This window comes from Gymnogyps californianus, chromosome 3 (genome assembly GCF_018139145.2).
Source record: "Gymnogyps californianus isolate 813 chromosome 3, ASM1813914v2, whole genome shotgun sequence".
In the NCBI taxonomy this organism is placed as follows: domain Eukaryota; kingdom Metazoa; phylum Chordata; class Aves; order Accipitriformes; family Cathartidae; genus Gymnogyps; species Gymnogyps californianus.
In genome coordinates, this window is record NC_059473.1 from 126,679,250 (window position 1) to 126,816,084 (window position 136,835).

At 56.5% G+C, this 136,835-nt stretch overlaps 7 protein-coding genes across 13 annotated transcripts in view; 2 read left to right on the forward strand and 5 right to left on the reverse strand.

Annotated features, from left to right (window-relative positions):
• Positions 1–1,611: 1,611 nt before the first annotated feature.
• On the reverse strand, positions 1,612–12,537 carry DNAJC27 (DnaJ heat shock protein family (Hsp40) member C27). The gene is made up of 7 exons (XM_050894029.1): positions 12,406–12,537; positions 10,868–10,950; positions 10,246–10,315; positions 6,846–7,010; positions 6,261–6,383; positions 5,539–5,699; positions 1,612–4,129 (listed from the first exon to the last, which is right to left on the reverse strand). The coding sequence occupies exons 1-7, from the start codon at positions 12,490–12,492 to the stop codon at positions 3,997–3,999; spliced, it is 822 nt and encodes a 273-aa protein (XP_050749986.1). The 5' UTR covers positions 12,493–12,537; the 3' UTR covers positions 1,612–3,996.
• A 593-nt stretch (positions 12,538–13,130) lies between these two features.
• EFR3B (EFR3 homolog B) lies at positions 13,131–67,909 on the forward strand. Its single transcript, XM_050893307.1, has 24 exons — positions 13,131–13,152; positions 13,631–13,684; positions 32,723–32,799; positions 33,878–34,005; positions 37,669–37,819; positions 43,294–43,415; positions 46,223–46,372; positions 47,620–47,754; positions 48,116–48,194; positions 49,561–49,696; positions 50,228–50,389; positions 51,007–51,118; positions 59,793–59,844; positions 60,074–60,246; positions 60,908–60,983; positions 61,847–62,008; positions 62,351–62,482; positions 62,595–62,662; positions 63,387–63,514; positions 63,922–64,013; positions 65,666–65,714; positions 66,058–66,164; positions 66,370–66,419; positions 66,793–67,909. Exons 2-24 carry the CDS (start codon positions 13,669–13,671, stop codon positions 66,896–66,898), a joined length of 2,463 nt encoding a protein of 820 aa, XP_050749264.1. The 5' UTR covers positions 13,131–13,152; positions 13,631–13,668; the 3' UTR covers positions 66,899–67,909.
• A 3,622-nt stretch (positions 67,910–71,531) lies between these two features.
• Positions 71,532–72,946, reverse strand: POMC (proopiomelanocortin). The gene is made up of 2 exons (XM_050893819.1): positions 72,818–72,946; positions 71,532–72,179 (listed from the first exon to the last, which is right to left on the reverse strand). Exons 1-2 carry the CDS (start codon positions 72,944–72,946, stop codon positions 71,532–71,534), a joined length of 777 nt encoding a protein of 258 aa, XP_050749776.1.
• Positions 72,947–89,016: 16,070 nt separating this feature from the next.
• Positions 89,017–102,050, forward strand: LOC127014574 (angiopoietin-related protein 7-like). Its single transcript, XM_050894017.1, has 6 exons — positions 89,017–89,448; positions 95,134–95,356; positions 98,257–98,394; positions 99,832–100,048; positions 101,259–101,454; positions 101,904–102,050. Exons 1-6 carry the CDS (start codon positions 89,017–89,019, stop codon positions 102,048–102,050), a joined length of 1,353 nt encoding a protein of 450 aa, XP_050749974.1.
• An 8,655-nt stretch (positions 102,051–110,705) lies between these two features.
• STMN4 (stathmin 4) lies at positions 110,706–113,620 on the reverse strand. 6 transcript variants are annotated; one of them, XM_050894236.1, is made up of 5 exons: positions 113,586–113,620; positions 113,025–113,120; positions 112,110–112,315; positions 111,720–111,911; positions 110,706–110,765 (listed from the first exon to the last, which is right to left on the reverse strand). In XM_050894236.1, the coding sequence occupies exons 1-5, from the start codon at positions 113,596–113,598 to the stop codon at positions 110,706–110,708; spliced, it is 567 nt and encodes a 188-aa protein (XP_050750193.1). In that variant the 5' UTR covers positions 113,599–113,620. The 6 variants fall into 6 exon arrangements, with proteins under 6 accessions (XP_050750193.1, XP_050750194.1, XP_050750195.1 ...); XM_050894237.1 differs by having other exon boundaries at positions 112,110–112,318; XM_050894233.1 differs by lacking the exon at positions 110,706–110,765 and adding an exon at positions 111,076–111,219.
• Positions 113,621–122,200: 8,580 nt separating this feature from the next.
• On the reverse strand, positions 122,201–126,944 carry TRIM35 (tripartite motif containing 35). Of its 2 annotated transcripts, none has more exons than XM_050894148.1 (7): positions 126,866–126,944; positions 125,864–126,311; positions 124,709–124,804; positions 124,064–124,294; positions 123,867–123,889; positions 123,257–123,378; positions 122,201–122,925 (listed from the first exon to the last, which is right to left on the reverse strand). In XM_050894148.1, exons 2-7 carry the CDS (start codon positions 126,305–126,307, stop codon positions 122,360–122,362), a joined length of 1,482 nt encoding a protein of 493 aa, XP_050750105.1. In that variant the 5' UTR covers positions 126,308–126,311; positions 126,866–126,944; the 3' UTR covers positions 122,201–122,359. The 2 variants fall into 2 exon arrangements, with proteins under 2 accessions (XP_050750105.1, XP_050750104.1); XM_050894147.1 differs by having other exon boundaries at positions 124,709–124,840.
• A 1,455-nt stretch (positions 126,945–128,399) lies between these two features.
• Positions 128,400–136,835, reverse strand: part of DRC1 (dynein regulatory complex subunit 1) — a 15,332-nt gene continuing 6,896 nt past the window's right edge. Inside the window, 12 exon segments of the mRNA XM_050894018.1 lie at positions 128,400–128,474; positions 128,605–128,707; positions 128,820–128,963; positions 129,368–129,558; positions 129,913–129,999; positions 130,436–130,525; positions 131,113–131,285; positions 131,686–131,915; positions 132,041–132,175; positions 132,512–132,651; positions 135,910–136,032; positions 136,777–136,835. The exon segment at positions 136,777–136,835 is cut by the window's right edge and continues 28 nt beyond it. Coding sequence (XP_050749975.1) covers positions 128,400–128,474; positions 128,605–128,707; positions 128,820–128,963; positions 129,368–129,558; positions 129,913–129,999; positions 130,436–130,525; positions 131,113–131,285; positions 131,686–131,915; positions 132,041–132,175; positions 132,512–132,651; positions 135,910–136,032; positions 136,777–136,835 — 1,550 coding nt within the window.

Consider the following 136,835-nt stretch of genomic DNA (forward strand, 5'->3'; position numbering starts at 1 on the left):
CCGGCTCCACCGGCCCTCTCTGGGGTCACAGCCACCTTGCAACAGCCCCAGAGGGGAGCAGAGAAACCCGATGCGTCCCCACTGCACGTCCCCCTTCATCTAGGCTGCCCAAATCACCCCCCAACCTGACCAACACCCCACTGAAACCTCTTCAGAAAGTTCCCCCTCCTCTTCCCCTTGTTTCAGCCGCCGCCTGCTCCCCTCTTGCACCCCTGGATCCGGAAAACCGGCTGTGGTTCAGAGCTGATGGAGATGCCCTGGATCACGCTGCGAGGAACCCTCCCCGATACCCGGGAGAACCACGCTCGGCCCCACGGAGCTGTTGCATGGCCGGAGGCACTGCGCTTCCCCACGTCCTCGCCCCAGCAGCTCTGATGAGAGGCCATCTCGGCTGCTTTGCCAGGGGAAGTAATTACTTCTGTGCAGTAATTAACAGCAAAATGAGAGGGCCAAAGCCACAGCTCCCCTTGGAAGTCTTGGGTGTGCTCAGGGTTATTCCTGTCCTGCTGCAGCTGAAGAGGAGCACGAGCAAGCAGGCCGCAGGCAGCGGCTTGGGCTGCCCAGCCTCGTCCGTGCCTTGGCCAGCACGGGACAGGGACACAAGCCCTGGCCACCCACGGCGGGACATGTCCCACTGGGCCTGGCACAGGGAGCCCAGGCCAACCCATCCCAGGTCGGCCACGGGCAGGGCATCCTGGATGGCCCTGGTTGGGAAGGTTAACTGAAGACCAGCAAAACTAGTTTGAAGGCCAGCAAGGGGACCCAGCACTGGTTCGTGAAGCAGGATGAGTGTAGCCTCGTTTCAGGGGAGGGTTCGTTCCCCAGGCCCTGCCTGGGCATGCTAAAGGGTGTAGGAGCCTGGAGCGGCAGCAAGGAGCAGACCGTGGCTGTCGGGCACGGGGCCAGACCAGAAATCCTCATGTTCTGCCTGCCTGCCAGATCCACCGAGCGCTGGGAGGCAGGCACAGCGCAGGCAGGCAGGCAGGGCAGCGCCTCTGGGCACATTGAGGGAGGCTTTCCATTCCCAGAGATCTTCAGAGGTGGCTCCTGGCTGCGTTTCTGGATGCTGAACGGGAAATCCGTTCGTTTGGGATTCGGATCTTGGTGCCTTCGTTGCAGGATGGAGACTTCAGCAGCAGGACTCGCTCTTCACATGAGGCAGGAGGACGTGGGACTCACAGGCCAGAGACAGAGCCTGGATGGTGGCAGCCTTGCTGGAAGGATCTGGAGCGTGGGGTCCTGATGAAGATGGCATGGAGGAAGCACACTACCGTGGCTGTTGGTGCGGAGGTGTGTGTGCATAGAGCAAGGACGGAGCTACCCCTCTGCCTCTGGGTCCCCTGACCAGAACCAGGCTCCACCACAGCTGGGTGCATCCCATACCACGTTCCTGTGGGACTCCCAGGGCTGCACTGATCCCTTACCCAGCTCCCACTCCTGCAGAGTTGATTCACAACCTCCATCATCACCCTCGAGGGCAGCTCTTCACCACCAGCCTCGGCCAGACCCAGCTGGGGAGGAGAGAAATGAGTCAAAGGGCAATTAAACATTAACAGCAGGCAGTCGCCGCGGGAGGACAGCTCACAGGGCTTCCTTTGTTCCAAAGGGGGGTTTAATTTATAAAAATAACACAACTTAGAAGGTCACCGGCATCGCTAGACGTGACATGCGTGTGTAATCGTCTCCAAACATCCGGTCAGCTCTGTAAACAGACAGGAGAAACCCCAAGACTGGTGGCCAGAGTCACCCGGGGAGCAATCAGGAGGGACCGCGTGTGGCACAACAGATCTGGAGAGCCCCTGAGCAGCAGGAACCGAGGAAGCCTTTAAACCACTCCAGGCACTGAGATCTCGCCCTCAAAGTGAAGTGCACCATTCAGCAACAGGATTATTTACCCCTCCTCAATGGAAAAAAACCACAGAGAAATAGGTTGGAAGCCAGAATTAAGTGGTTTCCTCCACTAGACAAGTGGGGAGGTTTCCAGTGATCTCCATAGTGTTATAAAATGTGTGGAACAAGACCCCATCAGTGTAACGTGCCAGAGCTCCAATGCCTATCCTGCTGATCTCCCCCAGCCCAGCTTTTTATACATCTGGGAGAGGAAAAATGGAGGTATTTTAAACATTAACCTCTTGTAGCAACATCTCCCCTTGGTTATTTCTACACCAAAGAGGCAAAAAGTGCTTCCCAGCAGGACAGCTTATTTCTGCTTCCCAGCAACCCAGTACCAGAAACCAGAGCAAGAGCAAAACGATACTGGCTTTAAAGTCCCTTAATGCTTGCTGCCAAAAGCGGGGGGGGTGTGTGTGTGTGGAATCTACTGTTGATTTATGGTATATTTTGAAGGGGAAACACAGAAAAGCTGCCTTGAAGTGAAAAAAAAAAAGTATTGCACTGACCATAGGAGAAAACACTTTTGAATAGGATACCTGTGGGGTGGGGTAAGGACACATACACACACACTCAGTGGCTTTCATTTCATAGCTTAGTGTCCTGACCTCTCCTGTCAAACTCATACAGCAGCAAGGAAATAAAACTGGGTCCTGACAAAACCATGGGAGCGCAAGGAATCTCCCGTTTGCTCTCCCCTAAGAGCCTGGCAGCCATCACGGCTCTGACCTCCCTCAGGAACACAACGGCCAGATCTTAAGCCTCTACAAGCACTTGTTGGGGTGACCAGCAACGCTCCCCTCTAAATCAACAAGACTATTCGAAGAAAACAGCAGCTGTGACCCGGAGGGAGCAACCCGCACCCACCTGCTGATCAGCAACCCATAACACAACCAGCAAAGCAGGGTGACGCGTTGCTGCTGTGAGAAAAGAGGGCTGGGGGAGAACATGCCCCCTCCACCGCTCACCTAACCTGAGAGTGCTGCGGGGCCAAGCGAGCAGGCAGATCGCAGGCACCCACGCAGCCCTGCGGTGTGGGCGAAGCTCGGGAGACGAGGCTGGCCGAGGGGAGGAAGGGCAGAGCTGACAGGCAGCCATGTCGGGGGGTGAATTGCCTCCTCCTTGGGTCAGCAGCCTCCTCCTGCCTGCAAATAGCCAGGGCCACCCACACCCGAGGACAGTCCTTCACAGGGGCTGGCGGCACCTACGCAGAGCTTGCCAGCGTGGCACGAGCAGAGGGCCGGGAGAGAGGGAGCACGCGGCTTGAGGGACTGCAGCCTTAGGGGCTCTTCCCGATGAGTTTAGCTCAGGGAGATGGAAGGAGGTGGCGGCAGGAGGCTCTGCGCTGTGACAAGGAGGTGGGTGCCTGGGGGAGAGCCCTAGTCCTGCCAAAGGGACCGTTCTTGGCACGACAGCTTGGGGAGGAAGGGGAAAAGGACACTCTTGGAGCCAGTTTCTTCTCCCTGCAGTACCAGAGAGGTTTCCTCAAGCAACCCACCCTTCTCCTCACTGCCAAAAGCAGCATCGTTGGGCATCAGCTGGAAGGAGCCAGCTTTGCCCGGCATGCTGAACTGCCCCGGTGCTCGGCAGTGCCCGTGCGGCTTTCAGCACGGGCAGCCTTGCAGAGGTGGTTCTAGGATAACCCAGGACAGACAACCCATTGCCCCTCCTGCGTGTCCGCCACCCACGACACCAACGCTTTCAGGCGCAGTAGCTTTCGGGTCAGATCTCGCTCTGCCCTCGCTGCATCCACAGGTTAGAGCCACGCATCCAAACCCCTCCACGGCTGGTGACTCCGAGGAGGTGTAACACAGCCGGGAAGGTGGGAACCTCACTGCTTTCAGCACTTACGCCAACCACGACCTGGGGCCACGGATGCAGGGAGGGCTCTGGGGTCTCCCTCCCCTCCTCAGCACTGTCCCCTTTCCAGTACATCGCAAGCACACTACGGTCGGATGCAGTCCTGCTCCCATGGCCGGTGCTGGGAGCGTCTGTGTCCATGCCAGCGGTAAGCGTGAGGAGGAGAGGGATGCCCCACGGCTGTACGGCTGCCTGGGAGCTAGCTGGGAAGAGGGGAAGGTTTCCAGCTCTGAGTGGCTCTGTTCCCTACTTGATGTTTTTGAGAAGTGCAGTCCGGGCGTTCACCACCGCTTTGAAGGCGTCCTCGCTGCCGGGAGCCACGCACTTATCGGGGTGGAGCAGCACGGCCAGCTTCCGATAGGCTTTGTTCACTTCGTCCCTAGGAGACAGGACAAGAGTGAGGGGACTCATGCGACACGCAGCCCGGCTCAGAGCACAGCAGGGCCAGGAGCTCCCCCTGTGCTCAACAGCCCTGTGTAGACACTTTTGAACCCTTCCCTCGTTGGCACTGAGGACCTCCAGGCTTTGGAGGTGATGCTATAGAGAAAGAGCTGCAGAAAAGCACACAGGGCACTTCTTGGCGTGGCACGAGCAGAGGAGGGGGAGAACCCCTCTCCTGGGGCAGATACACCCTCTCCACCACGGGACTGTGCCAGCACGAATGCTGCCATCCTGCCAGCCACGTGCCTGCGACACGTGCCTCAGTGTGCTGAGTCTCTGGCACCACGAGAACAGAAAGCTGGGAGACAGCGTGGGGGCACACGCACCCTGACTCAGCTTCGCATCAAACCGCCTACACACTCCGGGCGAAGGCATTGCACATCACTTCAGCCCTTTAAGCCTTGGGTGTCTGGTCCAAGGCAGACATCTCGGCTCCAGCTGCAGGCCGTGGAGAGAGGGGGGCACTTCCTGAAGGAGGTGAGTCTGTCCACGCTGGCCATCACAGCACAAACTGCCCTGCAGAGCTGCTGATCTCTCCCCGTGGATGAGAGAGGGCTGGAGGAGGGGGTTAGGCTCAACACCTACATTTCAGAGGGCCAATGGGAGGATGTACGAGTCCTGAATGATGTACGTTATCCAAAAATCTACTCTCCAGCCCTTCCACAAGGAGTACACAAGGGTAGTCCTCGTGTTTCAGAGAGAAGAAAGCAAGGCATAGCTCTGGGAGCTTGTTTTAGCTGCCCAAGTCATACAGCAGAACTGGGAGACTGAATATCCAACCTCTTACACAGGCAGTGACCAATTCCACCTGGCTAGAGGTCCTCCGAGGAAGACAAGAGAAAGCTTGTCTGTGGGAGCACCATTTCCAGGTGGAAGAGCTGTAACATCAATCCCTTTTTGATAATGTGGGCAGCAGCCTTGCAGCAGCCTTACAGCAGCCTGAAAGCTTCTCCAGACCTGGAGAGCAAGGAAAGTAAAGCTGGAGCTGCTCCAAAAACATCTGGCAAGTGAGACACCAGAGACGGCTCAGCCTGGAGGCAGATCCTGGAATGAACATGAGAACTTCAGCCCTGCACGGCCGGGCAGCTGGCAGGGCTGAAGTTCTCATGTTCATCATTCCCTCCTCGCCTCCAGCCTGGCTTGTCTCTTAAAAGGGGAAATTTGGTGCTCAGGACCGAGGGTTTCCTTTGCATTGCCTCAATTTTGTGGCTAGATACTTGTGCCCAGCTGCTATATAAACCAAGGTGAGCTTATCAGCAGGCAGGTCACTAAAAGATCACAGATACAACCAGCCTGCCGGGTCAGAAAGATTAGGGACAGCCAGGCAAATGCTGAAGTTTCCCTCACCTTGTGGCTCCGGGTTTGACCCCCAGCATGTCCCAGCTGTCCTTGCTGTTGCGGATCCTGCGAATGGCATCCGCCTGCTCTTTGGTGAAGCCGATCCCCATGCTGGACGGAGGGCGTTTCCCGCCGTTGTCACACAGGTCGATGATGGCAGAGTAGAAAGTCTGTGGACACAGGGAGGAGTTAGCGGGAAGGAACGGTTCCCAAAGGTGGTGGCAGTGCATAGGAGACCCCGCTGCCCTCGCCGGCTGCGGGGTCACCTTCCGATGCGAGGGGGAGCATTTGCACAACTGCTGAACATTCACTCCCCACTGCCTGGGCCGTAGGGGGCTGAGATATCCCAGTCTGGGGGGATCCAGTCCCTGCAAAGACCATGGGACAGACTGAGGAGGAGGCCAGGCCCCACATCTATCTCAAACCCACTTAAGCTCAGCGCTAGACCTGAAAAGGTGACATGGGCGTCTCTGCGTCGTGTTCCCAGTGCAGCAAGAGGAATCATCAGCTTTGAGCAATGCAATGCTAGGGCCAGCTCAGGACTGGGAGGACCAATACTGATCCTGAGCTAAACAGCTACGGCTTTCTCACGGTGGCATTTCACTGGGAAGAGACCTCTGGGGCAGAGAGCCAACAGGTTTTGTGGGATCCGGGCAGTTCAGGGGATATTCTGCCATCAAATCCTGGCTCAATGGGGTGTCTGTGCCCTCACCACCTTCATTCCGCCTCACCTGAAACATCTCATTGATTCCTTCTCCTGTTTGCGCCGACGTCTCAAAGTAAAGAAAGCCCCGGCTCTCTGCCCAAAGCCGCCCCTCGCTTTCATCCACACTGCGGTGCTTGGTGCAGTCAATCTAGACCGGGGGAAAAGGCAGAGATCAGAGCTCAGCCAGGGTCTGCAGCGGCAGCTGCAGGAACACAGCTCCAAGGCTGATCATTTAACAGCGGGTAAGGGGCATGTCTGGCTGGAGAGGCTGTTTGCTTATCCTGAAGGGATGGAGGCAGCGTGGAAAGAAAGCACAGAAAATTCAAGTGAAAAGGCCTTGAGAGTTTATCTAGTCCAAAGACAATGTCACCTCTACTTGATTCCTTCCTGACTGGTGTGCGGCCACCACATTCTCAAAACTCCGTTGAAATGTGGTCTCCAGTGCTCCTCACACACACATCTGGCTCTTACAAAGTCTTCCCTACAACCTAACAACATTTCCCTTGCTGTACCTGGAGCTCAACAGCTTGGGCTCAAGCTGGGAACACAACGAGCCCTGAGGGCCGGAGATCAGAACCGCACCGCAGCCTGGCTCCCCACCACAGCCCACCTTGTTCGCACAGACAACGAAGACAATGTTCTCCATGTTCCCGTGGGGGCCCAGCTCCTGCTTCATCTCGGCCAGCCACGCGTCCAGCGCGTCGAAAGACTCCTTTTGTCCGACGTCGTAGACCAGGATGACCCCCTGCGTGTCCTTGTAAAACTCGTTCCTCACCTGCGGGGACAAAGGCAGGGTGCTGGCACCAGCAACAGCCAGGCTGAGAGCACAGGGCCGGGCAGATTTGGGGGATCACCATTTACCTGGCACTTCTTAGATTCTGTCATAAAAATCTTATCTCCACACAAACAGAAGATCACAGGAAAAGGGCAGATGGGGGAACCCAAATAATGCCCTCACTGTGCTGCTAGAGGAGAGCTATCAGCCCATAAAATACTCACCTCCACACAAAAGAGCACGGACGCACAACGGCAGACAAGGTGTCAGACCAACTCCTAGGGAGACTGGAAGGTCTGGGAGTCGACCGAGACACCCGTGTGTGTCCCTGTGCGTGAGGCAGCAGGGGAGAGCGAGGATCCAGGGTCAGCCACTGGACAGACTGCATGTCTAAGCCCAGCTACTGGAGGGATCTGCAGGATGTCTGTCTGTGTGGGGGGGTACGTGTAAGGGGGTCTGTACCAGCAGCTGGAGCGGGGCTGTAGCCTCTGGGGCTTGTATGCCCGGTGACAGCAACTGGGGAGACCAAGGATCCCCAGGACAGCTGCTGGATGAGGGTCTAAGGTCAGCTACAGGACAGATCTTGGAATAGAATAGACTATTTCAGTTGGAAGGGACCTACAACGATCATCTAGTCCAACTGCCTGACCACTTCAGGGCTGACCAAAAGATAAAGCATGTTATTAAGGGCATTGTCCAAATGCCTCTTAAGCACTGACAGGCTTGGGGCATCGACCACCTCTCCAGGAAGCCTGTTCCAGGGTTTGACTGCCCTCTCAGTAAAGAAATGCTTCCTCATGTCCAGTCTAAACCTCCCCTGGCACAGCTTTGAACCATTCCCAGGCATCCTATCACTGGATCCCAGGGAGAAGAGCTCAGCACCTCCCTCTCCACGTCCCCTCCTCAGGAAGCTGAGGTCGCCCCTCAGCCTCCTTCTCTCCAAACTAGACAAGCCCAAAGTCCTCAGCTGCTCCTCACAGGACATTCCTTCCCGCCCTGTCACCAGCTTTGTTGCCCTCCTCTGGATGCGTTCAAGGACCTTCACATCCTTCTGAAATGGTGGGGCCCAGAACCGCACACAGTACTGCAGGTGAGGCCGCACCAGCGCTGACCGCAGCGGGACAACCCTCTCTCTTGACCGGCTGGTGATGCTGTGTTTGATGTCCCCCAGGACGCAGTGTGCCCTCTTGGCTGCCAGGGCACGCTGCTGGCTCCTGTTGAGCTTGTTGTCAACCAGCACCCTCAGGTCCCTTTCTGCAGGGCTGCTCTCCAGCCACTCCTCTCCCAATTTAGACTTGTGCCCAGCAGGTTTTTTTTTTGTTTTTATTCTTCCCTGTTTACTTATATTTTAGTATAAAACCAATTATACATCAGAGACATACTACACATTAACAAGTACTAAATGCTGAAAATACAAAACCGAACAAAGCAGCAAAACAGCATCAGTTTTCTGTCTTGTTGCTCTTCAATAAATATTTGCCACATTTTTATTCACCGAACTGACAGTTTGGGCCCATTACACCTTCCAAGGACTCAGAGCCTTTCTCTCCTCCATTGTCTCTCATATGGATTGGCTGTGGCATAGCCAGAAAGTCAGTACATGTGAGGAGCTCGTACATCTGCAAGGGATAACTGTGCTACAAAGACCTCTGCTGACCACATCTGCATCAGATGAGACTCTTTACAGCCTGCCGTCCCTCAATTTCTTTATGCTGTCAGCTCTGTCCCCCAATCTCCCTGCTTCCTGCTGTATTCCAGGCTACTCTTAATTAATTACTTTTCACAGGTTACTTGTACTATATCAGGACTTACAAACCCAAGTCAAGACTTGTAGTTCTACGAGACAAATAACATAGAAATCCTTGTTGTGTCCAAAACTTCAGAGCATGCAACAAGCAAATGCTGAGAACACAAGGGAGGAATGGGAGGCTTATGAGCAACCAGATAAATAATAGCGAATAGCCAGGCAGTCACCTGGCCAGTATAAACCATTACATTCCTCATTGTTGTCTCGCTCTTTCGCCCTCCCTCCTTTTCACTTTTTTATGTCACGTTAGTATTTATCATGTTATAAACTGCTCTTTCCTAACATCCTATACATTTTTATTAGTCACAGGATGACGCTTTGCCAAGCATCAACAGTGTATTTACAATTAAGAATTAGGATGCATTACACTGTTACAACAATAGGCTTACACTGCACAAACATTTAATGTTCCTTTCTTCCACTTGTGGGCCCACTTTATTACTGTGTTTATAATTAAAAATAAATGCGATTAGCAGTAAGCACAACTGTTTCTTTGTGCCAGCTCTCCAAAATGGATGTTGTTGTCTATGTGTTCAAATCATAAAGTTTTATCCTGCAAGCTCCTTTTTGTAAATAATACTGTTTATTACTTGTATAGCAAATCATTTTAGAATAGAATAAAATAGAATATTTCACTTGGAAGGGACCTACAACGATCATCTAGTCCAACTGCAAGTGTTTTACAGCACTTCGGTCATAGGATGCCAGTATGCTACAAATGCCCAAGGTAAGCTCCAAAGATCTCCCAGTCTGAGTAAATTTAACCTCAAGATAGGCAGATTCATAAGCACAAGCAGCCACTTTGAAACAGGGCTAGCAACACGAGTGGTAGCACAGCCAAATGTTACACTTGTGGTTTATGAGAAAGTTGTTGGATTATTCTTTCTATCAGAGTTGCTTGTGGCTTTATAGGTTCCAGTTTTAATAACTTTGTTTTCCTTCTCCTGATCAGCCAGAGAGACCAGGATGAGGCCACTGGTGCTGTTCGTGCCAGCACTGGCTGTTTCTGTGTTGATCTGCACAGCCAGCCGTGTGTATACATATATATGTCTTGTATAGGTGTGCCTGTGTGTGTGCCTACTGGGGATACGCACTCAGCCTCGCTACTGGTTGGACCTCGAAGGACGGAGCTGTGGCAGCCTCACCTCCCTCAGGCTCCTGGATTCGGCAACCCCTAGCAGCAGGCAGTCACTGCTGACAGAGAGGCAGCAGGGGTTTCCAGTGCTGGCCCGCATTAGGTGTCCGTGGCAGGAAAGCAGGGGGTGTACTGTAGCAAAGAAAGCTCCTAAAAAATGTATTTTCAAGTTTCCCACCCCCAAACCCAATTTCAGGCAGATCTGAGGAGAGCTGATGGGTGCCGAACGCTCCTGAGGTGGGCTGGCTGAGGGCAGCCCTGCTGCCTGCTGCCCGGAGCCGGGTCTGCCTTACCTCGTAGAAGAATGGATGCCCCGCCATGTCAAAGATGTTCACCTTGATCTCTCGGTCTCTGACCTGCACTCTGAAAGACAAGTGAGAAATGCTTGAGAAGGCTCTAGCTCGGCCCTTGTACAGGCTGTGCCCCGCAGGAACACCCCTTATCTCTGTCAGTCCTCTGCAGAGAAAGAGCTGGGTGATCGGGGACAGAAAAATCAGTAAGAATTTCCGAGTGCCGGGGTTTAATGGCCAGAAAACTGCCCGTAGAGCTGGTCAGACAAGGAAGACAGCAGCAGCTCTGGATGTAACATGATAATGGGGAGCTACGCTACCAGAGGAAGGCTGATTATGCAGATTATCTTATTATTAAAACAGAAATGCAGACTATGCCGTGGAAAATAAGCAGCCTTGGCAGAGCCAAGCACGCCTGGCTCAGGGCAGTGTGGTCACTCAGGAGCTGCAGGAGGTGGGAAAGCCCCGCTGCATGTGTTCCTTCTGCCCCTGTGGAGACCAGTGCCCCCCAGCCCCGCAGCAGACACCTCACCCAGGCCTTGGCAGACCCATGCCTGCTGTCTGCGACCGCGTGGCTCATCCCACTCTCCCGGCACTTGCGGCTCCTCACCATGAACGTACTCACTTTGTGACGCCGTAGTCGATACCAATAGTCGCCAGGTATTTGGGAACGAACCTCTTCTCACAGTAACGCTTTATAATGCAGCTCTGGGAGAAAGGAAAAGGGAGTCTCAGCAGGGTGGCACCATACACCATAATATTCACACTAATAAGGAATTTGCCGACAGCCCCCAGCCAGCTGGATGGCTGCAGAGACATCAACTCTGCCCTAAGTCCCTAAACTAGCTAATTAACCCACAACCAAAGCACCAAACTTTACCGGGAGCAGTTTTCTTGCTGCAAAAGAAGGAAAACCCAGGATCCCAGCCCCTGGGTGTCAGTTATTCCTTACCTGTTTGGAGACAGGAGTGCCAAGAAACTGATTTATTCCCCTACAGGAAACATCCAGCCTGGAGGAGCTGTGTGTTCAGGGGCCTGGGGGCAGTCAGCTCCAAAAGCCACGCAGAACATTTTGGCAGCCCGAGCAGGTAGCACGAGAAGCACATTCAGGGTCACGCCAGGTCCCTCCAGCCCCGGTTCTGCCCCTGACTGGCAGAGATACTGTTTAGGGAGAGCAGAGGAATCGGCTGCTGTCGGCCGTTGAGAGATAAATGCCGTAAGGATAAATGTCGCCTGCCACCTCTTTGCCCATTCACCCTGTCCTGCGAGATGCTTCTGGATTTTCTTACTGTCAAGTGAGGCATTTGTCCTGCCCCAAGGGAGTCCTTGTGCTGTCAGCAGTTTAACAGGACTACATTTATTTAGCAAACAAAAAAAGGGCAGCACTTTAGAACAGAACCTGGCTGGGAGAAGAAATAACATCCTGGAAAAGAGCTGGGTCATTCACCACAGCAGGAGGAACAGGGGGGCTCCTGAGGGAACCCTGGCTAAAGCCACACCGGGGAGGGATTCCCCCAGCAACCCCCGAGTGCCCTCGAGGAAAGCACTAAGGGCTGGATCCACACTCTCTGCCCTCAGGGGCTGCATGACGATATCTGTGGCTGGAGCACGGTCATGCGGGCTCCCTCTGAAGGAAGCGGAGACGGGAACGGGTGTTCCTCAGCAGCCACATCACGGACGGACGCAGCCCACAGAGAAGGGGAACGCTCTGGGGCCCGGTGGGCCCGTGGGGCAGGACCCTGCCCACCGCTCATCCGTGGCGGGGCGGACAGGCACGGTGAGCCCCGCACCGGGCCTGCCCCAGGGCGGCGGGCACGGAGAAGGCCTGGCACGGAGAAGCCCGCAGACGCCGCCATGACACTCGCCGCCAGCTGCTCCCGGAGGCGTGCGGCCCCGCCCCTCTCCGTAGGCCCCGCCCCTCCCCACGCAGCCAATAAAACCCGGCGTTACGGCGCGCGGCCCCGCCCCCGAAGCTGTCAATCCTCCACTCGCTCCAACCTCCCGCCTCGCACCGCACGCCGCGGCCTCCCCCCGATTGGCTCTCGCCGGCCGGCACAGCCACCAATCCGCGGCCTCTCCAGCAGCGCGGCCGCCCGCACCCGGCTCCCCCATTGGCTAACTGGCCTGCCCGCCACCGCCCGCCCGCCAATCGCAGCGCCTCACCTTGCCCACCTCCGCGTTGCCCATGGAGATGACTTTAATGCGCAGCGACTTGCGCGTCTCCTTCCGCTTCGGCGGATTCGCCTCCATGGCGGGCCGGGGCGGCGAGGGCCGGGCTGGGCCCGGTTGGAGCGGCGGAAGGAAGGAAGGGAGGGAGGGAGGGAGAGAAGGAAGGAAAGAAGGAGGGAGCTCCGCTATACCGGAGCCGCCTCACCGCCTTGCGCCTCCGCTCGCGCGAGACTTCCGCCACCCCGCCCGTCCCCACCCCGAAGGTCTCGCGAGATCTGGCGAGAGCGGTGGCGCGCGCCGCTCTGACAGGGGCCGTTAACGGCCCGCAGAGGGCGGCAGTGAGGTGCGGTGCGGAGCGGAGCGGCGGGGACAGGCCCGGGCCCGGCTCCCCTGCCTGCACCGCCCTGCCTGCCCTGCCTGCACTGCCCTGCCTGCACCGCCCTGCCCGCCCTGGGGGTCGGCAGCGAGGTGCCGTAGTGAGGGGACAGACCGGACCCCGGGTCCCCTCCCCGCCCCGGGGAGCAGGGGGAGAACGGCAGCCCGCTCACCTCCGGCACGGCCTGCCCTTCCCGCCCCTGCTTTCAGCAGGACGTCCCCTACCCTGTCCCAGCATCATCCAGGGGCTCGAAGGCAGCACCACGTAGCATCGTATTGTCCTGCCCGGTCCTGGGTGCTCCCAGGCCATCCCGTTGTCCTTGCGGGCTGAGCTGTGAGGGTTGGTGTGGCCCTGGAGAGCTCCAGGTAGAGCAAAGCAATTGGGGGTTACATCTCCTGTTCCCCGTGACTTGCTGCACGGCCCGGGAGCCCGCTCTCCTCTTGTTTCAGCTGGGTCCCTGTAGGATTGAGAATGGGCTGGGCTGGGGAGGGTGGGCGGGATGCAGCTCACAACTTTTCTGTGGGGGTTTGGATGGAAGATACTGGTTTGGTCTTGGTTGGGAGCTGTTGGGGTCGGTGTTGAATCAGTTCTGGGGAAGGGGGGGAAATGGGCCCTCCTCGAGGATGGATCCCTCATGAAATAGGTTCTTGAGGGGAGGGCGTTGCTGGTTGCTGAGACAGGTGGCCTTAGGTGACACCAGAGCTGGCAGTGGCCCCAGGGCACCCCAGGACACCGCCCATAGGGTCTGAGTAGAGGGGCCCATCCCTGTGCAGGGGCTAGCCTGGGGAAGGGCCATCCACGGGGACCCTCGTTGTAAATAATGTCTTTAATTCCTCCTTATAGCCCAGCAAGATCCCGTCAAGAAGAGAGACCTTTACATCATGCCTCGAAGACAAGGTACCAGGAGGGGGACACAGCAGCTCCGCGGCCACCCCTTCACCTAGTGTGGGTGACAACTGTGAGACAGGGGAACTCAGGGACACTGGCAGGGATGCATCCCCCGTGGGAGGTGGTTCATAAGGAGCTGCTGGGGGTTTTGAGGCCCCCTTCCTAGGGGGGTCACAGCCACCTCCTAGCGAGGCAATCCCCAGGCAGGGCCCACGTGGTTTGAGCATCTCTCGGCACTCTGGGGACTTGATAGAGATGGACATGGGAAAGGATTTCCTCAGTTGAGATGCCCTAAGCTTAGGGATCCTGTGACCCCCCCCATCACGTCCTGCTGGGAGCATGTGTCTGGCTGGCGAGAGGCCCAGTCTGGAAGTGGGGGTGGCAGAAGTGGGTGCTGGGGGTGTGTGTGTGAGTTGCTGGTGTGTGCTATGGACTAGGGACGCTGGCTGTCGAGTCCTCAACACCTCTTCTGGCTTCCTCCTGACTGGCAACGAGAAGCTGCTTTTTGACAGGTCTGTTATGGGCTTGTTTGGGATCTTCTGCCTCATTATCTGGCCTCATAAATCTTTGCCAAAAGAGTCCTGCCATTATCCGTCTCTGGGTGTTTTATGGCTCCAGCTCTGTTCTTCATCTTCATGTCACCTTATCTTTAGCTTTGTTCTTCTTTGTTATCTTCAGTTTGTTCTTCATCTTCCCGCTGTCTGGCCGCTTGATGAAACCAGGCACACGTCTCTGTGCCAATTTAAGCCGATTCCTTGAACCCTTCCTCCGCTGGTCCTATGCATCCATGTACAGACTTTTCTGGTCATATGGGTGTTATTGGTTCTTACAAATCTGTCTGGCAGCTGATTTGGTGAATTCAGCCCTTCCTCCTTGAGATGCTGGTGGGGACATCTCTGGGCAGCTCCTCGCCTTGGCCCAGGGCACTGTTCCTCTTCCCGAGCCATGAGGGATCCTACGTGCGCGGCAGCAGCGTAGGAATGGGCTTGTAATTCTCACTGCCATGCAAGAGGCAAGCGCTGCCCTGCCCCTATCCCAGCGGCATGAGAGAGAAGAGGTTGGGGTTCTCTTTGGGCATTTCATCCTGGGCCAAGCGTGTCCTTTAGTTTGTTTGGAAAAGAGGAGAAAGAAAGAAGGGGTTTTTTTTTCTCTTTGTTTTGCTATCAGATATAAAGCCCTCTGTGGGGTTTTCTCTGGATTGGGAGGAACAGAACTCCTCTGTGCCTGGACAGGAGGATGCGGGGGTTAGCTTTAGCACCGTGCCAACTTCTTCACTGAGTTTGGGCAGCGTAAGGACTTACAGCAGCCCTGCTGACTTATAGGTTCGGGATATGGTAACAGACACCAGACCAGCAGCTTTAGGGATAAACAATTTATCTCTAAATAATGGTACAGTAATAAATACAGATCAGCAGTGCAATTATCCAGGTCATGACAGCAAATCCAGTAATTCACTAATACAGGGCTAGACTCCATATCCGGGCGTGCAAAGGCTTACACGACCGTGGATGTTAGGCAGGCAGGGAGCAGGGCATGGCTGCTTCTCCGGACAAGCGACTTGGACCAGCCGGCCAGGCTTAGGGAATCCCAGATTCCCTGATGGGACTGTCCTTTTTCATTGTTGTGTTGCAGAAGCACCGTTTGGGCTTGTTAACCCATCATCACATCCCACCTCTGCTCCCTTTCCGTGCCGGTTCTGTCCTTGGCACGCATGGGGCCTGGAAGTAACGTGTGAGGCAATGCTAGCCTTGCATTTCACCCCTTGTTTGGTGGGGGAAAGGGTGGTCATCTTGTCGTGGTGGTGTAAGGCCAAGATCGATGGCGACGCCTCCCACCTCCATCCCTGGGGGTGTAAGGCAAGGAGGAGAGTTTGGTCATGAAGCGATGAAGGGTTACATTGAGTCAATACAGTGGTGCACCGAGAAACCATCAGAATAGTGCAGGCCAAAAACCAAGTACTAATATGTAAAAAAGTGACTAAAACAAGTAAGTAATGGCTCAAAATAAAGATAACAACTGAGGGAGTTAGACGTTAGAAGTAAGACGTTGAATATTCCTGTAGTGGTGGTGGAGACAACCCTAAAAGGGATTCCCACCAGCTACATTTGACTATTTTTTGAGCGCGTTCCAGGATTTGTGTGACCTGTGGTGGACAGATATTAACGTTTGTTGTGCCTGCTCCCTCCCCTGCTTCAACAGTCGATGTAAGGCTCCGTGCTGCAAAACCTCTTCCGTTAGAGATTAGGGGTAGGGGGTATAGTTAGTTGACAGTACTTGACAAGCAATAATTGGGGCAGTATAGTTAAAATCACATCCAGGTAGGGTAGTAAAGTTACAGATGCACAGATAAACTAACATAGATAAAGTATGGTTATACATAGTGTCAATATCTACAAAAGAATATGAAGATCGTGAAGGTACACAGCCGTTCCTGCCGCACACAAGTGTTGTCTCAGCGTGTTTATCGGGTGCATTAGGAAGTGATAGGCTGCCCAGGGGAATTAAGGCACGTATCAGAGGCTCTAAAGGGATTTCCTTCACACGCGAAGCCCAGTCCTGGCTCAGGGACACAGGCTTCGGTGTCTCCCGATCACCAGCCTTTCATTCCCTGCTGACGCTCCCTTGGGTCACCCCTACGGCATTTGGTAACAAGACGGGATCACCATGATTTAGATCTTCCCATCTGTGTCTGTGCTGAGCCTGGGTTGCTCGTGTGGGTGTAGCCAACGTTTCTGGCTGGCAGAGACTGGATTTTTTGTCTCTGTGGCTGAACTGGCCCTGCCACTGTCACCCTGCTGTGTTTAATGGTCTGGAGCAGCCGTGCATGAGGTGCGCATGTAAAGCCGTGGTGGTGACAACCTTGCCCATGTCCCCTGAGTGTCCCTGTGGCCTGCACAGCTTCGCTGGGCTTGGGGAAAGAGCCAGTGGTGTTTGGGCATGAGAGGCAGAGCGTGACTCAGTTTCCCCATCCCTGAGCCAGGGTGTTGGTGGTGTGGGAGGTGGGGTGGTGCAGGGCGCAGCACTGTCCCCGGACTTTGTGTTGGGGTGGAATAACCGTGGTTCTCATCTGTGGATGTCTGGGTGGCGTTGGGGACGGTCCTGTAGCCCTCGCAGCCCCCAGCACAAGTGCAGGGCCTCCCTGAAGATCTGCAGGGAGCTTCTCTGCGGCACTGCAAGGGCTGGGGAGCTGGGGCAGGGTGCCATCAGCAGGAGCTAGCCCCAGGTCAGCCCAGAGCATCGGGGAGACGTGGCTCAGGCTCAGGTGACCTGTTGATTTGCCCGCAGCATCTTCTGGAGCTGGGGCATCTCAGGCTGATATCCCTGGAAACACCAGTGCTCCCAGCAGAGATGCCCACAGGTGCACCACTTGCAGCCGGAGGGAGGGCAGCGCCTGGCTTTTCGGCAGAGTTCCTCCTCCGTCTGCTGCTGCGAGCGATCCGCGCGCAGGCAGCATCGCCTTGCACTGCGACACCGTCCCTTCTCCCGGTCCTTGTCCCTCCTGTGCCACGCACGTGTGAGAAATGGATCCTCGTGCAAGAAATAACACAGAGACGTGTGAGAGGTGGTGCATTGCACGTGAGAACTGTCAGAGCACGGGAAGAGCCCGTCCCTGGGCATTGTGCAAGCGACGTGGCGAGTGTTGGTGCCAGAATGGATGCGGGTGTGCATGAGCCGGTGCAAACGCCTCGAGGCCGAGTGCTGGTGTGTGGGAGCAGCCACGGGGGGCTGGCCCGTGGGCCCAGGGCCCGGCTCTGCCCTGGGTGCGTGGCCAGGGAAGGGATGCACGGCTCAGTGCTGGAGACCCCTCTGCGGTTGCTGCAGCAGCTCCGTGGCCATGGAAACAGCTGCAGGAGAGCGGGGGGATGCGAGGAAGGAGGGAGCAGACGGACCGGGGATGGACCTGTCTGACAAAGGAGGTGCCCAGGGTGAGCAGCTCCTCGCCGTCCTCCTGGCATGACTGTCGCAGCTCTGGCTGCCTCTGGGTCGCTGCCTTCCCCCAGCACCCACCGGCCAACTCCCTCGGAACCGTCCCAGAGAGGGATCCCGAGGCTTGGGGCACAGCGATCCGTCTCGGTGTCCCACATGCCCACCCTGCCTGCCATGCTGAGCTCCGCATAGCGTTTCTGAGCCCTCGGCGGGGACGCAGCCGTGTTTCCCGAGAGTATCCCAGGCCCCAAGTGATTTGGCATCCCCCCTTGCCTGCTGGAGAGGTGAGGGGGACTGTGCTGTGCCGGAGAGATGCGCTTGGATCCCTCTGGGCGAGGCTGGAGTGTGTTGGGGTCCCCGTTGTGGCAATGACAGGTAGGGGCTGAGGGGCAGCGCTGGTGGCGGGCAGGGTTTAACTCTTCTCTGCCCTTGTCTTGCGCCATGAATCAGGAGGAGCCATGTGCCTGGACCCCTGCCCCAATCTCCGTGGATCCGTCCTGGCCCTGGGCAGGGATGCTTGTGTCCATCCTTGCTCTTTGAGGGCAGAGATTCTGCCGGGCTTTTCCAGTGGCAACAACTTTGGGGGTTCAGACTAGTCCTACGTGTTTTGGGTGTGGGCTGGAGGGGCCTCGGGGCTTGTCGATGGTGGTGGGGGTTGGCGCTGGCAGCTGAGTGGGGGCTGTCCCCAGGTCCCCAAAGTTGCTGTGGGGGACTCGTTTCCTTGGCTGCCCCACAGCGCCATCCCGATGACCACCATGTCCCTTCGTGGCAAGCCGATGGCATCGCAAATCCCCGTGAGCAAAGGACGAGGGTTCCTGGGCTGGGGGGATTTGCCACGTCTGCTTCAGGCTCTTCCCTCATCATCGGGTTTTACTCAGGCTTTTAATTCACAATAAAAAGGACTTTACGACTGCTTCTGGGGCTGGGCCTGACCAGGGACGCTCAGGAGCCCCCTCCCTCGGCCCGTGACTGCTGCCATGTCCCCCATGAAAGCTCTCCAGTCCCCTGGGAACACGGCTCTTCGTGCGGCTGCTCCACCACCCGGGGAATCGGCAACACAGATTAACTCCCAAAATGTTTTAATTAAAACATAATTTCCCTGCGAGGAGGATCATGAGGCACCAGCTATTGCCTAATTAGATGATCCAACCCAGGGGCTTTGCCATGTGGGAAGAGACGCAGCAAAAAGCTCGGGGAGGGGGGAGATCTGCAGCAGTCCGGTGCCAGCACCTCCCTGGTCCCCTGGCCCTCCCTGGCCAAGGTGCCCTGTCACCTCGAGCCTTGTCCTTGTCCCCAGCCCCGGCCCAGAGCGGCATCTTTGCTTCACTGGGTCACTCATGCTTGTGACAAGAGTCTGGCACAGGGAGGGCTCGGGCTTTGCAGATGGGTTGGTCTTGCCATACGTGGGACATGCCATGGCTGTGGGGCGGCCGTGGGACGTGTGTGGGGCCCCAGGGCACGAGAGGCTCCGGCACAAAGTCCCCTATGTCGGCCTGGCCAGCTGGGAAAAGAAGCAGAATGGATCTGAACAGTGGGAAAAAGGTAAATGTAAAGGAGAAAAGGTTGTGCTGGACTGTGCAGAGCGGTGCTGTGCCGTGCTGTGCCGTGCCATGCCCTTGCGACGCTGTGCCGTGCCGGGCATTGCTGTGTAGTACTCTGCAGTGCCACGCTGCGTTGTGCCGTGCAGTGCCGTGCGTGAGTGTGTGTGTTGTGCATGCCAAACCACTCCAAACTTTCCTGTGCCAGGCTGTGCTGTGCCGAACCGGGCTGTGCCATGATGTGCTGTGTCGTGAAGTGCCGTGCCGTACTATGCCGTGTTGAACCAGGTTGTGCCGTACTGTGCCTTGCTGCACTGTACCATGCTGTGCCGTGCCATGCCATACCGTGCTATACGCTTCTTCATGCCCTTCTGCGGTCCCGTGCCCTGACACCTCCTCATGTCCCAGCCCTGCCTGGCATGCCGGGTGCTCCTGCGCCCTGGGGACACAGCAGCCTTTCCTGCCACCCTCCTGCGGCTCATCCTCGACTGGAGCCCAAAGACTGGGGGCTGCGGCAGTGACCGAGGTGGGAATGCCATCGCCTCCGCACGCTGGCTTGTGTCTCCCGCTCTCTCTTCCCTGCCTGGGGTATTGGGAAAGCCGGGACCTCACGTTCCCGTTTGTGGTGCAGGTTTTGGGAGGTGACAACAGCGACTGCACGGCCGGATGAAGCGCGGGAGACGATCAGCGCTCACATCCATGACCTGCGGCCGGGCACTGGTGCGTTGGGAGCACCGGTGCGGTGCCCATGGCATGTGTGGCCAGGACCACCGACAATACAGGGACCTGGATGGGGTGGCTCCCTGCCTCAGTTTCCCCTTTGGCAGCGGGGCGTTGCTGCATCGCTTCAGTGCTGCTAAGGGCACTGCCGCAGTAACGCAAAGTAAAGGCACCTCGGGGAGGTATTTTCCTTATTCCTCGCCCCCTCCAAGCGCTCTCAGCCCTTTCCCTGGTGTCCCTGTCTCCCCAGGGCAGTCCGAGCCCCCCTCTGTCCTGCTCTCCAGGACTTTCTAGAAGCAGCTGAGCCGACCTGGATCCGTCTGCATTTCCTGCGCCGTCCCCCTGCAGCTCTCGCTGCCGGCAGCAGCACACCTCTGTATTTTGGGAGCCTGGTGCAGCTCCCACCTGGCCGGGCTGGCGGTGGCTGGTGCAGGGAAAGGCCGCGGTGTTCATGGTTGCCACTCGGGTGGCCACAGATGCCATGGCCGGTGCTCCACGGGGTTGGCAGCGAGACAGGGGTAGCACACGCAGTATCCCCTCCCCACGGGGGAAAGTGGCTTGGTGTAACACTCCGGGGTGCTTATTCCCAGGATGAGCGGTATGAACAGTGAGCACGGGGCACTGCAAGCTCTCGAAGGAAACCTCTCTGCTGGGATTTGGGGTGCTCAAACGGGGCTCGGGGCCATCCGACCTGCGGAGGAAGGATGCTCAGGGCCTCGCTGCTGTGTTATGGGGGGAACCGAGCGGATCCCGGCTCGCTGGCAGACCCCAAATGCGCCGGGCAGAGCCGCTACCACCCGTGGCTTTGCCCCCTGCCAGGCTTGTGCTGCCGGGTGTGGGGCAAAGCCCGGACAGGGTGCCCCGTGGCGGGGGGGGGCAGGCGGTGCAGCGTGGGGTGGGTGCTGTGGGGTGCGCGGTGTGGGTGCAGCGTGGGGCGGGATGCCCGGTGGGGGGGGGGGCTACCGTGATGGATGCAGAGGTGGTACGGGGTGTGGGGCAGGGGGGCCCGGTGCCGCAGGGTCCCCGCCGGGCCGGACCGGGGCGGGCCGCGGGCGGGCGCTGCGGCCGTGCCGGCGGGAGGAGCCGCCGCTGCGGTGCCGCCCCCCCGGTGCCGCCCCCGGCCGGCGCCGCTCGGTGGGGCAGAGCCGGGCTGGGCACCGCCGCCTGCAGCCGCGCCGAGCCGGGCTGGGCCGGGCCGGGCCGACGGCAGCGGCCATGTACGGTGAGTGTCCGCGGCCGGTATTGGTCGGTCCGGGCGTGCGTGTCCCCCCGCTTCCCGGGGATTTGGACTCGTCTCCGCCCCGGGGCAGGGCTCTGCATCCCCCGGGGCCCGGTTAGGGGCTCATCCCTTCTAGGGTCGGGAGACCTCGTTCTTTATAGGGCTGTGCACCCCCCAGTTACTGGGGGGTATCTCCTCTTTGGGGTGGGAAGGACCTCTATCCTATATAGAGCTGTGCCTCCCCCATTTACTGGGGGTGACCCCTCTGGTGTTCAGAGGACATTGGTCTTTTGCAGGGCAGTGCACCCCCTAAGTTACTGGGTGGTCATCCCCTCTTTGGGTTTGGGGGGACCTTGGTCCTATTGAGCTTACTCTAGACGGGGTCTATGCATGCATCCCCCCAGTTTCTGGAAGGTGTCCCCTCTTTGGGGCTGGGACACACCCCGTGGTCCCATAAAGGGCTGCAAATGCCCTCTCTATCACTGGGGCATTGCCCCCTTCCTGGGGGACCGCTGTCCATTAACTGCCCCCCCAACCTGAGTTCCTGGGGTCACTTGCTCCCCAGGGCTGGGAGGACTTTGCTTCTCTATAGGACCAATGACCCCCATACTGCTGGGGGATCACGCAGTCCTTGGGGTGGGGAAGCCTTGGGTGCTATATAGGGCTGTTCAGCTCTACCTGGTTACTTGGGGGCGGGGGGGAAGTGTCACCTACCTCCCCCCCCAAGGATCAAGGGCGATCTTGGTTGTATATATGACCACCCCCTTGCAATACTGGGGAGCTGCCCGGTCCCTGGCATAGGGCAGACCCCAATCCCATATAGGCCCACACACCTTGAGGTGTTTGAGGATCTGCCGTCCCCGCCGTTGACTCCCACGCTGTCACTGTTGTCACCCCTCTGTGCAGGGCGGGCATATGGGGTCCCGCGTCCCCGGCCAGGAAGCACGGCGGGGTGATGCCACGTGCGTAATGGGGAGCAGCTGGTGGAGCAGCTGGCTGCCCCCCGTCCGGGGCAGCGGGCCACGCTAAGCCGCTGGGAGCTTTTGGGAAGAGCTGGGGGGTGGCCGGGTGGCTCTTAAATCCTCGCTGCCCGAGCATCCTTCCCCAGGCTGTCAGCGCAGGGCGAGCACCACGGAAGAGGGAGCCCCTGACCGCTGCCCTTTCTCGGGGACTCGCAGCCCACCCCGAGGGCTGCGGGGTCGCTTTGGTGCTGTTGGCCGAGCCCCCTCTCTGCGAGGTGCTGCGGTGCCAGGGGTGAGTGCACGGCAGGATGCGGCAGGAGGGAGATGGGTGGGCAGGGTGCCGGCCCCCTCCCAGGTGATGGGGTGCTTGTTTTGGGGCTTGGTGGGGTGCATACGGGGGGAGGTCCTGAGATGTGTTGGGATGCAGCAGCTGCCTCCTGCGGGGAAAGGAGCGGAGCTGGTGGGCTTGGGGAGCGGGTTTCTACCTAGTGGGGCCAGCAGGAGGGAAGCTGAGGCAGGATGCATGGGTTCCGTTCCTTTCCTCTCCTCGTCACTGTGCTGACTCTTCCGTGGCCTCCGTTGAGTCATTCAGGTCTCCCAGCTGGTATTTTTCCACCCACAAAACAAGAGGGTTGCTTCCCTCCCCTCCTCGGCTGTGGCTGCCTGCGGTGACGGCTGCTGTGTGCCCCAGGGACACGGCCCCTCTGCAGCCCCCTCCACGCCGGCGTTCCCTCGCCCCCTCTGACCGCAGGACCCGTCTGTCTGGCGTGGGATGGCAGCAATGCTCTCGTTGCAGGACAACCGTCCCCGATGCCCAAATGCTCGCGCTGGTGCATTTTCCATCTGAGCTCCCTGCCTTGCTCAGGGCTTTTGCATCCGCGTTGGGGCTTGGGCTGATTTTTGGGGGGTTTTCTTTTGGGAATTTGTGCTGCTGGCAAGCAGGAATTTGCAGGGAGCTGTTGTCATCATCCAAGCAATTTCCAGCAGCCTGGAGCACGTAATAATCCTCTCTGCCGGGGGACTGCAGGGGACCCCAGCCCCTCTGCATACCTGGGGGAGAGCTGAGCCACAGGTCCCCAAGAGCCCCATTTAATGATCTGGCCCAAGGGGTGTGACATGCTCTGGTTGTCCCCTGGGATCTTGGCTCAGTGGCCGGCCTGTCCTTCCCACCGGGAATGAGAATGTCACATCGGGCCACAGCTCCACTTATCCACAGGTTATGCCTCTGCTAGCATCTTGGGGAAGTCTGTGCTCCGAAATACCTGGCGTTTCCTTAGGGTGGGGAAGGGCAGAGCATCTTTAGGGACCTGAATGTGACTTCGAGGACAAAAGCCAGGCTGGTCCCTTCCCCGGTAGCGCTCATGGCCAGGCATTGCTGCGGCTCATGGTCCTGGAAAGCATCCAGGAGCTGGAAAGCTCTGTGGGATACTTCGGATGAAAGGTGCATTAGGAATGCAAAGGATTATTGGTATCTTTTTAATCTCTGTTTTAACTGTCTCTTGGCCTGGGGGAAGGATTAGATGAGTGACTGGGGATGGTTTTTTCTTCGTGGACAGGACAAAGTGGTGCAGAACGCTTGCTCTGTTATGGGGGAGACCTGCTGCCTCCCTGGGAGGTGATCAGAGGGGCAGCGTGGGGGGCACAGGCCACCCTTTGCATCCCCTCTAATCCTGCAGCGCTGGCACCTTGCGCTGAGCTGGTGTTTGTGTGTGCCTGGCATATGGCTGTGCCTAGCACCCGTGGCTTGTGGTGTGGGGCCGTGGTGGTGGCTGTGCCCGTGGAGCAGGGCTGCTGGGGATCTACGCCCGTTTTTAGCCCGGGTTTGGTTTCCTTTTGCAGTCACCGGTGAAAACGGGGGAGCCAAGCTTCGACCCCAGCTATGCCGGCACCTGGCCTGGGTGGCTGGAGTCGTGCAAACCGCAGTTTTGTGAGCCGAGCCTTCAGGTTGGTGTCCCCGTCTCCGGTGGGAGTTCACTGTCCTGAGCCAGGCTTGAGGATTAGCTGCTCCATGGGAGATTTTGCGCCACAGGAGCTGGGGTGCTGCTGTCAGGCTTCGGCTGGCAAGAGGGCACGGTTGCCCCACGCTTGAGGGCTGTGCGATCGCCTTGGCTGCAGGAGAAGCCCAGTGCTTTGTGTATCCAGCTGCCAGCAACCTTCCTGCTTCACTACCGTCTCCAGGAGGCTGGGCTTTAATTCAGAAATATGTGCAGAAGGCAGAGTGAGCTCGTTGGGCTGAAAGCACTCCAGGAACAGGGGCACGGCTCTGAGGAGAGCACAGGGGGAGAGTGGGGAGCAAGGGAGCTGCGGAGATGGGATGGGGTTGACATTTCCATGGGGGATTCCCAGTGGGGCTTGTCTGCAAGTCCCCCCCATACTTTTGGCAGCTGCTGGGAAGGCAGCATGTGTCGGAGCTGCGGCAGCAAGCCTTTGGGAGCCGTATCCCGACCATCCAGCCCCACAGCCGCTCACCGCAGTTTGTTTCCTCTACGCTCCCTCGCTTCGCTTTCTGGTCGCCGGCACGAGCTGTCTCCTCCCACGCCAGCAGAGCTGGAAATAGAGAAGGTTCCCTTTTTTTTTTTCGGCAGCAGCTGGAGCAGGGGAAATGAGGTTTTTCGGCTACCCGGGGAGGAGGCGTTGTCGGTGGTGGGTGCCAGCAAGGTCCCTGCGAGCTGTCTGGGGCTGCCAGCGTGCCACTGAGTCACAGCCAGCAGCCACACAAGAGGATGGGTTTTGCGCTAAATAAATAGCGCTTGGTGAGACTGGATGGCTCAGCAGGGGAATGTGAAATGCAATTAAGCTTTTTTTTTTTGGCCTTTTTTTTTTTTTTCTTCTATGCTTTTTAACTAAATGATCTGCAAATTAATTCAGTGCTCGTAGAGGAAAAGGGGCTATTTGTGGTGCCGGCTATGCTGGGGGCTTTCCTGAGCCGCCCAGCCACGGCTCTCATACAGGTTTGTGTTAAACCTCGATGGCTGTGGCCGAGTTGAGGGCTTTTTTCCTGGTGCATTTCCAGACGGCGTTGCCGTGTATGGGCAGGATTTGACCCCTGCAGTGAAGATGAGGACTCCTTTGCCTGGAGCAAATGCTAGAGGGGATTGTGCCAGGCCAGGAGCTGGCATTGCTCACCTTGAACCTCATCAAGCCGGACTGCTTAAGGGCTCTGGTAATTGCTTGCGCAATTGGTAATTGCACAAGAAAATGCACTTCCAGAGATGCTTCGCTCCCGGCTGAACCCTTTGCAGCGCTGTAGCTCCGTCACAGGTTGCTCTGCCTTGGGGACTGGAGTTGCTCCCTCTCGGCAGGGACTGCGAACAACCCAGAAAGGCTAGAGAGAAAGCGTGGCCGTGGCCGTGGCCGGTCCCATCACGTTTCTGTGTCTCCGTAAATGAGGGTGTTCAGTCAGATTTTCAGCCAAAAGCTAAAACTGGCTGTAGGCTTCAATGTAGCATATCTTGGGGAAATAGGAAACCGCAGAAACGTGTGTGGTCAGCATCTCACAAAGGTCCTTATTGTGTTTTTTGTTGCACATGCAAAACAGGGCGGGGGGATTTGCATGGTTTTTTTCCTCTAAAAACCTTTCAAACTTGCAAGCTTTCCCATGTCCTTGGCCATTCCATCGCATCCGGCTCTGTGCTGCGTGGGGCAAGGCCCTGGGCTTGCAAAATGAACCTGGCTCTTAATTAAGCAGTTTTCGGAGGCTGGCCCTGATGCTGGGTGGACCCTCAGCCTCCATCAGAGCTTTCACACCTATATGGTCCGGACCAGACACACCACGTCCACACGACAACTGGTGAACGTCTCGCATCGAGGAGCTGCATTGAGGCCAGAGTTTGAGTGCATTTCCTGCTATTTAAGTTCTTTGCTCCCCCCAGCTTTCCCTCTGCCGTGTGTTGTATAATGAAACCAGGCACCCATTAAGGCGCTTAACTCCCTTTCTTCTCCCCTCAAATCGGCACTGCCAGCGTGCCAGGTACGTAATGCAAACCTCCCGGCGCACAGCTCTGCCCTTAATGAGTGGTTTCCCCCACGTGCAAAAGGGCTGGTGTGGTCTTAATGCCCGAGTCTAATCACCGCTGTGAAATATTAATTAACCTGGCCGCTATTGAAGCTTTGTGCGCGCGCTGCGGTGTCAGAGCAGCAGGCTCGGCCGAGCAGTGAAATGTAAATAACGGAGGGCCGAATCCGTCGCTGGTGTAAGCTGGCAGTGGGGCTGATTTATGTCCCACCGCTCACCACGGAGTTGTTAAAGCTGGATTTGATGCCTGCGTGCCTCAAGCTGTTGGCATTTGGAAGGGGGGAGATGGGAGGGAGCATGTTTGGGCAAATCCAGGTGGGATTCAGACATGCTGGCACCAGCGTGGATTCGGTCTCTGGAGCAGCTCCCATTTGGGGGTTCCCTGCATGGGCTGGGGGGAGCCCCGGCACAGAGCTGCACGCTGGGGCTCTGCGTGGAGCCGCTTTGCCCCCCATGGCCGCGGTGTCTGCCCCGGCGAGTCCTGGCTGCGACGGTGGAAGCGAGGTGAGAGCAGCGCGTGGAGAAGTGCCAGGGGGAAGCTGCGAATTTAATCGCTGAACTAAAAGGTTTTGCACCGACGGCTCCGAGCGGGCTGCGGGCGATGTCTGGGAGAGCATTTCCCTCTCCGGCATGCTCCTGTCCATCCCGCTCAGCAACATGAGAAATACGTCCTGGCAGCGGCAGCCTTGGCTTGCCAGTCCCGGGCATCTCTGCTCTTCCTTTGCTGTCAGTGCCTCGAAACATTTCGCTGTCCCTTCATGCCGGCGTCAAGAGATGCAGCTCCCTGTGATCAGCGCTGGCTTGTGCTGCTCTTGGAGGTTTGGGTCTTCTGCAATGTCCTCAAAAGTGTCTCTGCTCGCAGATGAGCTGTCAGCTTTTATAACACCCCCTTTGCAGATGCTGACTCTTACCGAAGGACGCTTGGATGAACGGCGATTAACGAGTGGGGAAGGGAACAAGCTGCGGCCACGCGGCCCGAACCGTTCAGGAAGGTCAGGAACTATTAATTAACATCACGACATTGCTCCAAATTACAGAGCTGTGGAAGCAAGCTGGATTCAGCCCCCTCCCCAGCTCTGCCTCCCCCACTAAAGGTGGTAGAGGTTTAATGCAACCACCTAGGGTCCCCCATCTTTTCATGGCTGCTTTTTTCCAACAGCTCTTCTTTGCATCAGGCTGATCTGAACTGCTCGATCCGGCTCCCCTCCTGGCTTGGGGGCTGCCGTTGCCTCCCCCGGCCAGGGCACGGGACACCTTGCTGTCCTTGCCCGTTCCCAGCACAGCATGCTGCGAGGAGGGCATTGGGTCGCGGTTTTAATCGGTGCCTAGTGTGTTTGGCTCTCTTAAACACGATTAGAGAGAGATTTACTGGCTTGCTTTACAGCTCTGCCAGCCCATGGGGTCGTGCTGATTTACATCAGGATCTGCCCTGGCTCCGTGGGGGTGTGGAGGCAAATGGGGGCTGGCTGCCACAGCAACTGGATTTTTAATGTAGGTTTTCCTGCTCTTAAATTGGTGGCAGAAGCTCAGAGGAGCGCCTGAGCAAGCCTTTCCCTCAGGGGAGCTCACAACCACGCTTGCTTATGGCTGTGGGCTTTCCCCTGGGAATGGCTTTCGGGTAGGAGGGGGTCTGCAAGCGATGCCCTACATCTCTTCCAGTGCCCGCCGTCCCTCGCACCGCTGAGTCTGTCCCTTCTCTCTGCCAGCATCGCTTGTTTCTTGCCTTCCCTGATATTTTTTTTTTCCCCTTCCCATGGGCTGGGGCTCCTCGCTCCATCCCTCTGTGCCCACCCCAGGGTAGACAGAAAATAGGACTAATGGGTCTCTGAGCCAACTTGAATATTGCTCAGTGACATTTCTAACGCATAGCAGGGAGATTTCATCCTTTTCCCTGGGCAGGCTCACCCATCGGGTGCCTGAGGGAGTCAGAGGATGGATATGAAGGAGACTCTCACATCGACTGCATAAATAAGATTTTGCTAAGCAGATTAGGGAAGGGTCTCTGGTTCGGTGTGGGGCTTGGGGGAAGACAATGCTGGGCTGGCGGTACACCCCCTACCTTCAGGCCCCTGTTTTTGCTTGGGGATGAGAGAGCGACCTTCATGGGATATTAGGTTTAATGAGGGATTTTGCGTGATTTAATTAAGATTTATTTGCAATCAGTTGGAGTGCCCTTATTAAGTAAATTCCAGGCCTCAAATAATATGGCCATAAGGTTTTCCAGCCGTGCTTATTGCCAGGATGCCATTAAAATGGGGAGAGGGGAGGGGATTGACGAGGAAAGGCTCAAGGTCAGAGCACTGGTGGGAGAGTGCGTGGTTGTTTCGGGAGGTGAGCTGGGCCTGTGTCCCTTCTCAGCCGGCTGTACTCGATCCCAAAACCCCCAGTTACAGCTGGTACCAGTGAACCCCTCTCCTGGAAACGCATGCAACGAGTTTGTCTGAAAGCCTCAGGGCTCATGCCGGCGTCGGAGCAGCTAAGTGGGGGTTATGCTAGCAAACCACAGTTGCTGGGACTGAAAGACTGTAATTATCCCCAATTAGATCGACTTTCTCGGAGCTGAGCTATCAAAGCAAAAGGCCCTTTTGGCTCGCTTTGCCCCTCGGCGAGAGTACAGATGTGACCTGCCGCGGCTGGGAGTGGTGGTGAAGAGCCCGATAAATGCCGCTGGGGTGCCCCAGCCGGGTGCAAGACAGAGGTGACACACGTATCATGGGTAGCTGCGGGAGCCGATGCTGCTCCTGGTTTCCCACCTTATTCCCTCCATAGGGAGAAGATCGAGTCACATTTCTCCATGCCTCGATTTACCTGATCTTTAAGAAAATCCATGTCCTTGGTTCCCACAGCGGCAGGCTGCCGGCAGGAGGAGAGCGTGACGCGCCGTGCGGGTCCGTGCTTGCATGTCTGTCACATCCCTGGATGCTGTTTCAGGGTCGGTTCCGACCTGCTGAGCCTCCCCCCTTGTTAGCGCTGCCCACAAACGAGCGATGCTTCATGTGCTGAACCGGAGAGCTCTGGGCTCAAGGGACCTTGAAAAACCACCCCCATCTCCACGTCGGGGCTCTCCGAAATGCCCAGCTCCCCGGCCGCCCCCGCGTACCGGTGCAGACGCCGGCAGAGCAAAGCCAGCGCCGTTCCCAGCTGCCATCAGAGCTGCCTCGGTGACTCAGCAGCCGTGCTGAAAGCTCCCTTATTTATTTAAACGGCTGCTCCCGCTCGGCTGAGCATCCCCTGCAGCGATGCTGCTGCTGGGCCGGCCCTGGCCGCTGCTCGGCAAAGAGGAGAGCGATACCCGGCACCCCGAGCCCCCCGGTTTGCTCCGGACGTGATGGCTTTGACTACCTGGGCTCTCGGCCCTGCGCTGCGGCTCTGTGCCGCCGGCCCTGCCTGCTCCTGGGAGATGCTGCACGTGGCCGGAGCAGGTACCTTCTCTCCGCTTTGCTTTTCCCCGGGGTGCTGGGTTGGATCTCCTGGGAGGGGGAAGCCACTCTGGCAGCTGGTGACCTTCAATGTCATAATTCTATTTTTTTAAATACCTTGTACCAGCCTGGGCTGGAGGAATGGATTGCGGCTGTGGGTTTTTGTCCTCGCGGGGGGATGCTGCCGGTCGGTGCCTTGCTCAGGGCCGGAGCTGTGGCTGTGGTGCTGATGCAAGGGTACAAGGTGCATGGGGTCAGTGTGGTGGGTGCTAAAGGAAACCGGTGTCTGGAAGAAGAAATGTCTGTCTGAGAACCTTGTCGGGTAGCCTGGCTGGGGGGGTTGTTGCTAGCCCCAGCGTTAGGGTTTGGTGCTCTGAGGGTCTGGGGGGGGTCCCATATAGACCAAGCACAGGGCTGATTTCAGCCCTGGCGTCAGGACCAGACTTGGGTTTGTTGCTCTCTGGAGAACCCTTGGAGGGAGGAAATAAAACAAGGGAAAATCTTCCTCTTTCCTCAAGGTCTGTGTCATTTTTACTCTGCTTTTTTAAGGAGTTATGGTCTCCCTGTCTGTGCCTGTGTATGTCCAGGCTGGGCAAAACCAACAGATGGCAGGGGTTTGAGGAAGGAAAGTTTCTCTTGGTTTCATGCAAGCAAAGTGAGAGAGACCCTTTCAGTGCCCTGCTGCAGGGAGCTGAGCCCTCTTACTGCACATCAGAGAGCCTCACCTGGAGGCACTGCTCTGGAGGAAGCCCTGTCCTCGTGGTGGGATCCTACCCACCGGTGGCCTGACATGGCTTTGTGTTGAGCAACGTTCCTGTCTTCCCTGTCTGGACCATGTTTGTCCTCCTGGCAGGTGCTTCGGGTCTTTGTCTCTCTCCCACTGCTGCTTTCTTTAGGTGAGGCCTTAAAAATCTCCTACTACTGGAAGAAGAGGTTGTGTTAGGTGAGATGGAAGGCACTAGGTTTAATTATGCAATTATTATTGATGGGATCCGTGCTGTGTCTGCTCTTCAGCTTCATTCATCGGGATGAGGGTGGTGGACTGGGAACACGGCTGGGCTCTTTGTTCCTCTCCCAGGGCTAGGAATGTGCATTAATCCTGAAAATACTCTAAAGTCACATTTCTGGAGGTGAGATAATTACTGAGGAGGCTGCGGGAGGTGGAGGGGACCTGGCTTCTTGGCTAATGGGATCGCTTACGGGGAAACTCTCCAGCTATTTTGCAGGGAGAGCTCATGGCACGTGCTGAGACGCCGGCAGGATGCATGGCCCGGCAAGGTGAGATAAGTCATGCTGCCTCGGCTGTCTCAGGCGAGGGGAATTTATTAAAAGGATTCAGGAGATCATTGGTCGCTCATTTGTGTGAATGGCAAACGAGAATTTATTAAAAGGCCAGTTTAAAGGTACTTTGGAAAAAGAGCAAAATCGATTGAAGGCAGCTGAGAAGGGAGGAGGGAGAGCAGCAGATACGAGACTTAGAAATAAAATATTGGATAGTGGGAAGGTGCGGAGGGATTTGCGGTGAGAGCACGAGAGGTGGAAGGAGCTCTTTGCCACCGCAACGTTGCTGGGTCCAAAGGGGACCCCGAAGCAAGCGGCAGCTTTCAGATGGGGCGCAGGCTGCCTCCCCCGCGCGAGTGCCCGCCGTCGGAGGCGACGTGCTCAGGAAGCGAGCGAGCACATTGCAGGAAGCGAGCGGTGCCAGCGCCGGGAGCTGGCGCGAGCAGGCGTGAGCTCATGCGTTCCAGCAAGAGCGGTCGCCGGCTCCCGCCGGCGCAGCCTTTGTCCCCCCAGCTTCTGCTTCTCGGCGGCGGTTGCCAAAAAGCAGCCCCAAATTACTCACGCTTGCCCGGGCTCTCAAAGGCCGGTGCTTTGGGGTGGCTGACACCAGTCTCCTCCGTGGGGTGCAGCATCCGAGTAACACCAGGCCCCGGGGAAAAAATGCATTGTGCTGGAGCAGGGGGATCCTGGCGTGCAAAGCCCTTGGAGCAGTGCTGGGGAGGGTAGCGGGTCCAGCAATCTCTTTCCCCCCCCCCCTTTTTTTAAAATAAACAAACTCTGTGTATATTCATCAGCGGCCGGGAGGCAGGGCAGCACTGGTACAGCTTTATGCAGGGGGATGTATCACGGTGGAGGTGCCCACGAACGCTGAACTCTCTGGTGCTGCAGCCATCCCCATGCTTGGTGCGTGTGGGAGCACAATGGATGCTCGAGAGCCCACCTGGACCACGGGCCGTCCCCGAGCCAAAGACAGTGGGATCCCTGGCTGCTGTGGAGGGTGTGCTGCGGTCCTGAGAAACAGGATATGGCACAGGGAGAAATATCCAGGTTGCAAACGATCCCTTCCTCCCTCGGCAGCTCCCCGTAAGCAGAGCAGGGGATCGCAGCCACGTTTGGGATATTTGGCGGCTAGGGCTAATTGCTTTGCTCTCAGTTGGGATGAGGCTGCTGCCCGTCGTTCGCTGGCCTGCCGAGTTGCTGCTGTGAGGGGTTTTGGCTCTCGGAGAGGCTGCACGGGGCACAGCTTGTGCATTGGGGACGAACTGCTGTCATGTCTGAGGCCCCTCAAAAAGAGATGCTGGGTATGGTCGTGTTGGTGTCCTGCAAAACACTTGGTGCCCTCCTTGGGGGAGAGCGACCACGATCCAGCAGCCCAAAGGTAGGGGGGCAATCAAAGGTGTTTGGCGTTGCTCAACAGCTCAGCTTTGGGGCTACAAATGGGAAAATGCATTTTCCTTTCATAGCCCTCATAAGATGCTCTCTCTTCTTTTTCTGTCTTGCTGTCTCCAGCAGTCTGTGTTCTCTTTATCGCTGCTGGCTCCATGGGGAGCGTGGGGCAGGGTGTGAGTAGTGTGTCCTCGGGTGAGTGGTTGGAGGAAAGAGCTCTTGGTCTGAGGACCTGCAAAAGAGGATCTTGCAAGATACAGAGGCACAGATTTAGGGAAACTTTGGACATCTTGGTCTCTGGAGGCTGCTTTCTTGGGTGAGAAAAGCAGAGAACCCTGCAGTCCTACGTCAAATGACGCTGGTCACCAGCCAATTCCCTGCCTCTCAGCTGCAGTTTTCTTCCCTTGTTTTTTTTGGCTGCAAAACTCTGGGATGTTGTCAGCTTGGTGCGCTGTCCTCTTCCCCGGCTTCCCCGCTGAATCCAAGGATATGTTTTCCACCAAGGGCACCTCCACGCAGGGGTTTGCCCTGGAGCTGAGGATTTTGTCCCTGCTGACCGGCTCTGTCTCCCCTCTTCCAGGTGTGTGCGGCTGCTGCGGCGCCCTGCGTCCTCGCTATAAAAGACTCGTCGACAACATCTTCCCTGAGGACCCAGAGGTAAACGAGGCACTGCTTCACGTGCCGAAGCTCTGGTGCTTCACACACCAAAGCTCCGGTGCTTGGGTTGCAGGGACACGGTGTGACCTACCCAGAGACAGCTCCTGGGAGGCTGGCGATGCTTTGACTCCATAAGACCATCCCTGGAGGGTTGGATTTTCCTTTAAAGCCTGTTTGTGAGTGGAAATACAGAAGCAGCTCCTCCAGCCACATCGGCCTGGAGGGACAGGCTTCCTTTCCCAAAGGTGCCGGGCAGATGCCGAGGATGGATGGATGGGCGGATGGGGGACTGGACCTGAAGGCGTACGTCCTTCTCTTTGCAGGATAAGGAAAGCAGCTTCTAAGAGCGGGGGTCCCTTGGGGCCTCAGCCGGGCTTTCTAGCTCAAAAGCTGCTTATGCTTCCAGGATGTGGGGAAGCTGGTGCCCTGCTTGCTGCCTCACTGAATTGGAGATGGGGGATGCCCTGTCAGCTGTTCCTGGAGCATCCCAAATCCGGCCTCTTTGTCTCCTTTTCACAGCTGAGATGCGAAGGCAGTGGAAGAGGGGCTCCCGGCTGGGGGTAGCGGGGCTGGGATTCCCCAGGGAGGCGGTGAGCGCCTGTTTTGTCATGGTGCTGGCAGCAAAGCTGAACAAGAGAGGAGGCTGCTGCTGAGCCATGCGGAGAGGAGGAAGCACCGCAGTTTTCCAGGCTGCGGGGGACTGGGGCTGGCAGCTTGGCACGCTTGTGTTGTTTGGCCTCAGTAGCCTGGAGGTGTTGATGTCCCTGTCTGCCTCTGTCCCCCTTGGGTGCTGGGGCACTGTTAGGGGCTGGCAAATGGTTCTCGTGTTTACAGTATGGGGTGCTTGATGGAGGCTTGCACTGGGGTCACCCCTGGCTGTGGTGCATCGGAGAGCCCTCAGCTGAGGCTAAATGCAATCCTCATTTGCCTTCCCTGGTGTACAAGGTGTGGGGAAGCGCTGGGATGGGACTGGTGTGCTCCAGACCTCTGGCATCGCTGCCAAGGTTTGCTGCAGAGACGCTCCTGATGTTTGCTGGGTCTGGGTGTGAGGCTGTGATGCCCTGTGCTGCTCTTTCAGGATGGGCTGGTGAAGACCAACATGGAGAAGCTGACATTTTATGCCCTGTCTGCCCCAGAGAAGCTGGATCGCATCGGTGCCTACCTCTCCGAGCGGCTCATCCGAGACGTGAGCCGACACCGATATGGGTAAGGGCTGGGAGGCTGTTTTAGCCGCCCCAGTGATTGGCATAACGATGGGACACTAGATAGTAGAGGGGGCTCACGCAAGGGGGAGAATGTGTGGGGTACACAGCTCCTGTGTGCTCCAAGGTGTCCTGAAGCTACGAGCACACTGCAGAGAGACCCGAGCATGTTCTGCCTCTGAAAGGGAGACCTGGGAGCACGCAGGGATGTGCAGACTCCTTGCAAAGTTGCAAGGGACCAGGCAAGCTGGGAGCCATGTAGTGTTTCCCTGGCATCGTGCTTGAGGAGTCTGCGTGTGTATGGTGTTTGTCCTCAGCAGCAGGACTGCCATCATCCCTCTGGGCCATCATCAGGAGCCTGTGGCACGCTCCTGGCCTTTAAAAGCCCACAGTGGCTCTTCCAGAGCCAGATGGAAGTCTGGCTAGGTGTGGGCAAGCAGCTAAACAGGGTGGTCCTGGCTGCAGCTTGCTGGGAGTTATTCAGGACAAGCTTGGGTGTGCTGCACCCCATGCACATCTCTGTTGAGCTATGGTGACGTGGCACAAGCGGGAGCAAGGACGAGGGGCAGCGCGCTGATGCTTTTCGAGAGAGCACATGATGGGGATGCACTGGGCTGGATGGGGATTGCTGTGTTTGCTCTGTCCGACTTACCTGCGTGGTCCTGGCTGGGCCCCATCCCTTCGTCTTCCCTCCCCGCATCGCTTCCAGCAAGGCTTTGCTGTGTTTACTGCAAGGAGAGCAGCGCCCACCTGGAAATAGCTGACTGCCCCGATTAGAAACTCTGGGGGAGCACGGGAGGGCTCCTTCCCTTTGAAATAGCTCCTGGATTGATTCTTGTTGTCTCCTGAACAAAGCCGCAGCAGACAAACACAGCTCAGCTTCGTGGTGCGATCTTCAGCCCGCCTTTTATCCTGGGGGAAGAGAAGCCAGCAGCCTGCCTAAGAAGTGTTAAAGTTGGAAAACCTTCAAAGCCTCATCTGCATCACCCGTCATCGGGAGTGACAGGACATTCAAAGCTCTGCCTGATGTTCTGCGGTTAAGCGGCTGTTAACAGGTTCTGCTTGCTATGTTGGGAAAAGAAAAGCTTTCAAAGATTTTTGACATCTAATGACATGCCTCGGTGGGTGGAGGGGGGAATATATTCCTTCCTCCGCCGCCTGTGCATGTAGGCATGTAATTGGGTTGGAGCACTAGCTGATTTTCAGGGTCTAACTTTGAAATGCCTGAAATGGGTTTGGATCAACCTTTCGTTTGTAGGTCGGTGTTGGCTAGAGCAGCAGGGCTTGCCCTGCTGCTGACACCGCAGCTGGGCTTTGAAAGAGCAGCTGAGCATGTAGGTACCTGTCTCCTGCGTGTAAGATGAAGGTAGCCTTGATTTCAGGCCTGTTGGCTGTCATCTTTTTGTTACCTTTATTGCTAAAAGGAGAAAGCGCTCTTGTTTGAGTTTGCAGCAATGCAACCCACCATCTGTAAGAGGATGGTTGGGGTAGGTCGGAGGTGACAACTCCACAAGTGTCCATTTTCCCTCTTGGTGGCCTGTGTCCAGTTGTCCCCAAAAGAGAAGCCATGCTGTTGCAATAATACTGGCACAGAATGTTGTTTTCAGCCTTGTTTCCTACAAGAAAGGAGCTTGATGCTTCATGCTGGTCATCAGTCACCTCTTCATACCTTTTTTTCCCTCTGGGCCAGTTTTAACCCAGTTTGACAGATGGGTAGGAGCCTTACAGATCAGGAATAGCTGGCTGCTTATTTTCACAGTATCTGGAAGAGCTGTAATGGTGTCTGAAGGACAGGCTGCAGTGTGAGCTCAAGCACGTTACAGGACACCAAAGAATCTGCTCAAGGCTGGAGCCAGATTTCAGCAGTTCTGGGGCCTCAGGAGAAGGGATCGATCTTTCTGTGTTTTACCGGCTGGAACCTGGAAGTCCAGGGTTTTTCAGACACCTCCTTTTCCCCGAGAGGGCAGTTGCCTCCCCAGCTGCCCTTTAATGTGCAGGCAGGGCTGGTGCAAGTAGATGTGCAGCTCCTGCCCGCCTCGCTGCTGGTGAGCTCGGTGCTTTCGGGTTTCCCTCTTGCAGCACAAGCTGGTGGCTGCTGTGTGCCACCCAGGCTGCAAATCCAGCTGTGCAAGGAGCTGGCTCAAAAAATGGAGGTTAAAGGAGGAATTGTGCTCAATATCAAGAAATCTGGGCTTGCCACCTCCTGCTTTCGGCCATGGCAGGAGATCTGGGCTCGATGTGAGCTGCTGTGGTACAAAGATTCTCAGCTGCACGGAGAGCAGGAGTCAAAGGGAGGTGGTAAGGAGCTGTAAAGTTTGTTTTATTCCCAGTGTCCTGGTACTGGGTCCATGTCAGGTGTTTGGATACCTCAGAGCTGGAGCTGTGAGACTCGGTGCAATCACCATTTGGGTTTTTTCTGTGTTTTGGGCAACTCCATCTGGAATAAATGTCTGCTCAGAACAGTCAGAGGCTGGGGTTTGCTTCTTCGCTGGGCTTTATGCACACAGTGGGCGACCAGCAGCTGGAGGTCAGTGTGGTCATTGCACAAGCAGCCCATCCAGGGGCTCCGGCCACCACGTTGGTAATGAACCAGATGCTGTCGATGCAGAAAGTGCCGCAGGACCAGCCTGCGAATGGACTTCGCCAGAGCCACTCCAAGCAACTGGTCCAGTTTGCCTTGGAAATATGAAGTAACACCCAAGAAATTCATCAGTTGCAGCATAATGAGCTGGCCACCTCTGTAACGGGCACCCAATCGAGATTCATCGCTGGGCACAAGGTTTTCCAGCTTCCTCTTAGAGGCAGGAGCATGGCAGGACTGGTTTAATAAATAGCCTGGAATATGTGCCGTAGCAGCTTGCAGTGAAGCCAGCTGCCAGAGGGTGGTCTGTGGGTGAGCTCAGCCTGGTCGGGAGGGATGGTGAAGGGATGTGCTGCGCTCAGGGAGGCCACCTGCATGGCCCAGGGACCCGTCACGGGTGCGTCCCCTCTTGCTGCTGTGTTTGAACCAGGTTCTGAGCTTCCCCTGTTCCTGTTCGGCACACAGAGCCAAGACTGAGTGACTGAGCCCCATCCCTCGAGGGATGGGGGACGAGGTAATCCTGGTGTGGGCAATGCTGCATCCTGGTCTGTGCACTGTTGGAGGAAACCCTGCTCACCCCGGGAACTTCTGGGGTGATATGAAGATGCTTTGCAGGATTGCTTTATTGTGTATTTAAGCACAGCTTTTCTGGAGCACATCAGTCTAATTCTGTGTTCTCATCCTGTCCCTCCTCCCTGGCCAGGACCAGCTGGGTCTGCAAGAACGGTTGCCTGTGATGCTGAGCCCACCCTGCACAAAGCCCAGTGCTCCCTCACGGGATATAAAGACCAGTTCAGGGCAAGGGAGGCCCACAAGCAGTGCGGGGGGAGATGCAAGGTGTTGCTGGCAGCCTTGGCCCCGGGGCAGTTGGATCTTCGCTAGGAGGAGAGATGCTGGGAGCAGCCAACACCATCTAAAATTATCCCAAGGGTATTTTGGGTGTAAAATTTTTCTCCTTGAGTTGGCCAGGGCAGGAGGTTGGCGTTTTGCTGGTGGGTACCCAGGCAGTTTGGGAGAGGGGAGGGAGGGATGGCCGCGGGCCCATGCTGCTGTCGGGGAGTGACCCTGGCCTCTGCCCACTCCCAGGTACGTGTGTATTGCCATGGAGGCCCTGGACCAGCTCCTCATGGCCTGCCACTGCCAGAGCATCAACCTCTTCGTGGAGAGCTTCCTGAAGATGGTGGCGAAGCTGCTGGAGTCAGAGAAGCCCAACCTGCAGATCCTGGGGACCAACTCGGTGAGTAGGAGTCAGTGGGAGGTGGCAGCACGCTGCTGACCCTGTCCTCTGCTTTCCACCCTGCCTGTCACCCCCACATCTCTGCATGGTGCCAGGGCAGGAAACCTTGTTGGGAAAGGATGGGGAGCAGCTGCAGGGGAGGATTTATGGTGTCCCCTGTCACGTGTCCTGCCATGCATGAGGTTTCCAAGATCCCGGCTGTGCTGCCTGGGTGCTGTCCCTGCTGTTTGCTGTCTGTGACCAGTCGCTGGTCTCTGATCTCTGCTGCCATGCCTTCCCTCTCTTGAATTCAGCTTTTCCTAAACGAGCCTGAGGACACAGGGGCTGTCAGCGGTTTCGGACAATAGACCAACTTAGGAGGTGATCCCCATGGATTTTGGGAGGTATTTGTGCTCAGAAAAGGGCTGGCTTAAACAGAGCTGCTGCTTGCAATAAATGGCTTAGCTGGACTGGGGATGTGTCGGTCACAGACGTAAAATGAGGGGAAAGGAGAAGCACGGCTGAACAAAGGTGACATCCTCCCAGCATCCAAACTGCTGATCCTGGCTGGCAGCCAGCAGCCACTTGTGCATGGCCTTTCTGCTGGTTTTTTCTGGGAACACTGGGTGTACCTAACACCCAGGCTTGTGAGGGCACTGCCAGTGCCCGATAGCTTGGCTTGGACAAACAGCATCTGTCCTTGCTGCTTTTTAAGAGGGGGTTTAGATGGAGCTGATCATCCTGTGGGCAGGAGGGTGGACTGGGTAGATGCTCTCTTGAGCGCCTGGGAAACGCACAGACAGCTCAGCTCTAAGCTTTAATTCTCTGACGTGTACGATGGGGAGAGGGACGGTATTAATGTTTCTGCTGATGCCTCCCGGACAGGGTAGCACTGCGTCCCATGATGGTTCTCTCCTCCAGGAGCTGGCACGGTCCCAGATGCAGGGTTGTAAATACCTCCGCTGAGGCACGGGCAGCCGAGTGGAGACCTTTCATGCCCCATTCTCCCTCGCAGCTAGTTGTTCCCAGCTGAAAGCGGTGTGAGCTGCCCATCGGCAAACCTATTAATCCACAGCCCTTGGAGAAGCAGGAGGATTGATGCCTCGGTTGAAACCTGCTGCCGACAACAGCTTACCGTGGCATTTCGGTGCGGTGATGCTGCCGTAAGCCCTGGGTATGCTGCAGGGGCTGCCTGGGAAAGCCCCCTTGCAGTGGGAGCAGGGTCTCCGGGCAGCACCCACATCCCTCTGCCCAAGGGTGGCCCAAGCTCTGTGGGAGACTGGAGAGGTGCCACTTGCTGTCCAAATGTCTTGAGACGTACCGGAGCTGCCTGGATGCGTCCCAGTGGCATGCAGCTGGATCTCTTACTAAGAAAACACCCTGTGTTGCAGTGCAGCCCTGCCCGCAAATGCATGCAATATCCCCTTGCCCAGCCCCTGAGCTGTTCGGGAAATGCAGGGGTTGTCCCAGGGTCCAGAGGGACCTGGGGTGGAGGTAGGGTTTAAAGCTCAACTCAGCCAGCGTCTCCCTATCCATGGCCGCTCTCTGGATCCTCCTCAGGTCCTTGGTGCTTGAGCAGAGCCCTGCATCGAAGGGGCAACTGGCACATGGCAGGGAGCTGCCCCTCAATGGGAGCTGCCGGCACAGAGCCGGGGAGGGGACAGCCCTCACTGCAGGGGCTCGCGATGCCACAGCAGAGGCTTCAGCGTACCGGCCCCAACACAGACATCCTCGAGCGGGAGGCATTGGGTCAAGGCAACACCCTGCCTCATGTTCCCTTCCCATGTGGAGCAAACCTCCTGTGTTCAGGCACCCGTGGAGAGGAGAGATGGTCCTGGACCACGGATAGGTGTTTCCTTAGCGCTGCTGTCACTGCGGTCAGGAATCAGAAGCAGGTGTTTTAATGAGGAGTCCAGATCAGGAATGATGGTTTAGTGATGCTTTTGGTTTTTGCCTTCTCAAGTGTGGCGGCATTCAGAGCGGCAAATAGCACAGAAAACTTGTGAGTTTTTATAGAAAAGTGAGTAATGATAATGAGACACTTCTTCCTATATCTGCTAATGAGGAATATGCCTGAGGCTTGTGCTTAATTAGAGGGTGCTGTCTCAAGCAATCTTCACAACAACAGCGCTGATGGCAAAGGAGGGAGGAGGTTGTTTATAGAAACCTGCTCCAAGTGAGTCATTCTCCACGGTGTGAAATCTCGCCTGAAACACAGTCTCCCTCCTCGCGCAGAGCCAAGGTGTCGTGCTGTGGAGGGGCTGATCCCGAGGACCAGCCCGCCGGGCTCCACGGCCACAGCGCTGGAGGTGGCAGCGAAAATCCAGCATCCCACGATCGCTGTAACCCCATCCTATCATCCCCGGGGTGAACATATGGAGCTGCAGCTTAAATCCACTTTGGTTTCTCATCCTCGTTAGGAGGCTGCTGGGCAACCTCCCCGCTTTGGGTAGGAACCATCTAATTTCCAGCTCAATGTCGTTCCCATTTTATTTTTCCTTGAACCAACATTGATCTTTCATTTAAACAGCTCTTCCCCCGCCTTGATGTTCCTCTTCTGATGTATTTATGTCTGATGTATTTATAGGTGGCAGCGTTATCCCTTCCCAGCCGTTGTTTTGCTTCTCCAAGGCAGCCGCGCTTTTCGCATTTCCCCTGCACTTGCTCCCTGCTCATCCCAGCCGTGTTTCAGTTGGAGCTTGTTGGCTTCAAGCATGGGAGCCCCAAGCTGCCCAGCCCCGCACCCCTTCAAACCACAGCAGAAATAGTATTGCATTTCAATGTTTTAAACTGTTTTCTCAGTGGAAATATGGCATGAAGCTGCAGAGCAGCTTTTCGGCTGGGATGCGGTGCCCCTTGGTAAAAATAAATCGCTTTCCCTGAGGGATTGATGCCTCCTTTCCTGCCGGCCCAGCTCTCGCTGGGTCATTTCCCTGTATCCTGGTGCTGCTTTTTGCCACTGGGCACAGCCTGGCAGCGGGACCGGGGCGGGCCTCTCCCGTAATTGCTGCATGGTAGAACACCCTTGTAGGGGCAGCCAAGTCTTGGAAAAATGCAATAGTCTGTGAGCAAGTGGCAGAGTCCTAAAAATGTCCCATAGATGGAGGAAGGAGAGGCTTGGAGGCTGATTTTTCTCTGTTCTTGGCTGCTTTTTACAAGTTCTGGCCCTGCTGGAGGCTGCAGGCTGAAAATGGATGCAGAGAGGGCAGCTGCCTCCAGCTGTTGGCAGATGTGAACACTGTGCCGCATCCAGTGTCACTGGGCATAGTGGCACCACGCGGGGACATCTGTCCCCTGAGGACAGAGGCGGGCAGGGCTCGCTGTGCCTGGCAGCCCGGCCAGGGAAGCTGCCCTCGGGGCAGCGAGCTGAACCTCGGGCGCTGCTGGTGTGGATGGGTGGGCTGGCAATCCCTGGGGCCTTGACAGCTTCAGAATAAGGAACGCTGATGGGGTGGTCCTGTTTGGCTGCCCGATGGCATGAAACGAGCTGCCGTCCTCCACGTGGCTGTGGGATCGATACCTGCAGATACTGGCGGCAGAGAAGCCATTTCCTTCCTTTATTTCACGACGCTTCGTAGCCACGGGATGCTTGGGACAGCTCTCCCGGAGCTGCCACAGGGATCCCCGTTACTGCACCTCACTCTGCATCCTGCCCTCGCCTCCGGTTGCACGTGGAGTTGCCATGAGCTTAAAAAACCCACTTTGTGCGCTGCTTGGTACAGAGGTTTCTTATATAACAGCCCTGCATTTTTCTGGTGAGTAAGAGGAGTTTATCAGTTGGAGCCAGTCCCTGCACTCTGGGAACAGTTCCTGGCGGGGCTGAGCTGGCTCCTTCCCTTGTGCAGAGCCAGCCTTTGCAAGCTGACGTTATTAATAGCCCGGCACAGCGGGTGCATGCTGATCGGCGCCTGTGTGATGTGCTGGGACGGGTGGGCTGGCTTTGCCAGCTGTGGAGGGGCACCGGTGGGCCGTTCGCCTGCTGCTCTCCTGGCGGGGCTGGATGCCAGCAAATGCAGAAAGCAAAAAATGAGAAAAGCCTGCTGATAGAGTCAGGGTTAAGAAGGAGCTCCTGTGTGGCATGGCATCTCCAGAGGGTGCTGAGCACCCTAAGAAATGCTGGGTGACAGGCCACCCCTTGGAGGTAGGTTAGGTCCTCCCAGCTGGAAGAGGAACCCGGCAGTCCTGATGCCTTTCCCAGGACAGCTTGCCTGAGTGATGTGGGATTGCTCGGTGCGACCGCAGAGCTTTGTGCCACGCTGTCGTAAGCAATGGGGCTGCACCGGCATCGGCACTGCATCGTTGCTCTCCCAGTTGTCCTGGTTTTGGCTGGGATAGAGTTGCTGGGTAGCAGTTAACAGGTGGGGTGGTTTTGGGGATTGCTTGGACAGGGAGCATCCTCTCCCTTCATTGCATGCCAGTGCAAAAGGCATCAGCTGTCCCAGCGTGCTGAAGCAAGTGCAGCACGGGAGCACAAAAGCAGCCAGCAGATTTCTCTGCCCAAAATCTTGGCAAGCAGCCGCTTACACCCTTGCTCCATGTGGGAGGATAAAGCACGGGGACTTGGTGGCACGATGCTTGACCCAGGCCAAGGATAAACCTCGTCCATTCGTAGCACCAGGCGCTGTTGGGTGGATACAGGCTGAATGCTCTGTATGTTCCAGCCGGGAGCTGATGCCTTGGATTTTGTGGCAGCTCTTGTGCTATTGAGGTTTTATTTATTTTTCCTTTTTTAAAGCTACCCCTGTCAGTATGATTGGATGAGTTGAGGTTCCCCCTTCCTGCCTGACCCTTTGTTCTCATCTTTTCATGAATAAGTTTTGGAATTCAGAGGAAAGCTTGAAAACATGTTTATCCTTTCTTCCTCCTTAATTCTCTCCCTGAAAGCTTAAAAGCCAGATCTGCTGGTCAGCTGGCATTTCTGGCAAGCTCCATGCCTGTTGGCACAGCTACGCTGGAAGGGAGCGATGGGACCTCGTGCTGCTGGGTGCTGCGGGTGAGATCGGGGATGTAGTTAAGAACCTGCTTGCAGTTGGTTTCTCCACTGGCATTTCCAAGGCTTTTTTTCACCCCTGCAGCAGCGTTTGGGAAATGTTGGCTGGGTTTTGTGCCATCTGGGAGGATCGAAAGAAGCTGGGGGCAAATTTATCTCCTGTTACTAGTGTGTGCTGCGTATTAGGGATCTCTAACTCAGAGCTTCGTTGCACCCCTAAATGCCCTTTACAGGGACCAGTGGGGCTTGTGGTGAGGTTTGCAGCATCCGCAGCCAGGCCTGGGTGCTGCTGGAGCTCAGTGGGGCTGTGCGGTGGCACGTTCCCGCTTGGGGACCCCATGTCCTGCGTGCAGCTGGGAAGCCTGAGCACATGCCGAGCTGCTGTAGTGAAGAGCCCTGTGCCACGCTGCTGAAGCCCACAAACGTTTGCTGGTTTGGAGAGGAATTTTAAGAATATTTTTGTTGTCATGCCCTCTGGGCTGACCCCTTCTTTCTTCTCTCCCAGTTTGTGAAGTTTGCCAATATCGAGGAAGACACCCCATCTTATCACCGCAGCTACGACTTCTTTGTCTCTCGCTTCAGTGAGATGTGCCACTCCAGCCACGACGACCTGGACATCCGGACGAAGTGAGTGCCGCAAGCGGGGTGTCCCTGGCCCCGTTGGCTCTGCAAACGCATGCTGGGGGGGCTTCCCTGTGCCTCCAGCCTTTGCCTTTCCTGGAGAAGCATCTGCTTTTGGGGACAGGTTGGATGCAGGCTGCACGGACCGATTGCTTTGTGCTCTGATGGAGATGCACAGTGATTCCCCAGAGCTGGCTGCACTCAGGCTGCTGTCCTCTACCCTCCCTTATTTTCCAAGCATTAAACCCTGCTGACTATATGGGAGGATGAAACAGGAACATAGAAAACACAGTGCAGCATGTATCCAGCCTCTGTTGCTGTGTGGGATATTGTGTGCAGTATTACACGCGTGTGAGAGAAGTTGATTTGCATTTGCTGTCCTGAGAGCAGGGCAGCTGTGCTCACTCTGACCACGGCTGATGGCAGGACAAGGGACAAACATGCCCTTGGGCTTCCAGCTTCTTTTCTTTGGGCAGAATGTGAGGAGGTAACATCTGGAGTTTGCCCGTCACAGGCCTGCCTCAGTGCATCTTTAAGCATTTATTGCCTTTGCTCCAGGGCCATGGCCTGCAGAGAGCTGGAGCTCAGAGCAGGAGGTAAGGAGGTTATCCTTGGCCCAAAAGAAAGGAAGATGATGATGGGAAGAGGCCCCCCACTCTTAGCAGAATGAACGTTCACTCAAAAACTGCCTCTTGCAGCCATGTGGTCTGTTATTTTCCATGTTTAAAGGCGGTTACATCTCTCTAGACAGCGTTGAGGACTGACTTGCTTTGCTGTGATGGGAAACGTACCCGCGGGGATTAATTATGACTAAAGCAGACAGATTAATGTTGTTTACTGCTGCCAAGGCCAGGCCTGTCAGTGGTGTATTTAAAAAGACCTGGCGCTTGAAATGGCCCTGTGAGGCACCGATGGCGTAGCACCTCTGGCTCTCGCCGGGAAGCTCTGGGCAGGAGGCCACTGCTGCCAGAGACAAGTTTTCAGTAGAACCCAGATGTCAGGCAGCACTTGAGCACATCGTGTTGGTGCTGTTCCCAGAGCTGCTGTACCAGGGACCGGTTGCCTTGCGGAGGGATGAACCCCTGAGGTTTGCCACTTGTCGTGGAGGCTTGTCTCCAAGGACCAGGCTTGCCTCCTTTTAACACTGCAGACTCACAGGTTTTTTTTTTTTCCTTAATAAGGAAATAATACAGAAGGCTCATTATTTTCACTTGACCTTCAGGGCACCAGTGACGCTGGCTAAATTGCATTGGAGACTGGAAGGGAGAAATTCTGCAGCGCCTGTAATTAAAAAGGAGCACACTGCTTTCCTGGGCCCTTGGTCCTGCTCAAAGCTCCTTCCCTCAAGAATTGTGTCTTGGTCAGATTATTGCCTTGATTAGATCTGCAAAATGTGTTAGGGAGACCTCAGAGCAGGTTATTTAATGCATTTATTTCTGCAGATAAGCACATGCTATCTTTCTCGGGCATTAGCAGTAGGTGTTGAGGGACTGGTTTCAGACCTGGGAATCCTGCTGTGTAGGGAAATTTTTATTGATGACTTTATTGACTAGAGCAGAGTCTTTGGACCAGAAAGGACACAGATGTCAAAAAGCACCTAGGTTTCCCTAGCATCCAGCATCCTTGTGGGTGCAGCTTGGCTCTGCAGCTGCTGGGAATGGGGGAAATGGGAAAACCCTCCATGCATGCCACAGCCGGAGAACGGAGACTTCCTAGGGCCAAAACCAATCCTTCAGAGAGGCCAGGCTCGCTGGTGCCACCTCTCCATCTTGGGTGGTGCATGCTGTGGAGATGTGTGGCTGCTGCTCGCGCCGGGGGCCTCCTGGGAAAGACGGTGGATGGGAGCCGGCTGCTGCTGCCAGGATGATTTCAGCTGGTTCACAGCCTTCCCCACTCACATCTGTTGGGCTGCTGGAAGCCACATCTCTCAGGGATGCGAGGCAGGAGGATTGCCCTGGGGTATACCAGGCCTGGAGCTGGGATTGAGAGCAGCCCTGCGGAGAAGGACTTGGGGGTACTGGTGGATGAAAAGCTGGACATGACCTGGCAATGTGCGCTCACAGCCCAGAAAGCCAACCCTATCCTGGGCTGCATCAAAAGAAGCGTGGCCAGCAGGTCGAGGGAGGTGATTCTCCCTCTCTACTCCGCTCTTGTCAGACCCCCCCTGCAGCACTGCATCCAGCTCTGGGGCACCCAACATAAGGAGGACATGGACCTGTTGGAGTGAGTCCAGAGGAGGGCCACGAAGACGATCAGGGGGCTGGAGCACCTCTCCTACGAAGACAGGCTGAGAGAGTTGGGGTTGTTCAGCCTGGAGAAGAGAAGGCTCCGGGGAGACCTTATAGCAGCCTGCCAGTACCTAAGGGGGGCCTACAAGAAAGCCGGAGAGGGACTTTTTACAAGGGCAGGTAGAGATAGGACAAGGGGTAATGGCTTTAAACTGAAAGAGGGGAGATTTAGATGAGATGTAAGGAAGAAGTTCTTCACTGTGAGGGTGGTGAGGCACTGGCACAGGCTGCCCAGAGAGGCTGTGGATCCCTGGAAGTGTTCAAGGTCAGGCCGGATGGGGCTTTGAGCAACCTGGCCTGGTGGAAGGTGTCCCTGCCCATGGCAGGGGGGTTGGAACTGGATGATCTTTAAGGTCCCTTCCAACCCAAACCTGCATGAACCCCTCCAGTGGCACAGAAATCAGTGTCTTCTCTCCAACTTCTTGCACAGTTTAACCCGTGTATATATGTGTATATAAATGTAAAATAACATATGCTATATACATATATAGATATGTAGCATTTTGGTGTCAATTTGTTCCCCAGGATCCGGATGTCCGGCATTAAAGGCCTGCAAGGAGTGGTGAGGAAGACGGTGAATGACGAACTCCAAGCCAACATCTGGGACCCACAGCACATGGACAAAATCGTGCCCTCGCTGCTCTTCAACTTACAGCACGTGGAGGAGGCTGAAAGGTGAGTGCTCGCTGCTGCCATGACCCACCTGCTCTGCCAGCGGCTTCAGGGCCCCAGGGCTGCTTTTGCCAACGTTTTGCAGGGCAGAGGTGTTGCAGACTGATTTGTGCCTGTGGTGAGTGGCCAGAGGGGAAACCCTGCGAGTACCTGACTGAAGGATGCTGCAGGTGGCAGGAGCTCCGCGTGTCACCCAGTGCCGTGAAGGTTATTGCTGTCTTGGCTGCTGCAGGGCACCGTGGCTCCCGTGGAGCAGAGAGCTCTCTGCACTGTCCGTGCAATTAAGGCACGCTATTTGCAAAGACTCTGAGCTGCCTGTTCAGTGGGCTGACCTCTGTGAGGGATTCCTGCTTAAATGCTACCGAAGCAGTTATTTTAAAGCCAGGCAAGAGGAACCTCAGGAACTGAAATATGGCTTTGCTCGCTGACCCTCCGTTCTTACGGCGTAACCCCCCGCTGGCTGCGTGCTTGCCACCAGCTGGGTGTTTGAAGGGGAGCTGCTTAGCTGAGAAGCGCTGAGCAGAGAAGCAGGCCTGAATTCCTCCTGGGATTTTCCTTTCGAAGGTTGAGAGAGATGTATCAGCCCTGGGAAGCTGGCCTCTGGCCAGATGCCTTTTTCCTTTTTCTTGTAAACTGAAGCATCAAGGTGATAAAAGCATTCCTGGTGTTTGTGTGATGCCAAACAAGCCTGAGTGTGGGAAAAGGGGATGGATCTCCTTTGGGGTGTGCGTGTTCATGGTGACTTGTGCCGGGCCGTGACTGCTGTGCTCTTCCTCTCCTTGGAAGCTGTGTCCACCCTGGGAGGACGTTATGTCCTGCGTCCTCACCGATAAGATCCTTCCCCCTCCAGCACTGAGCACCGTGATCATCCTCCCAGTCCCAGGGATGCGGGGGCTGTCCCTGCTGCCTGGCACAGCCTGGCGCTGCAAGCAGGGCCACCCTGGCACATCCCCCTCCTCTGCAATCCGTGCACCCATGCTGCTCTCTGATCTGGCTCAAATCCAGCAGCGCTTTATCACTGGGCTCTGCTGGGATGGAGCTACCCCATCTGCCTGGCAGGGTGACATTTGGCTGCTGCGGGGTGGCTGTGGGCTGTGCGATGGGTAGCCCACGGCCCTGCGCAGCACGGGGTGTGGGCAGATGCCACGACCATTTTGCTCCAACTCTCCCTGGCCGGGTTCTGTGCCTCTTCTCCCCCACTGCTGCCGCACACTCAGCGCCGCTCTCATCGCCCTCCTCTGCTTTCGCAGCCGCTCCCCCTCCCCGCTGCAAGCCACCGAGAAGGAGAAGGAGAGTCCTACGGAGCTGGCGGAGAGGTGTCTGCGGGAGCTGCTGGGCCGAGCGGCGTACGGCAACATCAAGAACGCCATCAAACCCGTCCTCATGTAAGTCGTGCATCCCTCATTTTTGGCACAAGGGAAACTGAGGCACGGGGAAACAGCCAATGCGGGCCAGAGCTGGGGTGAAGGCATGGGCTCCTCTGGCTCCCCTTGGCACGGTACTGGAGATGGGGACTGGGTTTCAGGCTGAGCTGCTCATTTTTGGATGCAATGAGGAAGATGGCATGGGATAGATAGCTGTCGCTGAGAAAAATCACCCGAGAGAGGAGTTTGTGTGCCTGCCCTCTCCTGCAGTGTTTGCTCCCTGCTGCTTCTGGCCGTCCCTGGTCCTTGGTGCTCCTTTGCACCCCTGCAGGGTTTTGGGTACCGATGGTTACTTTCCCCTCCATTTCCATCTCTTCCCCAGCCACCTGGATAACCACTCGCTCTGGGAGCCGAAGATCTTTGCCACTTGCTGCTTCAGGATCATCATGTACTCGATCCAGGTGGGGAGCTGGCGGGACTCTGGCCGATGGCACCGGTTGGGGATGCACGTGTATGCTTGGGAGCGCCCAGCGTCTGCCTCCACGCCTGGGCTGAGTCAGAGCTGCCGCCGCATTGCTGCATCCCGGCAGTGCCGAGTCTGAGTTCTTGCAATGAGCTCGGCCACCAAGCGTGCCCCAAAACGGGCTGGAGACAGGCACAGTCCGGGTGTGGGCTGCAGCGTGGGCTGGGGGCCCCCGCAAGTATGCGGGGAAATGGCTGATAGGCGTTAGCTTGGCTGTGTGCCGGCTGGGTGCGTTTTAGAATGCTGCTCACGGAGCTTGTATCCCTGTCCCGGGAGCGATTCCTTCTCTCTCAGCAGAAAACAAAGCCCTGCTGAATCAGACGGGCGAGCAGGCGTGCTTCCAAAGGAAGCAGTTGGGCTCCGATGGAAAGCTGCCTCTTTCCAGATTGCTGCTGTGTTAAATCAAGCCAAGCTCCTCATCCTTGCGGAAAAGGAGAGGGGCTGTCTGGGGTGAAACGTGCCCTGGGCAAACCAGGCATTGCGACAGCGCCTGCAGCCTAGCATCCCTGTCCTTAGACATGGGGATGCTCAGAGACAGACCCTGCCAGGCTCTTCCCTTCTCACTGGGGGCTACGGCAATGCAGTTTAGGTAAACCCCAAAGTGATGGGAAAAGGTCCATCCTTTCTTTTTCTATGTGGATCTCAATGAAACTCTGTTTGCATGGGTCCCTGCATGCTGTTGGGCATGGTGCTGCCTTCCCACCCTGCTCCCACTCTGCTGGGGCTGTTCCAGACCTGCTGCCCCACTTTACCCCCTTAGGAGTTTGCTTCGCTTTTGGACTCAGCCAAGCCATGGCTCTGCTTGGAGAACTCTGACAGTGAAAAGCAGATCGTTGCCCCCTGCCCTCATTTCTTGTTTTTAATCTTGTAAACTGGCGAAAGCCCTTTACAGTGCTACTAGATTTTATAAAATCCTGTTAATGCACATTGGAAATGTAAGGTCACAATAACTCAACAGGACCCTTTTGAAGTATAGATGCGTTTGGGAAACCCTGGCAAATATCAAACCCTTTATCCCTGAGATCCCCAGGATTAATTGTCACAATTTCCTTAGATCTGTACAGCTCTTTAGATCGTTTTTCCCATGCAAATTGCTCCAAGCTCTTGCTCAGTCACGTAAAACAGGCTTCCTCCAGGTGCCTTCTCTCATTTTGCATCCGGAGCTGTCTTGGAAAGAGCTGGACAGGGACTGGGTGCAGCTGGTGCATGTGCAGGATTCATCCCCAGTAGCCATGTGGGCTACAGAAAGGGGCTGTCACCTTGTGCATGCAGCACCCACGCTGACATTCATGGTCTCTTTCCAGCCGCAGCACTCCCATCTCGTGATCCAGCAGCTCCTGGGGCACCTGGATGCCAACAGCAAGAGCGCGGCCACCGTGCGCGCGGGCATCGTGGAGGTCCTCTCGGAGGCAGCGGTGATTGCAGCCTCCGGATCTGTTGGTAAGTGGATAAATTTATCCTCTCCTTCCATCTCTTCACCCTTTTATTGTGGTGGGAATGGTGAAGAGGTGCCAGAGGTTTGGCCTGGGCTCTGGCGTGTGCCCAGATGTGAGCTGGTGTTGGGGGATCCAGTCAGGAGCATCCAGGGATGCTGGGGATCTGTTCTTTGCCATTTCCGTGCATAGAAGTGCAACACCGTGCCCATGTGCAGCGACCTAAACCTAGAGGGCTGAATGCAATGCCTGCCTTTGCCTTCGTGACAGGGAGCAAAGGGATTTTCAGGGGCTTGCTCTGAATATGCTGAGCTGATGGTGCTCCTTGAAGGACATTTCTCTCCTGTCTTGACTGGGGAAGCTGGTGGGCGTTAAAAGTCACTGTGTGTCTGGCCAAACTGTTTTTCAACCTGTTTATGGGGTGATGGGATGCATAAACCACGCTGTCCTGGGGGAAACTACAGCCTCCATCTCTACGAGGAAAACTGCTGCTCTCCTCCGGCAATGCTCCACCGTCTCTCCCCTCTCGCCACCCCAGGCCCCACGGTGCTGGAGGTGTTTAACACCCTGCTGAGGCAGCTGCGGCTCAGCATTGACTACGCGCTGACGGGGAGCTACGACTGTGCCGTCGGCGTCAGCACCAAGATCATCAAGGAGCACGAGGAGAGGATGTTCCAGGAGGCCGTCATTAAAACCATAGGTGGGGTGTCCCGCGGTGCCTGGCGCAGGTGCGGGCTGTGCTGGTGGGTTTCTGCCTTGTGCATCTGCAGGATTATCTGAGGTGAAACAAAGTCACCCTCAGCTTAAAAGCGGTGATGGGAAATGAGACTTAGCTGTTGCAGCGCGCTGCAGGCGTGGCGGTGGGTTATCGGCAGGTGGCATTGCAACCCCAGCCATCCCCGGCAGAGCTGCTGTGTGCAGGCAGAGTCGTGTTTCTCCCTGGGTAGGAGACCCTGAGGAAGGGAAGGAGAGGAGGGAAGGAGGGCAGGCATCAGCCTGCTGCAGCTGCTGAGGATGGGGATGCACCAGCCCCAAAAAAGGAAGGGGTAGAGGCAGGGGTTGGCATCTCTCAGCCTCACCCTGCCTGGGCCTGGGGCTGTCCCACCTGGGAGGCATTTTGGTGGGTCTGGAGTCACCCTGAAGGTAAAGCTGCTTGCGGGTGCTGGATCCAGGCAGGCCTTGTCCTGTCCCGGCCTGCCTCTGGGGGTCCGGCAGCTGGCTTGGAGCGGGGCGGACGGGCAGACCCCACGGCACTGGATGCTTCTGGGGGCGGTGGGCTGCGCCTTGCACGCTGCCAGCTCGCTCTTGTCCCCGCAGGATCCTTTGCCAGCACGCTGCCCACCTACCAGCAGTCTGAGGTGATGGTCTTCATCATGAACAAGGTGCCGCTACCCTCCTCGCAGCAGTCCATTGAGGCTGGCAAAGCTGGGTGAGAACAGATGCCTTCCTCCCTCCTCTTGCTCCCCCCTGCCCTGCTCTCCCTCCCACTGTCCCGTGCGTGCCGATGTAAGTCTTTGAACGCAGGGCTGAAAGTGCTGGGGAGCTCCTGAAACTGTTCCCACCTTGAGGTGGCCTTTGGGGACAGAGTGGAATGTGGGCACATTATCAGAAAGGTCGAGCATCAAGAGCTTCCACCAAAGAGCAAGGGAAGCTGAGCAATGTGCCATCCTTGTTTAAAATGCTTTGCTGTCTGCTGCAAATGTGATGACAAGGGCCCCTTGAAACACCGGAGCGTCAAGGGGGAAAAGGTGTTTACAGGCAGTGGTGCTGCAGTTGAACTCTGCATTTCTTCAGGTACCTGCTGAGAGACTCAGCTGTCAGGAGCTCGGTTCTGGAGTGTCAACCAAAACTAGCCAGGAACTTAAAATAATAGTCAGGGGAGTGACTTCAGATGTCTCAGGGCAGCGAGGTGGCCGCTGGCGAGTGAGGGCTGCCTGTGGCTTTTGAGAAGCTGGTGTATGGCTTCAGGGGACTGGCTGCTCATCACCGACTCCCCTCACTGGCGTGTGGCCCCTCGGAGCTTTTATTAACACTGAGCGGGAGGTGGTATTTATACCTGGCGGTGGAGAAGAGAAGGAAGGGAAAGCACCCAAACAACATAATTGCTTAAGAAGTGTGGGAACAGACCATGAGAGCTATTTGGAGCGAGGGTATCAGCGCTGAAACATGTAGGTAAGGAGCAAACAGATTTTCATGCTATATTTGTCTTCAAAGTACGGTCAGGCTCTTCCCACTTGTCTCTGATGGGAGAGAGGCTTTGCCGGCTGATAGGAGACACGCTCTGCTCCTCGCTCACATGGGGGTTATTCCTCACGCCTGCGTTCAATCCTGATTCATATGGTGGGAGACACACTGGGTGCTGCTGTGTGCCGTTTCGGCCAGGGCAGCTTTCCTTGCTGCAGGAGCAGAATTGAGCTCATAGCCCCAGGATAGCAGTCATTTCTCAGTGTTAGGCTGGCAGTGGCAGGCTGTTTGTCACTGCTCCTTTATCAGCTCATGAGCTTCCTCCGGCAGAGTTTTTAATCTCATCTGACGCTGCGTAAAGGATAGTGCTTGCTCTGGGTGTGTAGGTGTCGGGTCCCAGAAAGGACTGTCCTGGACAACCCTCTCTGGGATGGCTGATATTCAGAATACCCTGGGGTTAAACTTAAGGTGAAACGACACCAAACGATCAGTTAAACATTTATTTATGGCAGAAGCTATTTGAACCCTTATGACAAAACTATTCAAACCTTCAAGTTTACAACCTTACAGAACTATTGGAACTTTCCATTTTATAACCTGCAACCTTATAAACCTTTAACCTTATAAAGGAGAACGTATGAGAGAGAGGGAAAGAGAGAAAGAGAAGAAAGATAGAGAGAGAGAAATAGAGGGAATATCTGGATCACCACCCTGCATTCCAGCGACGTCTCTGGTCCGGTCCCTTAGGATGGTGGGTACACATGTGGCTTCTCAGATTGGCACCATTTATAACCCAGTCCCCGCCTCCAGTCTCACTTCGCTTCATATGCTAGTTATCTTGCATGCGTGGTCTGTTGTTCTGGTACCTTCTAGAGAGGGGTTGGGGGGGCTTCTAGTGATTTCGATCCCCCCCTCCCCTCTGTCAGAAACACAGGTGTAAAGCTGTCTCAAACTTATTCTTTACGTAGTCACCCAAGATAAGAAAATCAGCCCTTGAAAATTGCCACCCTGCCACCGCAAGATACCCTTTTCTAAGGCTCCTTATCTCTTTAATGGGTCGACATTGTTTTCCTCCTGAGACATTAACCCTTTCACTTCAGTCTCTCACACCACCCCGTGGCTCAAACAGTCGGTCAAATCTCATCCCTGCAGAGTTCATCTTCTTCTAGGGTGGTGATCCGTGCACAGTGAACAGAGGGTGAAAGGAGAGAGGAAGCTGAAGAGAGTGAACAGTTAATCATACATTGCACTATTGCTAAGCTGATCATCAGAAATAGAAATCCCCATAACAGTATCAGTCCGATGTTCAACAGTCACGTTCCCCGTCCAGTAAGTCCCAATGACTTCAGGATTGATGCTAGCCAAGAGTTTGGATCCCATCCATCAAACCAATCCTTCGACTGCATGGCACAGAATAATTCCCCAGTCTGGTTCGTGATTGCTTTCATTTTAGTATGAGCTTCTTCAGTCGAGGTGGTGGCGTTGTGAATTGTAATACAACATTCTTCTTCAGTATGATTCAATATACCACAACCCCCTTGTTCTTTTAGTAACAACATAGCTAAGGCTAACCTATTCTGCAGTGCCATTTTAGACACTTGTTGTAATTGAATATTCATTTTTCCAAAGGCATACCAAGTCCAATTACTTAAAATATGTATTTGCCATGTAATATTTTCTAAGACAAGTTGGTGTCTTTTAAGGGTTACATACAGGGTAAATATATTCTCTAACATTAAAGATGTGGTCATGCCCCAGGTATGGCAATCGGGTATTTGGACTCCATGCACCGCCCATGAGGATCGTGCTTGGGGTCTATTACTTTCTTGGCACTTTCTATTTTGAGGAGACATTGAAAACTGGAATACTCTAGAAGGGCACATTGTAGGAATTCCTATTCCACACTGTAATCCAGCATGTTTTCTCACATTAAGGTGGGAATCTAATTTTCCATCTGAACATCCCCGTAACAATCCTTGTAGGGCAGGGTACCACGCTGTACGACATTGATAACCATCATCTCTGGGTACCCAGGTACCTTGTAGGTCCCTATCCCACACCTTTCGGTGTTCTGGACCATGGCTTGTGGGAATACTGCACCCAATTGCAGTTTTTCCCGTTCCTGAGGCTCCGTTGCACCTATTATGTTTAACTGACCCCTTTTGATCGTCCGGTTTGGGAGCGTCGCCCGTTAATGGTCCCACAGGACAAAAATGAGGTAGATATCACCATCTGCCCACCAGCGTATTGGATCCCAATATACGTCCCTTGTAAGGGCTCAGAGCCACCTCCACAGCCGTCATTCTCTTTTCCCCAGGTAGCCAAAGCTGAGTTCGAGCTACAGGACATTTTCCTGCTGCACCCTTTGTGCAATTTAGGGTTGTGGTGCACGATATCCTATCGGGATTCACACAGTGAGTTTGGCTCCGCCATTTACCTGACGCATTATGTATGTTCATCAAATCTTCAGGACAAGGAGATATTAGCAAGCTAAACAGAGCTTCCAACATGGGAGTTACCAGATTACTCATATTCCATCTATTACGTGTTTTGTTCCAGAGATCAGTCCAATTTTCCAGGGGAATTTGATAAAAAGCATCCTGGTTCACCTTCCAGGTCAAAGGTATTGCCATATTGGGTCTCGAATGGAGCTTTCACTCTGCCCCAAGTGCAGTCGGTGGTACAGTTACTAATGACCATCTACAATTTACTTTCCAACAATTTGGAGAGGCTAAGATTAACTACAGAAAAGCCAATACCTTCTCCTGAAGACTCGGGAATTGGGACACAAATTCCTTGGTTAGTGTGGTTCCAGATGCACACAAACCCTTGAATCAGTTCCCAGGCAAGGTTTGGAGATTCATCTCCTCTTCCCTCACCACGGATGGCAAAGGCGAGGAAGAGGGTTTTCCAAAGCATCGTGCTCTGCTGCAACATACAAACAATAAAGAGAACTATACCGATAATACAAACAATCACTAGGCGTAATAACATAAACGTATGGCTCGTAAAAGCTTCTGTAACGACCTGCAAATACATAGAACAAGAACAAAGCAGGTTTAGAAGGACGGCACAATCCGTCTAGTTATTAATTCGATGATTCCTTCTGTCGGTGTCGGTGGCTATGCAGGCATAGAGGTTAAGTGAGTTTTCAGGGTTAAGGGTACTTCTCCTACCGTTGGCAAGTTTTGATACGGGTTGTCCTGGGAAGTGGAGGGGTTTTTCAGGGTCCTTGTCTTCTCTTTTTCCCGGCAGCAAAGAAGGGGGTTTAGGACGGAAAGCAGCGAGTTTAGGACATCCGTTCTTTCCCCACCTGGTGTTAACTTTTGCCACGGCATCTGGGAGCTGTGCGGGCCACCCAGTGCTGTGCAGCTCGACAGTATGTTTTAATAACCCATTCGTTCTTTGTAGTATCCCGTTAGCCTGGGGATAGTAGGGGGTATGAAATGTCCATTGAATTCCTTCCTCTTCTGCCCATTCTTGGACCACCCTGGCAGTAAAATGGCTACCATTGTCAGATTGGATAGATTTAGGTTTAGGTAAGTAACTGAACCATCATTTTAACACTTTTACTGTATTTTCTCCAGTAGCTCGTGCCACTGCTTCAGCTTGAGCAAGACCTGAGACAACATCTACCCCAACCAAAATATACTGTTTTCCCCTCTGATTTTTTGAAAGGACCTATGTAGTCTACGTGTTACGCAGTTCCTGAATTACAGGCCAGCCTCTGCCACCAGCTTCTCTGAAAAGGTCTTTAACCCCTGAATGATCACGTTCCACGTGTAACCACTCCAACAGATGCCTGCACTTTTCTTCTTCAGCTTCTGTTGCCATTGTAACTCAACAGGTTAGGGAATCCACCTGATTATTGAGAAGGTGAGCTAGATTGCCTCCCTTCTCATGGACCGCGACCCATCCTACCCAGATAGCCTTATGCTTAGCGATGTTCAGAATCTCCTCCCATTTATCCTTTTGCCGTACTGGCACTTGGTTAACTTCCCACCGATTCTGTTCCCAAAAGGGGAGCCATTCCGTACATCCTTTAAACACTGCATAGGAGTCCGTATAAATGTATAGCGGATCCTTGTTTCCCACTTCCTTTTTTATCACGCTCCACACCGCTATCAGCTCTCCCAGCCGTGCGCTTCCTTCCCCTTCAGTTACAACTTGGTTACCCGACTCAACATGTAGTGCTACAGCCCAGTATTTCCATACTTTTCCTTCCCTTTTAGAGGATGCATCAGTAAACCATACATTTTTTAAATCAGGCTCGAACCGGGGGGCAGGTTTAATGGGAGAGGATTTCTTGCCTGCTTTAGCATTCGCTGGTTCCTGTATGGGGAGAATCTTAGGGTTTGAGGGGAATGGGGTTCCCTTTATTTTGTCCCAGCTGTTCACCAAATTCTCCAGGTTGGGAGTGGGTAACCCATCCATTACCTCCCTGGGAATCCCCTTTGAAATGCCCTCTGCCCATAACATATATCTTTTATTATCAGGGGGTCGCATTGACTTTCCATGGGGGTGGGGTCGTGGTGGATTATGCGGAATTACTGCTTTCGTCTTCCCATTTCCCTCGAACCTTCTGATATGCATCTTTAGATTTTGTTTCCCCCAGCCAGTGAATCCTATGTATCTTCCATAATTAATTAATTCTTGCGCTATTTCTCCCCAAGTTGTTTCAGGAGGGCCTCCCCTCCGTCTCGGTCGGGGAATTTGCAACCGATCTTGTAACTGGCCAGCGTACAGCTTTAAAGCATCGGGCAATCCCCTGATCAAAGGGTGCAGCCTTTCGGGGTCTGCCGCATACTGCATGGGAGAGGGCTGTTGTGGAATTAGCAGGCGATCGTGCATTAACTGAAGGCAGGCAGTTTTCTGCACGCTTTCCAAAATGTGGCCGGCCGTGGGAGTTTTAATCGAGAAGGGGTCTCCCCTTTCCATAGGATCCAGTCCACCTGCCCAGTATGCCACTCTTTGGGTCAGGGACCAGGGTTCTCTATTGTCATTTGTGGTTAGAAAAACTCCAGGTCCCCAATATCCTCTTGCCTCGTCCTCACTCAATAAGATACGATCTCCCCCGGTGAGGGACACCCTCCACACATACTCAGTTTCAGTTTCTCGGGGGCCTCGGGAATATTTTTCCTGAATCTTAGCCAAATCAATAGGTGAATAAGGGATAATGCGTGTGGTGACTTGCTGGGTGCCACCCTGACCATTATCAACGGTTTTAGTCTTAATTAGGGGGTGCATTACAGCTCCCTCCGGTCCAAGGGAAAATATTTCTCTTATAGGGTCTAGGTCTTTAAGAGAGTGTAACAATTTTGATTCTTTTCCCCTGTCAGAATTCACATCCGTATTTTCTACTCTAATTTGGGAGCGGGTTTCGTCTAATTGTTCCCACAGTATTTTCTCCCGCTCCAAAGCCTCCGTCAAAGCCGTCTGCAGTCTCTGATTAGTTAGTTGTTCGGCAGCAAGCCGATCAGAAAAGCTTTGCGTTTCATTTCCCAGTTGCTCTTGCAAAGCTTTAACCAAGTCTTGCAGCGACTTAATCATTTCATTTTCGGTTTGTTGATTTATGTGCTCATTTTGTTGAGCAGCAACTAAGGCGGCCCCCAATACCGCACAAACCAACGCTTTTCCTTTTCCCCGTTTCAACTTTCGCTCTTTAGCCAAAAAGGTAATCCTGTCGGCTACTGCCTGGGGATCATGCCAGTTGTTCTGGGCCCAAGCCATGCTGGGGGGAGAAGGTCGGGCATTATAGCCTTCTAACTTCTCCAGGAGAGGGGTGCAGTCTATTGTCGAACGTCCTGGGGAGGCCATAGTAAAACCTACAATTACAGGGAACAGTTCCCTTAACAGTCCTCAGAGGACTGCTCCTCCCCGGGATACAGCTCTTCTCAAAGAAGGGGTTGTGCTAAAGGTGCTGGTCCCCTTGATTTTTTTTAGCACAAACAAGGGTATCCTGTCCGTGACGCCAATTTAAAATGTCTGGTCCCAGAAAGGACCGTCCTGCACAACCCTCTCTGGGATGGCTGATATTCAGAATACCCTTGGGCTAAATTAGGGTGAAACAACACCAAACAATCTGTTAAAGATTTATTTATGGTGGGAGCTATTTGAACCCTTACGACAAAACTATTCAAACCTTCAATTTTACAACCTATAAAATACTTCAATTTTACAACCTTATAAAATTGAAAGTTCCAATAGTTTTGAAACCTGCAACCCTATAAACCTTTAACCTTATAAAGGAGAACATATCAAGAGAGAGGGAAGGAGAGGAAGAAAAGGAGAGAGCTAGAGGGAAGATGCGGATCACCACTCCGGGTTCCAGCGAAGTCTCTCCGCTCCGGTCCCCTCGGCCGTGGGTGCGCACGTGGCTTCCCGCGTTGGCGCCATTTATAGCCCAGGCCCCGCCTCCAGTCTCGCGTCCTATGCTAATTAGCTTGCATCCGCGGTCTGTTGTTCTCGTACCTTCTAGAGAGGGGTTGGGGGGGCGGGCGGCTCCTGGAGATTTCGATCCCCCCTCCCCTCTGTCAGAAACGTCTCAAACTTATTCTTTAGATAGTCACCCCATCGGCCTAGGACAAGTGTCATTATCTCCTTAATGGGTGCTCCTTATCTCGTTAATGGGTCGACAGCGTTTTCCACCGAGTGTTTGAGACATTAACCCTTTCGCTTCGGTCTCTCACAGTAGGTGAAGCAGGAGTTTGCAGAGGAGCTGCAGCCCGCAGTGCAGTTTATGGGGATGCTGTCATTTGCGGAGTAGCTCGGTCCCTGGGCAGAGGTAGGCAGCGCAGACAGCGTGGTGTGGGACAGCCTGGAAATCGCTGTGTCTCCCCCAGGGCTAGGAAAGACTGAGTTCAGACAGTAGAGAAGTCAAGATTTCCTCTTCTTTGCATAAAAAAGACCCCCCACGTCGCTGAAGTGGAAGTGTGGTTCATGGTGGCTTTGCAAGAAGCGAGACAGGAGCAGGCGTACCTCTGTGGACAGGAGGCCTTGGGCTTCGTCTCGCCGATTTTCAGCCGCTTAAAAGTGAGGAGCCTGTTCCGAGCCAGTGCCTGGCATCCCTTGGGAGTCACTGTGGGATGGGGACATCCGGAGGTTGGTTCATCGTCCTGAGCTCAGCTTGTGCCTGCCTGGAGATGTTGTCCCAAAAATCAGGATTCTTTCACCCGGTGTGCAAAAAAGCCGATTAACACACAGAGCCGAGATATTTGTTTATTTCATGTCTGCGCAGAGATGGGTGCTAGGTGGTAACTCCACAAAGCCAGCACGCCTGGTTAACACACGGTAAAGCATTTTATACCTTTCAAGCAACAGTTATCAGTATTTTTACAGTTTTGCTTAGTTACTCTCGTTCCTATTGGTTCTCGCAAGTCTCATCTCCACTTAAAGTCGCAGTGTCCTCCTTTTTTACTGCGCATGTTCTGTGAGGAAGGGGCTTCTGTTGGTAGGAGGCTCTCCCTACTCAAGGGTGGGTTTTCTAGTATGTTGATTAGGATAGTTCACTCACAGTTCAAGTAGCTCTTTGATTGCCCCTGTGCTTATCTTGGTATGTCTTTACCCACTGACTTATGGTGTCATCTTGTTTCTCTTCTCAAGGTCACGCCTCGTTAACTAAATAGCATCCTTTGTTTTTGTTTCTCGCATATCTCCAACAGAGATGCGAGTGCTGCCTTGTTTCTGATGCCTATGGTGGGGTGTATACTTCAATATTCATCATTCCTTTAGCAGCCTTTTTGCTGGCTGTTAAATCTGGAGCTCATTTGTTGGAGACCTTTACAGCATGGCTGTTTGTGGTGCTGACTCTCGGGAAACTGGTCCTGCCCTTCCTGAGGCTTTTCCATCTTTTGCGTATGGAATAAGGGTCGTTTTGTTTTCACTTGGATTTTACCATTTGTTTCTTCTCTCCATGGCAGGGAGAACCGGAATCGGCTGACACAGATAATGCTCCTGAAGTCCCTCCTCCAGGTATGAACGTGTCACCATCCCCGCAGGAGTGTCCAACGCCCACGAGACCCGTGGGATCCCAGCTGCTGGCATGGTGGAGCTGAGCTCGGGGACCCTCTCCCCTGGGGTGGTTTAGGAAAAGCTCAAGCTGTACTTAGTCTTCTCTGCTTGCATCCCCTCTTTCTTGGTGTGTTTTAACCCCCCCAAGTGACACTGTCACATTGCCTCCCTTTTTCTTTAATGCTTGCAGGTCTCTGTGGGTTTCCAGTGCAGTAATATGCTCACGGCACTTCCCAGCGCCTTCCTGGACAGGCTGCTCTCCGCAGCCCTCATGGAGGATGCTGAGATCCGCCTCTTTGTCCTCGAGATCCTCATCAGCTTCATCGATCGCCACGGGAACCGGCAGAAATTCTCCACCATCAGGTATGTCCCAGGGGCTACCTGACAGGACTGGGACCTGCAGACCCTGCAGACCAGGCTTGGGAGGGAGATCTGCTGGGCTGGGAGCGCCAGCAGGATTATAGTAAATCTGGTACCAGTTCTGAGGTGGTTTAATGCTGCAGATCAGTGGTCTGCTAAGAGCCAGACGAGTGGGGGTTCTCTCTGAGGGACATGGGACCATGCTGCTGAATGTAACTGTGGTTAGACAGTGGTCCCAGGAGGATGCTCAGGAGCAATAACCTCCTTGAGTGGGTTCATCGGCTGCATGGCATCCCCATGGATAGGCCTGCTGGGCACTCGTGTTGTCCATGCTGCGTTACCTTGGAAGAAAGTGACTGTAATCCCAGATGGAAACATCTCCATGTGTTTTGCTGTGGTCCTGCTAATCCACTTTGCTTGCGCTCTTCTTTGTCAGCTTGCCTTTGTGTTCCTGAGTGCCACTGCCTCGAAATCAAGTAGTAATTTGGCTCACTACACTCGAATATCTGAATTGCTCAAATGGGTTTGAAAAGTCACCTGTAGCTTCCCTCCTTGGTTCCTCCCAGACGGCTCGTTCCTGGCCAGCAGCTCTGCAGGCGTGCGGGAATCACGCCTCCTCCCTCCGATGTCTGAGTTTTCCCTTCCCCTTGGCCTTTCCTTACAGCACCATCAGCGACATCTCGGTCCTGAAGCTGAAAGTGGACAAATGCTCGCGCCAAGATACTGTCTTCATGAAGAAGGTAGTGTCAGGATCTGGGTCAAGCTGTCCTTTTGCAGACCAGTGTGAGGACTGTGCCTCTGTTTTCCCAAGTCACACTGAGTCTTGGAGTACCATGATGCCTTTAAACCTGGGGATGTCCCTGGGAAAAGCCAGTGGGATTCAGTCTCCATCAGTGCTTCATGCGTGGGCTTTTCTAGACTCCTAAATCTGCTATTTGCCCCAAGGAGTGAGTACCCCAGGATGTGCTGGTATCCCAAAAGCTATTTATCAAGTGGCTTTTGAAGTTACCTGATTTTATATATTTTTATTCCCCCCCGCTGCCTCCTTAAAACACTTCCAGGGTGGTGCACACCCCTCTGGAGCTAAATTGAGGCCAAGACGGGATCAGTTTATTACCTTGTGCACACCAGGGAGCAGCAATGCAGCCCCCAAACCAGAAACCGTCACAGAGCTGAGTTTCCCTTGCACCAGTGTGTGCTCCGCTCTGGCCTGTGCCTTGCTGTCAAGCAATGTGTCTCAGGGCTTTATTTTTCTGCTGTGGTCTGAGCCGTGATTTCTATAATGCTTCTGCAACAGAGGCATCCTTTCCCTGGGCTCGGTGCTGCAAGTGCTGTTTGCCTGCCCTGGGCTCTGCTCTTGGACCTTCCGGTGCCTCTTCCCTCTCAGGGTCCAGCATCAAACGGTGAAACACTGCCTGATAGTCACAGCTCCCTTTCCCTGGGGCTTTCTTCATTTGCTTGGTGACCGGAGGAGCTCTGCTCCCTCCTGCATGGGTGGAGGCCCCTTTGCTGGGCCCTGCTGCTTTTTTTTCCTCTGCGTTGATGGCAGTGTTGCTCGCAGGGGATGCTCAGGAGGTGACCGCATCTCTCCGTGTCCCCACAGCATGGCCAGCAGCTCTACCGGCACATCTACCTGATATGCAAGGAGGAGAGCAACGTGCAGGCTCACTACGAGGCTCTCTACAGCATGCTGATGCTCATCAGCATCGAGCTGGCTAACGAGGAGGTCGTGGTGGACCTCATCCGCCTGGTGCTGGCAGTGCAGGTAGGCAGGGGGGAGCTGGATGTGCTGCTGGTGCTCAGCGCCGTGGGGCGGGCGGGCTGGAATGCGATGGGAAGGAGCCTCTGGGAGTGGGGTTGTTTTGGAGTTGGGGTCTCTGAGGAAGGGGGGTGCAAGTGCCTCACCTGCTCTCAGCTTCTCCCACTGTAGTGGGATCAGACCTACGCACTGAGGAGAGACCCGGGTCGCCTTGCCAGCCTCTGAAATGCTGCCAACCCAAGCTCCAAAAGCTGGGATGTTTGCAGGGCGGGTGATGTCATGAGGTGGATAGGGACCACGCTGGGGCCTTTTCCATCCTCGTCTCATGGGGCTGTGTCTCTCTTGCAGGAGATTGCCCAGATCAACGAGGATAACTTGACAGCGTACAACCGCTGCGCGCTCTTTGCCCTCGGTGCAGCTTACCTGAACCTCATCAGCCAGCTCACCACCGTGCCCACCTTCTGCCAGCACATCCATGAGGTGCGAGGTGGGGTCTGGGGACAGGGCTGGAGCCTTGTCCGCAGCAGCTCTGGCATCGGCTCTCCTGGCCACCCATGGGGTTTGAGCTTGGCTCCTTGCTTGTCTTCTGCAGGTCATCCAGATGCGGCAGAAGGAAGCTCCCTATCTGCTCCCTGAAGATGTTTTTGTGGAGAGACCCAGGTAAGAGCCTGGACAATACCTTCTTCCCCGCTACCTGCTCCTGAGGGACTGGCATCTATAAGATCATGGACAATAATGGGTTTATCAGGCCTTCACTTGCCTGTGCTTGTCTCCTTTTCCGTCTGGGGATGGCACAATGGGAAGGACATCAAGTGGTTTTCAGCCTGTTTAGAATCTGAGGAGGATCCCATGCAGGCAGGGAAGGGGGTGGCCGCCACGGCTTGCGCTCACAGCCGGCCGAATGCCGGGATCAGCTCTGCAGGCTGATCCCTCCCCTTGTCTGACAGCAGGATGGGTGTAGATCTGGTGTGTCATCCCGCTGCTCTGCCGTGCCACCGGCTCGAGGATGCCTGCTGCGTGCTAAGCATCCCCAGGCCAAGGCTGGCTGGGTCGTCCCATTCCTGCTGGCACAGCCTCGGCACACTTGGCGTGGGTCACATTTGGTGGGGAGGTCCCTTACGGAGACGCTGCCCCCAACGAATGCCACTGTTCTCTTGAGACATTCCCTAAGTCAGGGTGGTCCTGAGCACATCCGTATCCTTTGTGATGGGTCGAAAGCCCTTCTGGCTTTGTGCTGGTGTGTGCAGAAATAGCATGTGTTGGAGCTAAGCGAAGCCATGAGAGCCCTCTGTTTCTGACCCAAAGGGATTGGAAACCCTGCTGGCACGGTTTCCCTTGCAGGAGAGATGCTGCCATCTCCATTGGTTTTTCTCTGTCTCCATAGGTTGAGCAAGAACCTTGACCGCCTAGGCCCGGAGGTCTTCTTCTGGCAGAGCAAGATCAGCGAGGTGCTGGGCGGCAGCGGCTACAACTCGGACCGGCTCAGCACACCCTACATCCCCCAGCTGACAGGTACGCACCGCCCTGGGGCATCCCGGAGAACTGGGGGGGAAGGAAACTGGTCCCTTGCTCTGCACAGTTATGGGGGTGTGAAGTTCTTGTCTTACATGTGGGCCTGTTGTTTTTCTGCCCTCCTTTAGAGGTGTAGCCTTGGGGAAACTGAGGCATCAAGCGGTTAATTGGGAACTTCCTGGGGTTGACACATGCATGGCTGGCTGGCTGGAAGGAGCCATGAAGCCTGCTGGGTTTGGCTGAGTCCTCAGTTCTGCCGGTTTGGATGAATTTGGGTGAATGGCTTAGATGGACTGCTGCCCTGGGGATGGGATGTGAGGCCATGTTCCCTGGGGGCTGCCTGTGCTCACCCCGCTGCCCCCGAGGTGGCTGCAATTAGCTCTTCTGCCCTTTCTCTTCCTCCCCAGATGAAGATCGTTTGTCCAAGAGGAAGAGCATTGGTGAGACTATTTCCCTGCAGGTCGAGGTGGAGTCGAGAAACAGTCCTGAGCGAGAGCAGGTACGTTACACCAGCGCTGCAGAGTTTGCTTCATCCCTTCCGCACCACGTGCTGTTAGCAGCCTGACAGTGTGCAGTTAAGCCCTCTCTAATTCTTCATTTGGCTGCACGCATAATTGCTCCGCTGGCTGCGAGTGCAGGAGCCCATAACTCGGCCCCGGTGTGTCTGGCAGCGAGCGGGGTCAGAAAAACCCCAGCTCCCCCTGATGCTCCCCTCCACGGGCTGACAGGTCCCAGGCTGCCAGGGGAGTGTGGTGGGGTGACCCTGGCTGGGGGCCAGGTGCCCACCAAAGCCGCTCCATCGCTCCCCTCCTCAGCTGGACAGGGGAGAGAAAATATAATGACAGGCTCGTGGGTCGAGATAAGGACAGGGAGATCACTCAGCAATTACCGTCACGGGCAAAACAGGTTCGACCTGGGGAAAAATTAGTCTAATTTATTACTAGTCAAATCAGAGTAGGACAATGAGAAATAAAACCAAATCTTAAAAACACCTTCCCCCGCGCCTCCCTTTTTCCTGGGCTTAACTTCACTCCCGAGTTCTCTACCTCCTCCCCCCGAGTGGCGCAGGGGAACGGGGAATGGGGGTTGCGGTCAGTTCATCACACGTTGTCTCTGCCGCTCCTTCCTCCTCAGGGGGAGGACTCCTCACACTCTGCCCCTGCTCCAGCGTGGGGTCCCTCCCACGGGAGACAGTCCTCCATGAACTTCTCCAACATGGGTCCTTCCCACGGGCTGCAGTTTTTCACGTACTGCTCCAGCGTGGGTCCCATCCATGGGGTGCAGTCCTTCAGGAACAGACTGCTCCAGCGTGGGTCCCCCGCGGGGTCACAAGCCCTGCCAGCAAACCTGCTCCAGCCTGGGCTCCTCTCTCCACGGGGCCACAGGTCCTGCCAGGAGCCTGCTCCAGCGCAGGCTTCCCACGGGGTCCCAGCCTCCTTCGGGCATCCCCCTGCTCCGGCGTGGGGTCCTCCACGGGCTGCAGGTGGAGATCTGCTCCCCCGTGGACCTCCTGGGCTGCCGGGGGACAGCCTGCCTCACCATGGTCTTCCCCATGGGCTGCAGGGGAATCTCTGCTCCGGCGCCTGGAGCACCTCCTCCCCCTCCTTCTTCCCTGACCTTGGTGTCTGCAGAGTTGTTCCTCTCACATATTCTCACTCCTCTCTCCAGCTGCAATTGCTGCTGCGCAGTAACTTTTTCCCCTTCTTAAATACGTTATTCCAGAGGTGCTACCACCGTTGCTGATGGGCTCGGCCTTGGCCAGCGGCGGGTCCGTCTTGGAGCCGGCTGGCATTGGCTCTATCAGACATGGGGGAAGCTTCTGGCAGCTTCTCACAGAAGCCACCCTGTAGCCCCCCGCTACCAAAACCTTGCCACACAAACCCAGTACAGGGAGCCACATGGCAGGAAGGGTCTCCTACTGCTGTTTGGATGGCAAATCTTTATTTTCGGGGATGTGTAAAGCCTGGCTAGTCCAGCCTGAAAAAACATTTTAAAAGTGCTATTTACCAGGAAAGATATCCCTGATCTTTAAGGACAGACTGTGTTTTGGTGCAAGAGTACGGCCTGGGACACTGGTTCTGGATTGTTGTGATCCCAGAACGGTGTCCTGTGCTGTGTGTTGAGCCTCACCTGCTTTTCCCCTTCCTTTAGAGAGCACCAGCGGAAGAGATCACGTACGAGACGCTGAAGAAGGCGATAGGTAAGCGAGGGAGCCGGCCATGGTAGGGAGAGGTGGAGGCTGGCGTGGTGTGTATGTACGGGTACTGTCACCCCTGTGTCTGCGTGTGCACACCACGGGTGGATGAGTCCCCAGTGCCTTGGCATGACAGCGTTGCACCCAGGTGTCAGGGCGACCGGGCAGCTTCGTAGCTCTGCCTGACCCTGGGGGTGTCCCTGGGTGGGCTGGTGCCAAAGCCAGACGCTGGAGACCCTCTCCTTGGCTTTCTAGTGATGCCTAAATCCATGCTGTCTGCTGGGGAGGTGGGGATATGGTGGTCAGTGCAGGTGACGAGCAGCTGAGAGCCCTGTCCCCTCTGCTTCAGTAGACAGCGTCGCCATGGAGGAGCAGGAGCGGGAACGGAGGCGGCAAGTGGTGGAGAAATTTCAGAAAGCTCCATTCGAGGAGATTGCTGCCCACTGTGGTGCCCGGGTGAGTCGGGGCTGCGGCACTCTAAATCCCTGTGGCCGTTCCGCTCAGGAGAAGCGGACGGTGACGATGTGGCTCTGAATTTTGCCAGGCCACCCTCCCTCTGCTCTGGTGACGGGAGAAGGCCGAGGGGGTGTTTGTCCCGTTTGTACGGCTGTGGTCCTCAGGGTGCAGCTGCACTAATACAGCCACTGTGTCTGTGTTACAGGCGACGCTGCTGCAGAGCAAGCTCAACCAGATCTTCGAGATCACCATACGGTGAGTTGGGGCGACAGTCGAGCGTGCTGTGCCAAGCACAGTTTGTCGAGCCACCCAAAAACCTGCTGCTGGAGCGTGGGGTGCCTGACCACAAGGCCAGTGCTGGCTGTGGGGCAATGGGAGCCACATGCATGCCCCATCAAGGAGGCTCGTGTGCTGGGGATGGGTGCCAGCCTGGGGTTGGGGCTTTTGCGATGGCAGAGGGGACGAGCATTGCTGGGAGCAGCCTCTGGTTTGTTTGCCCCAGTTCCCCTCTGCTATGGTGGCACCGGGGAGACCTGCAACGGTGCAGGAACGCACATGTTCTGCACCAGGCTTTGCTTCCTCACCAAACCTCTCTGTAAACCACCTCCTTCCATCTCTTGTGTTTCAGGCCACCGCCAAGCCCCTCCGGCACCATCACAGCCGCCTATGGCCAGCCCCAAAACCATTCCATCCCGGTGTACGAGATGAAGTTTCCGGACCTGTGCGTGTACTGAAGGTGGCCGTGCTGGTAGGGCAGAGCCACTGCTGCACAGCTCACACCGAAAGACCTCTTGGGGAGAGACTGCTGACCCTGCGGGGAGCGCGTTCTCGTGCAGGACGGGTGGGGACACAGACACCGAGGCCACCCCAAGATTCGTTGGCACCACAAACCCGTCTCACGTACTTTATTTTGTGACCCTCTGCCTCCGCAGCCACGTTTTGCAGCGGTTGGTGGTGCAGGAGGCTCAGGGCACAGCGGCGCGGGGAGGTGGGTATTTGCTGTGACCTCCCTCTCTGGTTTCGTTTTTCGGGAAGGGGAGAGGAGATGCTCTGGCTCCAGGCAGAGCATGTTGGGCATGTACATCTTCCCGGCATAAAACAGACCTGTTCCCTGGGGAATCCCTCCCCACATCGTCTGTCGGCCACGTCGAGGGCCCCTGGCGAGGGGCAAGGCTGAAGCTGGAGGGTGTGAGACTGTAAAAGGCAGGAGGAGGTCTGGGATGCGGCGTGCCAGAGCCTGGGGCAGCCGCAAAACCAAAACCTGCCCGAGCTGGTGCTTGAGGCAGGTTGCTAGAGCGGGGTACGGTCCCCACATCCAGCTCCTGGCCCGTGAGCCTGCATCTTCCCATCGCCCCCTCGTCGCGTGGCCAATTTCCCTGGGCGCTTCACGGGTGCCCCGATGCCCTGGACGGAGGGGCTTGCCCGGTACAGCACGAGGGTGGCGATCGTCCCATCCCAGTGTGAGGGCACACAGCAGCCTGGCTGGTTCCAGGTCACTTGAAAACACAATTTCTTTGGGAAAACCCACTTTTTTGGGGAAAACCCACAAGAGCCGTGCCTCTCGCCCAGGTCGCCGGCAGGCTGTTCGCAGGGGGTTGGTGCGACTGAGCCCGCAGCCTGGGCACGCAGTGGGGCACCTGGAGCGGTAACACGAGGCACGAGCCACCACCATGCTGGGGAATATTAACACATTAACCCACTGTTTTCATATTTTTGGGTTGAGTTGTCACAGTTTTGAGGTTCCTGTCTCCAAGAAAGAATTATTTATATTTTTTTTTTTTTTAGCAGAATCACTTTGACAGAATCCAATCTTAAATCAGCTGAGCCGTAACCACAAAGAAACCCCAGCGCTGCAGGAAATAGCTGCGATAAGAGGTGTTTTAGAGGGTCCACCCTGCAGACCCTGCATCTGGCGGGCCGTGGGTCGCGCCTCTTCTTGTGCAATAGGATAAAACTGGATTTGGGCTGGGGGGGAGATGAGCCTATCGAGAGTTTTGCTTTAGACACACGTGGTAGAAAATTCTGGGTCCTACCAAACCAAAACTGCAAGGTGAAGACGGTAGGGATGGGGAGGACAGGTCGCTTGGGCGTATGCAGTCATTCACAGGGTCTCTCTTGCTCCCAAATGCCTTTCAAGTGCTCTAAGGCTGTTCACAAGGCGAGCTTGGGCGCGCTTCGCAGTCGGACGGGCACTGCCTGCAGCTTTCTCACCGTTGCCCTCCGAGCAGCCTGGGGTTCCCTGGGCTTCTCTCCTGCGAGCTCGGGCAGCCCCTTCCCCTCCGGCCGGACACGCTGCTTCTGTCTTTGCCACATGAAGAGACACAGAAAGGTCTAAAGCTGGAGACGTGGGAGCTGCTTCTGCGCATCGCGGAGGGACAGCAGGTAAACGCAGCCGCTCGGCGTTCGCGCCGGCTCTGCCCGTGCCCTGCTGGGTTGCTTCAGCCACGACCCATTTGTCTGGCACCTCTCGCTGCAGATCTTCAGGCAGTTATTTTAAGCTGTAATTACACATTACCATCCCCTTTTTTTTTTTTCCCCCCCTCAGTGGCAGATACAGTTCGCGATTGCCCCGAGGTCATCGCTTGTTTGTGTGGTTCTGGCTGTAATCCGGGCTTAGGAAATGATCTAGCTTAAGAGGACAGGAAAAACAAGGGTTTATTTCGGTCCCTGGGCTGGATCACGGCGCTGCCCTGCTCGCAGCGTGGCTCTGCCTGTGCCAGCCCTGCCCGGTGCCCAAGGCTCTCCCCTTGCTGCTGCCTCTCCTCAGGGTCCCCATGTGTCTCTGTCCCCTGTCCCCAAGCCCTTTTTGCTCCCCGGGTTATGCCTGGTCCCGCTGGAGCCCAAGTTTCGGCTGGGGCAGGTTTTGGGGTCGGCAGCGGGAATGTGAAGCGGGCTGCTCGGGGAAGAAGGGTTTGCTCCCGTGGCTGTTCTAATGAAAAGCACTAAAATTTTTAACAAAATGCAGTACGAAAAGCAATTAACCCCCAAGTTGTGTGTCCCTGGCCAAAACACCTCCAAAACTCTTCAAAACCACAAAGAAGGCGGGAAGATGAGCACAAGGTTTGCTCGCACTGAAGAAGGGGAGCCACGGGAACACCACGGGGCACATCTTGGGGTGCCCATCATCCCTTTTGGAGCAGAAAATACCCCTGACCTCTGCTCCCAGGAGCAGGACTGTGGGTTATCCCTGCGGAGCAGCCCCCGGTCCCTCCTGTCCCAGTGCTTTTTCCTTGCTCAGCTCCATGGGACCCTGCAGCGGGGCCGGGACCATCACCTCCCGGCTGGCTGCATCCCTCAGCATGTCTCACCGCTGCCCCTCCGCATTTTGGGACCCAAACTCCACCTGTAAATGTCCCCCCCGCCCCCCCGGACACACACACGGTGTAAGTGACCTGTTTGTACATCACGTTTAGTTTAGATACTTGTGTACGTATAGATGACAAAGTATATTTCTATCAAGTCGGCAGTTTAGGTGCATGTGTGCGTTTCCATCTCTGTATTTCGGAGCACTGTGGCGTTTCCGTGTGTAGCTGAGGGCAAGGGGGGGGAGCGGGTTGTTCAAAGGGCCAAGAAGCCGTTGATATTTTCAAATGCACCGTCTTAATGCCCTTTTCAATTAAATGTTGATGTTGCCACCTTCGGGGCTCTGCTGTCTTGACGTGTTCGCGGCAGCCGGGCGCCGTCTCTCTGCCCTGGGAGAGGAAAAATGGGTGGTCGCTGCTGGGATGGAGAAGGGAAGGCATGGAGTGAGGAGGAGAAGGATGGCCTCGGCTGTGGACAGGCTTCCTTCCCCCAGCTCTGTGCCCAGGATCCAACCCAAACCGGCCTTCATCTTTATCGTCCTTTATAATTCAGTATTTCATTTCAGTATCCATTTTTCCCCCCATCCCGCAGAAGCTCCCTGCGGTGCGCAGAGCCGTGGGGAAAGGTCCTGGGCTTCTGTTCACGGTGTGCATGATTGTGCACAAACCCACCTGCCAAGGGCGAAATGGGAAATAAACCACCCGGGTAGATATTTAGGGGCCAAAACGTACGCGGCGCACGCCGTGCCACGTGTGCTCCAGCCACGCGCCTGCTGCACCAGCAGCCCCTCTGCTCCTCGCTGGGTTAAGGACTGATTTAGGACATCTCTTAGCTAAGGAGTAGGAGGAAAAGCACTAATGTGAGCCCTGTTTAACAGTATTGCCACCATTTTATACCAAATAAATGGGTTGGGTTCATCCCACTGGGGCATCTGCAGCTCTTCTGCACGTGCTTTCCGTCCTCGAGCGGAGCGGGAGGTGGCGGGAAGCACAAAGGCAGCACACGAGATCAGCGTTACGATATTAACGCTGGCGTTTTGCTGCCGGGGAAGCACGTGAAGGGGGGGAATGGGTTATGCTTTGGCGGCAATAAGGTGTTAGTTGGGCAGAGGTGGTCAAGGTTTGCTTCCCCGTGAAACTGGTTTTTAAACCTGGCCTCCTCCCCGGTGCACCAACCCAAGGCACGCTCCCCAGCCTGCCCCCCTGCTTCACTGCACGAGTTAGCGGCATTACTTTATAAATAACGAAGCTTTCCCTGGTACCCAGGCTCTTCAGCGTTATCATTTGATGGGGAATTAATGAGTTTAATGGAAGGTCGGTGCTGGGGGAGCCTGGCTCGGTCCCTTTGCTCCTTGGGGCAGCACCCTGAGGATACTGCGTTTCCCCAGGCTGCCAGCAAACGCTGTCATCGCGTGTCACATCAGCGTGGGGCTCCTCTCCGGGACCGAAACACACTCGGCTGGGGCGTGCAGGAGCTGGCCCCTGCCAAGATGCAGCCCAGCCTTGCTGGAGCCCCGCAGCCGGTTCCCGTGAAGCTCCCAAGCTGGGGGTGCAAAAATTGTTCTTTCTCCCCTGAACCCGCAACGCCCTCCCCAGCACTTTCCCAGCCATGTCTCTTTACCCTGCAGCTGCAGGATTTGACTTTGCAATTATTTTTTCTGCCCCTTTACACATACCAGGCACCCCCAGAGACATTGCCGACACTTGGTTAGCTTGCCAAAAAAAGGTAGGGTGGTTGTTTTTTTTTTTTTTACAATTCTTTTAATCTATCATTTACAGTATTGTACAGCTCAGTGAAAATAGGAAAATCATCCAGCGTGCTCCGAACTGGGCATCATCCCCGCTCCCCGTGCGTGTCCGGCGGGTCTGGCGAAGCGGTTGATGTCTTTATCCCTAACCTATTCCCACCCAGTGAAACCCGGGAGCGGACCCCTTAGGAGTACTAATTAAGAAAGACATAACGAGTGATCTCTAAGTGAAACACATGCCAGCAGGACACTAAAGCTACGGGGGAACGGGGGGGGGGGGTGGCGGCGGGGGGGGCCGCCCCTCGGGCTCTCCCCCGTCACTGCCCCTTCTTGTAGGCGCTTTTGACGATGGCGTTTTTGAAGAGAGTCACTAGCGGGGTCTGGCTGTGCTCCGAGGTCATGAAGCCTCCGTAGCGCTTGTCCTTCAAGGGCGCGTGCCAGCGGAAATGGCGCATGCGGTAGGAGCCGCCGGCCGCCTTCTCCTCCTCCTGGCCTTCCTCCTCCTCTTCCTCCTCCTCTTCCTCCTCGGGCGGTGCCCCGGTGCCACCGAGCGCCAGCTCCCGCCTGAACTCCAGCGGGTAGCTCTCGGCCGACTCCTCTTCCACCCCGTTGGGGTAGACCTTGATGGGTCTCCTTTTGCGTCCCACCGGCTTTCCCCAGCGAAAATGCTCCATGGAGTAGGAGCGCTTGCCTTCCTCCCGCTCCAGCCCGGTTCCCTCCTCTTCCTCGCGGTGGGACGGCGGGACGGCAGGCAGCGATGCCGGCGGTGGGTTACCCCCCGCCGCCTCCTCCCGTTTGTGCCCCCCGCTGCCGCCGCTGCTGCTGTTCCTCCGGCCGAACTTGTTCCAGCGAAAGTGGCTCATGACGTACTTGCGGATGCTCTCGGAGAGGGGCTGGAGGTGCCCGTTCCCCGGGTAGACGGGCGCCTCGGCCGACAGGTCGGCTCTGCACGCCGCGGCGCACGCCTGCGCGGGGATGGAGGGGGCGAGATGTGCGGGAAGGGTGAGCACATGGCCGGGCATCCCCGGGGAGGGGGGTTTTGCAGGGGGCTGCTTGCACGGAGCGGGAGGTTTCACATGACGGTTTCATGCTCGTGCCCCGCTGAGGTCCCCGTGGAGGTGCCACCCCCTCGTCAGGGAGCTTCGAGGGCTGAGCCTGGAGCGTCGTGCCCAGGCACCACCAAACCAGCCCTGGGTGCTTGGAAACAGCGCTGGGGGGGTGCACAGCCCCCGCTGTGGGGTCCCTGGAGCGAACTCGGCGCCTGCGCAAGGTGAGCTGCTGCACCGCCCTGTCACCACCACCCTCTGGAAGCACCCTGGGGCGCGGGGTAAAGCCAGTGATACCCAAATTGCTGGTTCATCCCGTGCAGGAGGGCCGCTGCAAGCTCAAAAACTTATTTTAGCATCATCCCCCAGCGTGAAGCCAGGAGGCGCGAGCCCACCGAAACCTGCGGGTCACTGGGTCCAGAGCATCGCCCCGCATCGATGCGGGTCACCCCACGGTGTCGGCATCCCCGTCACCTCCTCCCTCAGCCCACCGCGCCGGTCCCTGGCGGGGTCAGAAACCAAAGCAACCGAAGGGCAGTCCCCATCCCCAGGCTTACCAAAATGCTGGCCTCGCTGGTGAGGTCCTGGCATTCGCTGCTCTCCCAGCACGGACCGCTGGCACCGGCGGGGTGCCAGAGCAGCAGCCCCAGCACCACGGGCAGGCTGCTCCACAACGCGCTCGGCATCCCAGCCGGGGCTCGAGGCCGGGCTCACGCAAGGGATGCGAGGGGCTGCGGGCCCAGAAACCGTGCAGGAGCTATGGTGAAAAAAAGACAAAACAAAACAAAACAAAATCCTCTTTTTTTTCCTTCAGGAGATTCTTGAACGCTCTCTTTGATGGGTCCGCCTTACCCTTTCCCTTTTCTAAGTTGCCTCCGTTGGGGCTGCAGGAGCGGGGTCCCCTCCTGCGGCACCGACCTGCCTCCCCCAAGCCCTGTCCCTTCCCGCGGGGCCGCAGCTTCGCCTGTCCCCAGGAAGATGCGTTAATGCTGCAAACCTCTCGTTCTGCAAAGCTTTGCCCCACTTCAAGCTCGTTGCAAAGGGGTGCTCCTCCCTACACCCCCAGGAGCACGGGGGTGATTTTGCCGGAGGAGAAATTGAGGCACGGAAAAGAGAAGGCAACACCCGAAGCTGCCTCCCTGCCTGCACCCGCATCGCTCTGCTCCTGCTCAGCCGCTCCAAAAAATGGGCAACCTTCCCCCCTGCCTCTTCCTTTTGCCTTCTGAACCGAAAGGCGTCTCTCTGGAGCCCAGGTCTTTTGTCAGTGCTACCGCAGGTGACAACCGCTGTCGGCGGGGATTGCTGCTGCCTCCTAAGAACCCCATAAAGATGAGTGATGCTGCAAGGGGAAAGCGTTAGGGAGATGTCTTCAGGTTTCATCCTTTGCCAACCACTCGCGGCTTGCAAGCTGATGCCTCTAAAAAATATGTGCTCCCTCCTAACCTGTCCTGCGATGCCCCTTGAGCGGCTGCAAAACTCCTGCGTGGTGGGAGACACAACTGTAAATGATATTAAATTAGGATTAGAAAAGTAAGACATGAATATTTTACATTAAATAATATTGAAGTCGGTTGCTTGGCTTTTGGGAAGGGCTATGGCAAGTGCCGGTGGTGTTTGGGACGCGGCGTGCCCCGGGGGCTGCCAAAATTAACCCAGGACCCAGCTGAAACCCGGGGGCTGAAGCAGCCGTTGCTGCTGTGCCATCAAGGATGAGGCTGGGGTCGGTTCCCGGACACCCATGGGACCTGGCTCCAGGGTCCCTGAGGATGCCCGGGTTGCTTTCCCTCTGCAAACCCCAACTCTTTCCCAAGCAGCCGTATTTAACTCAGCGTGGACTCACGTGTCTCACCTTCCCCCATGCTGCAAGAGCTCTACGGGAGGAAAACTCCATCTCACATTGAAAGAAAACAGAAGAAAAATTTAATTTTGGCCCCAAATGTGTGGCTGGAGGGGAGAGCTGACCCTTCCCTCTGGTGCAAGAGCCGCCAGGTCGAGCCTGGGTGGAGGGGAACTTTCTTTGGCAGAGGAAAAAAAGACCCTGATGGTTATGACAGCAAATAGCGGTTCAGAAAGGGGGATAAAACAGCGAGACAGACCAAATTTAAACATAAAGGTTGTCTTTCTGTCTTCTGCCTGAATTTGTGGGTGTCACCGCCCGGGATCCCGCAGCGCAGCAGCACCGAGGGTCCGGGGCGGCAGTGGGCAGCACCTCTGTAACACATTAACACCCAATAATGCAAATAAACCCGACAATAAACGGAGGCGAGAGGGCAATAAGCCGGAGGCAGGGAGGGAAGGGTGCGTTTTATTCCCCCTCCCTCCTTGGGAAACCCCTGCCTGGCAGCCATCCATCACAGCATGTCACCCCCCCGGCAGCAACCGGTCCCCACCATCCATCAAGCCCGTATCTTTGTGAACTTTCTTTCCCCCCACGCATCCCAAAACACACCGGGGAGACCCACAGAGCTGGGTCGCTGGTTTTCGGGGCTTACCTGTGGTCGGGGTGGGAGCCCGACCGCTGCCACCGCACGCTCTCCGTTCCCCCCCCCTTCTCCTGCACGCTCCTGGAGAGCGTCTGCCACTTGGCCGCTGGTCCCGGCGGCTTTTTATATCCCCCCATGATGATCGCATCCGCTGCATCTGCCGGAGGGAAGGGGGGGGGGGGTGAGAGGGGGGGCGAGAGGGACCGTTCCCAGGTACCGAACAAAAGATGAGCAAGCAACGGGCGTTCGCCGGATCCGGCCCCGCGACGGATGAAGGGATTAGCATCCCTCCGCCAACCGCAGCCGGCAAAGTTTTCCAGGCGATGCTGCTAATTGCATTCACAGCTTTGGAGCTGGGGGGGGGGGGGCAGGTTGGCTGGAAAGTCCTTCACCGGGTACCAGCCGGCACCGACGGCGATGGGTTTGGCACAGGTTGTTTATTACCGGTGCGCCGGACAGGAGCATCCGTCACTCCTTGGGCTCAGGCGTGGGAGGGCTTCGTGCTCCGATGAGTGCTGAGGATTTGGGGTTGTCTTTCTGCGGGATAAAAGGGGATTTGGTTACAAGCAAAACTCTCAGGACAGGGGTGGCTTCTCAGCCCGGGCAGGGTGGGTGCAGGCAGCGGGCACCTCTGCCTGATGGGCCAGGGAGTCCTGCGGCCGCCGGCTTTGGGTACAAAAGCAGCGGGAGAGCGTTTTCCAGCCTGGGGGCGGCTTTTCCAGGGCACAGATGGGTTTAGGTGGCTTGGCCAAGCTCACTGCTCCCTTTCTGCACCCATCAAACCCCAGCCTCTCTGCTCCATTCGAGCTGGACCAGCTTTGGGCTGCGAACGCTTTCCCTATTGCACAGCGACCCAAAGCCCAGCAGAACTCGTGTTTTCTATAGGGTTGGCCTTGGCTACTCTATATGTGAGAGCAGTGGTGGCTTCCAGGAGGCTTCTTCATGCACCTTGGCCAAGCCTCACGCGGGCGAGCACGAGGGATGCTCCGTCCTCTGCAATGTGTTCAGTGCAGGACAAGCCTGGAAGGGGCTGGGGGTGACGGGGGATCCGAGGGGTTGGAGCGATGGGGAAACTCCCCTGGTGCCAGGTTTTCAGCCCCCTCAGAGAGCTGGCTTGTGCCTGGAGGGCTCAACTCTCTTTTTCCACCCAAAAGAGGGTGGCGACGTGCAAACCGCCCCTGCGGCTGGCTGTGGCTTTGCTAACTCCTGACTCTACCCTGGGGTGGTTTGGGGTAAAACCATGTCCCAAAACCCCACCAGGCCCCGTGCGGGAGGTTTAACAGCAGCAAGACGGTGTTCAGAGCTGGTTTGCCAAGGTTTGCACGGCCTTTTATGCCCCACGTCTCACGTGCTTGAGGTAGATTTGCCTCTGACCTTGCTCATCACCTCTGCTTGGCTGCTTTCCGCAAGCATCCCAGGGTGATGGCACCGGTCCTCAGGATCAGGGGATAATTTTAAGATTTGAAGGTCTTTTTTTCCAGCTCTGGGCTTACCCAGGTGGAGAAACACATCTGCATCGGGATTTTCCATCCCCAGGATGTAATGCCAAGGTGGCCCTTGAAGGCTGGACCATCCTCCCGGAGCACCTAACAATGATTTTTGTTGGGTCTGGGCTCAAGCAAGAGCTAGACATGGGCTGAGAGCGTCCCTCCTGCCAGCCTGTATGGAGCACAGTTGTTGCTTTGCATGCTTATGAGAAGATAAACGCAGGGCACGGCGAAGCCACACACGGAGGTTTCCCCGCCATCTTACCAGCAGGGAGCAGATGCGGTCTCGCCTTGGGTGGGCGAAGGATTTGCTCCTATTTTACTCGGCACCGTCTTCTGTAGGGAAAGGAGCCACCCCAAAGGCAACCTCCCGGAGAGAGCAGCCCATAAACAAGACCCTGGGGCTGGAGGGACCCGGAGTGTGGTTGAGCCACTTCATCCAGACATCTGCCTCAGGGTGGAGATGCTCCATCCTGGAGAGATGTCCTCTGGAGATCCTCCCCTCTTTCCAACAGCCAGAAAAGAGGCTGAGAATAAGCAAAAAGGAGGTGGGCTGTCCTTCAGCAGGCTGCAGGCGTGTGCACCTCCTTGCCAAAGGATATCGGGGTGCAACAGATTCACCCGAGTACCCTGGGACTGGATGAGACCCTCCATAGTGGGTGACTGAAGAGGCAAAGCACCAGAGGTTGAAGGAATAGCCTCTGTAGCATTTCAGTTTGGTTCACACCTTCTCCGGACCCCTGTCCTCCCCAAATCCATCTCCAAACCATTCACATCTCGCCGCAGCGCCCACAACTGCGTCACCTGCCTCCGTCCTCCGACAGATCCCCCGATCTGCAATATTTTTCCATGACAGAGAGCTATTCTGAGATACTTTATGGCCCAAACCGGAGCTATGATGCCCACTTTAAAGGCTCTTTCATCTTCATTAGGCCAATCCGAGCAGTTTATGTTTATAAGGAAGACGCAAAATCTGTTTAGGAAACCTTGTTGAGCGGAGCGGCTGCAGGTGAGGGGCTGAGATGAAGCACCCTTTGCCGCAGCTTCAGCAGCCCGTGCCGGATGCCTCCACGCTCGCCGGCCTTGCAGCCGGTGCTTTCAGACCTCCCTCCCAGAGATGACCGCAGCCGGAGCTCAGCCTCCCCGCTCCCAGTGCCGGGGAGCACAGCATCTCCCAGGGATGTTGGTGCCCCAGCATCTCTGGAGGATGCAGGAGTGCCACCTCTGCTGTTGGGGTGCTGGAGTGACCGGCTCCCCCTCCCAGCGCAGGGCTGCTCCCGGTGTAACAGCAAGATACTCACTATATTTTATTACAGAGCTTATTTATCTTTTTTTTTCCAAAGAGAATCCGATGTGTAAATGATGAGTCGATGCAGCCGGCTCCCAGGCAGATGAACGGGAGTGGTGGGAAGCCAAGACGACAAGAAAAGGACCCTCCAGCAAGGAGAAAATCCCATTAGGAGGAACCTCTTCTTTCTTCTCCCTGAGCAGGGGAGAGCTGAAGACTATCCAGGACCATATAATCATGCTGCAAGAGCAGCATCCTCCAGCCCCTGCTCTGAGCGTGGCCTCTGCTCCAGCAAACTGCCCAGCTCTGGAGACCTCACTTGAGGGATGCCTTGAATGACATCTGGTTGCTTCATCATGACCTTGTCCCCATAAGAGCCACACGTTGAGGACGAGCAGCCCTTTCCTGGCGGGGCTGGGCGCGGGGGTGAGACGTCCATGGGTGAATGGGTTCGTTAGCCGCGTGATTTCTGGCCTTTCCGTTTTAATTGGGAGAACAGGTCGCATCTGGGTGCGAATGAGCTCCAGGGCCGGGTGCGAATGTCGCAGCTGTGCTCAAATCCCGTGGGACGTGGGGCAGCCATCCCGCCGGGCTGTAAACACCAGCGTCACGGAGGCGAGAGCTGCTCTGGAGCTTGCAAAAACCTCGTGACGCCCACGTAGGTCTGTCCTAGGACCCGCACGTCCCTCCGGCACAGCCACGTGCTGTTGGGTGCCGAGTCAGTCCCCTTCCCTGTTAACTCAGGGCAGATTTCCTGCAGTGCTTTGCAGACAGTTGACCTGTCCTCTGTTCGAGCAGGTCTCTTGGGCTCAGCACCCACCCTTGCTCCTGCCTGGTGGGGTGGGAAGCGGTGCTGAGGACCCTGAGGATCCATCCAGATCATCTTCATCTCATGTTTGGGGAAAAGGGGTGAGGATGAACCTCCGAGACAGTTGCATTAAGGGCTTGAGCAGGGTCTAACAAGCAGGGACCCAGGAGACACTCAGATGAACTGAGGGTGGGATCACCACCATAAAATTATCCATCTCCATTGCTTGAAGATTTTAAAGCTGGAAGAGGCTTCTTGATGGTAAATCTGAGCCTTGGAGCCAGCAGCTGGCAGATCACCCATAGGATTAGGGCCTTTTTGGGTGCGTAAATGGAGGTGATCACACCTGCGCACACCCGGAGCAGTGCTTGATCAAGGGGTCCCTTCTGAACCCCCTCGTGCCTGCCTTGTGCCCGCGGCGGGCGGTGAGATACAAGCCCTGCACCTTGCTCTTGGAGGAAAATGCTGATGCTTGCTTGGTTGTAGCCTCTCTGTAGGAGCAAGAACAGCTCTGAAGTTAGGGACTGGGAATCCCACCACTGATTCCTTGGCCCAGCAGGCGCCTGGTACCAGGTTTAAGTTCACGTGAGGGTGCTGAGCTCCACAGCGAGAGCAGCCCAGGGCAGCCTCCTGTAGAAAAAAAGGTCTTTTTTTGGCTGGGACGTGGCGCACATGAGTTTTATTGCAGAGAGGGGAGACCTTTGCCTTTCTGCTCAACTGATTTTCCTACTGACTTCAATAAAAGCAGGATCAGACCTAAAATGGACGAAATAAATGGCTGAGTGGCATGTGAATGAATGGTACTCATTGCTGCACTGCCTGAGCTTACTGATGCCAATGCCTTCTCCTCAGCACTATTTATATGCTAAAATCTATAATTGTGCCTGATTTGCTCTGATTTGAACCGAAATTGGGCACTTCTCTAGGAACAGACAACTAAAGGCATTTGAGGATCTGAACGATGTCGCTCTGATATTTTTGCTTGTAGGTGTTTTCTGGGGTGACTTCGGATATTTTTGCTTGTAGGTTTTTTCTGGCGTTATCTTTTCTTCCTGATAGTTGCAAAGAGCTTGAGTCACGTCACCCCACTGGATAGATGGTGCACCGACCATAACTGCAGGATCCGTCCAAGACTGCAGCAAACCCTTTACCGGAGCAAGCTCCTGTAAGAACGAGAGCCTTTTCAGCTTAAACAGGTTTGTTTCTGCTGCTCTTCTGGGTTCACGGTGAAGGACGCATCGTCACTGCAGCAACTTGTGCTTGTGAGGAGGGAGGGGAGGCTGATACACAGCGCGTGCCCAGGGCGATCTGTGGGTCACAGTGTTTAATAGCCCTCCGTGGATTTCTTTTTCACAATCTTTTCCAGTGTTCCCTTCAAGCCAACCGACTTTCAGCGCCTACAGCGTCCCTTGGCTGGGAGCTGCACAGCCCGTCTCCCTGCTCTGTAAAGAAATGCATCGCTTCTGATTATAGGAGCAATGTTTCCAACGGCACAAGTGTTTGAAAGGGTGCTTGCCTTGCTTAGCAGCTCCTGGTTGTCCTTCATGACCCTGATCTCCCTTAGAAATGATGCTCTGGTGGGTACCAGCTGCACATCTTGCACCAGGACAGGGTGTGTGGCACCGGTTTTGCACCAAGCAGAAGGTGATGGGGACCCAGAGACTCGGGGAGCTTGGCTGGAGTGAAAGGGCTATGGGTGGCCACGGTGCAATGCCTGGGGATGCTCCCAGGCAGCGTCTGGGCTTGGTGCAAATGTAGCTGGTGAGGAGGGCCAAAGACAGGAGGAGAAAAGCTGTCTGCACCTGGGAAGCGATGTGCATGACCCCAAAAGGTGCTGCAGCAAGGCAGCCTGGAAAAGCAGGTGAGGGAACGAGAGCACTTGCTCTCTCACAGTCCCCTTCGAAAACCAGCTTGTCATTTGGGATTTGCAGCTGGGGCCGCGGACTTGCCTCTCTAGGGAAGGTGTTGGTTTGCACATCGGTCTTTGACCATCTCTTGGCATGTTTATCCCCTGTTGTGGCTGAATTTCCCCAAATATTGGTAGGCTGGAAAATGCCAACATGTTCTGGCACCTCCAGAATTCCCTTGTCTTTCTCACCTTCATTTTTCCAGCCAGCAAATTCATCCCAACTGGCCAAATCCTTTCCGGTAAGCCCTGTCCTGCAGCTCCATCTTGATCCCTTTAGAAATTATGACAGGAGTCTGCAGTTTGATTTTCCATGGCTTTGGAAAGTTGGAGTCAGGCTCATCTTGACCGTCACAACTGAGCTGACTCAAGCTCCTCTGAAGGGCTGAGGCTTTATTCCTTATGTTATGCCTGTCTTTCCCCTGGAGCCCTCCAAGGGATCAAGGCGATGGCATTCCCTAGAGAGGACCAACCTGGCTCAGAGGATGCTCTCCGCTGCAGAAATAGTTGCTGATCTTCTGGCAGATGAGCCCAGCATATTACGGGTTTTGTCTGTCCTGGTTTTGCCCCCGCCAACACCAATCTCCTTGGACAGCAGTGAATGGACAAATACCACCGTGATCTTTCTCTGGTGCGCCTGGTTTTCTCACGTGTGTCAGATTTTCCTCACTGGGATGCCAGAAACACAACATCAGGGCGTCACCAGGCATCACCGGGTGTCACCAGGCATCACCAGGGCATCATTAGGGCATCACCAGGGCATCACCAAGCACCACCGAGCATCACCAGGGCATCACCAGGCATCACCAGGCCATTATCAGGGCATCATCAGGGCATCACCAGGCATCACCAGGCCATCACCAGGGCATCACCATGGCATCACCAGGCCATTATCAGGCCATCACCAGGCATCACCAGGCCATCACCAGGGCATCACCAGGCATCACCACGCCATCACCAGGGCATCACCATGGCATCACCAGGGCATCACCAGGCCATTATCAGGGCATCACCAAGCCATTATCAGGGCATTATCAGGCCATCACCAGGGCATCACCAAGCATCACCAGGGCACCACCAGGCATCACCAAGCCATCACCAGGCTGTCACCAGGGCATCACCAAGCATCACCAGGGCTCACAACACCGTCCATGCCCCCATTCAGCATTCCTGCAAGCAGAGAGCTGCAAAGCAGAAACTAGTGGTCCTGACCCCCATCCACTGCAACTTATATCCCCCTCATTAAGAGTTTTTGAGGGAAGTACCGCTGACTATTGTTCTTGGAAACGCAGGGGATCAAAAAAACCCCTGGGCATCCCCAGTACAGGAAAGACATGGATGCCCCGGAGCGAGTGTGCTGTAGGAGCAGTGAGATGGTCACGGGGCTTTGGGGCTGTAACCCCCAGCAGGGAATTATGGCTTGGGTAGGAATAAGTCCGTCTTCTCTGCAAAAGCTCAGTTCTTTTGGTTGTGGACTGTTTTGAAACTGCTCAGAGCAGCCGGGGAGGGCAGGAAGAGGGCAGCTGCCTCTCTGGCTGGGAATGCAAGTGGCTGTTGGGGGCGAGACAGCACATTGCATAGGAAACCTTCCCCGAGGTGCACCTCTCACTCAATTCCAGCTGCTAGTAACAAAAAAACCAGTCAGTAAATATTGCACCTTGCTTTTAGACCTAATGAATCTCATTTCGGCTCCTGGATTTGGGAATTGTCCTGTTTTCTGGGCTGGAAGAATGGGGTCAGCAAATCCCTGGCTGGGTTAAGGGCACAGGCATGCCCCTCTTGAGGGGGTGTCCTGCCCCTGCAGAGGGACACCCCTCCTGCCCGGAGCAGATCCTCGGGTCCCTGCCACCCATCCGAGGATGTGGAGATGCCCTTGGGATGTGCCTCTGTGGTGGGCTGACCCTGGCTGGATGCCAGGTGCCCACCAAAGCCGCTCCATCACTCCCCCTCCTCAACTGGACAGAGGGAGAGAAAATAAAACGAAAGGCTCGTGGGTCGAGATAAGGACAGGGAGATCACTCAGCAATTACCGTCACGGGCAAAACAGGCTCCACTTGGGGAAAAATTAGTCTAATTTATTACTAGTCAAATCAGAGTAGGATAATGAGAAATAAAACCAGATCTTAAAAACACTTTCCCCCACGCCTCCCTTTTTCCTGGGCTTAACTTCACTCCCAAGTTCTCCACCTCCTCCCCCCGAGTGGCACAGGGGGACGGGGAATGGGGGTTTGGGTCAGTTCATCACACGTTGTCTCTGCCGCTCCTTCCTCCTCAGGGGGAGGACTCCTCACACTCTTCCCCTGCTCCAGCGTGGGGTCCCTCCCACGGGAGACAGTCCTCCATGAACTTCTCCAACGTGAGTCCTTCCCACGGGCTGCAGTTCTTCACAAACTGCTCCAGCGTGGGTCCCTTCCACGGGGTGCAGTCCTTCAGGAGCAGACTGCTCCAGCGTGGGTCCCCGCGGGGTCACAAGCCCTGCCAGCAAACCTGCTCCAGCCTGGGCTCCTCTCTCCACGGGGCCACAGCTCCTGCCAGGAGCCTGCTCCAGCGCGGGCTTCCCACAGGGTCACAGCCTCCTTCGGGCATCCCCCTGCTCCGGCGTGGGGTCCTCCACGGGCTGCAGGTGGAGATCTGCTCCCCGTGGACCTCCATGGGCTGCCGGGGGACAGCCTGCCTCACCATGGTCTTCCCCACGGGCTGCAGGGGAATCTCTGCTCCGGCGCCTGGAGCACCTCCTCCCCTCCTTCTTCCCTGACCTTGGTGTCTGCAGAGTTGTTCCTCTCACATATTCTCACTCCGCTCTCTCTGGCTGCAACTGCTACTCCCCTGTAATTTCTTTTTCCCTTTCTTAAATCTGTTATATCCCAGAGGCGCTACCACCGTCGCTGATGGGCTCGGCCTTGGCCAGCGGCGGGTCCGTCTTGGAGCCGGCTGGCATTAACTTTATCGGACATGGGGGAAGCTTCTGGCAGCTTCTCACAGAAGCCACCCCTGTAGCCCCCCTGCTACCAAAACCTTGCCACGCAAACCCAATACAGGCTCCTTCTTCGGTGACAGCAGAGCCAGCCCAGACCATGGGCTGGGAGGAGCTGCCTGACTTTCAGCTGGCTAAAAGTGCCGGGGATAAATCCTGCCCTCCCTCTGGGACCAGGACCAGATCATCCCCTCCTGCCCGGCATGGGTGCACACCCGGCCCTGGGGCTTAGCCCAGGGCAGAGCCATCCCCGGGGGCAAAAGGAGAGATGGGGTCGTGAACCTAAAATTGTCCAGTTCAGCATTTTCTTTCCTCATTCATGCTGCCTTTCTTTTCTTTTCGAGCCAGTTATATACATGCAGACGCAAACACATGCTGTACACACACACACACACGCATTTACACACCCAGAGCCAAATCCCCGATTATTGCCCGTGCCCCTAAGAGGGATTACGGCTTCTTAGGGGAGGGAGCCGGCTTTCGGCAGGGTTTAGGAGCCCAGCAGGGACTTCATTCCTGCCACCCAGAGCTCACGCTGCGTTTCGGGGTCCCGTGGGAGGAGAACTGCACCCAGCCCCTTCTCCAGGACACTCAGCCGCATCCTGTTCCCCTCCTTTCTGCAACTTCAACTCTCTTTAGATCACACATTGAAATTGCAGGAGGGAAGAGAGGATGGGAGGGGGATTCAGGAGGCTGCAGGGAGCCAAGAGAGGAGCAGCCCCGAGGGGTACGAACAACCTCGCTTGCCCCTTCGAGATGCTGCCTCTGCCCAGGGCTGGTGCTCTTGGGAAGGATTAAGGGCGAAGGCGCTTAGCAAAGCCCCAGGCAGAGCCGGATCCCTGCAGGATCCCAAAGCAGCCCGGAGACCTGCGATGCCTTCCTGAGCACAAGCAGCTCCCCAGCTCCAGCTGGACCCTAAATCTCCATCCGATGCACCCGGCCCCCCCTACCCTCCCCGGGCTGGGGTTACCCGGGGCAGGGCATCACCGGGGTGGTTTTGCTTCCAGGGCTTGGGGCTGGCAGAGAGCATGAGCCCTGGAAGCCCATGGCCTCTGTACCTCAGGGTATGGATTTTGTTGATATTTGTGGAGCGTGACGGCGGGCAGTGGAGCAGCACTAACCTTTACTTTGATTTTGGGGTTCCCTGGTCTTCAGGAACCTCTGAACTGCCCCTTGCTGCTGATTATTTTATAGCAAATCACTGATTATCAGTGTTAGTGGTGGGAGCTAATTCGGGTCATTGCAATCCTAAGAGATTGGGGTAAGCAGAGTTGGGATAGTTTGTCCTTTCCTTCAGGAGACCAAGGCAGGGTCAGGGATGGAGAGTTATCCAGGGATACCTGGGGGTCTCTTCACTCCATTGGGCAGGCACAAGAAATGTAGAAGTATCATGTTTTTTGACATTTCTCCCTCAAAGAGCGACCACATGAGAGCCGGTGGGTTGTTTGCACACCGAGAGCGTGCGAGCTGCTGAAGGCTGGCCACAGGCTCACCGAGCAGAGGAGAGGCTGCAGCACCTGGGCGATGGCGGTGGGGACCTCCGTCTCCTCCAGAAACTACAGTGGGGAGCAGACGGAGTGGGATTTGGGATGGAGTGGGAAGAGCAGGCGTTGCGTGACCATGGAAATGTTGTGCATTCCTGCATTTGGGAGGAAGCAGAAGAAGACTTGCTCATGGCAGGGGAGGATGGTGGTGGCACAGGCTTCATGGTGCTGCTCTTCTCAGCACGTTGGGGAGGTGGATGCTCAACAACAGCTACTCCCCAGCAGGGTGGTGTAATCTGCATCTATGACTTTGGAAAGAGTGGGCCAAGGGGTACCTGGGGCTCTTGGTGTTGGCTTCAATTAATCCCAGACTGCTGGAGGGGTCGTAGCTGATGTGTCCCCACACAGTAGGGAAGGATGCCGAAGACGGGCAGACCAAACGCCGAGCACTCAACCTTGAGCCTTTCCGAGCTGTTATCTCTATTAGCATCGTCCAGGCTCTCTCATTGAATTCCCCCCTCCCTCCCCTCTCCCCTCCTCGCTAAATGCTCCCCGAACAACTCAGACATCAATCGAAGGCAGAAGAAATGGCCGTGCTTTGTCTCCCTGAAGAGGCAGCTTTGCATCGAGCCCTGTCAGGGCGGCCGGCGGCGAGCTGCCAGCGGGGACCATTTTCACATCTCCCTTTGTGAAGGAGCAGCCTTGAGCGAAACGCCACTCGAGGGGCATTGAACGAAATGTACGTCCGCCTCTTCCATGTGGCACTCGGCGCCCGTCTCTGCCTCTGACGCTAATGATCCGGACGAGGGTTGGGTTTTTTTTCCCAGAATAATGAGGAAAAGAAAATGAAAGGGAAAGGGGCTGGAGGAGGGGAGGTCAGATCCATTTAGGAGCCCAAACATTTACGGGGAGAGTGCCTCCTGAGTGGCCGCACAAAGGGCCTGGCTGTACCTGGCTCCATCCCTCCTCCACCTCCTCTCCCCCACCACCCCCGGCCATGAAAAGGGGGAACCAGAGCTGTAGGGCCTCCGTGAAAGACGAGGATAATGGATTTCATTATAGACAAGCATGTTAAATGTCTATCCACTCGTGTGCAATAAAGGAAAGCTGGTCTTTAGCTAATCGTGCTGGAGGAGCTCTTGGCTGGGATTCAAGAGCGAGATGTTCCCCTTGGTCCCCTGCCCCGATGCTCCCCCATACCACCCTATAAAGAGCCGGCTATGGGGTGCAATTCATCTTATAGCCATGTCGGTGTCTGCCATCGCATCCTTTTTCTCTCCACTGGCCATGGGGTGGCTCAGGACAAGCCTGGAGGGTAAACATTTACGTCTGACCAGAGGAACAACTCTTGCAGTGGTGGAGTGGGGTTTGCTGGTGCAGCGGTGGGATCCAGCCCAAAGAGAAGTGTCAGCACCAAAAGGTCTTCACGTCCATCACGTCCAGGCAGACCACCACTCCTCCCTTCCCTGCAATGATCTTTTTCTGACTGCCCCCTGCCCCCAGCCCCATTTTCCCATCCTCTGCCCATGGTGTCCCTTCGCGCAGCACCTCTCTTGCTGTCCCTCATGGCAGAGCTTTGCGGGCTGATCTCAGGGTCCCTCTTCCCCACTGTTTTTCCCAGCACTACTGTCCAGGCTGGCCGCCTGCTGCGCTGGCACAGCTCCTGCCAGCTCCGGGGAGGATGCTTCAGCCCTATTTTTCTCTCCCACAAGTGGCTGTTGAAGCCAAGCGCGGCCACACTTGAAAAAGAGCAGAGGGCGGCTTGGCTGGAGGCAGCGTGTGCGAAGAGGTGTGATTTTTGGAGCAATCTGGGTCCCTGCCCCAGCAAGATGAGGTGTCCTCCGGAGGTCCTCCCGGCTGGGGGGAGCTGGGGTGGTCTGCTCCCTGCCTGGGCTCGTCGCTCTCCGTTCATTAGCATGAGCTTGGGGCAGGCTCTGCTCGCACGGGGGACTTGCTGCTGAGGTCCCTTCTTCTCCAAGCCACCCTGGGTGGTGGATACGGACACAGAGATGCCTGCGATGCCAGAGATGCAGAAATCAGCCCAGGGGTGCTGTGCCGTGTCCTGAGCTGGCAGGACTCAGAGGCAGCACGTCCCCCATGCTCTGCCCCGACCAACTCCCCGCAAAGACAAATAAAACAAATAAAACCCCTTCACCTAACACTTTTACAAGCTGAAAGCAAAGCCGGGAGCTGGTTATGGGCTGGCGATCCAGCTGGGCTTTTAGTTTTTCTGCCTAACCCTACAGCTAAACTCGGATTTCATCCTTCCCAGGGGAAGGGAGACTGGATCCAGCTGTAGGGAAGTCAGGGCAAGACGTGGCCCCGCCATGGCATGTAGAGTTGGGATGCTCGGGTGTCATGCAAGCTGTGTCCTCCTCCTATCTCATGCAGACCCACAGCCTCCTTCCAGCCTTGCTGGGGGCCACCGGCGGTGCATGGAGGGTCCTGTCCATGGAGGTGACAGGTCCTCCAAAGGACACTCATGTGGCCATCTGGGATAGCTGCTGGAGGACCGGTGATGTTCAGCGCCTCTCCAAACCACCCGAGCAGACGTTTGCTAACGAAGCTCCCCTTCTCCGGGCAGTTCCTCTGTTTTTGGAGGCCTGAGCTGGTCTGAGTGTCTCCTTTGTGGGAATCAGTCTGGGAACATCATCTAGAAACTCTTTACATTGAGGGAAGAAAACTCAACAGCCAATGGCTTTGTCCAATATGGAAATCTCTGGTTTCAGCTTGCATTCCTACGGCTAAATGATTAGCATATGTAATTAAGCAAGCCTGTTGACATTATTCCCTTGCAAAAGCAGAGGAAGCCCTGGGCTAGTGATTAAAATAAATGACGGCTGTTCCCTGCCCCGAGCCCCCGTCCATGGCCAGGTTGGGAAACCTTCCTCTCAAAACTGCTGGGATGGGGCAGGTCACCGCACGCCGGGTGACCCTGCCCTCTCCCCAAAACACATCCCCGGGGTGGGACAGGGGGTTTCGAGGCGTGGGGGAGCCGTGCCCTCCTGCCAAGGCACCGGCTTAATCCCCCGTACACTGATAAGGTCACTCCGGGACCGTGCTCCTCCCTCCCATGCGCCGTCTGAGACTGGCGGCTCTCTTGGCCCTATTTATAGTGCGGTGATAGGATCAGGGGATATAAGCGTTTAGTGTCCCCTAAATCACACCCCGCTCCCCATGGCCAGTTGGTGCTCGCTGCTCTCTGCTCTTGCCGCCGGAGAGCCTGGCCAGGACTTTTGGAGGTATTTCAGGGAGCTGGGGTGCTGCTTGCTGGGAGCTGGGGTGCTGCTGGGGAGCTGTGGCATCCCTCCCAGTTCCCCATCCTCACCAGAGTGGGACGGGGATAGCTTTTGGTTGGGAGAAACCTTGGGAGCAGACCCAGGGCGTGATGCTGTGGCTAGGAGCCCCGATGTCGGGCAGGCATCAGAGGGCAGCTCTGGCTGCAAGGGGAGCCCGATTTCTCTGGATAAAAGGGACCAAGTCACGTATTTGTCTCACCTGGAAGGTGGCCTGGCCACCATCCCTCCATCCCCCCTTGGACCTGAGCCCATGTGGGGCAATCAGCCCATGGCCAGGGTCCATCCAGACTGCCCCGGGGATGGGTTGGTGGTCTAACCCTGCCCAACGGTGGGTTGATGGTCTGGGCTCCCTATGTAGATGGCCACCGTTCACTCGATAGCTCCATTTATAGTTGCGTCTGCCAAGAAAAAGTCATACACAGGGACGTGGAGAGAGCCCTAAATCCATGCCCTGTGTCCCTGGGCCGTGGGGATGGCTGGAGGGGGCCAGGGAAGGTGGGGGGACCTGTCGGTTTGCTGCGAGTGGGCAGCATGGTAGGGAGGGTTGGTTGCTCATCCTTCCTCTCCATCACCTGTCTCCTTGCTCTGGTTCCCATTTCAGGGAGCGACGGCGTAGTGGGATGCCCCATTCGGGGGAGCCAGCTCCTTCCCACGCGTGGTCCTGCGTGGGCAGAAAGCCCTGCCCGAGGGGCTGACCACCCCCGGCCGGACCTCAACACCCTCCAAGCCCACCGGCAGCTCTGCAGGAGGGGAAAAGCAGCCCACGAAGCTGGTGGAGCCTGGCCAGGAGAGAGGAGGAGCTCCCTCCAGAGCTGGTCCCAGCTTGGTGGCCACCAGGTGACATCAGGGAGGACGCTCTATGGGGACAGGCGGGTCCCTTGCCTGCAGTGACCCCCTTGGCGGGAGCTCTGGGATCCCTACTGATGCTCTGTTCCCATATAGCTTCAACCTCACCCGCTAGCTCTCAGGAGAAGACCTGGTGTTATGCCCTGGGGACTGCCACCTTTCTCCCCGACGGTGTTTGATGATGAGACACGTGGGGTCATCCCCGGGGACCATCCTCACCTGCCTGATGGAGTCCTGCCCCAGCACCGGCTCTGCCAGGGCAGGTTTGCTATCCCTCATCCTCGTGGCCACGCTGAGCAGCCCCTCGCTGCAGAAGTCCCTGCCCGCGGCGTACAGAGACCACGAGGGTCCCCAGGAGGGCACGGGCCTGATCCAGTGTGGGGAGTACAGCAACCAGGTGCTGCCCAACGGCCGCTGTAAGATCGTGGCCACGCTGCCGCAAGGGGACGAGCAGCGGTGCCCGGATATGTTTCGTTGCACCGATGAGGTGTCCTACTGGCTCCATGAGAATGAGGAGCGCAAGCAGCAGGTCCTGGAGCTTCGGGAGCTGATTTCAGAGCTACAGGAGGAGCTGAGGAACCACCGGCACCGCATCAAAGTCCTTGAGCTCCAGGTAAAGGGCTGCCCTTCGCAGACCCCCTCCGTGCGGGTGCCCACGGTCCCTCCCCATGGTCCCTTCCAGCTCCCAGCAGCTTGCAGGGGGAGGACACCCGGTGAAGCATATGGTGTTGTTCTGACCACGGGCCGGGATATCCATTAAACCCCAGCTGCTCCTACTGTGATGGCTCAGGAGCCTTCCAGGGCTGATCTTTCTTAACATTAGCCACAAATTATTCAGTGCTACCCTTTTGTCTGTGCTATCTCCTCCACCTTCGAGCCTGCCTGGGAGGAGTTGCTGATCCATCTCATTGCCCATAGTGGGATCCCAGGCTAGACCTGGAGTTTCTGGGCGGCCGTTGAAGGACCACATCTCTGATGGCCACGGCTGAGCAGGAGAAGCCCTGACCTCCAACCCTGGCACCCTTCCTGCAGTCTCCTTTCTGCTGCTCATCCCACCCTGGCTCCGTTCACCAGCCCCGCAGCCTGGAGCTTCAAGCTAATACATTTTTTCCGACCTTGCTTGGCACCTCTGAAGCTCTCAGATGTTTGGCACTGCCCCATGGTTTTGCCCGGCAAACACTTGGCTTGGCCCTCGGCAGTGGCGAAGAGTGGCTCATACAGGATTGTAGCCAGGAACAGGGAGGGAACAGGGTGTGTTTTTGCTGGCCGTAGGAGTAATTTCCCAGCTAAGGTGTGTCACTGGGCTGTTGATGAGATGTGCAGAAGAACCAGCAGCAATGCACCGGTGTCAGCTGGAAGAGCCCCGAGACCGCCGGGTGAACAGCACCCTTGCCTTTGCTCTTGGAGGAGATGAGGTCTGACACGGTCTGGCTCTGGGGCTGATGTATTCTCTATTCAGCTTCCTTTCATCCTCGCCCTTGGGATCCCTGTTTGGAAAGCCTCGTTTGGGCAGCCCCGTGGGGAGAGCGAGGCCGTGCCGGAGGCTGCAGGGCTGTTTGAGCGCTGCGATGGCCATGCTGTTGGGTGAGATGTTCCTGGTGTGATGGAGGAAGGGAGGGAGGCACGTGAGTCAGGATGGGTGCTCGTGCTCAGGCAGACCCACTCGGTGCCCCCCACCCAGGGTCCCTCCTCCTGTGTTGGCCCCTGTCCCCCATCCTGCCTTCTCACCCGCTCTCCACTGCTCCTCTCCCATTTTCTCCTTGCACTTGCACTGGGACATGCTGGTGCAATAGGTCTTCGGTCTCCTGACTTCCCACATTCATCCCCTGGTGACATTTTGTCCCTTAGGACTGTTTAATCTGTCCTTCCCCAATCCCAGCTCCCTGCGCTGGCCCCAAAACACACTTCTGTGCTACCTGGAGCTGCAGCTCTTTCACTGACCTCCCCAGCTCAGAGCCAAGGAGGGAGATGGATGGTAACGCACTAAATATTTTCCCTGCAGTGTTCATGCTCTTAATCCATTCTTCATTTCCATTTCTAAAGGCAAAGTGTCTGGTCTGTGGCAGGGTCAGAGGGAAGAGGGAGGAGAATCTCCCTCCGGAGATGCTGGTTGCCTGGTGGTGGCTGTAGAGGGAGCTGAGCTGGTGGCCTCGAACAGGATGCTCGGCGTTCAGGCGAAGGAATTGGACGTGGAGCACGGGCACTCAGTTCATCTGATATCCGTGCCCAGATCCTGCACCTTCTCACCTTGCGTGCCGGTCTCCTGCTGCTCACCAGCCGGTCCAGCTTGAAGTTTGCTAGCGAGTTATCCACACAATTAAATTCACTGGGGAAATACCAACACTTTCCAGCTGCTGGTGTTTAGACCCCTCGTACATGCACGTGCACATAAACATACACATGCATATGCACATACACACATACATTTATATGCACATAGACATGGAGATGCCCATGCACGTGCATGTACACCCTGACCTAGACCTGCGAGCCCTGTGGCCCATGTCCCTCCGGTTGCAGGCACTTAGACCCTGCGGCACTCGCACATAGGCGAGAGTGAGATTACGCTGAAAAAAATAAGCTAAGGAAAGGACTGCATGAGAAGAGGAGACGGACTGCAGCACTCAGGCTCCGTTGGACAGAGGGCACTGACTGGCAGCTGGTTTACGCATGTCCAGCCCTTTTTAACTCCCCCGTCTCTCAGTTTGCCTACACTCATCCCCCACCCCATCCACCCTCCTTTCCCCACCGTTAGCCTTTCCCCTGAACATCCCGTAATTAGTTTCGCACAGTCCCACAAGCCCATAATACCCCTTATAATCGTGTTTCCCCCTTCTTATCCACTGCAGGGTTCAGGTGGACCCTCTTCAAGGCCATGTCCCTGCAGGTCCCTTCCTGGCCCACTGGCAGCGGCTGAAGCCTCTGCTCTTCCTTATTGTCTCCCTTATCACCCGCCTGGTAATTTCTGTGTCTTTTTCCTTAGTTTATTATCCCTTTCCCTGCTATTTGCTGCGTTTTTTTGTACTCAGTCGTCCTTAGACAGGTAGCAGATGCTCTCACATCATACCCTGGCACTCCAGCCCGTGCCTGGCAGCTGGGGAGAAGCTGGTGGACAGGGATGCTTCGGGAGCAGCAACAAAGGGTGGGATTCCTCCTACCTGACTCCAGTGTCTGCCGTGCAAGGGTCTCTATGGGATCCAGCCGATCTCGTAGAGATCTGAGCAGTGAATGCAGACATAGATGCTGCTAGGACCTCGGGGATGTCTCCTGGAGGATGGGATGAGTTGGGAGAGCTTGTTTCTCCTCAACGGGAGCCCCGGCGAGCAGCTCTGAAGGAGATGTGTCTGCTGTGGGGTGCTGCTGGGCTCCTCACCCTACAAGGAGAGCGGAGGGACACAGGGTGCACCCAGGTGTCCTGGAGCAGCCAGGTCCCAGGTCCTATCTAGGTATCTCTGAGTGGTTCATACCTGGGGGACGGTGCCAGCAACATCTGTGCCATCAAGATACTGCCACATTCAGAAAGGAGACATCCTCTGAGATCTTTTGAGGTCATTTGTAGAGAGTTTCAGACCTCGCCTGGAAAAGGCCCTGGGCAACCGGATCCAGCTTGGAAATTGGCCCTGCTTTCTGCAGGGGGGTGGGCTGGAGACCTCCGGCCATTTCTTCCAACCTCAGGTTTTTTTCATGAGTGTAAAAAACCAAAGGAATGGGAGGCCCAGAAGGAGAAGGAATTAAACAAAATCTGGAGAGTTTAGGTGATGGCAATGAGTGTGTCCTGTCACCCTTCAAGCACCGGAGGGGAGGAAAAGCAAGAAGCAAAGCTGCATGCTGCGCAGGGAGTTATAGCTGAACGGAGGAAAGCAAAGGCAGCAACGGCTGCTGAGCCGCTCGCCTGGCTCCCCGCTGGCTTCGGGACTCTCCCGTAAGGAGTTTTCCCGCTGCGTTGGTCTGGCCACTTCCCAACGCCTGTGCCCAGCCTGGGAAGCTGCTTTCCTCCTTCATCCCCTCGCACCTCCCAGGAGCCGCCCTGCCGAATTCCCCGCTGTGTCAGCCCGGCTAGGTCTCCTCCGCCTCCGTTCCTCCCACCGAGGAGCTGTTGCTCCTTTAATCCGTCTTCATAAATCAGCCTCCGGCTGCTGCTGGTTGGTCTCCCTGGGGTTTGCCATCAGTATTTCTCCGGGAGCTCAGCGTGGGCTTGTCTGTCCAAGCGGAGACATCTCTCTGAGCTCAGCATCCCTTTCTGAGCTGAGCGAGAGCAACAGGCTCTTCCAGGTCACAGCTCCTCTCGGGCTAACAGGGGCACCCAAATTGGGTCCGACGGGTTGACCCCATCTCTGCCATGCTTCCCTCCTTCCAGTGCAGTTTAGGGAGCAAAAGGAACCCCCTCGCCCAGCCCTCCCTGTGCATTTCCAGTCGTATCGCTTTTGCGTGGCTGGGGCACGCACAGAGCAGGACCCCGTGGTGCAAAAATACAGCCCCGGTCCCACCGGTGCAGAGGGATGCAGGGAAGGCAGCAGCATCAGGGCACCGTCACGGTGGTCTGGCTGTGCCGTTTTTAATCAGCAGCAGGAAAAAAAAAAAAAAGGTATCAACTGTGGAGGAGGGGACTGTCTGGGAGGAAGCCTCGTGGGGTTTACTCGGAGAGCTGATGCGTGGGTGAAGGGAGCTGGAAGAAGCCTGTATCAGCCACAGCTCACAGAGCAGGTGGGGGGGGCGGCTGATTTATGGTAGAGCCGGAGACATCGCAGTCCTGAGAAGGAAAGCGCCGTGTCATTGCACGCCGTAATTCCCACTTTGCTGCCCCTGCCGATCTGGCTGCTCTGGATTTTGGGATACGGGCAGGCTGGATGGGCTTTCGGCAGGCAATGCTCAAGCGGCATTGGGAAGGATATTATAGAGCTGCCATTAGTTATTGGCACAATAACCCAGCAGTGGCGATGCCATCTCCTGGGAACAGCAAGCTGAGACCTGTCCTGGCAGGAACGGGGACTGAGGTGTGAGCTGGGTCCTGGGAGCAGCTGGAAGGGAAGAAAACATACTCTGGGCATGCAAACCCTTCCAGCTGAAGGAAATTCCCGACCCTCAGCAGCACCACTGCAGTTTTGCAGGTAGCGATGAGTCAAGTGCCAGATGTCTGTGTCCCCGAGGATATTTAATAAGCTGCAAGCTTGCACGGACACCTGAAAATCCAGATTTGCCCCTGACACTGGGGACAGGGAGGTGAGAATATAAATTCATTTATTTTCGGGGTCTTGAGGTGACTTGTGAGCCCGAGCCAACGACGCGGAGAGGGTGATGGAGGAAGAGATGGACAGGGAAGGGCAGTGCTGGTGGAGAACCAGCATTCCCTCCACCGCAGATGGGGGTCTGGGATTGCCAGACCCTTGGGAGGGATTGGGGAGCACAGTGTAGAGCTGTTGCATTGCCCAGGGGAGGGAAGGGGGGGTTCCCAGGCTGCTGTGGGATTTTGGAGGTGCTGTTTAAGGCCTGCTCTGCCATCTAATGGACAGGGAGCACTGAACAAGAGAGGCGAGCCGGTCTGCAGTGGCTGTGTCTGGGGCATGTTGGGTGCGTGCTGGTGAGGCTCAGGGTGCCCATCTCCTGGTACGAGCTGCAGGCATCTCCAGCCAGCTTGCGCGTATATTTTACATAGGATCAGAGGCTGGTTGTCCTAAAAACAAGCAGCAAAAGGATCATGAAAGGGGCTGGGGTCCTGTATCATACCCACTCCTGGCATAGCATGGATGCGGTCATGGCTGTTTACAGGACACCAGCCGTTGCCCAAAGAGCAGGAGATGGCTCATCATGCAACGTGTTGATAAGCTGTGGAGCTCCTTATAACGTTCTAAAATATTATATGGTTCAGGGGGAGATTGGACAACTTTTTGGAAGGAAAACCCAGCTGTGGTGGCGTTGCTAAATACGTAGAGGCCACATCCATATTGCAACAGGTTACAGACTGAAGGGTGTTTGGAGAGGAATCCTAGATGCTTGCCCTGCTCTTGAGGCCCTAGGCTTGCCTGTGCATGCCCTGCCTGCACCAAAGCCTGGGAATATCAAGCTGCCTGTGGCTCCCACGGTGGGCTGGGGGCTGGTGTGGGGCTGCAGGGTGAGGGTGAGGGTGCAGGCATCGTCCTTGGGGTCCTTGGTCTCTGTTGGTGCAGGCAGCGAGTAATCCTCTGCCCTCTTGCTCCCCTGCCTGCCCATCCCTGGGGGGTCCTGGGGCCGGGGCCATGGCCCTGGCTCCGTGCTGGTCCCCGAGCATCCCCCCCCATCCCACCTTTCTCCCTGCCCGCAGCATGAAGAGGCGGCTGGCCGGAACCACAGCCTGGCTCAACGGGTGCAGGATCTGGAGCATCGGTACAGCGAGGCCAGCACCCTGCAGCACATCCAGGCCACGTTGCTCTACGACATGCAGGCCCAGATAAACAACATTTCCGTCCTGACCGACTGGGCCTGGCGCAATCCCACCTGCCTCGGCCCCGCCGAGATGAGGCTGCAGGAGGAGATGCACCATCCAGGTGATGGGGAGCTGCTGGGGCTAGCTGGGAGGGGATGCTTCGCCCTCGCATCCTCTCTCGAGGGGGGCTGAAGGAAAAGGCTGTGGGAAAACTGCTTTAAATCCCCTTTGTATTGGCCAGGAGTCCGATCTCACCCAACTTGGCTTTCCAAGGCAGCCAGGAGGGCTCCTCAGAGCAATGGACACCTCCGGGGATGGCTTCCATGCTTTCTAGGAGAGGGGTCCTGTCCCTCGGTGCCTCCTTTTTCTCTCCATGGATGGTGTAAGATGCTCGCAGGGACCAGCTCAGGCTCTGACAACCAGGTTGGCATTGCTCTCACCATCACCCCACCTGCAGTCAACTGCGTGAGCCTTCCTCCCAGATCCAAGGACTGGTTTTCCGTCCAAAAAAACCCACAAAAACCCAAGAATTTTTTTTTCTTCAAAAATTCACAGCTTTAAATTAGGGCTTTGGTGAAACTCTTCAACTTTGAAAAACAACTATTTTCTGTTATTTCTCATTATTTTTTTAATGAATGCATTTAGATTCTTGCCAGGTTTTGGTTGTTTTCCTTGTTAGTCCCTAGAATGTTTTCTTTGGTTTTTAGCAAACATGGGAGCTTTCAATTAAAGAATTCAAGGTTCAGTTTGACTAAAACTCCATTTTCTGCCAAAGAACCCACTGCCATGAAAACATTCTGACCAGGGCCTGCCATAGCCGGGATCTGCAAAGCTCAACCTTGAGGTGCTGGAAGGGAAACTGAGTTGCTTTTGCAACCCATTTGAGTCTCTGGGTCCATGGCGAGAGGGTGGTGGTGTTTGAGGAGACAAGATGAGATGTACCAGTCTGGTCCCCGCACCCCAAATCCCGTCTCCCGCAGCAGATATCCAGAAGGAGCATGGGAGAAGGATGAAGCGATAACTTCTCCTGAATAGTCTTCCAGCCTTCCATGAACTGTGGCTGAGGGACTTTAGGTCTGTCTTCTCCATCGAGGAGCGGGCTGGATGGGATGACTCAGGCAGCACGCACAGCTGAACTGCTAATGGCTTTCACCTACCAGCCTTGATCTGATCTGATCTGGTGATGTCTGGAGGGGAAAGTCACGTTACTTCTCCCCTGAGCCAACTAGTCTAAGTCTTTTCCACTGCGCTCGTTTAAAGCTCTTTTGGCCATCCATGTCGTGGTGGAGGTCGCATAAGCAGCTCCACTGGTACCTGCTACGAGGTGCCTCTCAGCCCTGAGCAAGAAATGCTCTGTGCAAAACCAGGACGTCAGAGTTAATGTCTACACCCATGACCACTGCCTGTAAGCCAGAGCTGGGATTCATCTCAATAACTTGACGTGACCGGGATGGTGACTTCTCTGGCCTGGAGAATGCCAGCCCGAGTGCAGCTGGTTGGTGCAGCACTTTTAGCTGACTAACTTCGGGTGGGATTGGGCTCTGCCTGCTGTCCCAGATGCTTGCTGGGTCTTGACTGCCTTTCCCTGACCTCTGCTTGCTGCATGCAACTGGTTTCTCCCACACACTCCCCTGCAGCAGCACTGCCGGTTGGTGCCAACCTCAAAGGATGTCCCCAATCTGTCACCAGCCTGCAGCCCGCAGGGGACCTCCCAGCCACCATGCTTTCCAGTTGGTGGGCTGGGATGTTGCAACTATTCATCCATCCATCATTCGCCCCCCGGACTTACTTTCCCATCCACAAGGAGCTTTCATCTTCTGCCAGTCCCGTGGTCTCATCCTTTCTGTGTGCCGCCTGGAAGGGCAATCTCCCGTACATGCTTTCTGCTCCCTCCTTTCCTTGGGTTCCTGGTTCTCCCAGTGATCCCAGTCTGGTATTCAGGCCACGCTGTGCTTCAGGCTGGTCTAGCTGTGTGTGTAAAAGGAAGGGGAGCTGCCTGTGTGAGCTGCCTTTGTGCCTTTCTTTCTAAAGATGGGATTCATCCCACCAGGGAGGCTCAGCTCACAGATGAAGATGCTTCACGTTGGGTGTCTACATACGCATGTCCCCACGTGAGCTGGATGTTTAAGATAACAAGGCAAACAGTGCGTGGACCGAGAGCAATTCAGCGTGCTATTTCCACTTCTATGACTAGGGTCTCAGTTCAGCTGACACCTAGTGCCACCTGAAATACTCTGGAGCATCCAAGACATCCACAGAAGCCTGGCAGATACAAGACAGGACCTACATGGGATAGCTGAAAGCCAGCCCCCGGGCATCTCGGATGTCACCGTGCACCTCTGTGCAGACAACTCAGCTGATCTCCTTTGGTAGGTGATGGAGGGAGATAGGGAGAGTGGCTCTTCTCTCCTCTCCCACGTAAAACCAGGATGAACTGCCCTCTGCAGAAGCCTGTCTCTAAGGACTAGCTGAGACCGCCTGCCTGAAGTATAGATGGCTGGTGCCAGGCGAAATAAATCCCACCTGACGTATCCTAAAAACGTCTTTAGGTTCTCCAGAATGATTTTGATCCCCTTTCCTTGTAAGACAAAACCCACAGCAGCAGTTTGGGAGAAGAAAAACCTTCCGCTATTATCTACACCGACCATTGCTGGAGAACCAGCCAGTTCTTTATCAATGTATAAAACATTTTGGGGTGAGATATAATCTAATTTGGGCCTGGCAAAATGCATATCATTTCTGTGTTGCCATTACAAAACCGGTTGAACTGAAGATCGTTCCTCAGCCGCAGCATCCTTAAGTGCAGATCCGTGCTTAACGAACCTTATCGCTAATAAGCTACTGCACTCGGGCATGAAGCCGGCCTGCTGCAGAGGTTTTCAGCTTCGGAAGAAGCTCTGAATCCAGTATTATTTGTTCAGCTCTGTGTTACGATTACTCGAAAACGATGCTGGCTTTGCTTGCGTGCCCCTTTCTCCGTGCCGTGCACTAAACGCCGTGTTTCTCTGCTTTCTCGCTCAGAGGTGAAGCATGCCAGGAACTGCCCCATCGACTGCGCTTCTGTTTACTACAACGGGCTCCGGCGGTCTGGGGTCTACAGCATCATGCCCTCGGTCGGAGGGATGCCTATCGAAGTGCTGTGTGAGATGGACACTGAAGGTACTGCAGGAGGCACCTACAACACCTTCCAGCAGAGCTTTGGGTGGGATTTGTCTAACCTGAGAGTTGTATCTTGTATCTGAGCTGTTTCTAAGCTACTTCATAGTCAGTGAGAGCAGCATCTCCAGAAGGGCTCTTCTCCAGGGACAGAGGACTCGTCCTCTCTGCTGACTAAAGGAGGGGTTTGGATGAATACTTCAAACCAGACATTATGGCTGGAATTCAGTTGCCTAAATACAGGCGTTTAGTGCTCTTTGAGATGTCCTCATGCATCCAAGATATTTGCAACACGCTAGTGGATATGACACAGGGCTTAGGGAAAAAGAAGCCCTTCTGGAGCAGCAGCTGGTCACTCGGGGGTATCTGGAGCATCTCCGGGTAGTTGAGGGCTGTGTGTGGGCAACCACGAATTGTGGCTGTGCTGAATTGAGGAGGGGGGAGGTAGATCCTCTCCCACAGATATTTTGGAGTGTAAATGAGGGAGCAGGCGACCTCCCACACCCTTGCTGTCTAAATATCCATACGGAGCACACTACTGTCATCCTAAGGCACCAACTTACTAACAAAGTTAGTTTGCAGCCCTTGAGTTTTGGAAGAATAATGGCAATCATCAGGGAAATGGGGTGATGGATTGTCAGTTCGTTGCCCCACGGATCTACTCCAGCCCAGATGGATGTGTCACATCAACATGTCCCATGCTGGAGGAAGGGGTTCAGCTCCCCACACGTAGGCATCTCACGTATTGGAGGATCTACAGGTGATTGCAGCTTTGGGATGCACGTGCTCATTAAGAAACAGGCTATTCAGACAATGTGGTCTCTGTTATGTCATTACTATTATTTGCATGACCATCAGCACAATCGTGGACACTGTAGAGTGACAGGCTGTACAAACAGCGAATAAAAAGATGGCCCAGTCCCGTCCCCCCCCCCGCCCCAAGCTTACAATATTGGGATAAAATGAGAGAGGAGAGAGGGATTTGGACAGATGGGAGAGCAGATGGAGACAGTGAGACAATACCGGGAGAGCTCGTGTGCCTCTGTGGTGCTGCAGGAACAGTACATCATAATCTCCAAACTCCAGGATCTGTAGTTTGTTCCAGTCCCAAAACGTTTGCCTCCCGAAAACTACCATCCCTCTCTCTCTTAAAACCACATTAAGATCTGGAATGACCCTCTGACAGCCAACAGGGGAACACCATCATGGACCGACATGGGAGAGGTGGGAGCCCCTTCCCGTGAGCTATGACGGGCATCACGTTTTATCCCCGTGCAGCAACCGACACTGTGTTTTGCCAGCTGGTGGGAGGACACATGACAAGGAGACTCCTTGCTGAGCTGCAGATGGATCCTCAGCGGTGACAGCAGTCAGGGCTCTGTCTGGGACCCTTGGATGCTCCCTGGAGACTCCCATTTCATGTTATCTTTCTCCTGGCAGGTGGGGGCTGGACAGTCATCCAGAGGCGTCAGGATGGCTCAGTTGACTTCAACCGGACCTGGAACGAGTACAAGGAGGGCTTCGGGGACCTCAATGGCGAGTTCTGGCTGGGCAACGAGAACATCCACAAGATGACGAGCCAAGGGGACTACTCTCTGCGCATCGACCTGGAGGACTGGAACAACAAGCACAAGCATGCCTTCTACCAGGTCTTCAGGTAGAAAGTGGGATGGCCTTCCCTGGTTCTTATAGACGCAATTGGTTCGATGTCGGAAGACCTTCAAGCATGGGAACCCCATTGTGGTCAGAGTGACTCTGTCTAGAGAGCTTTTCAGACTGGGCCAGCTTGTCCTTTCTTCCTCACCTGGATTTTACCACCAAATTTTGCTCCGGGTTGAAGCCTGAGTGTGAGCTAGCAAATGTGCAGTGTCATTCGAACGTGGCCAACATCCAGAGCCCGAGGTGAAGGGAGCTGTAGGACCCCATGGACAGTCCCCAGCTGCTTAGGGGTATTTTTTTCTGCCAAAATTATTGAACTCTATGTCAAAAACAGGGTTTTGAATCCCATGGTCTTGCTGGACAGGTCCTCCAGCATCTCTCTGGTTTAGAGTCGTGTTTTGATTTTTACCCTCTCTACTCATGGCTTTTACTTGCTGGACCTGATGTAATGTCCTTCAGCATCTATAGCTCTTCCCCTCCTCTGGTGTTTTATTTATTCATACCACGTCAGCCACATCCTTTCTTAATCAGGGGTGACCCGGTCTCTCTAGACTGTCCCAGATGAACTACTTCCCGGTCTCTACTGGAAACGCTGGTGGGTGACTGTGGAGTAATCCACCACGGGAGGATGTCCAAGGGAGCACTGCACCTTATGGACACTTGAAGCTTGAGGGCTTCAAGTAGACCCCAAAGATGCTGAAACTGCTGGGAAAAAAATCCTGTTGCCTAAATGTGCCGTGAAGCATCCTCCACCAGCAAATATGTGCTCTGAAGGGTCACCCCAACTTTTCTCCTCAGACGTCATGTGCAATGGCAGTGACCTTCAGCCTTTGCTAGCCCAGGGGGAAATTACTAATTAGCTCAGTTGAGGTGAAGAGCAGGATGCTTGTTACGTGGAGAGGAGGCAGCGCTGTGTAATTAGAGGGACTGTCTTGCCAAAGCCGCCGCAGTCCTTTATTGTGGTTTTAGAGTCACGGTCTGCCCGGTTCAGACCTAGAACAAGTGCCCTGAGTCATGACAAAATCATGCACATCCCACAGAAGGGAAAAATACAACATCTTTGGCTTTTAGAGGTGATGAATCATAGCAGGGAGGCTGGCCAGAGCAGCTCGATGATTACTAGGTGTCCACACCAGGAATGCAGTATCCAGGTTGGAAAGGAGACTCAAACACTCCCCATTAAATAGTCTCACCTTTGTTGCTTGCAGCATTGAAGACGAAGCAAACTATTACCGCCTGCACGTGGACGGGTTCAGCGGGACGGTGGAGGATTCCTTTGCTTGGTACCACAACAAGAGGAGCTTCAGCACACCCGACTCGGGAAACATCTGTGCCGAGATTTCCCACGGAGGCTGGTGGTACCACCAGTGCTTTTTCTCCAACCTCAACGGGGTGTACTACAAGGTAAGGTGGAGGGATGAGGATGCAGATGTTAGCACACGAGGTCCAGGGTTGGGAGGAGGCTGTTGGTCCTCACATCATGGCAGTCCTTCCTGGCTTGACCATCCTCTGCTCTCCAGGGAGGGCACAAAACGAGTGCTGGGCACCAAGGCAGTCCAGCCTTTTCAGTGCTGTGGGCCAGACACGAATATTGAGACACCTCTGCACACTGGAGTTCGGGACCGCGTGGTGGAAACTTGTGGTACAGGTGACTCATGCAGCCTGAGATGGATGGATGCCAGCTCCATTGGGACCATTTGAAAAATGTGGGGCTTTACGTGCTCTTCTCACCGCATCGTCATTAAGCTCTTTTGCTCCAGTGTTTCAGAGCAATTGATTTTCCAATGCTCCCATCCAGGTGACGCTTCCGTGCATTTCCCATGCCTGACCATCTTTCTTTCTCTGCGTCACAGGGCGGCCGATACTCCATTAAAAACCGCAAGATCCTGGGGCCGGACGGTATCGTGTGGTACTCATGGAAGGACACAGACTACTACTCCCTGAGGAAGGTGGTCATGATGATTAGACCACGCACTTTCCGACCCCACCTCTCCCCATGAAGGACCCTGGGACGTTCTTCATTTCACCTCACATTGAACGTTGGGAACAGAGGGCTGGAAATAGTTTACTGTGAGCAAAAACTGATGTTGGAGATCCTGGAGGGACCGAGCCACCATGCGTGTTGCTGCCTGTTTGCTTTTGAGAGAACTGAACCAACAGCAGAGGTGTCAAGACCTTCAACAAGTGTTTGGGTGGTGAAAGCTCTCCTAAAAATGTGGAGGTGATTGCTGAGAAGGGCTTTGCAAAGACAGGCAAGTGGCTTGCTGTTTTCACCGGGTAGCAGCAGTCCTTGGCAGGCTTGGGCATCCCCAAGGCTTGAGACTAAATCCAGTTGACTGGGTGATGCGAGTCAGCCACACGCTGAGGCTGGACCTTACGTTGAATGGAGATGTCGAGTGCTCTGGCTACCAACCCAACGGTATTTTAGAGGAAAGCAAAGAACCAGCAATCCTGTACGAGTTTTCCACATGGGACGTGACGGACCAGTCCTTGTGCCGTAAGATGAGCATATCTCTGGTCTCGGCAGAGTTTCCCTGTTCACATCGCCGCGTATGTATTTGGTACTGAAGGTCCACCACCCCAGGGATGTGCTTGGGTGGCTCCAAGGTGCTGAGATGGCCCTGAGGAAAGCCGGGAGAGCCAGCATGCATCGCCCGGGGACGGTGTCATGGGCAAACGAGGAGGAAAGTCTGCAGTGGCCCTCGCCTTCTCTGGCAAGGATTGTGTTACGCATGTGGACATTAGCTAGCTGCGATAATAATACTCCAAATGAAAAGATTTTAAAATAAAAAATGTGGAAGGTTTTCCATTTTCCATTCCGTTTTCACCTTTCCGTCCTTTCTCTGGCAAAGAACTTTGGATGAATTTTCTGTCCACCCTAAAAGTGGTCTGCAGGAATGATCAGACATGATTTTAAGTCTTTTTTTATTGCCTTACTCTGGATAAAGAAAATTAATTGTTGCTGTCTTTTAGTTTTCCGTTTGTAGTTGCAGCGAGAGGCCCTCCTTTTTTCCTGCCTTTGCCTCCTCGCAGGATCAAGAGATGGAGGCTGGGACTTGGCCTCAGCCCTGAGTGTGTTTGGTGATGAATATTTAATTAGATTACCTTTTTCCTGTTTCATGTGCGCAGATGAGTTCAAAGAGGGTTCAGTGAAGGGGAAAGGCAGATGTACTAGAGACAAAGCACCGTTCCTCCCAACTACTTGTCTCCTGCTTGATGCTCTGCTGGCTCCCTGATGGTTTCTGTAGCTTTTACACTATTCTGGACTATATTTTGCCTGGAACCTCATTTTTCATGGGCAAATCAAGTGGAAAAGTTACCTTTCCGGAATCCCACAAACTAATATCCCCAAGATAATAAGACAACATTATTTGTCTTTCCCTCTGCTAGGTTTGCCTTGGTGGTCTTCCTTGAGGGGTGTTCCCAAGACATACCCAATGGTGTCTGGGAGTTGCAATGGGCTGGTCTACGCTGCTGTTGTACCATCACTTGCGGTGAACATCTGGGCACTACCAGTGGTGGGAGGAGAGCTTTCTTGCCTCGTGGCATGCGTGTCTCAGATGTAACACCGTTCTTTCAGGGTCCGACCTTCCCTCTTTGGACTGCAGGTGTTCAAAAGTCCATGACATCCCCTGCTTAAGCAATACCTTGCTAAGAGACTAATAAATCACTTGAATAAGCAACAACCTAATTAACTCATGATCACATTATCATTATTAATCTACGATCTGATTTTGCACATTAAACACAATGATAAAGCTATCACTTTTAAGCCTTATGAATCACACACGACTACTGCTGAATTACAGTTTTACCATCCTTCCCTCCCCACAACTCTTCATACCAGGGTGCCAGTGTCTCTCTTTTTACCCTCTTGTACGAAGTCTTTTGGACATAGCCCTGATGGCGAGTCCAGTGAGTCGTCCAAGGGCATCCCGTGCAGTTGAGTACCCAGGTCAGTGTCATCACCATTTGTAGATATCCATCCTCCGACCACCGAAAGATCCCATCCTCCTGTGTTCCTTACCTGGTTTCATAACTTAATTCTCTTTTTTTTTTTCTATTTCTACCTTAGCACCTCTTTTTCTCAGCCCAGTCTGCCCCTAATTACTTTTTTTTCCTTATCGGTCCCAATTCTGCTACATCCATACTCAAATTTGTTGTATCTGATGTCACGATTGAGGCAATCTTGGCCTTCTGTGGCATTACTGATATGGTTGCCTGCATACAGGTGGCTTTGCAAGACTCTGCACCCCAAAGCTCCCTTACAGTTACGGGGTTCATACTGGAGTACACTCTCTAAGACAAATTGTTCTGCTTCAGACGTGACTCCTCCACCTTGCCCAAACAGTTTCTCACGCACAGATAGTCTGCACACTGGAGGAGCAGACAGAACAACATGATTTTCATACTGGTTTGGAGTTCACACAGCATCCTTTCAGATTGGATATTAGGAAAAATTTCTTCGTGAAAAGGTTATCGAGCACTGGAACAGGCTGCCCAGGGAAGCGGTGGAGTCACCATCCCTGGGGGTATTTAAAAGATGTGTAGATGTGGTGCTTAGGGACATGGTTTAGTGATGGACTTGGCAGTGTGAAGTTTATGGTTGGACTCGATGATCTTAAAGGTCTTTCCCAACCTAAATGATTCTATGATTCTATGATCCTTGCCCTTGAACAGTTTTAATCACTCCCCCAGTTCCCCGCAGAGGCCCCAGCTAGTTATGACACCCAATGCTCCAGCCGCACCCCTTGCTCACCAGTGCCAGCTTCCCATGAACGAATGGCTGGTACCTTGCCCGAATTTATGATTTCTGAGAAACCCGCAGGAGGCTATGGACTGGAGGAAGGACATCAAACTGCAGAAGTGTCCCTGCACAGTGTCGATTAGTCACGAGCCAGGAAAAGCTCTCAGAGCCCGGCAGCGGGTTGGTAGCAGGAAGATTCAGCTCTTCGCTTGGCGTCCTGGAGGCACTTCCAGGATGCTCTTTCTGTAGGTGCTTTGATCTGTTATGTGTCACTTTTTGCAGCAATGGGCACTTGTTGCCTCACGTGCAGGTCAGCAACTGAGCGGGACTTGTCATCTCTGCTCTGAAGGACACCCAGGCATCCTTTGATGTTCAGGAGGTGGAACTCATAGCACAGGTCTTGCTTGAGCTGGGATTTAGGGATGGGACTGTATCTGGCTTTTCAAACAGGAGAGGTGGGATCAGGTGCAGAAGGTCTGTCCAGGTCTCAGCCTTGAGAGTCTGGCAAGTGACATGAAATGTCTCCTTGGGAGGTTTCTTGAAGGCACCAAACCTTTGCTTTGTGCTTTCCCCTTGTGTGTCCTGGCTGTGCCTGCGGGATGGTGCTTCAGGAGAGGACTCCACCACGTAGGCAAGGACCTGGTCTCCATCACCTCCTCTCCAATGTTTGGTGCAGGATCATAGAATGATAGAATGATAGAATCACAGAATGGTTTGGGTTGGAAGGGACCTTCAAGATCATCTAGTTCCAACCCCCCTGCCATGGGCAGGGACACCTTCCACTAGACCAGCTTGCTCAAAGCCCCATCCAGCCTGGCCTTGAACACTTCCAGGGATGGGGCATCCACAGCCTCTCTGGGCAACCTGTGCCAGTGCCTCACCACCCTCACAGTGAAGAACTTCTTCCTTACATCTCATCTAAGTCTACCCTCTTTCAGTTTAAAGCCATTACCCCTTGTCCTATCACTACCTGCCCTTGTAAAAAGAACCTCTCCGGCTTTCTTGTAGGCCCCTTTAGGTACTGGCAGGCTGCTATAATGAAGCCCACGTGCGAGGCTCTAAGCTCCAACCCCTCACCCAGGTGTGGGTGTCTTCTGCCATTTGAGACTCGTGGGTTATCAGAGGCTGGCACATGGGGAGGGCAGAAGTGACATGGGATCCACAGCACACAGGGCCCTTTGGAACCAGGTAGGAAACTCTGGGAGCATCTCAAATGGCTCTGCATGGTGAGATGAAGGTATTTGGTACCCCAGCAAGGCTAAGAGCAGCCTGAGTCTCGTCACTGCCAGCCCCAAATCCAGCAAGAGGATGCCTGAGTTCCTCCCAGGGAGGAGGGAGGAGAATTGGGGCCAGTGCCTGCAAAAGCAGCTCCGCTGCAGAAAGGAAAGGCTACGCCTGGACTCCTGGGTGCTCATGCCCCATAGCTTATAGGAGATGGGACATGGAGATACCTCCCCTGCCTCTCCCCTCGTATGTGGCTGGCAACCCTGCTGGCTTCCCTTGGAGGAAGGTGATGGTCCTGGTCCAGGCGTCTGCTGGGTGCCAGGCTTTGGGCAAGACACAGCAGCAGTGTGGCTAAGCAAGAAACTAAATACAGCCCGTCGAATGACCCCTTATACTCGGTCCTGCGCTGGGGGAGGAAAGTGTGCCTGGCTCCCCCCAGGGCAGGGCTCCCGCCTGCGAGCCTGGCTCCTTCCTCCGCTCTTCCCCTTCGCACTCAAACTAACCCCTGCCTCGTTAATTTGGCTGACCCCATTATAGTGCTGTCTAAAGTGATACGGGGCGGGAAATTGTATTGACAGAGCCTCATCGAGTGCAGCCACGAGGCAGACACCCCGCCGGGTCCCGTGCATTGCCGCACTAACCAGGCAGCCCTGCAGCCCACTGCGCACGTGGACATGCAATATTCCCGCTGCGGGGCAGTGGCTGGCTCTGGCTCCTGGCCGCTGCTGAACTTTGTGTGTGTGTGTGTGTGCGTGCGTGCGTATCTTGCTAAGGGAACAGCTACACAACCTGGCATTGTTTTGGCTCACAGCTACACGAGACAGAGGAAGGTCCCAGGACAGTTTCCACCTGACGTGTTAGGTCAATGCGAGTATTTCCATCCGTGTGATAGTTGGGACCTAGTGTCTCTACTGGAGATGGAGAAGGTTTATGAGGGTCACCAGCCCATGCTCCATCGGTCTCCAGTCCCATGGCTGGGAAAGGCATCTGAAATGAGACTGGAAAAAAATGCAGGAAAGGGCTACTGGGGTGATGTTCATCAAAAAATCATTGGTGACGGGTTCATGGCCAGAAAGCTGGATCTTCAAACACCTTGGGGATGGAGAGAAAGAGCCAGTGAGGGAGAAGAACAGGGAAGTTAAACATTAGCTATTCTGAATCAAAATGCTGAAAATGCTGGAAAAGAGATTAAAACTTGATCAGTTTAGGGAGGGGATTTTCTGAGGTGAACTTCTGTGATGGACAAAAAGCTGGATGCAGGAAGAAGATCCAGCTCACCTCTCTCTTTAGCCTAAGCTATCATTATCTCTCCCCCTTGGCAGCAAGGGGAGAAAAATGAGTCCCTGAAGCCTTGCTGGAGCATTGACCATGTTCATCAGGATTCAGGCCATGAAGCAGGATGATCTGAGATGCAGGTGGTTCTGGGTGGGGTGGGTTTCTGCTCCAGGTGCCTGGAGAGAGTCGAGAGTTTTTAGGATGTGCATCCTGACACCATCAGCATCGTGCTTTGCCTGGTTTTGTCTCACCCTGATCCTCTTCGGAGGACATCCTCCGAACGGCCTCCTCCTGATGGCGTTGGTGCCATCAGCTGTGCCCCCGTCACCATCTTCTGACCCTGGTGCCCCATTTTTCCCCCTGACACCTGCTGGCTTGTCCCCAGGGAGAGCTGTGCTCTGCTGGCTCTGCTTCCCATTTCTCTGCTACCCTCCTCAAAGCTTCTGGGTGCTTTTTAAGGCTCTTTGGAGGAAAGTCTTTTAGTCTCTCCCTATTTTCTTCATCCTCAGTCCAGCTTGGGTGCCCCTTTCTATTGTGTCATGGTTCCTGCATCCCTTCATGCCCATGCTGATGCCCATGCACATGCTGTTGTGGGCTAGGGCACAGAGTCCTAGGGTAGAACAGTATATTTTATTATTCTTTATTCAAATACAATATACCTAACAGAGCAGCATTTTATTTGCTGCAGGTTTACCCAGCTCCTACAAGTCTGCTGACGGTCAGCCTCAAGACCCCTGTTGCCGTCATCTGTACTAGATGTGTGCATCTTACCTTCTTCTTGAGCCTGTGGCTTCTCCTCCCTTCTTGGGTGTAACAAGCTCTTCTGCTCTCCCCAGTTCCTCTCCCACATGGCTTTTGAGGGTTGCCAACTCATGTCCCACCAGTTCGTATGACCGTGGTGGACTCTGCCACCTCAACACCGGTTCCATGTCCTTTTTTGCATGGTCCCTTTTAATATGAGCCCTTCGCTGTTACACCTGGGCATGGTGGGAGCCCCTGAACACGGCTGCTGTGTTCACAGGGAGGTCTGAATCCCCTCCTGGGATTTGTCCTAATGTTGGCACCGAATCCCACATGCGTGGGACCACCTGCTCCTTCGTTGGACACCCATCTTCCAAGGCTTCCCAGGGTCAGAGGGGGCCTCCTTAGCCCAGGTCGGAGAGGATCAGGTCAGGGAGGACCTCCTTGGCCCAGGAGGAATGGACACTTGACCCTCTGGGAGGCTGGTCCTAAATGTTGGTGCCATCACCTCTCTTAGGCTGAGCAAAGACAGGAGAGGAATTGGTGCTGCTTCCTCCTTAGGGCTGGAGAAGAAGAAATCCCCCACCTCTTCTCCTGGCCCTGAGGACCTGACGTTTTGCTGTTGCCTACTCCATGGATAGACTGATGGGTCATCTGGCCTCAGCGTAGACCTCGGCACATGTCCAGCTACCGCCGTGCTTCCTCACCATGCCGGCCAACTCCTCATCTCCCAGCACGTGGCTGAAATTTGGCTCCAACTCCCTGCTCCAAGGGTGGGAAAGCATCACCGCTGCATGCCCCGAGGGGTGCACGGGGTGAGCCCAGGGTGCACGGCTGGGTGCAAGGGGGCCGATAGCGCTGGAGGGTCAAAGGAGCCCAAATCTGCTGCAGTCCCACCAGGCTGGGGTTTTTTTGGGGCGTTGGGGTAAAACAGACCCATTCCCTTGATGCACGTGCTGCTTCCCACCCTAATTTCCCTCCCCAGTCCCTTTCCCATTCCCAGTGTAAGTGACACTGGGATGCCCCCCTCTAAAAAAACCACACACAAGACATCGCACAGATCATGAGAAAACGAAAGAAATGCCAAGGCAGTTTATTTACAACTGTTGTATACAAAAAAAGGACAGCTCGTGCCACAGCTAGAAGAGCCCCCTCCGTCTCCTTTGCCCGCTGCCCTCTCCCGTGCTCCCCTCCCCGGGCTGCTCCCCCCCGGGGCTCCGGGGTCCGGGCGAGCATCTCGCGGCACATGTAAAGAGACATGGTTCCCTCCAGACCTGAATCAGAGCTTGGAAAGCCTTATCTGGCCATAGTGGAGACCAAACCCTCTGTTAGCATCAGGGTTGGAGGCTGACGAGGTGCCAGGGCATCGCAGAACTGGGACCACTGCCTGCTGGCAAATGGGAGAGGAGGGGACATACCCACCCCCCCGGCAGAAAGGAGACTGTCCTTCTTCTCGCGCTGGGAAGGATCTCACTGCAAGCTCTGCTTCGCTCACCCTCCCTGGAGGCAAAGATCCCCCCAGGAGATTGAACAGCAGCTCCCACAAAGCATCTCCTGGGCTGGTCATGAGCTGTTGGTGGGGTCCCAAACTGGCCTTCCTCCTGCCCTGGTGTCACCAGGAGGTGCCATCACTGTCCCCAGGGGCTCCCTATGGCCGTTGTCTTCTCCTGCTCTCCAGAGAGGCATCTCCATCCCACCTCTGGCTCTCCAGCCTCGGCTCCCCCAGCTCCTCTTTCCCTCTTGTTTTTCCTCGTCCCTTCCATCACGGTTTCCACAGCCCTGCCCTGTTTTCCTCTCCTGCTCTCACTGTTCATGGGGGTTATCTCCCTTTTCAAATAACCATCTGAGCTGCCACCTCTAAAAGCCGATGGCTTTCCAGCTGCTCTACAGCAGAAAAGGGGATTTCATCCAAGAGTTCCCGCAAAGATGATTCTCAGGAGGTTCTTACAAAAAAAAGCAGCTCTTTGGGAAGTCACGGGGCTTTTCAGTTTCACCCTTGAAAAGGATCATCAGTTTCTCCTACAGCTGGATAAAGCCTTTGGAGCAAGCGAGCCTCACTCCCTGACCACCTCCAATGGGGGGATCTCTTCTCCCGCTTCCCCAAAATGGTTCTGTAAGGTCTATGGGCAAATAACGCCCGCTCCGGGCAAGAGGCCCTGAGTCCAGGCGGGAAAAAGGGAGGGAGGGACACCAAGAGATGCCGCTGCCCATTGATGGGGTGGGATGGAGGAGAAGAAAGAAGTCGGAGGGATGCTCACCTGCCCTCCCTGCCTGCCCAGCACCAAATTAAAGTCACACACGAAGCACATTTCCCCCCCATTCCCTCCCCACCCGCTCCGTTGTCGTCCCCCCCCGCCTTTTCCCCGGCGGAGGGGGCCACCTCCTCCGCTTTACCAGCCCTTGGCTGTCTCCTCCGGACCTGGTTGACGGGCGGCGCGTGAGATCCACCAAGGAGGTGGGCATCCCGAAGCCGGCACCCTCCCGCCCACCCTCCCTCCTTTCTCCTCCCTCCCCACCCTCCCCGAAACGAAATAGGATGGCTTCACTGGTCAACTCTTTACATTCACGAACAAAGAAAGCAGAGGAACGTCCACCCTTCCACCATCCGACCTTGCGCTGCGGCAGCCTCCGCCACCTCCCCGGAGCTGTCAGTCCAACCATCGCCTCTTTACCTGGAGGCTTCTTCCTTGAGCTCCTTGTTTTTCCTCACTTCTTCCGCGTGTTTGTCCTGTGGGGGGGGGGGGGGTAGGAGGGAAGGAGGAGGGGGGGACACGCATTAGCTTGACGGACTTCGGGGTCCCCACGGGCAGGCCAGCGGCTTCGGAGGGGTTCGAAGGCACGAGGGCGTTCGCGAGGTTCATCCCCCGAGGGACACCACCGATGGGTCAACAGCGTCCTCTCCTCCCCTGGGGTGTTTTAAGGACTGTGGAGGCACTCAGGGACAGATTGTCCTCGCCCTCTAGCTAGGAGGTAGACGTCAACCAGACGGGATGGACCGGGAGCCCCAAGGAGATGGGGTTAGCTCGGATTGTCCTTCATTATCTCGTGCTCTCTGCCTCTGACCCAAGGCTAGCTGAGGCGTTTGGAGAAGGGCACTGGGCGAGCTCCGTGCAGAAGGGATGTTTTGGAGGGAGCTGGAGGTGGTGAGGGTGGGACCTTCCGTGCTGAGGTTGGGAACAGACCTGCTTCGGGGAGAGAGAAGAGGTCTGCACAGGCTGGCAGGGTGGAAGCATCTCCTAGCACGGCAGCACAGACCCCTCCAGCTCCGCCGGGGAGCTGACGGCTCCACGGCCTCTGGGGAAGGGACCAGGGGAAGATCTGCCACCCGGGAGGTGGAAAAATTGCAAGCGGTGGGTCAAGGCCACCACGGTGGGACGCGGGGAAAGCAAAGGCTTTGCATGGCTGCAGATGAGATGTGGGTCCCAGCTCTCCACCCGCCAACCGCTCATGAGCCTACGGACACGTCAGGCTTGGTGGGTCCCCGGGCAGGACCTCCCACCCCGGGTGGGACGTTGGTTTGAGTATTGCTGCATGGTGGGAGGGGAAGAGGGACCCCCCCTTTGGTGGTGTCCCCAGGGGGTAATGCCACCGCAAAAGCCTTGCAGGGTGCCCAAGTGTCCTGTGACACCCTCCTGGACCGGTGTCCCAGCACGTCCCCCCTCCCTCCTCACCGGGCTCTCACCTTCTCCTGCAAGCGCTCCAGCATGGCCGCTAAATGGGCCTCGCGGTTCTCCTTGTTGGACTCCATCTTCTGCGCCAGCTTCTCTTTGGCCATTTTGATGAAGTTGTTGTTCTCCTCGATGGCCTTCTGGATGACCTCCCGCTCGTGCTCCCGCTTCTCCGCCAGATGCTTCAGCAGCTCAGCCTCTTGGTACTGCACAGGCAAAGCGGACACGATGGCCGTGTGGACCATGGGTCCCTTCCCCTCCTGGCCAAAAACCACCCTCTCCAAACTCAGCGACATCCCCAAAAGTGGGGTGTACCTTGCTGTGTGAGCACCCCGAGCGCAAGGTTGCGTGTCCCCACGGCACGTCCCCATGCCGCTCTGCCATGCACGAGCCACCGGACCTACCTTCCTCCTCTCCTCCGCCGCCTCCAGCTTCTTCTGGATCTCCTCCAGGGACGGATCACGCCGCCGGGGCAGGGAGGCATTGAACTCGGGGATGCCATCAAACGACGGGGGCTTCAGGATGACCTCGAAGGACTGCCCCGAGGTGCGCTTGTTGAGCTCGATGACTTCCATGTCGGAGATGACACACCAGGTGAGGTCTACCGTGTCTGCTGGGAGAGGGGCACGGGCTGACCGCCGGCATGGGTGCATCCCACCCCTTCGGGCAAATCATCCCGGGGTCCCGCACCTGCAGCCCCCCCAGTTGGCCCACCACCTTCCCCGATCTCCATGGGTTTCACCCAAATCCCTGCACCCCGAATGTACCCCTGTGGCTCAGCCCCGGTGTCGTGGGTTGGGGTAGGGACTAGAAGACACTCATCAAGGGGGCTGAGCTGGGAATATTTGGGCGAGCTGAGGGGCTGGGCAGCCCCCCGAGGGAGAGGTGAGCAAGCAGGGCAGAGTTCAGCCCTGCTTCGGGGACTGGGAATGGGACCATGAAACCCCTTTCCAGCTGCAGATCCCCCCGCAGCTAGCCAGGACGAGCCCTCCCCCCCCCCCAAAAGGCTGGGCATCCCCCTCTGTCGCCTCTGGACCCACTGACATGAATCAGTCTGAATCACCCGGCGCCGTCTACCTAAAAATACCGAGCCCATGCCTGGTGCTTCATGCAGTGGAGCCGCGGCGGAGGGGGGCTGCCTGAGTGTCCCCCCCCCTCCCCGACCCAGTCCCCTGCTTCCAGCCAGTGCCAGCAAACTGTGGAACCACCTCTCTCAGTTTGACGGTGACCCTGCTCATGCCAAGGGGGGTCTGCAGCCCCCCCGTACCCCCCCCTCCGTTCATGCACCCCTCAACCGTGGTTGAGCAGCGGGTTCCTACCTTCATACGTGTACGCCGGCTTGTTCAGGGGGTCCGAGAGGAAACAGGAGCAAAAGAGGGAGACGAGAGGCAGCTCCTTCATCTTCTCTTTGTAAGCTGGGAAGAGATGGTGGGATTGGGGTCAGAGGGGGTGGGGGGTCCTGCCAGGCATCCGCGGCAGGGGCTGCCGTGTGCCAGAGAAGGGCTGGGAAGGGGACGGCGGCTGGCACCGAAGTTTGCCCAGATATCGCAAGCAGGGTCATCTGGGTGGGGGAAGCAAGGCGTGCAAAGGGGAAACTGAGGCACGCAGAGGCGGGGTGCTTTACTGGTGGCCACATGGGTTATGTCTGTCCTGCTGTGCTAACCACATGCATGACCCCTCGCCTGTCACCACTGGTATGCCACGAGCATCCCAGGGCAGGGGTTAGCCTGGGACAGAGACATCCCCCGGGGTGGTTTGGATGGAGGCCCGCTCAAACTGGGGGTGCCCCAGCATGTGGTAGGTGCCAGGGTTGGGTACATGGGGCCGAGCAAACCGTGCTGTCCCCCGTCCCCACACGTGACCCCATAACGGTGCCGTACCAGCCAGAGTCATGGCGTGACAATCCTCGGGCGTCTGCAGCAAGAGTGTTCCTGGGCCTGGGGGAGGAAAGAGCCAGGATCAGTGCGGGGTGTCCCAGGGGCTGGGGGCATCGCCCAGCCCTCTCTGTCCCCCGCGGGACAGCTGCCCACACGTGGCCTCACATGCACGCTGGGGGTGCTGGGGTGGGCACCCGCTGGGGGCACGGGGTGGGCACGCACTGGTGTGGTGTGGCAGGCAGGCGCTGGTGTGATGGGCACACACTGGTGTGGTGGGAGGGACACACTGGTGTGATGGGCACGCAGATGGTGTGGTATGATGGGTACATGCTGTTGGGATGGGCACAGACTGGTGGGATGGGCCCATACTGGTGTGATGGGCACAGACTGGTGTGATGGGCACACACTGGTGTGGTGTGAGGGACACACTGGTGTGATGGGCACACAGATGGTGTGGTATGACGGGTACATGCTGTTGGGATGGGCACAGACTGGTGTGATGGGCCCACACTGGTGTGATGGGCACAGACTGGTGTGATGGACCCACACTGGTGTGATGGGCACACACTGGTGTGGTGGGAGGGACACACTGGTGTGATGGGCACACAGATGGTGTGGTATGATGGGTACATGCTGTTGGGATGGGCACAGACTGGTGTGATGGACCCACACTGGTGTGATGGGCACAGACTGGCGTGATGGGCACACACTGGTGTGATGGGCACACAGATGGTGTGGTATGACGGGTACATGCTGTTGGGATGGGCACAGACTGGCGTGATGGGCCCATACTGGTGTGATGGGCACAGACTGGCATGATGGGCACACACTGGTGTGGTGGGAGGGACGCCCTGGGGAGGTGTGATGGGCACACACACGTGGTGTGATGTGATGGGTACGTGGGGTGATGTGACGGGCACGTGCTGCTGGGATGGGCACCCACTGGTATGATGTGATGTGAGGGACACACGCTGGCCTGATGCGCTGGGCACGCACCGCTGTGGTGTGACGGGCACGCACACTGGGACGCCGGCAGCCGCCGGTGGGGTGTGCCGGCCACACACAGCCCTTCCCCGCTCTGGGCTGCCCGACGTCTGCACAACCCACGCGTGTGCACACGTGTGCCGGGAGCAGCACGCACACCCACGCACACCCACGCACCCCCACCCCCCAGGCAAGTGTGACCCCTTTGCGCAGCCTCTGCTGCCGCCCAAGCCCACCCCTGCTGCCAGCCCCACTCGTGTCTAGAGAGCGCCAGTCCTCAGCTCGCCCCTTGCCAGAAGGGCTGACGCACCGGGACCCTCTCCCGCATCCCACTGGGACCCTCTCCGGGGGTCTCCGTGGCTGTGGGTCAGGTGTGGGGGCATCCCCGGGAACCCCTCCCCATCCCTGGGGTGCAGAGCCCCAGGGTGAGTGCAGGACCTGGCATGGGTCGTTAACACCCAGAGACTCCTTAAAACCCGGATAAGCCAGGGCTATCCCCCTTTCCCAGGGTTTCTGGGGGACACAAACGGGGTGTCGGTGGCATCAGAGGGGTTTCCCGGTGGAAATGCCCTTCCCGGCTGTGCCAAAGTGGGGGCTGAGTTTGGTTTTTGGAATTATTCATGGCTTTTTTTTCTAAGGGGGAAAAAAAATCCTTCTTTAAAATAGGGACCCTTAAATCCTTGCAGCCCCCCAGGGAAGGGGCAACCCCAGCATGGGCATCCCGGGGCCGGCAGGGCACTGCCGGCTCCCACAGCCGCCGCACACCCCGACCCAGCTCGACCTGGGGGGGTCCCAAGAAATCCCAACGCCTCGTTCCCCATCCTGCTGGGATCTGACACAGGGATCACGCAAATAACCTGCCCGCAGCTGCCAGGGGTTGCCGGGGGGGGGAACAGGGACAACATTTGAGGACATTCTGTCGGGGACACCTTCCCCGGAGATGCTCCTCCTTTTTTTTTAGGTGACCCCTGGAGCCAGGGCTGGTTAGGTTTGGGGGTTACCCAGGGGGTACCCCCACCCAGGGCTTTCCTCCTCGCCTGGCTGAAGGGTTTTACCTTAGGCGGCTCTTGCCGAGGTGCCAAGGCAGGGCAGGGATGCTCTGACGGCTGCTGTGCCGACACGAAGCCGTGCCTGGAGCTCTGAGAGCCCGGCTGGAAGCTGCCCGCATGCAAGCAGGCAGCTGAAAGCATTTGCCTTGCTCCTGCCTCCCCGCTCCTTGCGTTACCACCCCAAAATCCTCATTTCCCCTGGGTTTGCGGGGGGACCTGGACGCATTTCATGCTACAGAAACCCTTCTCCCAGACCTCACGTGGCGTTCAGGCCCTGGCTGAAGGATAAAATGTAGAGATCACCCATCAGACCCAAAACGGGGAGGAAGATGGGGTCCATCCCCAGGCTGGGGCGGGGGGGAGGCGGATGGTGGGCTGCCAGCCCCACTCCTCCTCGCTGGATGAAGATGCTGTTCAAGGTGTTTGGAGGCTCCTCCGAGAGGGAAACCCCCGTCCCTGCTGAGCTCCCTTCCCTCTCTTATTTCCCAGCCCCACTGCTCCCCGACCCGCGTGCCCAGCCCCAGGGGAGCGGGGTGCGGTTGGGGCCCTGCCGCTGCTGTCACCCCCAGGCTGAAACCTCGCTCAAAACCCCCCCAGCTGCGGGAACGATCCCGCTCCCGGCGAGGCACACGTGGCAGGGAGGGGGCCCGATCCCACCCCAAAGGGCTGCAACCCGGTTTCACACCCTGATCTCCACTGTAGATCCCCTGAGATGGTGGGGGGACCCCCCCATCTCCCATCCCCTTCCCTGGAAGAAGCACCCAGCAACGGAGGGAGGGTATGGAGGAATGGAGGGGGGGTCCCCGCTCCCTCCCCTGAAGCTGGCGAGGCGGTGGATGCTTTCCCTCCCCTCTCGGGGGGAGAGGCAGGATGGCAGCCGCCTCCTCCCTTCCTCCCCTTCACTTTTTCCCCCCTCCTTGGAATAAATATTTCAGCGCCTGCTGAGAGCAGGTCACCTCCGCCAGCATCCCATCAATAATTCAGGCTGGTCCTGCCCTCCGGGGGGGGGGGGCTCCGCGCCCCTGCACCCACATTTGGGGGGGAGGGGGTGTGTTCTGGGTGAGGCAACGCACCCTTCTGGGGGTCCCGAGGATGCTGAGGGTGCGGCCGCCCCCCCCCCCCCGGAGGGATGCTGAGGCGAGGCAAAGCGGAGGATGCTGAGCCCCATCCCTGCAGCCCCTCCCGTACCGTGGGCGTGGGTTGCCCCACGCCCCTGCGTGGCGGGGCAGGATGAGGCCCGCCGAGGATGCGGAGGTAAGGAGGTAGAAGGGGGCGCGGGGGGAGTCTCCAGCAGCCCGAGCTCGGCTGTTGAGACGGGGCGGGGGGGGGGGGGGGGACGACAAGACCCCCGGCTAATTCCTGCTGTCCAGGAGGATGGAAAACGCCCCGCCGGGGGGTTCCGTGCCTGCTCGGGTCGGGGGTCGGGGGGGGAGGGGTGTACCACCCCAAAAAGGGGTGGGGGTGCCGGGGGGGGGGGGGGGAGACTGCCCCGGCACGGCAAGAAGGATGCTGGAGGGATGGGGAGGGGGACAAAGAGGGTCAGAGAGCGACATCCAGGGACACCCCCCCCGGAAAAATATCCCCCCCCCCCCTTCAACCCCTCCCCAAAAACTTTTCAACCCTTCGCCTCCCCCAAAACCACCCCCCCCCGCCCCCGGCACTCACCCCACCGCCGGCGCTTGGGCTGCTTCTCCGCGCTCTCCGGGCTCATTTAACGCGGGCGCGGGGGGTCTGAGCGGAGCATCCCACCCGGGGGCCCCCAGAGCCCCCCCATGACATCACCTCCCCGGCCGGCGATTGGCGCAGCCGAATCGCCACCGTTGATTGGTCCAGGGACTGTACGAACCGGGTACCAGCCCGATGACATCACGCCGAGCAGCTATTTTCGGGCTGGGCCGGGGGGGGGAGGAAAAAAAAAGGGGGGGGGTTTAAAAAAAACAAAACCAAAAACCCCAACAAAACCCCCACATTAAAAAGGGGGAAAAAAAAGATAAAAGCGAGGGGGAGGCTGGAGGCAAAGGTGGGTGGGGGCGAGGGGCCGGATTCGGCCCGAAAAAGGGGGTTTTGGGGGGTTCGGGGGCGGGGGGTGATGGATTGAAAGGGCTGAGCGCGTGGTGGCAAGCAAGCTTTGGCTCTCTGCTAGAGCAGGACAAAGCTGGAGAGTGACAAAGTGACAAAGAAGGGGACTCGGAGGGTTTAATGGGGCCCTGGTGGCATCTCCAATGGGGCCAAACCACCCCGCTCCCCTCCCGCCCCACGCCGGTGCAGGCTATGGGGTGTCCTCTCCACGATGGGGAGCAATGGGGTGACTTCTCCATCCTCCCACAGCCGGGATGTGGCACAAGCCCGGTGTTGACCCATTCCCAGCCCCAAAAGCACGTGAGGACCCATTATCCTCCTTCTACAAACCGGGCAACGGGAGCTCGGAGAGGCCGAGTCCCAGATCCCGAAACTATTTTGGTGCGATGCCGCCGTGGATGCCGGGGCGAGCGGAGGTCCCCGGGGAGCCCCAGCAGAGGTAGGACACCTCTTTAGGGCTGTGCCCTTCCTATAAACTGACTTTCCTTCCCCCCCAGCTCTGCTTCACCCTGGCCTATTTATCACCGACGGCTGCGTCTGATGGTGATCACAAGCCCGGCACCTCCGGGGAACCGTGCGGGTATATTTAGGCACCGGTCTCCTCCGTTATGCAATGGGCGGCTGTGGGGAGGTGGTTTCCCCCTGGAAAACGAATGTAGGGTGGCTTTGCAAAGCCCACGGCCTCAGGACATGGGGAAGGACAGGGTGACCCAGCTGGGAATGCGGGTGACATCGCACGTGTGACACTGCGGCTCAGCCATTTAGCTGATGGTGGGGCATCTGTAACGCGTCCCGCTGAAACTCGACGGCTCATCGCTTCCCTCCGAAAGGATCCTTTAATGCTCGGGTGATGAGCAAGCTCCGCGCCGGAGCCCCCCTGGCTCGGCAGGGTTCGGGTGCCCACTCAGGAGTGGGTGCCGTGGGTAGGATGCCCGTGGGACGTGGAAGGAGCTGCAGAGGGAACGGAGCACAGCCCTGAGACGGAGGGGTCAAAGGGGAGGAAAGAGTCAAGACGCAGCGGCCAACTGGGGGACAAACAGCCGTTGTGGGGACCCACGTGGCTGTGGGACGGTCCCTGCCGTGGCTGGCACCGGGATGGGTGGCACCCCATGGCGGGGGGGGGGGATGTGCAGGGGCTCTGCTCAAATGCTCCTTTGAGCTCCCCGTGGTCCAGGCTCGGGGCACAAACCCCTCCCTGCCACCCCGCCTCGATGGCCACAGTTTAGCTGCACGGCTGGCTGCAGTTGCCGGAGCCGGGGGAGATGCTGGGAGCGCTGGGGGGGGGGGGTGTCACGTCCAGAGGTGCCTCCTTGTCCCCCAGCTCCACAGGACCAGCGTTTGGGGGGACAGAGCTTGGTTTCAGCTCCTGGAGCCCCTTTGTAAGGCTGTGGCTCTGGGGACACTCGGTGACCACCATCCCTAAGGGCTGTCATCCTCCACCCTGCAAAGCCTCCTGGCTGCTCCAACGCCGGGAACTGTTTTTCTCCAGCAGCATGTGCTGGTCTCAACTAAACGAGGCACAGAAAAAGGAGGCCAAGGAGATTTGGGTCTACCCAGGTGACGGGGACTGCGGGCTGCCATGGGCCATCCCTTTCCCATCCCCACCAAACCCTCCCTGGGGTCAGCCTGGTGTGGGATCCATCTCCAGCATAGGAGATGGCAGGAGGTGGCTGGAGGAGAGGTTGGCCATGGAGCCAGGCTGATTCTGGGGAGGAAGGAGCCCCGGCAGTGAGAGGAGGCCACAGGAGAAGTGCTGGGCGAAGGGTTTGCCTCTTCCCATGGCTGCAGCCTGCTGGCTTAGGGAAACTTGCTCGGCATCCCAGTGCCAGCATCCAAACCCTTCCCAGGCACGGGTGGGAGAGACGGAAAAAACCTTTCACCGTGGGCACGCAGCGCGTGGGACTCGTCTGCAGCTTGTGGTCCATCCGGGCCGGCCCACGAGGACGGCCATGCGGGAAGGTCTGTGTGTCCCGGGATGCCCCTCTGCCGAGAGCATCCCTAAGGATGGCGTGAGTGTATACGGTGTTTCCCCCGAGCCCTTTCCCGTCCTCCAGCCGTGCTCGGGGTGGGGTTGCAGGCCTGGAGGTGGGCTCTGCATCCCCCTCCCTCGATTCCTCTCCCAGGGCATCTCCAACCTCCCCCCAAAGGTTCAGTATCCACAGATCCTTCAGGAAGAAGACCCCCAGGTTTGGACCCTCCTTGTCCCAGAGGATTCCTGGCCCTGGGAAGAGCCGGAGGGAGCAGCCAGCAGATCCCGGCCATCCCTGCCAGGGCAAAGGCTTTAGCCCCAACCCACCTGCCCCAGCGCTGGGGACCCGGGTGCAGGATGCGTCCCCAGGACCCTGCATCCTCCGGGCTGCCCGAGGGCTGTGCACACCCCGGGAAACCTCCTTGGGGGGGTGTGGGGGGGGTCCCCAATTACCCCCCACCTCTCCGGGATGCACCGGCCCCAGCGCTGGCTGGTACCCGGGGCGAGGGAGGGCTGGGGGGGGGGAGGCGGGGAAAAGGTGCTGTCCTCCCTCGGATTGGGCAGAAATGACATCATCGCCGGGCTGCGAGCCAATGGGAGAGCCGCCTGCCTCTCCGAAATATCGTCCGTCCCTATAAATGGGGGGTGGGGGGGGTGGGGGTTCAGTACAGCCTGATGGGGTGGGGGGCTTGACTGCAGCAACCTCAGCCTTCCCTCGGTTGGATTCACGCCCCCTTCCCCACCCAGATACCGGGGAGCCCCACTCGCACCCCACGCCCACCCGTGGACCAGCGGTACCCACCCGCCCCTCGCAGGGGAGCAGCGCCGGGATGGATGGGGATCGGGATCCCGGGCACGCCGCAGGCTGGAGCGGGACCCATCGCTCCCTTCCTCGGCATGAGCAGCCAAAAATGATGCTAAAATAATAATAATAATAATAATAATAATAATAATAAATGAAATCCTAATTGCTGCAAGGAGGAAGGTTGGAGCCTGGAAAAGGTCCTGCAAGTAACCGGCGTGTCCCAGGCGGGATCTCAGGCATCGGGGAAGGATGCGATGGCTGCGGAGGAGGGTCCCACGCAAAACCTGCCGGCCCCTCACCGGAGCTTTCTCCAAATCTATCCCCCACCACCGGGTGTGCGAGCAAATGCTCAGTCCCGGGGAGACATCACCCATCGCCTTCATTGGGAATGAGATTAAGCTCAGGGGAAGACGCAGGTACCTTTTATTACACTAAAAAACGCAGAGTCCTAGGGAGCCAGGCAGTTCCTTAATTCATATTGTTCCCTGCAAACCAATTTTTCACCAAGTGATTGGGAAAAAAGTCAAAATGTTTCAGTTTCGCCACCCGAAGCGATGCCTCATTTCACCCTTTGTTGCCATTTTTGACACCAGGCACCTGCTCCGGCACTCGCAGCCGCGGGAGGGAAATGCTCCCTTCGGACCTGACAAAGAGAAATGCCTCGTCCTGCTCCAGCCCCGACAACTCAAAGAGCTTGGCCAGTTTTTTATTCTTCCCAAATAACACCTTGCTTCTGCCCAAATTGGCCGCGGGATGCCCAAATTTCCAGATAGTGCCAGCTTTTTGGGGGGTGATGGGCGGCGTTGGGGTACGGCGCAGGGAGGGAGATGGGATGCTCGCACCGATTTTCCTCCTTTCCCCGTATCCAGGGATGCTCGGTTGGAAAGAGGTAACGTCAGCCGACGTAAGGAAGGCGGAGGACCCCTGGGGTCGCCCCCGCGCCGCACGCCTCCAACATCTCCCCTTTTTGTTTTTCCGCCGCCAGCTCTTGTTCCTAAGGAGTATCCTATGCAAATGGTGAGAAACCATGGAAACCACCCGTTAATATCAGCATCCTGCCAGCGAGGTGCTGGCCGGCCGGGCTGCGCCAGGCAGCGAGGGCAGCACAGGCAGCGCAGCCCGCCAGGCACCCTCCCTTTCCCCAGGGCATCACCTTTAAACGCCAAGGGTTCGCCAGGGTGGAGGAAAAACCCTTTTTGGCATGATTAATATCTGGCCAGAGCCAGCACGGGGTTGCAGAGGGTGTTTTTTGTCTCCCCCCTCATCCCACCTCGAAGCCTCCTCCACCTCCAAACACCAACCGCATGTCATCACCTGACTCCCGGAGCTGGGGATTTACAGAGAAGCCCCTCAGAGGGGTTAAAGTCATGGGGAGAAGGGTCGGAGGAGATGGGTTGTTACTCTCGAGGATGTCCCCATTAATGGTTTTTCTTGTAGAGGGGAAACACACGCTTCTGCCTGCCTCCAGCCAAGCCGTGGGGGATTTTCCCGTCCCCAAGGCGTGTGGGCAAAGGCCACCGTCCCCTGCTTCACCCACCGCAGGGAGACACGGAGCCCGGCAAGCTGCAGCACTCAAACAAGCTTGGAAAGCCCCTAGGTGGTTTGATTTACTATTTACAGCCCCCTGGCAGGGAAATAGCTTCTCCCTGAAGCCTTCCCAGCTTTGATCCGTGATGGAGAGGGGCCAGAAAGGAGCCGGGGCGATTTGGGCACAGAGAGGTGCAGAGCCATACCAGAAGAGCAGAGTGTTTATTAATTATATATATAAAAAAAAGAGACAGTACATACATAAATTCTTTTTTCCCTTATTTTTTTTTCTGAGAAAAGCTGAAAAAGCATCTGGAGAACCCCAAACGCAGGCAGAGGCGGTGGTGGCAGGAGATGGCGGCCACTAGACAGGGACATCCTCGTGGACGCGGACCCGGAGGGGACAGATGCGGAGCGCCTCGGGCAGCGTGCCCACCGGCGTACCCCCCACGTAGAAGTAGGGGAAGACGGTGCCGCCGAACTTCTCGTGGAAGGTGTAGATGTGGGTCTTGCGGTCGGCGTCGTAGAAGGAGAGCTCCCCTTCGTCGCAGTCCAGCTCCACCCGGATCCGTCTCAGGTCGCCCAACGCCGCCTCCGAACGCGCCGTGTTGGATGCTCGGCACGTCTCGCCGTCCTTCCCGGGCAGGCGGTAGATGTACCAGAAACCGGAACGAGCATCGTGGTGGAAGGTCCAGTGGGTGCCACTGCGTGGCTGGGCCACCCCCACTCGCCAGTTCGTGATGCCACCCAGGTCCACCTCCCAGGTGTGGAAGCCGGTGGAGAAGCCGCGGGAGCCCAGGATGCAGGGGGCCGAGGTGAAGCGCTCGGGGTTCTCCACCAGCAGCTTGTAGCCCCCGTTCGTGACGCTGGCGAGGTCCTCGGACACCGAGAGCCAGCCCGCCGCGGAGTTGGGGTCGAAGCTGAAGGGGACTGTGGTGGGGACATGCGTGTTAGGAGCCTGGATTGCTGCAGGGATGAGCTTATGGATGGACTGCAGCCCGCCATCTATCCATCCTTTCCTTTCTGGGGACAACCCAGCTCACCATGGAGAAATGCACCCTCCAGGGCTTCCTTTTCAGGGTGCAAGTGCTCCAGAGCACCCTTTATGCTCTCCAAACCCCCTTCCCCAGGCCCATCAGCCGCAGGCATGGCTGCTCCACGCTCCTCTTCTCTCCAGCACCCACCACCCCTGGGGCTGCCCCACGCAAAGGCTGCTTTAGCCCTGGGATAACCACCCTTTGGGGGGGACCCAGCACCTCACCTACGGTGATGATCTCCAGCATCTTCTTCCACACGTTGTACTGCAGCGAGCCCAGGTACTTGGCGACATCGAGGAGCATTCCCGAGGGCACGGCCTCCGGCTCCTCGGCCGTGCAGGCGATCCTGGGGCAGGGGCAGAGGATGGAGACGGGTCAGGGATGGAGGAAAGGACCCGGGCTGGGTCTCCTGGCACCCTGTGTTTTGGCAGGGGCTTCCCCACCAGCACCCCACATCTCCCGAACCTTGCTCTCACCCCAGGAGGGTGGTGAATCACCCCAGGAGGGTCCCAGCACCAAAATCCCCCCAACATCAGGGTTTTCGTGCTTCCCCCAAGACCTGCAATGCTGCTTTGTTTCTGCACGTGTGCCCCCCCATCCTGCCCGGAGGCACCCAGGGGTGCTGCCTGGCCTTGGGGACCCCCAGCACCTTCTTCTGCCGGAGCACCCAGACCCAGATGGGACACATGGGTACGGGAACTCGCTTGGGGCAGAGACCTCACTCCGCAGCCAGGCAGGAGACCCCGTTCAGCCCCAGGGAGGGGACGTGGGGGCTCAGCCACCCCAAGCACCCTGTGTCACCGGGCAGGGGACGCGGCAGGGACCGGGACTTACCTGCGCTTGCGGTTCTTGTGGGTCTGAAAGAGAAGGAGACACCAGGCATCAGACCCCGACCTGTAAGGGGTCACGGGGGCTTGCAAACACCCAAAGGATCACCCAGCACCCTGCTCGCGCCCCGGCAGAGGAGGGAGGGTGCCACGGCGACGGTGACACCCTGCAGGGCATAGGGCAGCACCCTGGCAGGGCTTTACCATGAGGAAGGTGTAGTCATCCTCCTTGAGGTCCGCCTGGAGCTGGCGGGCTTCGTTGAGCAGGGCCCGGCTCTCCTCCGTCAGCTGCTTCATCTTGCCCTCGATGAGGCCGTGCTTGCGCCGCGTCTCCTCCTGCAGCTGGGCCAGCAGCGCCTTCTCCTCGCCCCGCAGGAACTCGTGCAGCTTCTCAAACTCCCTCCTGATCTGCTCCTCCAGCCGCACCGCTTCCACCTGCCCCACGTGGGGACGTCACCACCCTTCCTTCGGAGCCCCCAACTCCCCTGGGCTCCCCCCCATCCTCCCCCTAAACGCTCCTCCGGAGCCCTCCGAGCAGCTCCGGCATTCAGGGACTCGCTGGGCTCCCACTGGGACCACGCTGCCCTCCCAAAATCAATGTCCCTGCTGCCACGGCAAGCACAGCCCCATCACCCTGGTCCCCAATTCCCCATCCGAGTCCTTCCTCCCCCCCCAGCATCGCTCTCCTCACTCAGGGATGGAGCAGCCCAAGATGGGTGCAGCGTTCCACCCCAGAGCCAGCTGCATTCCTACCCAGGGCGTGCGCACGCGTGTGCATGCGTGTGCATGCATATACACGCATGTGTCAGGATCAGGCCCCTTGCCTCCCTGCCAGGAGGGACCACGCACCTGATTGTGTTTGGAGATGGACTCGTAGGAGCGATGCACGGCCCCGAAATCCTTCGCCTTATCCCGCAGGGAGGTCTCCATGTTCTTCAGCTTGGCCTGCGGGGAGGAGACGCCTTCAGGACCCTCGCAAGCCTACGCCCAGGGTTTCCAATGCGGAAAGACAAGAGCCCCAAACCCAGTAGGACGAGGTTAAGCAGGATCCTTGCTCAATCCACCCTTTCCCCTCCTACGGCCGAGGTCTGCCAGCGCTACACGGGGTCAGCTCCGCACAGGACCGTGCAAACACGCCGCCCCTAAGCAGCGAGGCAGAGGAGCTTTGCTCCGTGGCAAATCTTTCCCCCCTCCTTGTTTTTAAGCCCTTCTACCGAGGCACCGTCAAGTCCCTGCCTGTCCCGGTGCTGCAGGCAGCCGCTGCCCCGCTCCCACGGAGGCTCGGCACCGCGGGCAGCCCGCCAAGCCTCGTAAAACAGCAGCACCGCAGCCAGCCCGCGACATTTGAAATCTGGCTCGTCCCCCGTGGGCTGAGTCAGGGCGGCAGCAGCTGCTTTCCCGGCTGGGAAACACGGCGGGTCCTGGCGTGATGCCCGGCTGCCGGCCGGAACCCATCTCCTCCTCCTCCTCCTCCTCCTCCTCCCTGTGCAGCCATCGCCCGTCCTGTCCCATGGGGCTCGGGGCTGTCTCCCCATCCCACATCCCTCCCCGGTTGGGGGAATTGTGCAACCCCCATCCCAAACACGCTCCCAACCCCGAGGCGCTGCTGCAATAACCAGCGTGGCCGGATCCAGCCCAGCCCGGCGGAGGATGAATGAGCCAAGGAAACACGGGGACCGCACCAAACCCCTTGGAGCATCACCCCGCTCCCCTTTCCCGCAGGGCAAACAGCCGTGCCCCGGGGGGACGGGGTGGCACTGGGTAATTATTAGGCAGGGAGAGCGTCGGGCAGCGATGTGGCAGGGGCACTCCCGCGGGGACCCACCCCCGCAACGTGGCTGCTTCATCTTTCATCCCGGGTACAAGCACGCCGTGCGCGAGCCAAGGCTATGCGCTGGCAAGTTTGTGCTAGGGTGTGCGTGGGCTGCACCCCTCCCGATGCCGGGATGCTTCTCCGTACCATCAGTTTTACCCCCCCCCCTTCCCTCAGGGAGCATCCCTCACCCTGAAATCCGCCGCCGTCTCCTGCACCGCCCGCAGCTTGTGCCCTTCGTGTTGCTTGGAGCTCTGGCAGACGAAGCACGCCAACTCCTTGTCCTCCAGGCAGAAGAGTTTGGCTTCCTCGTGATGCAGGGGACAGAGGGCGGCCGCCCGGCCCCACCGCTGCCCTTCCTCCTTGAGGATCATCTCCACCAGGTTGTTGAGCGTGTGGTTGACGCGAAGGTCGTCGAACGAGGAGGCCTCTTTGCAGACGGGGCACACGTGATGCCGGTGTTCCCAGGAACGGCTCACGCAGCCCTTGCAGAAGTTGTGGCCGCAGCAAAGCGTCACGGCTTCCCGGAAAGGCTCGTAGCAGATGGGGCACAGCAGTTCTTCCTTGAAGGTGGCCGTGGAAGACGAGGCCAAGGCCACCGAGCTGCTGGCCGAGGGGCTGGCTTCCTTCTCCATGGCGCTGGGGAGAGAGGGGATGGAGGGAGGGATGGATGGAGGGAGACCCGAGCGGGGCTTTCCCGGAGCCCAGGCTGGAAAAACAGTCCCGTTCCTGATGCAATCGGTTTCCTGCCTGTGACTCACCCCGCAGCTCCCCTCCCCGGGCAGGAACCCGCCTGAGTGACACCGCCCCGGGCCACTGGCAGCCGCCAAGGGCGGGCAGGCTCCGGTCGCCGCGCCGGCATGCGGCGGGTCCGCCGGGAAGGGACCGGGGACCACCGGAGCTTGCGTGGGGCTTGTCCCGGTACCCGGACCCTCAGCCTCGGGGCGGCTCCCGTGTCCAGACCGCCAACCCCGCTGCCCGGACCTGGACCCTTACACCCGGTGCCTGGACCCTCACCCTCGGGGCTGCTCCGGTGCCCGGACCCCACCCCCGGGGCTGCTCCGCTGCCCGGTGCACTAACCTCGGTGCTGCTCCGGTACCCGGACCCCGGCGCTCCCCAGTGCCCGTGCATGGGGGGTGCCCAGCGCCGTGCACCCGGGACACCGTCGGGGGGGGGGGGGGGAGTCCCTTACCTTGCCGAGGGCGAGTGGCAGCGCTTGCAGCGGCCCCTCCGCCTCGACGGGCGGTGAGGGTCCCGGGAGGGCGACTGCAGCATCCCGGAGCCGGGGCTCGTCCGGTGCTGGCGGCGGCGAGGGCGCCCGGGGGGGGCGGAGCGGGGCGGAGCGGGGCGGGCGGGGGCCGGGCTGCAGCCGCCGGGGAGGGCCCTCGGCCGGGCACGGCCCCACGACCCCACCGCCCCCGCTCCGGAGGCTCTCCCGGCCCGGCCCCACTCACCCCCCGCCCAGGATTTCAGCCCTCCTGCTGCTGCTGCTGCTGGGGGGCATCTTCACCGGTTCTTGAAACCCCCTCCCTGCTTGGCCCGTGGGGGTTTAGGGGTCTCCTGACCTGCCCCCCCCCCCCCCCCCCCGTGGGGCTGGGACCGCTGACACCCACTTGCTCGCCTCCCTCTGCGATTACAGGAGCTGGAGGCTACAGGGTTCTCCGGACATCCCCTGACTCCAGGAGCTGGCGCTTCGGCGGTCCTGGGAGCCCGGCAGAGCGAGCCGAGATATGCTGGGTGGTGTCTGCCGCTCCTCTGTCCCAGGCAGCGTGCCTGTCCCTGCCTTCCCTGCCCCGAAACCCTTTCCCTGCCTTCCGCCCTCTCAATCTTGGCCTTTTTGTTTGCATTTGTGCCCTGTGGATGCCGTTGTACCCCAGGGGTACAGCGAGCAAGCCGAACCATAGGATCACCGGCCCTCGAAGCTGGCCGGATCCCTCGATGGGGACCAGAAGAAAAGTGAAAACTATTCGAGAGCACAGATACCCAGTAAGCAAAAAAACCCCCGATGTTATTCTGCTCTGGTATGAGAAACCGCTTGTGCCGTGTTAGCGTTAGGCAGGGGAGTCAAGGCTAAAGATAAAGCTGGCCAGGAAGCCTGTACTGGGAATGAGATATAACTGGTGTGAACCAGAGAGGTGGAAGGGAGTCATGGATGCGACGCGGCCCTCCTGGAGATAACTCTGCCGGTAGCACCACTTTGGGCTGATATCACCTCGGAAATGCAGAATTTTGGTACAGAATGTAGCAGCGCTGGGACCGATGAGGGAAAAGTAATTGGGGGTGGGTTGTTTGAGAGGAGTTTGGGGGAGAAAAGGAGGTGCTGGGGCAGCAAAAGGAAAAGTGGGGAATAAGGTGTAAAATCAGGTAAAGAAAGGTGAGCTCTCCCGAAGCCAGGACGCCTAGGGATGGTGGGGATGCTGACCTGGGGGAGGTGGAAGCTCCTGCCTGGCTTCGGCTCCGCGGAGGGAAAGGAGGACACAGACCACACAGCTTTGTGGCACGAGTGGGGAAATGCTTTCCCACAGCGCCGTGAGCCACCTGGATCGGGGGGATGCTCGGCCGCAGCTCCCCACCATCTTCAGAGGCGAGAGGGGTGCTCCACGCAGGCCACACGCACGCTCAGGGCCCGGGTTTGGGAAGGGTTTATTAATCCCTGCCGGGAAGCCGTAGCTCCAGACACAGCTTCAGCTCGGGGCAGAGAAAAGCCGTGCTCTGGCCCTGGGCACTCACTGCGCTTCCCCGGGGCAGGACAGGTTCAGGTCCATCCACTGCGTGGGAGGGCAGAGCAGTTTGCTGTTCACCTGCGGGGAGAAACACCCTGAGCTTGACACCGATGGGCTCCAGGCAGTGGTCCCCACGTCCGGGACCTCTGCGTCGGGCACACCTGGTGGGGTGTCCCCAGGCTGCAGGGGAGGAGGATGCCGCACTCACCCCGGAGCTGAGGTACTCCTCCAGCAGCAGGCACAGCTCCGAGTTCTGCTGCTGCAGGACCGTTGCTTCGGCGAGCAGGCCGGCCCTCCGCTTGAGGACCTCGCTGGGCAAGGAGGGCAGAGGGTTGACGCGGCCAGTCAGTGCCAGCCCCGCTGCGGTTCCCCCAGCCACGCCACCAGCCTGCCCTGTCCCCGACAGCGCTGCCAGGCACTCACTAATATTCCTCCAGTGCCACCGCCAGCGCATCCCACAGCTTCAACGTCGGCTCACGGATAACATGTGCCAGGGCTTCCCAGTACTCCCCGTCCTTGGAGCTGTCCCGTACCTGTAGCACCTCCTTTGCTGATCCGTCCTTCTCCCTGGGGGACAGAGAACAAAGCCCTGGGGCTCAGCTCTTCACGGGTGAGGAACAGCCCCGTACCCCTCAGCTGCACTGAGCACCATCGCCATCGTCACATGAATGAGCACGACCTCACAGCTGGTACCTGCCTGCCCCGTGGCTTTCCTTCCCTCCCCGGGCTGCTGGTCATCTCCTGCCTGGTCGTCCCCAGCCATCCCTCGCTCAGGCAGTGTCTGTACCCCCTTGTGCTGGTGGGACCCTCCTCACCCCTCTGTAATCTTGCAGGGCAGGCAGGGGAAGCTTTTGCTCCAGCCAGGGCAATACAGTCACCCCCAGCCCTGCCTGCACACCCCCATAGCCCCCTCTGTGCCCCAGTCTGACTCCCTCCCAGTGACAACAGCCCCGTTCTGCCCCTGGTCCTACCTCAGCTTGTCAAAATCCCGCACAAACGCTTTCAGGATCTTTAGGACATCATCAGCGTGGATGTACACAGACGGAAGGGAGCCCAGCGAGCTCCGAGGGGATTTGAGCTCGTCCCTCTGGGCACCGGATCCACCGTCCTCTCTGTCCTCAGCCGGATCCGTGACATCTTTTCCACCTCGGCTGCCCTGGCTCTGGAGGGAAGGCCAGCAAGCTGGGCACTGTGCCTTCCACCACCTCCTCTTCCCCAAGAGCCACCTTCCCTCTGGGAGCTTCCAGCTGCCCGCAGCCTTGTCCCTTGGCAAATTTAGGGAGCCGAGGCAAAAATTCATGTGCAAGAGGCTCTGTTCAGCCACAGCAGCAGAAGATTACAACCCCTCAGCCCTGGCACGTTCACCTCCCTTGTCCGGTCACAGGGAAACATTTCAGGGTCAACACGCTGGTCGCCCTCTCTGCCTTCCCTGGGTGTTCAGGAGATGTTCTTCTCCCCCTTCCCTGGACCCTTGGCTCTGCTGGGCTCTCCCTACTGCTGTCCCTGGCGATCCCACCTGGCTGACAGCCACGTCTTGGGCTTTGTACTTCAGGAAAAAATCCACCAGCTGGTACAGGTCATCCTCACTGTCGATCTCGAGGGCCTGGGGAGCAGAGGAACCAGGTTAGCGTCCCTCAGAGACATCACGGGAGGGGGAGCGAAACCAAGAGCATTTCCCAGGAGCAGAGGGTGCCCCTCTGGCAATGCCACGCAAGGCAGGAGCGGGTGGTAAGAAGTGGTTAGGGTGGGACAGCCAGGGGTATCTGTGGATGGGAGAGTCTGAGAACAGGCTGGAGGGGCCCTGGAGATGTTGTTTAATTCATCAGCAGGACGGGCTTAAGCTGAGAAGTGTCTGGTCAGAGTGCTTCACCCCCTCTCGCAGTGCTCCTCTCCCCTTGCTGCCCCAGAGGCCCCCCAGGAGCCCAGCCGGACCTCACTGGGGCAGCTCAGTCCTACGCCACAGGGACACGGGGCAGAGAGCTTTCCCTGGTGACTGCCAGACTTCCCTGCAGCCCCTGATGGGCCAAGCCACAACTCACCGCGAAGATGGAGTCGAGCTTCATGAGGGTGCGCTCGTGCCTCCCCAGCGCGTGCAGGGACCTCAGCAGCTTGCTCTCAATGAGGAAGCCCTTGGGAGACAGGCAGAGAAGAGGGTGCAGTGAAATAGCGTCTCCGTCCCCACCCAGAAGCCAGCCCACGCCACGCTACGGCCGTGCGTCCTGCGACGGCAGGCTGAGCGGGGAGGGTGGGCAGCGACTGGGCAGCGCGAGGTCGGCAGGGCCGGGAGGCTCTGGAAGAGCCACCCAGCAGACAGGGAAGACAGTCTCATCAGCACGGTGATGTCAAAAGGACCTCATGATCTGAAGCTCTTGCTGACTGTCCCCAGAGATGGGGAACAGCCTGGAGCATCGGATGCCGCAGGTTTGCCTGCGCTTATTCTGGCCTGGGGAGCTGTGGATTTGGGCAAGGAGGCCGTGCCTGCCAATACCTTTTATTAGCGTCATATATGTGCCACACACAGTGGGAAGACCAGGAGATCTTTTCCTGGCCCCTGGGGCAGCTCTCTTACAACAGGCTGCCTGGCACAGCAAGGCAGTGCCATGCAGAAGCCTTCACCCCAAGACGTGGAGCTCGGAAGAGATCCACTACAAGCTGGAGCAACCAGAGAACAGCAGGCCTGCTCCCCGATCAAGGCATGTGCTACATCGTCACGCACCGACTCGTCGCTCACGAGCTCCAGGATCCTCTTGGCAGTCTTCCTGGAGATATTTCGCAGAGCTGTGACTCTACCCTCAACCTTCGCTGTGTTTTCTTTTCCTCCTTCTCCACTGCCCACTTCTTCCTTCTCCTTCTCCCTCCCTTCCTCCTCCTGTCCCCCAGAGCTGCTCTCTGAAACATGGAGAAAGAAGGGTGAGCAAAAAAGCCTTTGTGCTTTGGCTGTGCTCCCCAGGCTGCGCTCCCCAAGTCACATCACTGCGGGAATCATCAGGGAAATCACAGTTGTTCCCTGCGACCTGGAAAGCACCCCAAAGATCTTGGGACACGAGCTGGCTCTTGGTCAGCTTGTCTGGAACTGGAAGCACTGGGCAAAGCACAGTGCAAAGATCCTCAAGGTGGTTTGGCATGAGCCAGCTCAGGGCTGGGGACAGCCCCTGCCTGGGCTCGCAATGTCACCCCTGTAAGATCCCACCTTGCGATGGCAAAGGCAGGAGTGACAGAAGGGGCTGTCACGGAGGAAGGTGAGGGTCTCCCAGTGCCACAAAGGTGAGAAGGGCACGGTGCATCCTACCTGTCAGGACCTCTGCAGCCAGCTTGGTCGCCATCCTCTCCACCTTGTAATGCCCGAGGGGGCCAACGTTGTTCAGGAACCAGTAACGAGGCTCTTCCCAGGGCAGCCCCAGTTGCTGGGTGTGAATGATGCGATCTGCGTCGAGAGCTTTCCGCATCAGCCCTTTGGCTTCCTCCTCGTTCATAAGCCAGACCTCCGTGAACTTCTCAGCGTCGCTGACAGCAAAGTGCCTGTGCAGAGGGGAGATGACCCATGGGAGGAGGCTCCGTGCCCCAAAACAACGAGTCAGCTTCCCCCGCACCTCACTTAGGTGCTCCGAGGCCTCATCACGGGTGGATGCCCGCGCACACCCCACCTCATCCTCCTCTGCACCTCCTTGCACTGCCCCGTGATGCGCTCGCAGTCGGCTGCCAGGCTCTGGTTCTCCTCTCTGAACTGCTTCTCTTGGTTGGCCAGTTTTGTTCTCAGGTTATTGAGCAAGCTGTGCAGCCTGGGGAGGGACAGCAAAGCTCGGCATCCCCGAAGAGGCACCTTCGGGCATACCCAGCTTGTATGAAGGCTTTGGGACTTGGGGCTGCTTATCTACTAGCGACTACTCAGTGCCGAGGCCTGACTGACCCTGAGGCGGCTGGCACAGGTCGGCCACGGCCAGCCTATTCACAGTGCTCTGGGGATGGCCCTGCCCTGGGCTCAGCCCTGCCCGTGCCCAGGGATGGGCTGGGACAGAGTTCGTTGGCCTGTGCTAGGTGATGGGCTCCACAAAAGATGGTGTATGGGAGGCGATGGCAGGTAAGGCAGAGCCCATCTTCCAGGGATGTTGTTTTACCGATTGAGCTTCCTCTTCTGCTGGGATCTGATGATGGTGTTCTCCTCGTCCTGCTTCTTAAGCACCTGAAGGTTGTACTCCAGCTTCTCCTGGTTCAGCTGGTAGACGGCTTTCATCTGCTGGAGCTGCCTCTCCAGGTTCTGGCATTTCAAAAAACAGGAAAACAAGCTGTGCCATGAGCGAAGGCCACACTGACGCCTGGATCCTACTGATCCTGATCTCCAAACCCCATCTTCCCATGGACGTTTCCCCAGCTAACCCCTGGCCACACGGCATCACTCGTGGGTGAGTGACGGAGATGCTGGTTGTCCGTAAGTACATGCTACGGGGCCATGTCTGGGGAAGGGAGAACGGACTGAAGTTGTACCCGACTTTCACTCAGTGGGGCACTAATTTGGGCCTCTCTCCTCAACCTAGCTGCTGATTTTCATGTCAGTTTTAGGAATTGCATGTCTCTGAATTAACCAAGAGCCTCAGAAGTTATTTGGCGAGCTGGAGGAGGGGACACACAGAAGGACTGACTGCACAAATTCCAGGTCTTAAGGAAACCAGAACAAAACAAATAACTGAAGCATTTGTGACGGCAGCATCTCACTGCATGGCCTGGGGGACAGGAGAGAGGCAGCGAGTTCTCCCCTTTGCTCCATAGCTGCAATGGAGGAGACACCTGCAATGGAGACATCTCTCTCAGCTTCCCAGCACCTCGTTTGCACGACAGCGGGTGGAAAGGAAGAGTTGCTTCCCGGGCGGATTGTCCCAGTCTCCTGGGGCTGCTGCTCTGGGCTGGGAGGGATCACACCCCACCGATGAGCTGCTCTCTGCCAGCCCTACAGCTCATTTGGAAGCGAGCTCAGGGGGGACACAGTGGCACGGAAACTCCAGGCGCAGGCAGCGTGACTGCGTGGATGGGTGAGAGGTGGTGTCTGGGCCTGGCATGATTTAATTCATTCCTATATAAGTGTCTTCCCTGTGCAAAAGGAGGCAGAAATCCAATACTGAAAAAATCTCATAATACAGTGCTTTACTGGGAAGGCCTATAAAGATTTCTTCCATGATAGGAAGTGACTGGAATTAAACTGCTGCATGGCTCCAAATTACAGCGTCAGCTACAGGCTCAGCGTAGCTGAGAGACCCAGCGTGGTCTCCATCAGGGGCTCAGGCTTGCTCTCGGCCCAGGGGGATCTCTGGGGGCAGGTAAAGAGTCCTGAGCTGTAGGCTAGAAGCAGGGAAGACACTGGTACCCGAGTTAGCTGGCTCAGAGCTCTCCTGGGTAGCCCTACGTACAACAGAGAGTGTACAGACAGCCTGGGAAGACACCCAGAAGCAGTCTCACCTGGCTAGGATCAAAGCTTGACTGAAGAAAAGATGGAGGTAAATCCCAGCAGGGCCAAGGGACCTTCTCCTTGCAGCAGACGGAGGAAGACCATGGCCCAAACCCTACATTTAAAATGCTGATTCCCACCTAGTGAAACTGGGGAGTACTCAATAACCCCCAAACCATAGGCTTCGTGTTTAGGTCTTGGCTAAGCTCCTGTTTCAGAGATACCTCAGGACAACGCTATCACAGGTTAATCAGGAAAATAGGTGTTTCCAACTTCTCTTTCCTTATTCTGCCTGAACTGGAAGGGTGAAGTCTGTGTCACACAGAGTTACACAACTGCAGTGCTAAAGGGAACCAGGAGGACATCTAGGTCATCCCTCTGCCCCACACAGGGAACAACTTAACCAAATCAGCCCCAGCAGAAGTTGATTTAAGCTGTTCCTAAAACCCTGCATCAAAGAGCAGCAAACCAAGGGCACAGTCGCTCTACCTAACCATCAAGCAAGTCCTTGCCATTTCTAGGCTTTCCTAGCTTGAAATTTCAACCCTAGATCTGAATACCAATTTAAATCTTCCCTACCAAAACTCAACCCCACGATTTTTTCGTCCGTCTACAGTGGACACAGAGAAAAAGTCATTCTCCTCCTCCATCACACAGAATTGTGCATATTTGTAGACTTATCACCTCCCTACAGAAATCTTTTCCCTGGTCTAAGCAGCCCCAGCCTTTCAACTTTTTCTTAGGGGTCATTTGTCTACTCGGTCTGTTCTAGACTCTCTCCTCTGTTCCCAAGAGTATTGCCAAACCTGGACAAGGACACATAGGTATAAAGTAGAGAGGAATAATTACCTCCCCTGCCTGATATATAAACCCTCCCACAACTACAGCTAAAGGCAGCAGGTCCATTTTTACAACAGCCCCACATCGCTGCCTGTGAACCTGGATGTCCAGCGTGCTGCTGCCTCCCTCCCCGAATGGCTCAGAGCCATCTGCGAACGTTACACACTCTGTGTCACCCTCCAGGTTATCAATATGAAGGCGAAGAAACCGCAAAGTCAGGGCTGCCCTCCCTGGACTTGCCTTTTCAGGCTGACAGGGACCTTGCAACAGTAATATTTCACTTGCAGTTGTGCAAAAACCTTCTCGAAATCGGCGCTAGCCCTATTACCCCGAGCTTCCTAGGAGGACATCTCATGGGACAAACAACGAGCCTTTCTAAAGTCCAATGCAACGTGTCCCATTTCTACCGTGCAGCCCGGGAAGGAACACACAACAGCTAGCAGGGAAGGTGTCGGCGGCAGCAGGGCTCTCTGCTGAGCAGAGGAGGCTGAATGATGCTGGGCAAAGCCAAACCTGACAGCCCAGGACCAACGCCGGGGCTGCCGTCCTGGGACCAGCAGGATCGCAGAGAGCCACAGATGCGCCGCTTTGTTGACACCGCTGCTCACAGAAAATGCAGTGGATTAAAAAGCTATCTGTATCTCGGGGAAGCCATCTTTGGAGGTTTGGATCTGCAGTGAGAGCCCCTGGTGCTTGTTGAGCTAGCAGTGTGCTGGGCTGTGCTCTTCCACTGCATGCCCTACTACCTGAGTAAGGGCAAACTCATGATAGTTCTCACACCAGGTGGACTTCATGGGCGTTGAAGAAATCATGGGTCTATGGCTAGATGTCTGAGGAAAAAGCTCACACCTCCTAGGCCAAGACTCTGACAAAGGAGGAAACTGGGCTGATCTGAAATGATCTGGTGTCAGGACACTCACACTGTTCAGTCCTCCTATCAGTCGTGATGCCAGAACCCCCCGACTTTCCCAGGTGCTTCATACATCCTAGAGCTACAGTTCAAGTGCTACAGACCTCTGAGAGACCTCTACAGACCTCTGGACACTGTGGTGTAGGACCCATGGAGAGGAGAGAACAACAGCTCCATCACCCTGTTGACATGGGGCTGGACTGTGCACGCTGAAGAGCTGAGGTGACCAGATACCAGCTGCAGCTTTCGTACAGTCTAGCTGCCCCACAGAGCCAGCTACACACAGAAAAGCCTCCCCCCATGGTACACGCCAGCCTTTTCTGTACCTGCACATCGTTCTCCAGCTGGATCTTCATGCTGTTATACTCCTCCTCATCCTGCACCCGCAGCTGATTCAGCTGTTTCTCAAACTCTTCCACCTTCCTCATACGGGCACGCAGGTATTCCAGCTACGGGCAAAAGGAGAACGTCATCCATCAATGGTGACAGCTTCCTCCCGTGATCACAGCTCCTTTGGCCAGCCCAAAGCAAGGTCGTGCATGGATAATTCCCCTGCAGAGCAGGCTGAAAAACTGCCTCTCTGCCCGCCACACTCCTGAGGAACCAGCTGCCTTCGGGCACGTGGGTCTTTCAAGGCAGCCCAGTGCTGGAGAGCCGCACTGGTCCTGGCAGCCTTTGGCCCCTCACGACAAGAAAGACATTGAGGGGCTGGAGCACGTCCAGAGAAGGGCAACGAAGCTGGTGAAGGGTCTGGAGAACAAGTCCTGTGAGGAGCAGCTGAGGGCACTGGGGTTGTTTAGCCTGGAGAAAAGGAGGCTGAGGGGAGACCTTCTCGCTCTCTACAACTACCTGAAAGGAGGGTGTAGCGAGGTGGGGGTCGGTCTCTTCTCCCAAGTAACAAGCAATAGGACGAGAGGAAACGACCTCAAGTTGCACCAGGGGAGGTTTAGATTGGATATTAGGAAAAATTTCTACACTGAAAGGGTTGTCAAGCACTGGAACAGGCTGCCCAGGGAAGTGGTTGAGTCACCGTCCCTGGAGGTATTTAAAAGACGTGTAGATGTGGCGCTTAGGGACATGGTTTAGTGGTGGACTTGGCAGTGTGAGGTTTATGGTTGGACTTGATCTTAAGGGTCTTTTCCAACCGAAATGATTCTATGATTCTATGATTCTCAATCTCACATGGACCTTACCTCCTGTGCGTTGTGGGCCTGGATGGCTTCCTCCCACTTCTTCCTGTTGTTGTCCAGCA

Coding starts and splice junctions, on each gene's coding strand:
- TRIM35 (XM_050894147.1), bottom strand. CDS start 126,307: ATGGAGAAGGAAGCCAGCCCCTCGGCCAGCAGCTCGGTGGCCTTGGCC. Junction 123,890..124,063: donor ATGACTACACCTTCCTCATG/GTAAAGCCCTGC, acceptor CTTCTCTTTCAG/ACCCACAAGAACCGCAAGCG. Junction 123,379..123,866: donor CACAAGAACCGCAAGCGCAG/GTAAGTCCCGGT, acceptor CCCCTGCCCCAG/GATCGCCTGCACGGCCGAGG.
- STMN4 (XM_050894234.1), bottom strand. Junction 112,319..113,024: donor GCCGGCGTACACGTATGAAG/GTAGGAACCCGC, acceptor CCCCTCTCCCAG/CAGACACGGTAGACCTCACC. Junction 111,223..111,719: donor TGGAGCGCTTGCAGGAGAAG/GTGAGAGCCCGG, acceptor CTCTCCCCGAAG/CAGGTCTGTTCCCAACCTCA.
- DNAJC27 (XM_050894029.1), bottom strand. CDS start 12,492: ATGGAGGCGAATCCGCCGAAGCGGAAGGAGACGCGCAAGTCGCTGCGC. Junction 7,011..10,245: donor GGCATCCATTCTTCTACGAG/GTAAGGCAGACC, acceptor TTGTCCCCGCAG/GTGAGGAACGAGTTTTACAA. Junction 6,384..6,845: donor TCGTTGTCTGTGCGAACAAG/GTGGGCTGTGGT, acceptor CCCCCGGTCTAG/ATTGACTGCACCAAGCACCG.
- LOC127014574 (XM_050894017.1), top strand. CDS start 89,017: ATGAGACACGTGGGGTCATCCCCGGGGACCATCCTCACCTGCCTGATG. Junction 95,357..98,256: donor GGAGGAGATGCACCATCCAG/GTGATGGGGAGC, acceptor TTTCTCGCTCAG/AGGTGAAGCATGCCAGGAAC. Junction 98,395..99,831: donor GTGTGAGATGGACACTGAAG/GTACTGCAGGAG, acceptor TTCTCCTGGCAG/GTGGGGGCTGGACAGTCATC.
- POMC (XM_050893819.1), bottom strand. CDS start 72,946: ATGCCGAGCGCGTTGTGGAGCAGCCTGCCCGTGGTGCTGGGGCTGCTG. Junction 72,180..72,817: donor CCAGCGAGGCCAGCATTTTG/GTAAGCCTGGGG, acceptor ATCCCCGCGCAG/GCGTGCGCCGCGGCGTGCAG.
- EFR3B (XM_050893307.1), top strand. Junction 60,247..60,907: donor CAGAAATTCTCCACCATCAG/GTATGTCCCAGG, acceptor CTTTCCTTACAG/CACCATCAGCGACATCTCGG. Junction 63,515..63,921: donor CTACATCCCCCAGCTGACAG/GTACGCACCGCC, acceptor CTTCCTCCCCAG/ATGAAGATCGTTTGTCCAAG.